This window comes from Phyllostomus hastatus, unplaced genomic scaffold, assembly GCF_019186645.2.
Source record: "Phyllostomus hastatus isolate PE091 unplaced genomic scaffold, TTU_PhHast_1.1 phas_contig_254, whole genome shotgun sequence".
Lineage (NCBI taxonomy): Eukaryota > Metazoa > Chordata > Mammalia > Chiroptera > Phyllostomidae > Phyllostomus > Phyllostomus hastatus.
In genome coordinates this window covers 15,425,697-15,569,875 of record NW_025333810.1, presented here as the reverse complement: position 1 = coordinate 15,569,875, position 144,179 = coordinate 15,425,697, and positions in this window count along the sequence as shown.

The window sequence follows — 144,179 nt, the reverse complement described above, 5'->3', positions numbered from 1 at the left end:
AACTTCATATACATAAGTTAGAGACTTCCAGTTATTTTTGGCAAAATCCTATTACAAAATTTGTATTTTTAGGTTAGGTTCAGAGTAGCATTGATAATTTAGAGATTGCTACTATGGAGAAGCAAACATTTGTATAGTAATATCAATTATATTGTGCACAATAATACCAATCAGGAGGTAAGAAATTATTGTCAGAGAATATAATTTTGAGCTGGCTGTGTAAGTAAAGAGGATATTTTGCTGACTTTTTAGAGTCCATTGATTTAAGGTTAAAATGTAAAATAAAGAATTTTTCAGATCTAAAATTTTGATGTTCAAGCTTCACTTTCATCTTTGATCTCACAAGAACTTTGCTATACATCAAATAAATGCTTGGAAATTTTTTTAAGAACCTCTAGCAAATTTTAAATGTAAAACATTCTAAAAAGATGACTTTGCTGAGAAGGGAAGGCAGGGTCAGAGTTAACTCATTTTAGAACATGCACTGACAGGCTGAGTTGCTCGCTAATCTGGAAGCCTTGCATAGAATAGAAAAGCTTGTCAGCGTTACATGGCCCGGTTAAAAGTTTAATGCATTGGGTTTTTATAAAATGTATGTAATTACTTTCTAATAAGGACTTTGAAGAAAATTTGGCACTCAGAGTTCATATAAACATGTAATTAATTTTGGTGGGGTGTCTTTGACATAAGTGAAAAAGGATGAAAATACCTATAGTTGTATCACTCTTTAAAAGAATGGCTCTTTGGTTACATTATCAGATTCAAAATAAATGTGAAAAAGGTCCCCAGATGTTTATATTCTAACTGTTGGTTATGAGCTCAAGCTGTAAGATGAATGACAATTAACTTGTCTAAACAAAGCTACCAAACAAGAAGTTAAAGGAGAATGGTTTTAGGAAGCCTCTCAAAAACAGCATTTAGCCAGTGGCTTGAGGTTTCATTACAAAAGCCAGAAATATAGGCCAGGCAGGAAAGCTGAGATTCTGTGACTTGGGTTTATGGAAAGTAAGCTTATTGTCATTAAAGTTTCCTGGAAATTGAAATAGCATATGGTTCCCAAAGTTTTAAAAAAATATATCGGCCAATTGACTCTTGATGAGAAATGTTTGCAGTCTGGCTCTAGCACGGGCATTTTAAATACGACTTTCAGGGAAATGACACCATGTTCTAGCCACAGCCCCAAAGTTTGCTGAGTTTAATTTCCCCCTGAGATCACGGGAAATAATGAATGGAAGTATTCATGAAATCAAAATTTGTACTGAGTAATTTTTTCTTTCTTTTTAAGGTGAAAGTACAATAACTCACTAAGTTTGTGATCACAAGGTAACTTAGGTAATTTTGCCACAATGACTTATTAGAAACATGATTATTATCTTTTCTTCCTTACTAACTTATTTCCTAATTAGAAAATTAAGTTCATTCTCATCTGTTTTGAAATGAGAAAATGCAGAAAGGGACAGAGAAAATACAAACCATTTGTAATCTTCTTTAAAGATGTAAGCATTTTGATATATTTTAAAAAATCATTTGCTCAGTGTATTTAAAGGAAGACATTTATTCATTGTATTTGAAGGAATGAAGATTTACATTCCAGCACTATTCATTTCACTGTCTGGTGAATGGCTGGGTAATAGGAAACATGAAAAAAGAATCACCCCTACTTTACATGTAATCTATGATCTGCCTTGCCTCCAGCTCAGATGCTTGTTCCTTAGAGATTTAACTTCTGTCTCACTTTCCTTTTCTCCAGTCCCACTCCTCTCACTGCACTTGGTTGTTAAATAAATACCCCTCTGTTTTATTCATTGAAACCTCCTTGCTTCCACAGGCCTTGTCCTGCACTCTCCACTAGCCGTTCTGCCCCACGGTCACCCTCTAGACCTGGTCAGTTTCAAGCAGCACACCTCTGACCACCACCTTCTACCCATTTCTCCAATTCAGATAATCCTGTAATCCTATCACAACCTTCAGGGCAATGATCTTACTACTCTGACAGTTTCTTTATCCCCAGGTTCTCCTTTTCTTCTTAAATTTCTTGTCCTTACCTCTCATATCTTTGATTTTTGTCACTTCTTTACCTGAATCCTCAACTCCTTTGTCCTTTGTTGCTTCATCATATTCTCATAGTAAAACCACGATTCTAGTTAAATCAAACTCCTTGATGACTCATAGAACTGCAGTAAAAAAAATATATATATATATAATTGGGCTGACGGATCTTACTTTCAGTTCATGGTCACTCACCTCACATTGGCCTTGAATGTGATCAAGACAGCCTTAATGTCTGTCTGTTGGCATGACTAAACTTTTGGCAAATTTCTTCCTCACTGTAGGTCCCTAACCTCTCTTGTATAAAGAGCATTTACTTTAGAAAAATTCCCATTGTAAATTTTTTCTGCACACCTATGAGATATAAATCTTCTCCCAGTCCCTTGCCAGTTTTACAACCCAGGAATGTCTTTGAGATGTAATTATCAAAAATGATAGAGTTAATGAAAGGCTGAGCTTTACATGACACATCAAGCAGAGTTTATAATTATCATTGATAGGATTATAGTAGTTAATAAATATGTTTACCACACAATTAAAAACTCTAATCAAACTATGACAAAACCAGGGGTAAATTATAATGAGGTTTCAATACAAGAAAAGGGAAATCCTTTCATCAAGCACTTGCTTATGATTCTTCTATTGACATCTTTTATCACAGTCTATAGGATATAGAACCTGAGAATTTTGATATTGTAGAAACTGGTAGTTATTCAAGTCATTGCCTTAACTTTGCAAACCAGCAGAATGAAGCATAGAATGCAGTGAATTATTCAAGGTTGAATCATTAATTACTGTGAGAGAAAATCTCAAATTATAATATGAAATTCATATAATCCATTTTTTGAACATATCATAAAATCCCATTGTAACATATTAGTGTTAGCTATGTGTCTACAGAGTTAGTTTACAGTTATTTTATTCTATGTTGTTTCTTCAAGAAATTTTATTCTATTTCTCTTATATAATAGTTCATTTATGTCTTGATAAAGGCTTTGGCAAGCATGTCAAATCACCTCAGTTCAAAAAAGTCTGATTACTTATATGCTAAGTAAAAATAAAATTTATGACAGCTGTCTATAATTTCATAGAAAATGTACTATACATACAAAACACTTCAACAACATAAGTACCCCTGGAGTGGTTTGGTGTGGGAGATGTCAATGCCAAGTTAGATACTGCACATCCCTTGATAATCAGCATATATTAAAAAAACTGTTATCCATGAGCCAGAATGTACTTCATATTTAAAATATCACATTTGTTTTGTTCAATTCATTATATTTAAGAAAATGTGTTATTTCATAGATCAAAAAAAAAAAAAGAGATAGGGTCCCTGTCATCCAGGCTCTGTAGAGTAGGGGCCTAACTTTGCTGAGTACCAGTTAGCCAACACAGATGGCCTGATCACACTGACCAGCTCCCCTACCCCTGCCACAAACAAACAAACAAACAAACAAACAATCCTGTTCCTCTGTCCTTACACTTGGCTACTTACTTCATAGAGGGAATTGAAGCAATCAGAAGTTCGCTTCCACCACCTGGCACCTGCAGCAGTTGGTGTTTGCTTAGCCTTTTCTCCTGGTTCAATGAATGAACTTTTTGTGTCAACTCCAGCTTCACTGTGTCACATTCTCTTTAACTCAAGGACATGGTTCCAGCAATTCCCCCTCCTCTCCTTTCATCACCATTTCCCTCTTTCCACAACCACTTGCCCAACAGCAAGCAACAATGCTCTATGTCTCCTTATAAAAATAGAGCAGACAAAAAAATTGTTTTATTGCTCTCTTCTCACTTCAGCCACAACTCAGTTCATCTCTTTATTGTGAGAGAAAAAAGAATTGTCTGTAATTTTTTTTAAAAGAGCATTCTCTAATTCCTAGTCTCCCTTCCTCTCCCAACCCCACCTACATAATCATTCTCATTTGAACTTGACCTTTGTGTTGTAAACCCAGTGGCCAATTCCCAGACTTCATCTGACCTAACAATCTGTAGCACTGTGTTCATTTCTTTCTTCTGAAAAGAGTTTTTTTATTTGGCCTGGAAGATACCACACTCCCTTGTTTTTCTTCTTACTTCTCTGGCCATGACTTTTCTATCTCCTTTATCTATTCTTCCTCAGCTCTCTTACTGTTGAGTGTCCCAGCACAGTCCTTTTTCCTTCTTCTTTCTTCTTCACACATTCACTGCTTGAGAGATCTCATGCAGTCTTAAGGCTTTTAATATCCACCTACCAGCTAATTAATCCAGCATGTACTATCTACCACCCTTCACAACTCTAGACTCATATATCCAACTGATTTCCCAAATATCTCCTGCTGGTTGTCTACTGGGCATTTCAAAGTTGACATTTAAAAAATCAGGATCATAATTTCTCCTACTCTGGCACCACTTACAAAACGCTATTTCTCTGTTACTGGCAGCTCCCTTTTCCATTTGCTTTGACTAAACATTTGGAGACATTCTTTGCTCTTCTCAGTCTGTCATATTCCAAATTCTGTCAGTATAGTGTGACAAGATTTTACTCTATCTTCAAAACAGATGTCAAATCTCACTGGGTCTCCCAGCTTCTACTGCTAATGCATTGTCCTGATCCACTGCTACCCACTCTCATCTGTTTTACTGCAACGACCTCCACTGGTTTTATTACTTTCTCTTTTGCCTCCCTTTGACCTATTTCTAACAGAGCCACAAGAGTAATATTGTTCAAGAGTAGGTTAGATTATATTATGTAAAATATGTCAGTGAAATCCAACAATGGCTTTCCACGTCATGAGACTAAAAACTAGTATCTCTACAAATCACTTGTGCACACTGCACAACATCATCTCCTCTTTGCGCCACATTGCTCTTCAACCCTGCCCTTTCTGTGGTCCACTCCTCACCACCTACACCAGCTTCCTTCCTTTTGCTCAGTCATTTCAAGCAGAATGACCTTTCTCCTTGTCTTTCACTCTGTCTGAAACTCTTTTTCTGGACATTCACTTGAATTTCTCCTTCACTTCCATCAGCTCGTTTCTCAGACATCACCATCTGAGTGAGCCAAACCTAGCCACCTCATCACAAATTGCACATGTGCTGAACTACATACTCCTCCTCTTTATTTTTTCTTCAGAGCACTTATCACCTAAATTATGTTTATTGTTTATCTTATTTATTACCTTTTTACCCACTAAGATGAGCTTTTTGAGAATGGGATTTGTTTCATTTTGGTTCCTGTTGTAATACTAGTGCCTAGAACAGGGACTGTCTTAATGAAAACTGACTACATATTTGTTGAATGATGGCTAGGAAGATACCACCAGAATTGTAGCAGAATATAATCTCACCTAGTTCTTAATCTAAATTTCACTCTTGCTGTGGCCAATGTGGCTTAGTTGGCTGCAGCATCATCCCATAAACCAAAAGGTCAAGAGTTCGATTCCCAGTCAGGGCTCATGCCTAGGTTGCAGGTTTGGTCCTTCATTGGGGTATATACAGGAGGCAACCGATTAATGTTTCTCTTACACTGATGTTTCCCTCTCTCTCTGTCTTCTCTCCCTTATTCTCTTTCTGGAATTAAAAAAATTCTCTAGAGGAGTTTCTGATAAAGTATAATAAGGAAGGAAATAAATGGGAAATCCAAAGCACTCCATGAAGGAAGAGTTAAAACTGAATCATTCTTGGAATTCAAATGGGGAGTCTGCCAAAGATGATATTTGACCCAGAGCTAGGCAAGCATAACAGCACTAAAAACTATCATGTGTGAATCAAGTTATGCACAATGATTTATGGTAATACATTCCATTGTCTTCATTCCCAGAATAATGTAGCCAAGGAAATGGCTTTTCATGTGGGTGGGTGAAAACTCAAATCTCTAATGGAAAATAATTATTTTAATATTTTTCCGATTTCATTGCTTACAATACGTGGCATATGTCTGAGTGACTTACAGAGTGCTTTGCACAGAATGATTTATCATGGGGTAGAGCTTAGCATATAATCAAGGTCTTGGGAAAGCATGGACCACTTTAAGGGAAAACAGGGGGAAGTCATATTCTGCACATAGTTTAAATCAATACAAAAAGTCTGCTTGCTGGATAAATTAGTGGCAAGCACAACCTTGGAACAAGAGCAACACAAAAGATGAAGACATGTTAGAAAAGATGTGTGTGTATTTGTACTCTATATCTACCTATTTATATATTTAGACATGTTAGGAAAGATATACTTACACAAACTTTAAAACATTTTCATATAATAAAAAGTTAATTTTCAGGCCAGAAATTCTAACAAAATGTTAGCTTGAGGAGGGAGTTTCTGTATTTTAATTACACATAGAAAATATATTGTGATGATTAACATATTGGAGACATCTATAAAATCTGCACTATGTACAGGGCACTGTCTGGTGATTTACAGTTGAAGTAAGATGTAGACAAATTGAAAGGAGAAACAATCGAACCATGGAGTAAAGAGTGGCATTATATCAATATAACTGCTATAATTGTCTGAAAGAGGAAAGCCATTTTAGCTAAGGCTTCAGAAAATCATGCAAGGGTTTTAAAGACCTGCTTAGAACAAAACAAACAGTATATATTAGAGTGTTTGCTTGTGAGAAAAAATTGAACACGCAGCAGTGACACAGAAAAAAACATTCACTTCCAATTTTGCCTCTATTTTTAAGGATAGTTGTTTTATTTTGAAGATATTTTGTTTATTTATTTTTAGAGGGGAAAGGAGAGAGGAGAGAAATATCAGTGTGTGAGAGATATGTTGATCCATTGCCTCTCACCCAGCTGGGGTCCTGGCCTGCAACCCAGGCATGTGCCCTGACTGGGAATTGAACCCTCAGCCTTTTGGTTCACAGGCCAGCACTCAATTCATACCAGCCAGGGCAGGATAATTGTTTTAAAGAATAACATGTAAGACAACTATAGTTAAAGTGATCAGAAAGCTAGATAAATGAAAGAAGGTTTTATTCTAGTTTTAGGGCAGTGGCAGAAGACTTTCTGGGTAAAGTTATCCTAACTATAATGAATTTGTGAGAAACTTTTGCCTAATTTCAAAGGTTTTACTCTGAGCAGACCTAGAGAGAAAGCTCCCATAAAGCGAATAATGCTATTTGGGGTTCTCCTCCTTTTGTTACTCCCTAAGGCTTCTTCTAATCTTAGGTTAATAACATTTCGTATATGTCTAAGGCATCTTGCTACCCAGAGCCATCCTATCAACATTTCTAATTTTGCTTCTTTGTAAGAAACTATGATTTTCCATCATAGTATTTAACCCACCAAATCATTCTGGCAATTGTTATAAAACTCTATTTATTGTCCTCATTTAGTTTAAGTGGATGTTGTTTTTTTACCTGAGAGTTGGTCTCCCTTCCGTGTGGACCTGCAGCCCAGGAGCAGTGGGAAGCAGCGCCCCCCAGCGCTGCTGGAGGGCGGTGACTGTGCACAGGTATTAGAGCGTCCCTCAGGCTGGTGACCATCTTTTCCAGACTGTCTAAACTCAAGGATTCTTTGATTTTTGCAGTGAAAAAATTCGGAAGTGGGACCTAGAGCATGTGAAAGATGCTTTCTGCTGCTAAGGTATGTGAGTGCTGGAGCTGGTATTAATTTGAGTTGCAAGGAAACTGAGATATGAAATAGTTTGGCTCCCCAAACTAAAAAGCCATTAATAGCTTTAACATTTGTAGTGGTTGAATATTTGTCTTATCTTTCTTCCTCATCCAAAGTTTATAATATTGAACTAAAAAAATGAGATTACCATTTATGCTCCAAACTTAAGTTTTCTACTCAGACATAAAAAGAATAATAATAAAGTCCTATTATAGCTTAATTTAAATTATCTTTGTCATTTCAACATGATTTCAGATTTTGTAATTTGGCACTCAGAATAAACCACGTGAATGGCTCATGTTACCCCGAGCTTTGCACAGGGACAGTTTATTTTGTAAAGCTTTAAAAAAAAAATCCTTACCTGAGTACATACTTATTGATTTTAGACAGCAGGGAAGAGAGGGAGTGTGAGAGGGAGAGAAACATCGCTGTGAAAGACATCCATCAGTGTGCCCCCACCCCACCAGGGGTGAAACCCACAACCTAGGCATGTGCCCAGACTGGGAGTCGAACCTGCAACCTTCTGGTTTATGAGACAACACTCCAACCAACAGCCACACTAGCCAGAACCATTTTTATAAAACTTTAGATCACTCAGCTAAAGTTTTAACCTTAGATAATTTTTTATACACCCTTTAAGTTCACTGTATTATTTTCTTGTTCTCAAGAAAATTTCAAACTGAAAAATTGCTCTTTTACTTAGATATCTATAGTTATTATTAAGAAAGGTAGCACATTTTGGTATGTCATTTGGTTCAGTTGTTTAAAAAATATCTGGTAGTGTAATCACTGTCCCAGGATAGCTCACAAAATTAAAGTCAGGGTTGTTTCTGTTTTTTGTTTTTTAATTTAGTGAGTGCTATTAGTCACTGTCACTTGGTTACAGTTTCCATGTGCTGTCTATGTGTGCTGTTCTAAGGTACACATTTCAAAAGCTAATAAAGATTATAAACCTGAATCAGAAAACGTTGATTAATGAATTAAAGAATGGAAGGTTGTAAATCCAAATTTAGTTAGCAGATGCTGTTGAAGTGACTATTGTTTATGGATGTGCCTTGTCACCTAAACTGGGGTGGGCGGGGGGAGTTAAATATCCTTTGCTGATGATTTCTCTTCTTTTAGGAAGTAATACAATTCTTGGCAATTGTTCAGACAGTATTTAATTCTTGGCTTAAAAATGATAATATTATGTTTGTGATCATCAACTGGACCCAAACAAAAAATGATAATTTATTAATCTTATTAAGAAAAAGTGATTCATAAAGAGTAATTAGCCAGTAAAATTGTAATTACACCTTTTCTGAGGGTCTTAGGGGAAAAAACCTAAGAAAAGATAAGGTCCTGCTCATTGCAGAATAGCTCGGGAGGGGAGGGATCAGTCAGAGTAGGTTCTGGTAAAAAGGACCAGAGTGGAAGTGGGCACCATGAAGGTCCAAGCCCTGAACCCAGACAGAAGCTGCACCATTGACTTCATCACTCCCCTGCAGGATGTCAGTCCACGTCCCAGCTACATACTCCTCTGGCTCTCCCCCAATGCCAAAGTTGAAACTTTCCAAGCTGAGTAGAGCATCAATCTAATCTACATGCTCACAACAGTGTGGTGATTGTAGGGGTGGGGTGTAGAGGAGAACTAAATGGTAATGGAAAAAATACAATAAAAATGTAAAAAACATATACATATAGTTTAGTTCTTGAGTATCTTCTGAAGGACATAGTGCTGTTAATCCAGCCAGGTAATATTAGTCACTAATTTCCATGAATGGGTCTGGTTGAAATTATGGCATTAAAGGGGTTTTCTTACATTTTAATAGAGATTAACCATGTGGAACCAATTTTTGACATTCCTTTTCCCTTTCCTTTCCTTTCCTTTCCTTTCCTTTCCTTTCCTTTCCTTTCCTTTCCTTTCCTTTCCTTTCCTTTCCTTTCCTTTCCTTTCCTTTCCTTTCCTTTCCTTTCCTTTCCTTTCCTTTCCTTTCCTTTCCTTTCCTTTCCTTTCCTTTCCTTTCCTTTCCTTTCCTTTCCTTTCCTTTCCTTTCCTTTCCTTTCCTTTCCTTTCCTTTCCTTTCCTTTCCTTTCCTTTCCTTTCCTTTCCTTTCCTTTCCTTTCCTTTCCTTTCCTTTCCTTTCCTTTCCTTTCCTTTTCTTTATACTGAAACCAGAGTCAGGGGAATGACATTAATTAAAGCTGAATTAAGGAAGAAACATCTATTAGGGTCCAGATGAGAATTTCTTGATTCTCCTACAGGCAATGAAACAGAGTAAAACAGAGACTGTAGGTGAAAGAAAGGACTAAGCATTTGTTCCAGCCCTCCTGGAAAAAAAGTCTCTTGTATTTTTGTCCCTCCTTTCAAACTTTGTGTAAATTGAGACATATTTCAGTTTTGCATATTTTCACAAATCACCTACAGTAATAGCAACTTTCTTTATTTCCCTAAATGGACATCTTCACATATATCATGCTCTGGCAATAAAGACTCATAGCCAAACTAAAAATTCCAACTCCTGAAGGTGCAATATTTAAATTAAATTAACAAGGACAAGTTTTAAAAATAACTAGATTCCCAAACCATACTGAAAAGATAAGTAGCAGAAGAAGAATAGAATTTGACTACAAAACTAAAGTGATCCTTTTGGATAATTTGTTCTTTAGAAGCAATACCAAAGCATTCTTGAGAGGATCCTAATCAGAAACATATTTCCTCTTTTTATGTATAGCCATAATAGATGGCTTGAGATAGTTAAAATAAGACAACTTCATGAGAAAGACCATATAATCAATAGAGATTACTGGCAAAAGTGAAAATAGCAGGGGTATTAGGGGTTTAAACTATAATGACATTTTGCATTGAAATTGCTGAAATACTTGGCAGTTATTGATGGTCCTTCTACTGGGTAATCTGTCAAACCTTTCCCAACTTTTAACTACAGAGTATTCAGAAGGAACAATTTTATTTATGTCAAGGGCAAAGATGTTAAAAGTAATCCTAACAGTGAAAGAAGTTGTCATCCAAAAACAAAGTGAGAAGTGAAGTAATGGACAATAGACCCTGTATTGATAGGGGCTAAAATAATGATACTGAAAAGAACATCATGTGATACAGAGGCCCATCCATGGTAACTCTAATTTCAGTATTCCACTAACCATGCCCTGCTGAAGGGCTGGATATCATGGAGCCAAACAAGACATTCTCATTTTGTGCTGTCTGTATCCCTGACTCACAAAATCTATGAACATAATAGAATGGACATTATTTCATATACTGTGTTTTGGATTATTTGTTGAATAGCACTAACTAACTGGAATACGAGGCTCTCTTTTCCCTTAGTTTTCCAGAATTCTTATTCATTCTCTGACCTCAATGATTCTATCACAGGATCAAATGTTTCATTCACATTGTGAATTCATCAAATGGCCAACCATTGCTCACTAGTAACCCCTGGTAACGGTGGAGACCCACCTTTCATCTGCCTGTGGTCCCACCAGGAAGGCCCTGCTTCCAGAGGAAGCTCCCTCTACACATTTTAGCCCAGCCAGTTTCCCAACCATTGGGACTGCACGAATACTTATTGTTACTTATTTTTTAGGCATAATACTTAATTCTGTTTTACACATTCCCTCCCTCCAAAAATTAACTTATTAAATTAGGGAACTAGCATTTATTGAAAACTCGGTCAGGCACTGTTTCTGGCCTTATAAGAACTTGTATTCTAAAGGGTGATTCACAGGTATGAGACCAACATCACGGTCTGAAGCTGCTCTCTGCCTACTCCTTCTCCCTCTCTTTATCTCTTACAGGCATTACTTTTAATTAATCTCTTGCACTACTAACTCCATCTTGGCATCTGCTTCTTAGAAGACCCAAAATAACACAAACACCCTTCCCAACGTTGTATGTCTGAATAAGTCTTACTCATTATTACTGAAGGAGTAATGCAGTCTTGGTAGAGAAAAAAGAAAGTGAGGTAGTGTATGCTTTGTCCTTCATCCATTGTGGGAGACAGAGATGATGCTTGTGTAAGGGAGCTAATAGTTGAATTGGATTTTCTACTGTGACTAAGCTTATACATGAAGTAATTATGGCCAGATCTATAAACGCTTAAACTCTTGTCATGGGAAGTGAGTTAAGACCAAATCCTGGGTATATCTCACAGTGATGTTGCACTGATTATAGCCTTCCCGGATCTTCCCTATGAAGCATTTAAGTTGCTCATCACCCACTGAGATCACTAACACCTCAAATCAGTATCCCATTACTTTGACCTGTTTTTCAAGATCAGAAGCCTGAGTTCAAACCATTCCTCTGTTTTGCAATTAAAGCCTACTTCCTAGAGTTACTATTTCAATTGTTTATCTAGTGACTCTGCTAGACTACCATTTCCCTGAACACCAGAAAGGCACCTGGCCCTATTCTACATTATTACAATGACTGGCACATGGTATATGTCTGACATGTCTAAGTGGAGTGAAAAATGTTCCACTTTTTGACTTCTTAACATATAAAATCTCTCTGCTGGGTTGAATTTTCCTCCAGTAATGATTTTGCTGCCATAGACATCTAGGTGGGGATTTGTGTTGAGAATAAAAAAGAACCCTGGCCAGGTGGCTCAGATGGTTAGAACATCATCCTGTACACCAAAAGGTTGCAGGTTTGATTCCTGATCAGGGCATGTGCAAGAGGCAACTGATCAATGTTTCTCTCTCTTTGTCTTTCTCAAATCAGTAACCATGTTTCTGGGTGAAGGTTTTTTTAAAAAAGAAGAAGAAAAGAGGAAAAACAGAAACAAAAAGCTTATTGTAATGTGATATTTAAGGTATTGCATTGCTGAATGATTTCTGTGGTAACATAAGTATCATTGCCAAAAGATATTGAGGAAAAATAAGTATGAACAAAATGATATTTAGATTTAGAACATTATTCATTAGTCACACACTTCCCTAATTATTGAAAATTATCATAAGCAGCTCTGCTAATACAATATGAAAGGCATTCTTCCCCTCATTAATTAGAGAGACATCCATTTCTTGGCATTCTAAACCACTTATAATATTATCATTTAAAAAATAAAGTTGAGAAGAGGAAAACAACATTTAAGGCTTCAGTTTTGGGTTGCTTTTCTCAGAGGGCAAAATTCTTGAGCATATGGTTCCTTGATTATATAAATTATGGTTGGTCTCTCCAATGTTATATATCTATTAGTTGTACATTTTCCTTTTAAATAAGTGAATGTGAGATTTAGAAATAATATATAAAATGTTGGGTAAAAGGTTAAATGAGAATTTTTTTCTAGAGATGGCAAAAATGAAATCATGTCTCTTCTCTCTTTATAGGCATTTAAATATACTTAAGGTAGTCATCTGCTTATGGGATCATCGTATGAGAAATGCAGGGGCCTCCCATGGAAAACATTGAGGCCAGGTGTCTTGGGGATGAGCATCTTTGGGCAGGGTCCTGCTAGGGGCTGGATTAACCGTATAGCTCAATTTGTCTGTAGAATTCTCAAAACGGATACTTCAAAAAATATCTTACTCAATTTTGTATATTCTAGGGTAAAAAATAGTCTAGATTTTGCTCTTTTATCCCTAAACCCTTATAACAAATCCCTCCTGGTTTTTTATATCTAGAGTCTTTCCTTTTTCCTGCAGAGAACTGGGAATGATTTTTATGTTCACAGACCCTGGAAGCCATCCTCATATCATTTGTTTCAATATTGGCCAGGAATTTGGGGCAGTGATGAGAGCAGAGCTCCCTCCACCCACTGCCACCACTGTAGTAGCTACTAGACAATATACAGAGAACTCACTAGGCACTCAACCATCTTAAGACTAGATCACCTCCTTCTAGAACATCTCATGATTTTTCCAAACAAGGTGAGTGATGCTGGTAATTATCATCTGGGAACGAGAGCCTCACACTCACCAGAAAGAAATGGGTGCCAGCTCCTCCTGTCCATCATGGGTGCTGAGCCCCTACCGTGGGACAGCTCGGTGGCCCAGGGGAAGGAAGGTACCCCTGGGACACCAGAAGCTCTAGATTCTGCAGGTGGAGTGGAGTTCATTAGCAGACACCTGTATGTGAGTGCTTTCCAGGGATCAGTAACTTTTATAGCTCCTTGCTCTCTATAATACTTTTCATATTTTTACTTATTGAAACTTAGTAAACATACTTATTTTTTATTCTTTTTGATAATTGCAGTATTTAAGTCTTTATGGGTCTGATACAATCTTCTTCATAAAGCCTGAGTGTTTTTATGATTCTTTAAAAAATGTGTGATCAGATCTTTTCCTCCTCCTCCCCCTCCCCCTCCCCCCCGCCTTCTTCTTCTTCTTCTTCTTCTTTTGAATTTATCAATGGGAATTCTCTGATTCTTGAATTGAAAGCAGATCCTTGTAGGGCTAATTTTTATTTACTCCTGCTGAGCATTTGAAAATACTCCTTTCTAACCAGGGCCACTTCGTACTAAATTCTCACTGAGATTTCTTAGGTCTCTCATGTAATGTAGAATTAGGTTACAAACTTACATGACAGCCAACTTAATATTGTAAATTTTAGGGGGATTCCTTCCACCTTTAGTCAGTGAGAGTTTTCAAGGCAGATCTTTTTGTTTGGTTTGTCATATCATTCAGGGTATGTACTTGCATTTCTGGGACTCCCTTATTCTAATGCCCAATCTTTTGTATTGGGAGTCTCCTACCAGATTTTACTGTTTGTGTAGGTTCTGGACTTTCCGTCTCACACCTAGGCCCTGAAAGGCTGTGACAAACCAAGTGATGGGTATTAAGTCAGGCAACTACTGTCAAGGAGAAAGCCAAATTTTGGGCTCCACTTATGTTCTGGGGTTGGTAAACTTTTTCTGTGAATAACTATATAGTACATTTTAGGATTTTTCAGGCCTCGTACTTACAGGCCACACAGTTTCTGCCACATATTCTTTGTTTATTTGTTTCTTAGTTTTTCTGTTAACCCTTTAAAAATGTAGAAACTATTCTTAGCTCTGGGGACAGGCAAACACAGGCCATGGTTTAACAGACTCCTTCTCAAGAGTCTAGATTCTCTCTTCATGTTTTTTATTATTCTCTTTCTTTCTTTCTTTCTTTGAGCTCTTTTGCAGTTTTACAGTTTGGTGATATATTTTAAAGTTTATAAAATCTGGGTTTTTTTTCCTGGTATTTTCATTTGGAGTGTCCAGTGCTACTGAAAACAGAAGTTTTGTGTTTATTTTATGCAATGTGTAAATCTTTATTGAGATCAATGCTCACATTGGTCATATTCTCACCACATTTCTCTTTGGTCTCAGACCTTTCAGGCAACAACTATTTTCCTCTTTCAGATACACCCTTTAGCTGTTCCATCAGTAAAGGGTCCATTTCTAGTCAAATTCTTGCAGCATGTATTCTTTTTCAAAGATTGTTTCGCTGTGCATTTAATTATGTGTTTTCTTGTATTTTCCTCCACCCTTTGAATATACCTATGGATTTAAGTTTACTCACCCTGCATGGGATTTATTATGCCTTCTGATTCTGGAGATTTATATTTCTTTTATTAATTAAAGGAAAATTTCAAATTTATCTTTTTTAATTATCTACGCTTCATTCTACTCTTCTGTCTTTGGAAAGTTCAGTTAGGCATTTACATAAGACTTCTCATGGTCCTCTGCATCTTTTGCTCTATCCTTCATTCTGTCTCTACTGCACTTCCCCCCCACCCCCATCCCCTCTCTCCCTCTCTGGCTTTTCGGTATTTTCTCTAACCTGTTTTCTAGTTCTCTCGTGCAATCTTTGGTTATTTAATTCATCCATTATATGTATTTTAAATCATTATAATCTTTGTTTCTGTAAATGCTATAGTTTTATTTTCTAATTTATTGTTTTGGGTGGTCTCTCATTAGCTGTTTATTTTGTTGATTTTCCCATTTATATTTCTAAAAATATTAAACATCCTGGATTTTATAGCTTTTGCTTGGTAATTATAATATCTAAAGCATTTAAAGTTGTATATATGCTGGTTAATTTACCCTATCTTATGGTGACTCTTTTTTTTTCTTTTTTTAATTTGATGATTGAAAGGATTTTGGGGAATAGAGGCCGTTTCATGTGGTAATTCTATGAGGCCTGAAATAAAAAGATTGCCTTTTTTCCCCCCTCTAGGTACATGGATGCTTTCTCTATACAGGATAGTTGATTTAAATTAATTTATTGATTTAGGATTTTTAAAGCATGTGGGTAGTAAGCCTTTAAATGCCATTCCTGTGTGTGTTCTAGCTTTTGGATAGAAATTCTCAGGGGAGAACAGTTTATTTCACTTTACTCATAACCAAAACAGGGATCAACATGTTCTGTTGTTATCTCCTTTGATAGAAGTTGGTTATTTTTCTAGCATACTATATTTACTGAGGGTAAGCCTCTTCAGAGGTACACACTTTAAAGGTTTGTTCAGAATCTCTAGTAGCTTTTCATAAATAAGGCTCTTTGTTCCCAAGGATCAGTAAATGCCTTTAGGTGCTGCTGTTTTCAATGATTCCTGTTTGCTTTGTTTGTGGTCTCGTGAGTTTTCCTGTATTCCTTTTTCTTAGACTATACCTTAATTAGATGTCTTTAATATTTTTACTAGCATTTTTGAGTGTTTGGGAGACTGAACATCTGCAGGATTTGTAGAATATTCCCAGAGAGAGAAATCTTGTGTTAGACATGTTATTTTATTTTTTTCCAGAGGGGACAAACTACCTAAGGATTTAAAGGATGTAGGATCAAATTCTTTATTATAATCTGTTAGTGTTGTCCTGATCTTAGGAATTGACTTACATTTAGAATCTCAGTTTCTTTTTCAACTAAGGTAGGATTCTATTAACACCATTCTCACAGTGCTGTGGGTTGGTGTATATGATGTAGTGAGAATTAACATACTTTTCAAAAACATGATGTTTCATATATACATTATGTGTTATTGTTGCAGAACAGCCAATGCTATTACAGAACAGTCAGTGAAGTTCTATTGCTCACCAACTAGAGGCAAAACTCTGGAGTCAGAAGTTTGATAGAAAAGGAAAGGGGTTGTTTATCTTAAAGCTATACAGTTTTGGAATGCTGGCAAGATTCTGCCTCAGAGCTCCACTCCCTTTAAAACACCCAAAAACAATAATCCTGCCACCCTCTGCCAGGGTAGACCAGTTCAAGGAAGTGCCTGGAATCTCTTTTCCCATTTTAAAGTACTGCCCTTTAGGAAATGCAGGTGGCTATAGCATGCTCAGCCAGGCTGCTTGGCAGGTTCCTGGTCATAGTTCACCTCCAAGCATCTCTTGTGAGTCTGTGTGCTTGATGGAGTCCCTGCAGCACAGCTAGTGTTCCTGCTGCTTTCTGTATGGGAGGGATTCCAGGAACAGTCCCAGACCGCGTGGCCTCCGGGGCCAACCAGTCTCAGAAACTTGGACCTGTTGTGGCTGACCAGTCCAGCCAGGGGAGGAGGAAAAACAAACAAACAAACAAACAAACAAACAAACAAACAAACACATGTTTCCCAGCACATTCCTTTTTAAACACTTGGCCCAGAAATCCATGCGCAATGGAGCGTCTGGCTTTTTCATCAATGTGAGCTAATGTCTGCCATTTTTGTTATCTCCCCAGTTCTTTGACCCTCTTCCAGCTGCAGTTTTGTGGAAGGGGGGTAGAGCCGCATACAGGCATACAGTGTCTTGGTTTGAGGCAGGGCATTGGCCCCTTCTGAGGCTTGTTGACTTCCACCATACATGTGGGTTTTGACCTTTTCAGTCCTGCACAGCCTCACTATGAGCTCCCTCCAGTGGGGTCTGGAGCTGCTTGGTTGCCAGGGCAGCCATACTGGTTTGTAACATTTGCCTTGAGCAGCCTCCCCCTGCCACACCTGCTTCAATCTGCCACCTGGATGTTTCTCCCTGTCCCCTGCCTTCTCCTGGCAGGAAGGGGGCAGCCTCTCATGCTAGATTGGTTTCCTCCCTGCTCACCAGTGATTTTGTCAGAGCCCCCCTGTTACATTATGATTATAATTATTGTCATAATTGCCATTTTGGTATGCCTCAATGTCTCAATTAGGTTCTCTAAACCAAAAAATAGATCATTGCAGATACATAACTATAAATTTATAATGTTTCAGATACAGAAAAAGTGTTTCTCCATGGGCCTTATGAAAAACAGCACTATTTTCTTATGTATTTTGTTTGCTTGTTTGTTTTGGAGAACAAAACTAAACAAGACAAAACACAATTACAATGAAGACTTATTTGTGTTTATCACTTAGCAAATTATAAACAAAATCAAATAAAACCAAGAAAAAATTATTTAATTACTAAGTCAAAGTAAACCATAAATGTAGACTTTCTCAATATAAAATATTATTTGTTGAGTTCTGTCCAAGATAGAGATGTAGGTAGATACACTTTGCTTCCTTGAACAACCAAAAGAAGGATAGCAACCAAAAAACAAATGCCAACATTTTGTTTCAAAACAAAAACCAACCAGGACCTCCAGAAAATCGGACTGTACAGAAGTCCAACAACCAAGGAGTTAAAAAAGAAATATTCATCCAGACTAGTAGGAGGGGTGGAGACGGGCAGCGGAGGCAGAGGGGACCCACAGTCAGGTGGCAGATGGTGGACCAGGTGGTTCAACATTTGCATGTGGACAAACAAGGAGGAACAACTGGGGAGCAAGACAGACTGCATAACCCAGACTTCCAGTGCAGGGCTAAAGCCTCAAAACCTGTAAAAACCTGTAAAAACCTGTGGGGGTTCTGGCAGCAGGAGAAACTGCCAGTCTCACAGGAGAGTACATTGGAGAGGCTCACAGGGTCCTATATGTACACAAGCCCATCCATCTGGGAATCAGCACCAAGGCAGCACCTCAAAGAGTGCAATTAGTTTGTGGGAAGTGGAGGGAGTTACTGAAAATGGGGCAATAGTTGAGCAAGTGGCATTATTCCCCCCACAGACAGTGCCACAACACAGCAAAGTGGGTTACGCACCCTCCTGCAAATACCAAAGCCCCCACTCCTTACAACATAACAGGTGCACCCAAAGAAATATGCCCAAATGAAAGAACAGATCAAAACTCCAGAACTAAGAACTCCAGAAAAAGAACTAAGCGACAACAACATTGCCAACCTCTCAGATGCGGAGTAAAAACACTGATAATCAGGATGTTCACAGAAATGATTGAGTATGGCTGCAAAATAAAGGAGAAGTGAAAGCTATACCAAGTGAAATAAAGGAACATACACAGGGAACAGACAGTGAAGGGAAGGAAACCAGGACTCAGATCAATGATTTGGAACAAAAGGAAGAAATAAACATTCAACTGGAACAGAATGAAGAAACAAGAATTCAAAAAAATGAGGAGAGGTTTAGGAACCTCTGTGACAACTTTAAACATTCCAACATCCAAATCATAAAGGTGCCAGAAGAATAGGAAGAGCAAGAAATTAATAATTTATTTGAACAAATAATGAAAGAGAACTTCCTCAATCTGGCAAAGGAAATAGAATTCCAAAAAGTCTAGGAAGCTCAGAGAATCCCAAAGAAATTGGAACCAAGGAGGAACACACCAAGACACATCATAATTAAATTACCCAAGATTAAAGATAAGGAGAGAATCTTAAAAGCAGCAAGGGAAAAGGAGATAGTTACCTACAGAGGAGTTCCCATCAGACTGTCAGCTGATTTCTCAAAAGAAATCTTGCAGGCAAGAAGGGGACCGGAAGAAGTATTCCAAGTCATGAAAGGGAAGAACCTACATCCAAGATTACTCTATCCAGCAAAGCTTTCATTTAAAATGGGAAGGTGATAAAGTGCTTCCCAGATAAGGTAAAACTAAAGGAGTTCATTATCACCAAGCCCTTACACATGAAATATAAAAGGGACTTGTCTAAGAAAAAGAAGATCAAAACTATAATGAGTAAAATGATAACAAACTCACAACTATCAACAAATGAACCTAAACAAACAAACAAACAAAGCAAACAACTAGAACAGGAACAGGATCATAAAAATGGGGGTCACAGGGAGTGGAAGGGCAGAGAATGGGGAAAAAGGTACATGGAATAAGAAGCATAAATAGTAGGTACAAAATATACAGGGGGAGGTTAAGAATAGTATAGGAAATGGAGAAGCCAAAGAACTTATATATAGGACCCATGGACATGAACTAAGTAGGGGGAATGCTGGAGGGAATGGGGGTACCAGGTGGAGGGATATAAAGGGGAGAAAAAAATGGGAAAACTGTAATAGCATAACCAATAAAATATTCTTAAGAAATGTTATTTGTCAAGCAAGTTAGAATTAAACTCCCATAAAGTGTTTAATAAACAACATATTCAAATATTAGCTGCATATTACAGTATATAATTCCATTTATTTACAAAACTTGTAAAACTTTTAATAAAATTAAAAAATATTTTTATTCAATTACAGTTGTCCCAATTTTTTCCCCATTGCTTTCTCCTGCTCTGCACACTGCCCCCCCACACACATATAATCCTCACCCCCGCCAACCACTGTCCTTGTCCATGGGTCCTTTATACATGTTCCTTGACTTGACCCTTCCCCTTCTTTTCCCATGTTCCCCCTGCCCTCTGGTCACTCTCAGTTCTTTATTTCCATGTAGTCTATCTTTTCCTTATTTCCTGCAATGGGTTTACATGTAATTTTAAATTGCAATTAGGTATATACTATTTACAATGATGAATTGTGTTTCTGTGCTACATTATTTATACATTGCCTAAAAAATATATTACTTCACCTTCTGGCAAGGGAAATACAAGAAAACAGCCTTACTTAACCATAAATTGTTTAAAGTTTATTTGGTCACAAATATATATCATTTTATGATAACACAATTACATTTATAGCTTCTGTGGGAAATATTATTTTAATACATGTCTATTTTTTGGTTAATTGTTTGGTAAAGCACCAAAGCATTTACTATCAATGTCAGAAGGAATACCATCAATTTAGTTCAGTGAGAATTTTCGCTGATTAGAAAGTTTAGAGAATTTATAATGGAGAAAATGATAGGGGGCTTCACAGTTAGAAAATTTTACTTTAAGGTAAAGAGTTATGAGCCTAGCAAGTAACGTATATGTTAAAGCTTTTGTTTCAGAAACTACAGATAGATAAGGCCCATCCTGGCTCCTGGGAAAACAGCCGACCCCCTGGGGCACTGCTAAAGACCACCGCCTGGGGACAAGTGGAGGCATCAAGGCCTTTGTGTTTCAGGGAACAGCTAACTGCCCAGGACAGGAATGCTGCAATTTCTTTTACCTAATCCTCCCTGAACTTCAAAACCCCTCACTGTATCTTGTTTATTCCCTGCTATAAAAACCTTGGCCTGGAAAGAAAAGGGAAGATGGTCTATTAGGGTAAGAACCCGCAATTTTCTCAGATCACCAGCCATCTGAATAAGGCACCCAGAAAGATTCAGTCTCTGTCTCTGCTTATTGGGTTTGGTAGTGACAGGCAGCCCGAACACCGGTGTCTTTTCTGGTTTCAGAAATAGGACTTGCTTCCAAAGAGCAAATTTAAAATGACAAATCATTCTGAATCAGAATTCAACTTGAAATACACTGGAAAATTTTTTATTTACCAAGTTTTAGAAAGATATTTTAAAATTTCTTCCATTTCTTAAGCACTAATAAAACAGCTAACAGTTCTCTTTCAGGTATACTTCTAAGCACATAATAATGTTTGTATACTCAAACATCCCATTAGCCCTATGTGTTTCCTGCAGCTGAGGAAACAAAGAATGTAGTGTGAATAATGTTAGAATGTACTGGGACACAGAGGAATTAAGCCACCGCCTACGCTGGAACAAAGAAAGTTTCATCACTGGCGAGATACGTGAAATTCCCCATTAGCAGAAGCAACTGAGGCATAGCCGTTGGCATCCTGCTGGAAACTGGTTGAATCCTCACCACCCCTCCCCTCTCCATTGCATTTTTCGCAGAAACAAGTCCCATAAATCTCCCTGACTTTCTGTCACTGAATCAGCCACCCTGAATCAGAGGACATTGCCTTTCAAACACCTGTACCCAGGACGCCAGGGGCTGATTAGCAGGGTGACCCACTCTCCCTCCCTCAGAGCCTGCTACATGCCCTTAAAACCCTGCTTCCCTTTTCCTTGCCACTGGAGTCTGCTTGGAATCAGCAGCCCCATGGCAGTGTCCCACCTGGAATAAAAGCCCGTAATGGGGCCTTTTTGGATCCTGGTCCTTCTTTAGCAACCTTGGCTACCTAACAAATAACTGGCACCAGGTCATTTAGCTAATAGCAGGTGAAGTCAGATCTGAACATGGCTTGTCTCTGTAGTCTCCATATTGCCCACAAACAAGTCTTTTAAAAACTAATGTAAAAGTTTTTGTTCATATTGATGAAGTACTCTTTGAAAGGGGACTTAAAAGTTGGAAAATTTTAGTTTAAATAGTTATGAGCCTAGCAAGTAACGTGTATGTTAAAGCTTTTGCTTCAGAAACCAAAGATAGATAAGGCCCATCCTGGCTCCTGGGAAAACAGCCGACCCCCTGGGGACAAGTGGAGGCATCCAGGCCTTTGTGTTCCAAGGAGAGACAGAGACCACCCACCCCTGGGAACAGCTACCTGCCAAGGACAGGAATGTTGCAGTTTCTTCTACCTGACTCTCCCTGAACTTCAAAACCTTGAACTTCAAGGTGCTTGAACTTCAGCACCTTGTTTATTCCCTGCTATAAAAACCTTGGCCTGGAAAGAAAAGGGAAGATGGTCTGTTAGGGTCTGAACCCACCATCTTCTCAGATCGCTGGCCATCTGAATAAAGCACCTAGAAAGATTCAATCCCTGTCTTTGTTTACTGGGTTTGGTAGTGACAGGCAGCCCAAACACCAGTGTCTTTTCTGATTTCATCTTCACTTTTCTTGGATGATTAATTTTTTAAAATATTTACGTTTGTAAAGAAAGTTTGGTAGCACAAATGAAATTCTATTGATGTAGCTCCAGTAAACATAATAAGCTCAAATGAAGAATTTAACACAACCTAGAGGAACACATTTTTGTACATGGGAACAACTGGGGTGCATGTTCTTACCGAGAGCTAGTTTCTGAATTTTCCAGCTTTCTCAGTGTCACAGTTCTGATTGTGATGTTTCCCCAAAGGCATTGACCGAGACAGGCTTAGTATTCCCCTCAATGTCACTCCATTTCAGACAGGCTTCATTTTGACTATAGGCCTCTGACCTCCTTCTCTAGGAGCCTTTGCTGAGAAAACTTTCAGTTGTAAATTCTTCCTCTGCCTCTTTGAGATGTAAATATTCTCCCAGGCCACTGACAGAGTTACAAACCAGGGGTGTCCTTCTGGAATACCTGGGAGCCCTCCCTTTAAAATGGAGTCATCCAGAGAGATGGAGTCTAGCCAGAGAACTCATATGCATAACCCCTACACACAGACAACAGTGTGGTGATGGCCAGAGAGAAGGGGGGCTGGGGCCTATGTGGAGGTGGGCAAAGGGGAGGAAATGAGGGCATTTGTAATAGTGTCAACAATAAAAACAAAGTTAAAAAGAGTTTCTGTTTTCCTGTCTCTGTGGGAGGGTAGTCCCCTGACTTTGATAGGTGCCAGTTACCAAACACAGATGCCTTAATCATTTCCAACTGCCTCCCCACTGTCCTGTTCCCTTGTACTTTTCAACTAGCTCATAACTCTCCCTAGTGTTTAAAAACACAAGTACTTTGTTTCAGTGGAGTTGAGTTCAATCTCTCTCTCCTATGGCAAATCTGTCCATTTCTATTGCATTTGTTTTGTTTAAAATAATCCTTGCTGTTTTAAACAGACTCCCAGTGAGATTTTCCTTTACAACATCAAGATACTCCAACGTACCTATCTTTGGAGGTACAGAGGTATGGAGGTAAATGCTACACAGGCTCTGGAGGTGGACTGTTTACAAGAAATATTTACATAAATTGTTGACTGTCTATATTGTTTACTTTTTCCATTTTAGTTATCTCACCTAGTTCTGTTTGGTAATTTTCTTTTAATGTGATTCAGCCTATGGAGACTGAGAGATAAACTGCAGTATTAGTGGAACACAGCAAATTAAGATATTTTCCCAACCCAAAGAAACAATCTTTAAGTTTAAATAATTTTTTTAAGTATTTATATAAGCATTAATTCAACTAATATTGATTGTGTAAGCACTAGGCACCTTTATAAGTGGTAGGCTTATAAGGGAGAACAAGTAAGAAATACCCTGTTCTCAGGGGCTTGCATTCCATTCAGATGTTATGAGCAGCACAAGCAAAAGGTGGCCTCCACAACGCTGTCTAAAGATGACCAAATCCCTACCTGAAAAGGACATACGTTGTATCTTTGAACATCTGAGATGTGTTGATAAGAAGTATGTATAACCAGGACAGGGTTTTCCATTGTATTCTTTCTGTATAATCTCTTTATGTTCTACTCCTATCTTCCACAAAAGGCCATTAACTATTGACAGACACTTTGTCAATTAAGAAGTTCAGTTCTGGCTTTACATGAGTAGACCTACACAAATCTCCAGTGCTGCTAAGTGGAGCAGAACGCTGAGCTCTTGATGAAAGAGATGGTCTCACATTCCAGTACACACATGCATGCACATGACTTTGGGCAGACAAAGGAAGGAAAAGAACCCTGTAAGAGACAAGCTAAATTAAGGACTCATCAGGAGTTTGCAAAAAAGTAAAATATCTTACAATCTATGTTATTTTCCCGATAACTTCCTAATTAGCATCTAAAACATCCCTAGAATTTTTTTCTTGAATGGTGACTATCTTTGCATCAGCATTGTATTTCTTTGACTTGTAGATCAACTAGTTCCTCCAAATGCTACTGTATTTTTGCATTGTGATTTTGTCAAATCAATAACAGTACTTATTTTCATTTCCATTCTAAAGGTAACACATGCTCATTACTGACTGTATTACAAACTGAAAAATAATTTGCATGTTTTAGAAAGTGTGCCACACAGTTTCTAAGTAACATTCCAGTGAACTCATTTGTGTAAATTGATAGTGTACTTTAAAATTTTAAATTAGAATAGGCATCACTATATTGGTTTATGAGTATTAAATAATGAGAAAGGACAAGTCTGAAGCTACTTGTCGGGAAGAAATCTATTTCTGCAAGGAATACTATTCAAAACAACTTTGTTCTGCTGTAAACTTTAAATTAAATCTTGTTACCAACAAGAAAGTTATAGACTATTGATTTTCTTAGCCTTAATTCACCCAAGCCATTATCTTAGTCTCTATAGCATTTAGCTGCTTTAATTTACTTAGGAAAGCTAAGGATAATCAACTCCCATTACTCTTTCACTAGGCAAATCAACAGAGTAATTTGCTGTAATCAGATACTATTGTATTGCAAAGAAACACATCTAGTAGAAACCTGGATGGTCCCCTCAGAAGAGATGAAACCTTCAATACAGTCACCACTTTAGTTTCATAAAGAGTGATTGAAAAATAGATGAAACCATTGTTTTGCATACTATGATACTATTGGACATCTATTTTTTGTTTACTTATGTTTGTGTTTCTGTGTTTATGGCAGGAGCAATAGTTAGAGTTGAAATATATTGAGTTGTTCATTATGTCTAAATATTGAATGTGATTGGCATCAGATTCAACTTCTATTACAAGGGAAACAAAACCTTCACCCAACTAAATAAATTGAATCCTCCTGTTGAGATTTCAACATTTGTTCTTTTTTGAACTTGTCTGGACTCAAATGAGCCAATGACCTTCTTTATTTGTCCCATTTGTTCACATTACCCAGTAATCTTATCTAAGCTGGAAGTTTTAACTTTAACCTCCAAGGAGACACCTGCTAGTCTATCCAACCTTGAGCCTCCTCATTCTCAGCCTTGTGATATTGTAATAGTTAATAATGAAAACAATAAAAATACCTTTTACATATAAACTATATTTATACATGAACTATACATAAGCTTAGAAAATACCTCCATACTTATTAACTTGTTTTACTTTTGAAATACTTTGCGGTTTGTAGGGAAGGTGATATTTTTCCTGATATGTCATTGACTTAGATTACTTGATATTGCCTTCAGGGGTCTCAAACTCATTTTTACCAGGGGCCACATCAGCCTCACGGTTGCCTTCAAAGGGCCAAAATAATTTTAGGACTGTATAAAATGTAACTACTCCTTAACTGTTAATGAGTTGAAATTACATTTGGCCCTTTGAAGGCAACTGTGAGGCTGATGTGGCCCCCAGTGAAAATGAGTTCGACACCCCTGCCTTAAGCCTAACATTGGCAAATCAATCTCACTTGCCTCCTTGTTTACAACTGTGAGAGGAATCCAGACTAGACACCTCTGTTGCCTCTCTGATTCTTCTCTTCCTCTTATCTGCTCTGTTGGAATATTGTTGTTTGATATGGCTCTACACCCCTCCTCGTTTGGGGTTTTCATCATTGCACAGTTAACTTATTCTAGCAATCACTGTATGGCTTCCTTGACTCTAGAATCATCTCTCCTTATACTGCATATTAAAACCAAGTCATATTCCCAGTCTGACAATTTCAGCAGCCAGGCTAAAAAAATTGTGGTTTCTTCACTGTTCTTTGCATAAATTCAAACTCTTCCTGGGCATCTAAGGAGCTTTCTATTCTGGCTCCATGTTGCATTTCTTACTTGACTATCATTTGCTATATCCAGACATGGCCTCCTGATTTCAGTCAGATGTGATTCTTGGGTCTTATACACTGTTTTCATTCTGACACCTGGATTTTGCTGTGGCCCCTGACTCACTAGACAAGATGGCCCTTTTCTCTTTCCCTGTCTGTCTTTATCTGCACCTTAAAGCCAAAGTCTAATCCTACTTTCTCAGACCTTTCTGGCTTACATTTGACTAATCTTTGAGACCGTAATTTTTGTTGTAGGTTTTAGATCTTTATTTTTCTTTATTGTAGCTTATGACATTCACTTAGAGGTCATATTGTAAATATTATTCTTTCTTCCATAATGCTAACTATCTGAATTGTATGTCTTGGAAAGCTAGATAGCATGTTTTGTCAAGTAGCAGGGAAATATCTTTTCCCTTTCATTTTATCCCTTTTGCCTGAATTTCTATGACTGGTTTGGCTTTAATCTGCTACTGGAAAATTGAAAAAGGCATCAAATAGTGAGTTTTGCATTTGGTTTGGCTTTCACTAGAATTCTGGTTGTATGATGTGTCTCTGTCTCTGACAAACAGTAATTTACCCCAAGCCCTAAATACAAGCAGCATGGCAGCTTGGGGCTGTGAGTCACTGTGGTTTGGATGGCATACTGCTGCTTGTAAGAGTACGTCATTGTCAAAAGAAGAATGTGATGAATGTTACTTGTTGCAACGGAAAGTTAAAGCAAATAGTTCCCACATGATTTCTACCTCTCTCCCATGGTTCCAGTTGATAATCACATTAGAGTGCACCTACCATACGTAATAGTGTGTGATTACTGATTATAATATACCAACGCACTTGAAAAGATGAAGCAAATTTCACTTGTGATACTTGAAACTTTCTATTGTACTGAAAAGTCCTGTAGATAATTAATGCAGTTAATTAACTGTGGATGTAATTGGCTACTCTGGAGAACAATTATCTACTTCACTGTCATATAAGAGTAGAAAAGACAAAATACATACAAATTAGAGAGCTGTCACTGTAATTATTTGAGGTTACAGATAATTATTTGAGAAAACTCTTGCGTACATTGGACATTTAAGATGACCCTGTATCCACACAAGCAAATTAGAAATAGCTATTTAGATACTTAAAAAAATACTTCTTTTGATTTACTCAACCAGATTTGTTTAAAACTTTGAGGCAACTTTAACATTAGTCAAGTGTAAAGATGTTAGGCAACCCTAAATGATATTAAAAACAAATTATTTTAAAAATTATAGTGTTCATTAGGATTACTTCCAGGGAAGAAAAATTTAGAGTTTTTTACTTTCTACTTTATTCTATAGAGTTAATTTTTTCAGATACAGATATTTGTGGCTTGAAAAAAATTACTTAGCTTTGGAAACATGTTGGTACATATACAAAGAGTCTGACACTATTAAAAGTTCAAAAGCTCTACTTTTCATTGGTTATAGAAATAAGTCATTAGTGAAGAAATGCCTGATGGGCATTAATACTGGCAGATGGTAATATACTGAAATTAATACTTACCATTTCCATCCTTAGAAAGTTGCTTTCTTTTAGAATTAATCTCCAGACTGTGACTTACTTGCAATTTACTGGAAAAGACACAGTATGGTACAGTTCATTAAGAAAATGAAAGAACAATACATCTGTTTTGGGCATATGATATACCCTTTAGATAGTCTTTAAACAAAAGGATTATGTATGCTGTTATAAAAGGGTATTAAAACAGCCAATTAGTATATTCCACAGACACTTGTTTTATAATTGTGTCCTTTGGGCAAATCAGTCAAAGTTCTATTGATACGGATAGCCTGGTTAGACCACTGGGAGCAAAAGGAGGGCAGAGAATAGGAGGGACCACTGGAGGAGATTGGGAACTGCTGGAGGCAGTGGGCAGGGCTGAGGTGTCTGGTAACCAAGCTGGCCCTTGTGAATGCTCCCCCCCACAACTTCGGAATATCCTGCTGTTGGTGACAGATCCCCGACCCCCTGGACTCCCAACCCCTCGGCAAGACTGTGGCAGAAGGAAATATTGCAGTAAGCACATGGAAGGCTAGGAAAAAAATTGAATAGGGGAAAAAACCATCCTACCCCCTTCTGGTACCTGATTGGGGTGGGACCAGAGGAAGGCAGGCACGTGGGCTATTAAGGTCAGAAGGGTGGCAAGGGAAGGAAGGGACATGCTCTTTTACCCACCTCCTGAACATACTGGCTGGTGCATTAGTGGGATCTTCTTACCCTGGAAACAGCAAGGTCGATGGTGATGCTGGCCCCACACGCTGGTTCCAGGAGGGAGCCTGAGGCCTGACAGTGGCCTCAAGAAAAGCTGAGCTGCCTGGATGACCACTCAGCAGCTTCCGGTGATTCCCAGAAGATGGTACTTTAAATGGGAGAAGGGACTCTTGACACTGCCTTTGGTTTTCTTCTGGCTGAGGACAGCTGGGTTTTCCTCTGGGTTTCCTGGATGGGGCAGGCTTTGAAACAAGAGTCTGACATTCTCCCAGCTCGTGCAGCATTTGAATAAAAGCCTCCTTCCTTCTTCACCCACTTCAGCCTCTAGAATTCGTTTATTGGTGACAGTGGGCAGCCAAACCTAACTTTGGTTTGGTAACACTATATCATGCCCTTTAATACATTCCTCTGAGTGTGCTTCAATGAATGAGTATGCTGAACAATAGTTTTTCTAGTGAAAAACTAACAAAAGTAGGAATAACAATGGGCTGAACATGCTTTTGCTTGTCGGTGTAAGGCATGTTCTGCACAGTGACAAGGTTTGTGCAGTTTTACTTATTTCTGCTTCCTAATGAACCACATAACCTTGCATAAAATATTGCTATCATAAAAAGGGAGAATCTATAAAAAAGGGCATTAGACGTTTGAAGTGCCTGTTAAATTTACCCATTTTTATTGAGTTATTCATTTAAAGGACCTTCTTCAGAATTTACCTTGGTTTGGGTGGGAATTTTGTTAGAAATTAATAAATCAGGGTGTTTCCTTAAGAAGCTTAATAAAGTGATGAATCAAATGAAAACATCAACATTTTAGTTTCTAGTAAAAAGGTACACATGGTATTATTATAAGTGGGTATAAAGGAAAAACAGACCACTTTTCTCAAGAGAGGAAAGACTTTTAGGGAGGTGACGCCAGTATATGTGTTCCTTAATTCAACAACTACTTATAGCTTGCTTAGTATTTTTCAGAAAGACACAAAACCAGTCTTGAAGCAGCTTACAAAGCTTTGAAAGATGGGTAGTTATCACCAGTGGTAGTTACAAAAGTGCATTCCAGGTGGAAGCACAGTCTTTGCATATGTTTGGATATTTTACTCGATGTGACTTTCACGCCCACCTACCATTTGTGGTTTAAACTGCTAGTGCTCCTCCTACCCCACTCCCCGGGAACTACACTCAGTCTTGGTTTTGTTTGTTTTTCCTATAGAGGAAGACACTGGTTGCTGAGTGGAGGACAAAAAAGACTTAAAGAAATCAATACATGGTCTGACTGTTGATCTGAGGTTTTCCCCAAGTAGTGAGGAGTTCAGATAGATTTTGAACTCAATGACACATAGCAGGATAATCAGTAGGTGATGGACTTTGGAACAGAGGCAACTTTTGTATGGAACTCTTGATTGTGGGCAGGCCATTCCATGGAAAAGATGAGTTGAGCAGAGAAACCACATTAAGAAATCAAAAATGATGGAGCAGACTTAGGGAGGCAGAAAAGGGGGACTGTGCATTAATATAACAATTTAATACAGACTTTCTGATTCAGGGTTTCACTCTCCATAGTTGATGTTGTAGATAAAGCACATATCAGAATGTATGAGCTGTTGATACCCTTATCACAAGTATCTCCTTCCATTTTTGGCTATAGATGTATTTTGGTGTCCAATAGTAGCATGGGGTGTTGGGGAATCTCTGGGTAGTTTTGCAAGGCCAGAATGTAGAGTGTAGTAAGAGATGACTCTGGAAAAAAAGGCAGGTGCATTAACATGAATGGCTTTACATGACTGATTAGGAATTTAGGCCTCATAGTAAAAACAATGGAAAAAACCACAGATCTGCAAGCAAGGGAGTGGCACAGTCAGACTGCATTATATAAAGGTCACTTGGGTGCTTTGAAGAGGTCAAAAATAGAGGTGGGGGTGGCCTCTCAGGAGACTAAGAGAATGACATCAATAAGGGCTATTAGGAGTCTGTAGTAAGGCAGTAGCTACAGGAATAGACAGAAGATATTTGACTTAAGACATTACAATGTTGTAGAATTCACATGACTTGGATGCTGATTTTGAGAAGAGAAGAGCTGAGAGATTAAAGACAAATGAATGCCAGAACTTCATCGATAAGGGAAATCCTGGAAGTACTGCTGCACTTAAGGGTAAAAGAATTAGTAGAGTTGTAGAGATATTAAAATTGGGGTGTTCCTTCAAGAAAGCATTCAGTTAACCAGAAGTGCAATAAAAGTAACTAATGTCTAAAAATGACTTACAATTTCAATGAAAAGCAGATTTGAACACAGGGTGTCAGGCAGGAAAGTACAAGTAAATGATAGGCACTTATTAAATTGCACCTACACTTATTAATTTTGTCCTTTAAAAATTAATAGCTGTCATTTGGAAACTCTATGCCAGGAACTGGGTAACCAATTCATGAATATTACTTAATTTTTTCCTAATAACCATCCTCTAAAGCAGCTATTAATAAACTCGTTTTATAGATTGGGTAGCTTTGACACACAGTGGTTAAACAAATTGCCCAGTGCAATGGTTAATAAACTAAATACCCAAGCCACCTGACACCACTCTTGCCTGACACTCAGTCTGTGCAATGAGCAGCTGTGCGGGACTTCGCCTTTCCAATGCCCACTGCCAGGTGAACTGGAGAAAGCTCAACTGTTTACAGGATTCACTCACTTGAGTACTACAGTTCTCTCACCCCGCAGAGTTTTCTTCTGACTCTGTGGGCTGGGTAAGCATGGGCAGTTAAAATAAGAAGGTGCCATGGCACAGATGCAAACCCAGGAACAGAGGATTAAACGGCATTTCTCTCCTTTTTAGCCTCATAGCTGCAATAACTGAACCTCAGTATCAGCCCCAGCAGCACGTGGGACGAGAAGCCCTGGTGGTGGCTGGCGCTGCCTACGATGTTGCATAGGGCAGAATGGGAGGGAGACTCTGTGTGAGATGCTATTTAATTCCATTTGACTATTACTTGTTTTGACAGATGAGATCATAGGCCACAGACCTGAGACCTGATTTTTGATTTCCATGACAAGCAATACCAATTTTTCTTTGCTGCAAAGAGGACAAAGCTGCTTTTTATTAAATAATATACAAACCATACCTTAAATAGTTAATATTAAAAACATCCTGGGAAATCTTTGCAAATGCCATCTTTTAGTTTGTTTTTGAAATGTAAAGGTTAGAAACTATTTCAGAAAGCATGGTCACATGTTTTAAATAACTTCTCCTTCCATTAAAGCAGCTGTAAATGTATATACATAATTCATTGTTTTGCATTAATGAATAATGCCAAGAGAAGAAAATAACATATAAGAGAAGCAGTCTAACATTGCAAAGGAAGCAAGAAGCCTGGACACATTTCAACACACAATAAATTTTTTTTAGAGAGAATATTGCATGATGTTTAGACAGTTTCTTTGGGGGTAGAATGGGAGTCCCTGGTCTTAAACTGAGCAATACTGTAGTTATTTAAGTGGCCATATGTGGATGCCTTAACTATTTTTTATCTTCTCTGTGTGTGTGTATGTGTGTACGTGCGTGTATATATAAATTTCAGAATAAGCTTGCTGATTTCCACTGGTATTTTTTTTGTATTTTATCTGGATAACATTGGATCTATACATCAATTTGAAAAGTATTTCAAATCATGGCCATGGTATTTCCCTCCCTTAATTAAAATATTCTTTAATTTCTCTCAGTAGACTTTTATATTTTGCTGGTACAGGAGTTTTGCTCATCTTTTGTCATATCTATTCTTTAGTGTTTTATGTTTTTTGATGCTATTACAAGTGGTTTGATTTTAAGGTTTTATATTTTAAGATTTTGCTGGCATAGAGAAATGTAATTAATATTTATATTCATTTTATATCTAGAAAGTATAAAGAAGGTCCTAATTCTAGTAATATAGATAGATAGATAGATAGATAGATAGATAGATAGATAGATAGATTTTTAGATTTTGTACATGTTTTCTTCAAAGAATGATAGGGCTATATATTTCCCAGTAAGCCTAGCTTTGGGTGAATACCACAAATTTTTTTGCTATATTTTCAATCTCATTCAGTTAAAAATATTTTGTGATTTTCATTTTTTATTTCTTCTTTCACTAATGGATTATTTAGAAGTAGACTACTTACTATTTAGATAATATATAGTTAGTTCGATTACTTATTACTATTGACTTACAGTTGAATTACACTGTGGTAAGAGAACATGCTCTATCTAATTTCATGCATATGAAAGTTTTGAAACTTGCTTTATGGCTCATAATTATCGACCTATGATACTCTGTCAATTCCCTCATCCATTATTTCTCCATTAGCTTCTCTAAGCACTTTAAACTAGCTCCTCACTCAATTCGAATCTAATACACCACATTTTGTAAGTATGTGTGTGCTCAGGGGCTGTGTGTGTTTATTTCAGTACTACTTCCTGCACCTGTCATAAGACTCTGGGTATACAGGGCACTGAAACCATACATGATGAATTGATAAATTTAAATATTAGTAATGGAGAGTATGTGGCATGCATACAGATAAGTGAAGTTAGAACTTCAAAGAATACACAGTTAGGATGTGGGAATGTAGTGCAGAAGTCTGAGAAGGAATGACTTGAAAAATAAAATAAATTAGGATAGTGTCATGGCATGCATGCTAAAGGAGAAGGAAATGCCACAAGACAAAAATCAATAACTGTCAAAAGTTATACAGAAGGGCCCTGGCTAGGTGGTTTAGTTGTTTGGTGTGTGGTCCTGTACACCAAAAAGGTGTAGGTTCAATCCTTTGTTGGGTATGTGCGGAAGGCAACCAGTGTGTCTCTCTTACATCGATGTCTCTCTAGCTCTCTTCCTCTGTCTCCCTTCCTTTCTCTCTAAAATCAACGAACATATCCTTGGGTGAGGATTTAAAAAGAGTTGTACAGGGGTCCCAAAGTATGTCTGTTTGATTTAGGAAGGATATTCATAACAAAAGTAAAATATTAACATGGATGCTAGACTTCAGATGTAAAATGGTTGCAGTGTAGTTTATTGAGATAATTTCTAAACTATTTTATATTATCATCAATATAATCTTTTCTTTTTACTCCATACACTGTATGTAGGTATGGATTAAATTTCATGGCTAGGAAAAAACTGTTTTAACTTGTTTTTTGACAAAGGTAAGAACTAAAAGCCTAAAGTTGTGCCCAAAACAGAACCCCTATGCCCTATGCTCACTCTATTATTTTTTCCCCTTACACCATCTGTTGTAAATAAGTTGCCTTCTCTCAGAAGGAAGCACAATATCAGACCATATCAGGCAAACAACCAAGGGCAAGATTAGCCTTGCAAAACACAGTTTGTAGTTTGCTAGAGGGTGTCTTTTACTCTGTTGGCTGGTGTGGGATTTGAATGTTCTTACATCATTGCTGCTCTTTAAAGTCTCCTTAAAGGCATATATGAATTTAAGGAGGGATGAACATGCAGAATTCATAACATACAGATAGGATTTGGTTTATCTCAATACCAATTGCTAGCAGTATAAAGTTGACAATTCATTAAATAACATGCAGATTGGATGAGGAGGTAAAAGAATGTAGGTTGTGATCTAGCCTCAAGTGAAAAAGCAAAATGGGAAATACCAATGTGGCCACACAGAAGTTCCAAATTCTGGGCTAGATGGAAGAGGATTTAAGGAAGAAAAATTATGTTTAGTGAACATCTGTTCTTTTTAGATACTTTAAAACCTTTAGGCAATTTAATCCTCACAATAAATCTGGGAATAGGTGTTTATTTTATTATTTTTACTTTTCAAAAGGAGACCCAAAGGCAAAAAGCTTATAGTATCATTCCTAAATACTCAAGTGACCTCAATGACAGCCCTGGGTCTGAGCGACAGTGTGTCGGTCTGCAGAGACTGTGTCTTACCCACGGTGCTGCGGGGCAGGTGGGGACACTAAGGTTCAGACACATTTTTGCTGCCCAGACACGTAGGGCAGCAAGAAGGTGAACCTGATCTGTGCTCCAGTTTCTCCCATTCCGTAGTCTGTGCAGCTCCCCCTCTGTCTCCCTCAAGGAAGCATGTGAGTGCCCTCCCGTTCCTGGGGGGTGCATAATTCAAATTAATATACTGAAAGCTTCAAGAGATATTGTAAGGAAACCTGTTTACTTTCATTCAATTCAGCTCTACCATTAGGTCCTAAATTTATTTGACCATGTCATGCCTATTTTACTTGGAAAATCTATTAACTTTGTGCCAGTTTCATATCTTAGGGAACATATTGAGAAATAGTGCCTCATGCCAGATGGTGTCACAATTGACCAAAGGGTGTTTAATGAAGCAGCGAAGACAAATTTCACCGAGCCTTCCTATAAGAGCTTGCTGCTGGTGATTTATGATGCCCCTCTTTCACTGGTAGGGTAGCTGGAGAAAGAATATTTTTGAGACTTTTTCTACTTTGCTTTATTGAAGTCATTGAATTCCATCTGAGAATGAAAACATAATAAATAGCTATGGTTTTATAATTTTTAAAGAAAAATTTAAAAACCAGAGGAGGGAGACTCTGAAACGTTTTTTTGGTATCTGAAATGTACAAGTATGTGGCCTGGATTGGAGTTATCAGGCAACAGAGTTAAGATTAGCATTCAAATCTTGCTCCTGGTTTGGATGTAGAGTGGAATTATGTAGCATTGTGCCCAGTTTTCAAAGCAACTCTGACTTTGCTAAAAATTTCATCCTGGCGACGAAAAGGACTTAACTTTCAAAACAGACGAAGAGGAATCGGACTGTTGGGGTAAAGTGTTGCTATTCCGAGTTCCTGCAAACACTTGGTCCCTTAAATTACCTAAAACGATTTACATGCAAGCAGATAATGTGATGATGTGTTTAGTGAGCTGTGGCTAACACCTACTTATACCCAATTGAGCTTTGAACGTGATCTGTGTAAAGAAGGACTTTGTGGCTTTGTGAAAATGGGAGAGGCAACATGTTCTTACATAATTTTGCACCTAAGATTGTTTGTCATTTTTCTTGAGACATTTTTCCTGTTGTTGTGTATCTCCAAAACACTATTATCCACCTCCACCTCGTCCATCTGGAGAGAATGAGAAAGGGGGACAGGAGGGGGATAGGGAGAGAGAGAAGCAGGGACTGAGATAGAGAAGTGTACATCACTGTAGGAATCAAATTAGGTTTAAGGAAGGGCAAACATTAAGAATATGTTACATGGATTGGTGGAATCAATACATGTTAAAGGTTTTTAGTAACCCATCTAAACGACATAGTAAAGTTGCATATATAATCATTAAATTCCAATTGAGTACTGAGAATATGGCCATGCATCCAGCCATGATTAAGATTTGCCTAAAAATATTTAGCCTAAATTCTACTAAGAATATTTTACTTTTCCTATTTTTTTCTTCTTGTGCATCTGTTTCCATTTTCCATTACATAAATGTTAACATTCATCATATGGATCATTTTTGAGGGGGTAAAATTTTCACTTACAATTTGTAAGGAATAAAGGAAATCTTTATACATAGACTTCTATAGGAAATATTCTCAAGGAGAAAATATATTGCAGCAGTCCAAGAAAAAAGAAATGCAGGTTAATTTCCATTTATGGTTAACAGGGTTTTTAAATGGTGATCAAAATAAAGATTTGCTTTCCAAGGCTTAGAGAAGGGAAAGAAAAGCTCAGAATTACAAAAGTGTTTTTCTAGAGAGCATTATTCGAGGGTAGTGTTGTGGACATGGGATAGCAAGAACTTGTAAGCATGGTTGACACAGGACTTGGCAAATGAAGATTTGGAGAAGTTTGGGTTTGAGATTTGAAGCTGAGCGTTTCAAAGGAGGTAGAGAAGGGGAAGACTGGGCTTGTACACGTATCGCCCCCAACCCATTTGATAAACATCAGTGTGGCCCGTGACTGATGTACGCAGTTGACTATGGGTGGGAAATGAACATGTGTATTCAAGTTCTCATACTTTCTTCTTGCATTGGTATTAGAGATGACATTTCTTCTAGTGAGAATTTCATGCCATTTTAAAACAAATAAAAAATGGCAAGTGGTAAATCATTGCTGCCTGTTTCCAGAGATGAAAGAAGCATTTAGGTAAGTCAAATAGATCAGCTCACTTTTCATGTGGGTCTTCAGTATGAAACAAAGTCTCTGGGTTTAAATCTGATCTTTTAAACTTAACTTTTCAGGGCATTGTCACCCTTATTTATGCACAGATGAGTTTTAGCATTATTCTTTGGTAGTAAAGCAACATGTCCATAAATTTGAGCATGATTTAGCATCTAGATGGCTCATTAGACTGTAGAAATGGAAGCAAAATGTTTCATGCATATTGCAGTATAAAAAGTAACAATATAATTGAATATAAACTTGGGAAACTATAGACAGATTCATTTAATTTTTGTAAGTATGGAGGGAAATTTTTTTTTCAATAAATAGATCAATATAATCATATTTGAAAACAAATTAGTCATAAACCATTGGAATTATCTATCTTGTTCTTTTGGTTTTTCCATACATCTTATTTATCCTCTTAGCTTAAATTTCATGTTCACACAAATGACTCTTTGTCCAATATATCTAGTTTTTCACCCTCTTGAAAATGCTGCATATACTTGCTTTGACCACAAATGCAATAAGACCACATCAGTAGGCTTTGCTCATCTGCAGCACTGCAGCTCCTGATGCTCTGCCAGGTCACTCACGTTCTTTTATAAACACCCTGTAAAGCCCTGCCAGGAGAAATGCAGCCATATTTTTTATTAGGGAGAGAACAAGTACAAAAAGATAGATAACCTTCCCCAAATCTGTAACTAGTAATCATCAGAGCGGGGTTTCAGATTTAGCCCTGGTAGATGCAACATCATATTTCCAGTACACTGTTTCTTGTCAGTAGCACTCTTAAAATTGTCTGTAGGAATTAGTCACTTTGTTTAATTTATGGCAAATTAACATTTAATCACACTGCATTTAATTGTAAAAAATAAGAAAGTATTCCATGAGAGATAAATTTTATGTATTCTATTCTGTCTTTGAATTTTAACTTTATTTTCCATCTAATAATAACCAAAGATTAAGGGATACTCATAACAGCAATCCATCAGGGAAATCATGTAAAAGCTGTTGTCTCTGCCGTAACGTTATCATAGGCCAGCCCTGTTCACTACCTCCCTTTAGTAGTCCAGATACTGGACTGAGTTCCAATCTCAGCTCCTTCAAACACTTTGGGTTTAGATGTCAATAGAGTGAAATGGCATTGAAGAGAGAGGCACCCAGGAGAGGATCTAGATTCATTTTTTAAAGAGCACTCAGGTTGCTGCATAAGAGAGGGACTGTAGGGACCCCAAAGTGGTGACATCAGTTAAGTGGCTGTTGAATTGAGTAGGTATTACTGCCCTCAGCCAAGGTGGTAGTTAGAGGTGGTGATAGAGAGAGATGGATACAGGTAGATGGACTCAAGACATATTTCTGGTAGACTGGATGTGAGGCATGGGTCAAGAATGACTCCCAGGTTTCTGAATTGACTGACTGATTGATAATTGTGTCATCGAAGCATATTTGGGGTCCTAGTAGAAGAGATGCAGTTTAGTTAGTAGCATTAATGACTTAATTTGGGACTTTTCAATATGAAAGACTGTGGAGTAGGTATCCACCCAGTGAGGCAGTAAAAAGCAATTCAGATACATGTTTGTACAAGATATATACATGTGAGGGTAATCAGGTTATATACAGCATTAAAAGCCAAGGGAAATAAGCTTACCTGTGGAAGAAGTGTAGGTCTAAACCCTGAGGATCTCCAAACTTTAGTGATTGCACAAAAGGAGTCTAGAAGTATGTTTCTAGTGATGCAGGAGAAAAAAATAGGAGACTCTAGTTTCACAGAACTGTATATTTCTAGAAAGAAAAAGTAGTTAAATATGTCAAACCTTGTGTAAGTTCTAGTAAAGAGAAAGTAGACCTGGGAATTGACAACATAGAATGTGTTGACTACACATAACAGAATATCGACTCTTAGTGACTTAAATAGTGAAGAAATTTATTCTCCCATGTAATCAGAAGGGCAGACAGAGCTGCTCTAACTCTGTTGAAGATGAAGGTGTAATGAAATACAGACACTCCTTGACTTATGATGGCATTACATCCCAATAAACTTGTAAGTTGAATAAATGTACTTAATGCATTATAGGTTGGCTTAGCTTAGCCTACCTTAAATGCACTCAGAACACTTACATTAGTATACAGTTGAGCAATTATCTTGCATATTATCTCAAGAGTAATCGATTGCCTTCCTTTTTTTCTCTCACCAGAAGCAGGAGATACAGATGGGTGTTGCATGTTTTGTAGATATGATGAGATGCAAAAACACAAAACACAACATCCAAAATATGCTGGCAATACAGTAAACTACAGCCTATCAGTTGTTTACCCTGGTGACCGGGTGGCTGACTGGGAGCTGCAGCTGGCTGCCTCTTCCCAGCATCACAAGGGAGTATCCTACCTCATAGCTCTACTGGGAAAATATCAAAATTCAAAGTACAGTTTCTACTGAAAGCTTATTGCTTTCGCACCATTGTGAAATCAAAAAATTGTAAGCAGAACTGTTGTATGTTGGGGACCATCTGTAATTATCATTCCTCTGCATAACAGTTACCATGTTGGCTTTTTCTTAAGCCAGATTCCAGGCTCCAGCACGTGCAGGTGTCACACCTAGGCACCACAGTGCCGAAGGAAAAGCCAGTCTCTGTTTCTGCAAGAACTCCTTTCCCAGCATCCCTCAGCAGTCATAACATTCAGGTTGCACTGATCAGAACCACATCACATTTTGCTAGATTTGCCTAGGTAAGTTGTCAAGGCTAACATAATCACTAAAACTGGTTTGTAAAATTTAGGACCTACTTCCTGGGGCTGGAGATTGTTGTAGACTTCCCAGAAATATCTGGGTCATAGTTCTGTAAGGAAGGAGTGAGAGAGAAGAGATATGGGGAGCAACCACCCATGTCTCCTACATAGGATTGTGGATAGTAAACCAACAACTTAACATGTCCTAGAACTTCCATCACGTTGGATTATTTTCAGAAGGAAATATCATAAATTTCAAACATTCAGCATGTCTTTGGGTGATAAAGTGAAGTGGATAAAGTTCATCTTCCACACCCACATGCATCCCTTCTCTTACCTCCAGCTCTCCTGTCACCAGGAGTTTTGGCTTTGCAACCTTATGTAACTGCCATTCTGTTTTATCTTCTGGATCTGAATTTACCAAGCCATCATTCCCATTCTCTATGTAGGGGAATACTGAAGTACTTTAAGGTGTCAGTTATTGATTTAGCTTAATATAATACCATTCTCAGGTAGTATTTGAAATTTAAGAGCTGTGTTTAATATTAACAGGACAGACATTGGTGGTGGTAGAGGAGGAGGAAGAGAATTATGCTAGAAGTTATTTTAGGCCCTAAAACAAATTGGTGAAGATATTTTGAGTAGAGGGCTTCTCCTTATCCACAAATAAATTTACACAAGCCCTTATTTTGCTTTAAACTAAAGCTTTTATATATAACAAAGTTTTTTTATTCTTAGTCCACAACTAGTAAATACTTCGAAATTATAAAATCAGCTAGTTCTGGTAAGGGTTAAGTGATGTGTCAGGGTTTCTCACAGAATATTAAAATACCTAGTTAGTGCTCTTCCCTTGGTAGTTGTTCTGTTAGTATGACTACATAATACATACACACATAACTACAGGACTGTTCCTTGTGTTTGCATTCATTTGTAGTTATGTTGAGTTCTTTGTCTAGTGGGCATATTTCTGCTCAATTAAGTGGGAAACTAAGCCCAGCATTCTTTGCTAGCACTCACCTCAGAAGGTAATCTAGTTCTCATGCACATGACAGGCTGACAAGTGTGCAGTCTAACTCTACTGTTGCTCCTTGTCACAGACATTGATGGTAAATTGCATTTTTAGCTTTGATCTGTTGAAGAAAGTTTCTACATTCTAGCAGAAAGAGGAATGTCTTTTTATCACCCTCTCTGAGGGCATTGAATTTATACAGTTGGAGTTAATGAACCTGTGCTGGTAGCAGAGGTTCTTGTTACAGATGCTGCACACAGTACAGGCTAATCTATGCGCGTCCAGATCACTCACCTTCTTATCTCCGAAGTTACCTGGCACAAATAGCTGCTATGTATTAATTAGACTTTAATCCCATATATTTCCAAAAGTGGAAAAAATCATTCTGCTTATGAGAACTTCCCTAAAATGTTGAGTTCTTTTTTTTCTCACAAAAGTGTAAAACTTATAAAAACAATGGGAAATAAAAAATTTAGTGTAGACTATGGCAGCTCAGCATACTCAGAATTATGTTCTGCTGGTCCTTGTATTTTTTAATCTCTCTAAAAACTCTCTTTTTAAGAGGGATACAGACAGAGTGATCACTACTAATAACTTTAAATCTGTCTTTCTTTTTTTAAAGGTTTTATTTATTTACTTCTTAGAGGGGAAGGGAGGGAGGCCGACAGGGAGAGAAAGACCAACATGTGAGAGATACATCAGTTGGTTGCCTCTCTCATGCCCGAAACTGGGGACCTGGCCCACAACTCAGGCATGTGCCCTGGCTGGGACTGAACCAGTGACCTTTTGGTTTGCAGGCCAGTGCTCAATCTACTGAGTCACACCAGCCAGGGCTGTCTACTTATTTCATATACTATTTAAATCACAAAGAAAATTTTGCTCTATGAATTCTGCATGGAGTTAGTCAGGTAATGTATTTATCACCTTCATTCATCTTCAAATACAAGTGATTCACATCTGATTTATCATTTTAGAATTTTTATTAATGTAATTTTATAATACTACCCTATTGTGGGTAGGTTTAAAAAATAAATGTAAACAACATCTGTATTCACAAATGTCTAGTGAAAGGATGTATTAACATTTTAGAATTTTAAAATGTAACAACTAATTAAGCACAAATATAATTTCATACTTAAAAGTAGCAATAAAGTGAATAATGAGTAGTTTATTTAATAATAATGAAATAGTGCTAAATATAAGCAGTATTATATAATCAGTCATTAATTTCCAAGTGCCTACTTTAAAGAATTAAGAAAATTCCATTAATGTAACTAATTAGGAACTAAAGGTTATTTTAAATACTACATGTCAACATGCCTGTCTCACTCAAATTTCCATGTCTATTGACTCGGCCTTTTGTGCATGGCAGATAAACCCAAGCAATCACTGTGCAATAAGCAGGTTTATATTTTCAGATATTCTGTGGGCATCATCTGCTTTTGACAGGCAGCTGTCCTCCCCCGGAATCACCCACACATGGTGAGGAATGCAGCAGCAGCATTGAGTCCTTCTTATTACAAATGGGAATACGCAGCTCCAAGTAAAGCACTAATTATCCGAAGAAAAAGAGTAAAAGGTCATCTGGCCATTTGCCTATCATTAGATTTCCTCCCACAGTGGCTACTGTGTACCTAATGTCAGTCTTCCAAAATGATTTATTCGGATATATTTTCCTGCGTTATACATTACCTGGGAAATAGGGTTCCATACTTTCTTTGTGGAAGCCTACACTTCCTGTATGCTTTCTGTGTAATTTACCAGTGGAAACTTCTAAAATTATTTTGGTGTATGACAAATGTTACGATAGTAACAGACTGGGTAATTGATTTAGGACCATCAATACCAAAATACCTGCTTTTGTACCAGAGGATGCAGTGACCATAGGATATTTTAAAAATGAGTTAGTGTAAGTCAGTTAGTTAGCTGGTTAGCAGCAGAGGGCAGTGCTCTAATGTGTTAAATACATAATTCCTCTATGTTTGAACTTGTATGGCTTGAGTTAGAAGTATGATTTTTTTTATCCCTTAGCTAGATGAATGTGGACTAGCAAATGGACACTCAGAACATTTAGACAGCTTCTGTGTATCTTCTAAGATTACTGTTTGGATATAAGCATCCAATGGATTCTCATGAAGCCATTCCTCATGCTTCTGGCATTGTTTTCCTCTTACCTATGCAAGACTTTTTCTTCCTCTTTACAGTTTAAAAAAAATACAGTTGCTTTATTCTAATTTTGGTATTGAATTTAATCTTTTTGAGAATTGAAGCTATGTATTACTAATGTTGTATCTTCAACAATAACTAGCTGAATGTCTCCTAGCTAACAATGACTATATAAATACCTTAGGTATCACTTTAAGAGTGTATTCACATCCATTCACCAATTTATTAGAAGGCAATCACCACACACATACATATCTGTATATCTGAGATATGAATATTGATCTGTGACATTCTTATATTAAACCAGTAATATAATTAGGCAGCATGAGCTTGTGGCTGTGCATATATGTATATAACACAAAAATCTGTATGGAAGGACAAAGGTTTTTATTAGCAGGGTTCCTGATTTGGGGTTCTGGAGGCATTCCTTCCTGTTCTGAACCTTTACAAAGAGCATCCCTCGCTCCCAAAAAGACTGCAGACCAATACCACACCCAGAAGTCCCCCATTATTGCTTATGTCCTTTTCGAGTTTAAGCTGGCTATGCAAACAGATCTCCATCCTCTCTGCCTCTCTGGATTATGCATCTCTGGGTTTTTATAGTCATTGTCATCTTGCAGAAGTACACGAACACTCTCTCTGTCTCTCTGTCTCTCTCTCTGTCTCTCTGTCTCTCTGTGTCTCTCTTTCTCTCTCTAGGTCTGGGATGTACTGCCAGATCACCCTACCAGGGGTGTCCAACTTTTCCTCATCTCTGGGTCACACTGGAAGGAAAGTTGTCTTGGGACACACATTAAATATACAAACACTAACAAAAACTGATGAGTGAAAAAAAGGTGTTAAGCAAATTGACAGTTTTGTATTGGGCCACATTCATAGCCATCCTAGGCTGAAGGTTGGACACTCCTATAGGACAGTCATGCAGGGGAAGCTCCATCCTGGAGGGACCTCCAAATATAGTTCTCCCTGTGTGAGAGTGGAAGCAGTTCAGGACCCAAGCGCTGTGCTGCACCTGGCTGTACCATCTCAGTGCTTGGAAACGGGTGAAGCCTGCTCCCTAGGGTGGGAACCTGCCTATGGGGAGCTGGCTTCCGACTGTGTGGGGCTTAAGCCCCAGCAGTCCCTGTGTCTGCCACTCCCACTGGCAGATCAGCAGCCTGGTTCCCACTGGAGGAACATGTGGGAGGCAGGCAGTCCTGTCCCTGGGTCATGCTGTAGTCCACACTGGCAGTGGGCAGGCAGCAACCTTTGCCACCTCCCATGTGGGGGAGAGGCATGGAGTCTGTTGCTGGACCATGCTTCCTGAGTCTGCCAACCTTACTGGATTCTCCTCCGCTCCTGGTCAGGCAGTCCCCCCAGCACTTGGGGAGTGGCATCAGCTCTGCTCCAGTCAAGTGCCATTGGCTCTGGAACCTGAGCCCCTAGCTGCAGACCAGCCAGAGGACAGCTAAATCACACTGTTTCTGCTCACTCTGCTTTTTAAAGTTCCCCTCGCCCCCCACCCTACAATCCCTTGCTCAGCAGAAGTAGATGGGAGGGTAAGTCCTTCCCATCCAATCACCTCCCTAGCTCCTATCATCGGCACTTGCTTTTCTGCTGAGTCGAGGGTATGTCATCTGGTTGCTGGGGTGATGCACACCCATGCAGCCTGCTTTGTTTTCCACCCCTCCCCATTTCTGGGGTGAGCCCCTTCCTGTTACATTAGGAAAATTTAAAACTGAATTTCTTCTCCATCTTCAGGCATACAAGACCAGAGACAAGCTTGGAGATACATTTTACCAGAGTGATTAAAATGTTTGATGTGACTTAGGTAATTGTACTTTTCTTGCTTAATAAGAGTAATAATAAGAGTAAATGCCTCCCCCCCATTTTTTTTCTGTGTGTTTAACGTTTTGGAGAAGGGAAAATGTGATGCTTTTAGTAAAAGGACTCTAAAATTTTTTTTAGGTGAAATACACGGAAAGCTAATGGTCTTGGTGGAAAGTGCCCTGGACAGACAGCCAGGCTGGAGCCCAGTGCTGGAGTCTGGCTTATTACGTCAGTTGTATCAGTTAGTCTTTACGTGCCATTCTTTCCTTGTCTGAAAAATGATTAAAAAGAATGTTTGATTTGATGCTGAGCTGTGTAATGATTGAAGGGAGCAAGACAGGTGAGAGTGAGATTTTAGTTCTGTTTTTAAATAAAGTAGTCAGATCTTGTCTTGTTTCCTGGGGCAAATTAAAAAGAACAAGAGCCCTCACTGCTGTGGCTCAGTTGGTTAAGTATCATTATGCAAAGCACAAGTTTGCGAGTTTGATTCTCTTGGTTCCCAGTTGGGGCACATGCCTGTGTTGTGGCTGGTCCCCTGTTTGCGTGTGCGCAAGAGTTAACTTCATCAATGTTTCTCTTGCACTTCAATGTTTCACTCCCTCTCTTTCTCTATCCTTTCCCCTCCCATTCCCCCCTAAAAAATAAAATACTTAAAACAATTAAAAAGCACAAATTACTGGGTATAACTGTACCTAAGGCTGTCTACTGCATTAAGCAACAAAATATAGTATGTGGTTCATTTTTCTAAAAGCTGACCACTCTGGCAAAAGATCCATGGGTTACTTGGTGGCTCAGAACAGAAACCCCCGAATTCTCCCTGATAATCTTCAGACTGTCAATCTTTTAAGAGCTAGAGCTCATTGACTACCATGGTGTTTACAAGAGACACACTTCAATATACAGATTTACTTAAAAGTAAAAATGTTACCAAACTCAAGGGGTTTGCCACTGCGGGTGCTCTCTTCAAGAATGAGACATGTTGTTGCAAGGTAATTTTATTTACTTGCAGCCAGGAGACAGTTGTATCCAAAGCTGTGTCTCCCCAGTGGGAGGCTTAGCCCTGTTTATATGCACTATTTGGTCAATTTCACATTGATGTCTTCTCTGCAGGAGGCTAGTTTATCTAGTTGAGTTCTTGTCAAGCTCATCTGTTTAGAGCTGGTCTACAAATACTATGATACATTTTAAGATTTAGCAAGAATAACATTTAATAATAACATTTAGAAATGCCTAGACTTTGAACCCTTGTTCTATCTAACAAAAAGGTGGAACAAATATTACAAGCACAAACTAATGACATTCAGGACAAAGAATATTGTCCATAGTAAGGAGGGTTATTTCATAATGACCAATGAGTCAGTTCATCAGGAAGATATGTCATAAATGTGTATTCACTTAAGAACTGAACTTCAAAATATGAGGCAAAAATGGACAAACCTGGAACAAAAAATACACTCATAATTATAGTGATGATATCAACAATCTTCTCTCTGTAATTGAAAAGTAATTGGAAAAGCTATAAGAATATAAGACTAACAATAGTATTAACTGGCTTGACCTGACTGACAGTTATAGAACCGACCAGCCGGTAACTACAGAAAACGTGCTTTTCAAGTGCATGTGATCCAGCCACCAGCACAGCAGCCTCATGGTAGTTCGGAAGGTTCCCAATTCTACCCTCAGATTCAGTGGTTTATTAAGAAGATTCACAGAACTCAAAAAATTATATTAATAATCACAGTTAATTACTGAAGTAATACAATGATGTAATATCCAGTTTGTTAAGTAAGCCAGCATTAATGGACCCAGAGCCCTTCAAACAAGTGTAGATCACAGTTCACTAACAAAGCTGCCCACTTCCAGAGGCTGTTTTCAAACTTTACCTTTTGCAAGCAGCAAGTGAGCAGTTTCTCAGTCTTACCTAGCCCTGTGGCTAATTTAGTAGGTTGTCTGACATTATTAAAGAGGAAACTGATTACTGAAGAGCAATGGATAAGGACAAAACAATTTAAAAGTGGTTTGCCTAAGAAATGTTTTAGGCTATGTCATGCATCTGTGGGCTATTTCCAGGCTACCCTACTTGTGCAACCATCTGACTGTTAGCATGAACATCGTTACTAATCCTGTAGATGCTTCTTACAAATTGAAAACACTTTTCTCGGAGATCCTTCCACCTTTTCTGGATGTTCTTGCCTGACAGGCTGAAGGAAAGAGCTGAGTAATAATGAGAAAGAATAAGGACCTGGGAAAAACAAGTGATTTGAAGGAACAACCATTTTCTTTAGATTAACTGACCTCTACTGATATACTTTAAGTTTAGAAAACCTGAGTTGTTTCTTATTCCCTGGAGGTAAAAATTGTCCAGGCTTCAATTTAAATATTATAAGGCCTTAAGATGTATCTTCCTTCACCAGAGAACATGACATAAGCAATTTCTAGTCATATACATGCCTTACTGCTCAATTTGGCAGTTTCAAAAAGACTGGCTTCCCACTGAAAATTTGTAGAACTGAACTAAAAATGCATTAAAATATAAGCTATACAATGAAAAGATTTTGATATTTTAACAGAAAGTTTAATGTTTTTTTAAGAGAGGGAAAATAGACATAGTGTTCTGTTGACCTCAAGTGGTACAATGGGACCTTAATAATTTTTTTCCAGTAGACACCTATTCCTCTACAATATCCAACTTTGATTTGTTTTAAATATTGGTAACAAAATAACTAAAATAGTTGAGAATTGGAAAATAATTTTTTACAATTAAAATTATTTAAAAGTTACTTAAACTATGTTCCCTCAGATTTTAATTTATAGGGCTTTACAAATTCCTGGAATTCTCTATGTCTCTCGATAATTTTTTATTTCTTATTTTTTGAATAATATTCCAATTGAAGTTACATGCTGATACAAGCAAATTCTCCTGTCAAATATTATGTGCAGCCCATTGCTGTGAAGAGTTCATACCACTGATCCAACCCTGACCAGCCCTATATCTGGTGCTTTGTATATGCATGTTGGTGATATATAGTTTAAAACAAAAATACTTCTTTCCATAACTTTCTCTTCTTACCTGCCCTCTTATTGCTCATGCCTTCTTTTTCTCTTAGTTTAGTTTAACTCTTTTCAAAAGATGGGCTTCCATTTTTAAGAACACATTGTCTTGCCATTTTCTATACTAAGCATCTTCCCCAGAGTGGCCTTAACTTCATTAACTGACAGGATTGATTTTCTCATTGCCATTTCTGTTTTAATTTTGCGTGAATGAACATTCAGACCATGTCATGAGCATGTACTATTTTCCATTTGTTAGTTGGAACTGCACTCATAGGAACTGTCTTTGTGACAAGCACATGTGACAACCACAGCACTTCCCACAAACAAGATGTCAGTTCAGAGAAGTTCATGTTAAAATCTGAGAAATATTTATTCTATGCATGTGTCAAAAGATGAATTTCACAAATGTAAATGGAGTGAAATGTTTGTGAATGCCACTTTTATTCATACTTTTAAGGATGTGTGGATTTTCTTTATTTCTGTTAAAATTATACATTTTTCTAAACATTCATAATTTCTTAATTTCTACTTTGTTTTAAAGACCTTTGTAAATTAAATTGCTCTGGTTACAGCATTTAGCATTAGAATATTATATTGCTTTGTTCTTAAAGTATGCTTTATAAACTTCAGTTCCATCTTATTTTTATGATCCACCAAAATCCTAAACAAACTCTGCATTCATCTCCTTGCCATTCTGCTATAACTGATCATTTTTTATATTCATTTCAGCTTAAAATTTCAGTTTTGAATGAGAGGGACTGTCTTAGACAAAACAATATATAGAATAACTCATTTTCCTGCTTGTTGTAAAATACAGATTGTGTAAGTGATTATTTTCCAAACACGTGTGATTTCTAAATATATAGATATAAGTGTTACTCTGAAATTACATGCACACTTCAGTAAAATCACTAGGTTTTTCATTCCACAGCTTATTTTTTCACTACAGTTGCTAACTAATCATGTTTTGTTGCATTCCACTCAAACTCATCCTGTGGTGACTAAATATTTACTAAAGTTTTAGTTTATACACTAGTTCTAACTTAAAATAATTTCTTCACTTAAGTAAAGCATGAGGAGTATGGCATTTCTTAACTCACTCTCCTCTTAAAACCAACGAAAACCATCAACAAAGGGCAGAAGAGATTTAAAAACAAAAGCAAAATCTCCTCTATGAAAACATAACCTTAAAGGAGATTTATGAAGAAACGGACAATTGCAATGATCTCTAGCCAACACTAAGTGAGGCCATTTGACAACAATCCACACCATGTAGAATTTTAGTTGTAAAAGAGTAAGGAACTATCCAGACTGAAAGAAAGAAAAAGCAACTTGGACAGAAAAAAAGAAAAACAAACAGCCCTGTGATGAACAGCTATGTGAGGACAGACACAGATGAAGCCAGCTGCAAAGTTCACGGGAAACATTCTTTTTCCCAGAGACAAGTTCTGCCTGGGAGAATGTGGAAACAACCTGCTTTGAATAACAACTGCTTTGTTTTCAGTGATGGTCCCAGACCCACACTTCCATACCCACCTGCTGCTGAGGATAGCCAGTTGCTAAACTACATACAACATATGATAGTACTCAATCTCTAGTTTATCCCCACTTCAGTCTCAACTCAGAAATGGCAACCAACCCCAAAACGGACCTCTACTTCTCTTAGACTTTCCCCCAAACCATTCAGAATGTACCCAAGCCATACAAAAGGGAGTCCCCTTTTCCCGCTTGCGAAGCATCTTTCACTGGTTCCTCTGGACTATTACCTTTTGCTGCATTGAGCCAGAGAGGGAAAAAAAAGATACTGACTAATTAATATACAATATGAATCCTGGGAAGAAAGCTGATTTGGTAATTCTTTCTTGTTAAATGAAAGGGATATTAACAAAGTCTGGGGTGGAGGAAGAATGTGTCTCCAGCAAAGAAAAAGGTCAGTAGTTTTAGGACCCACAAGTCCTTCCTGAGGTGACAAGAAAAAGGAAAGAAAAAATGACTACAATAAAATCACTCAAATATCTTAGTGAGCTGACTGTAATGCTGGCATCACCTGGGATTCTGGGCTGGTTTGGTCTCTGTTATTGTAATGGGCAACCACTGTGTTGAGCTCCTGTGCTTTGTTCGTTTCCCATATAAGGTAGCTAGCCATAACTTCTACATTTATTTACTTTTTTCATTATATTTTATTTTTTTTAAATTTTATTTTAATCATTGTTCAAGAACAGTTTTCTCCCTTTTACTCCCAATCCAGCCCACCCACCCAACCCTCCCCACTTCCCTCCCATTACCACCCTCCCCCTAGTTTTTGTCCATGTGTCCTTTAAATTTGTTCCTGTAAACCCTTCCCATTGTCCCCTGAAATTCCCTCTTCTCTCCCCTCTGGTCACTGTCAGTCTGTCCCCTATTTCAGTGTCTTTGGTTATATTTTGCTTGTTTCTTTGTTTCGTTGTTTAGGTTCCTGTTAAAGGTGAGATCATATGGTATTTGTCTTTCACCGCCTGGCTTGTTTCACTTAGCATAATGCTTTCTAGTTCCATTCATGCTGTTGAGAAGGATAGGGGCTCCTTCTTTCTTTCTGCTGCATAGAATTCCATTGTGTAAATGTACCATAGTTTTTTGATTCATTCATTTACTGATGGTCATCTAGGTTGCTTCCAGCATCTAGCTATTGTAAATTGTGCTGCTATGAACATTGGGATGCATAGGTTCTTTTGGATTGGTGTTTTAGTGTTCTTAGGATGAAGTCCCAGCAGTGGAATTGCTGGATCAAAAGGCAGATCCATTTTTAGTTTTCTGAGGAAGTTCCATACTGCTTTCCATAGTGGTTGTACCAGTCTGCAATCCCACCAACAGTGCACTAGGGACCCCTTTTCTCCACAACCTCTCCAACACTTGTTGTTTGTTGCTTTGCTTATGATGGCCATTCTGACTGGTGTGAAGTGGTGTCTCATTGTGGTTTTAATTTGCATCTCTCTGATAGCTAGCAATATTGAACATCGTTTCATGTCTCTTTGGATTTTCTGTATGTCCTCCTTGGAGAAGTTCCTGTTCAAGTCCTTTGCCCATTTTTTAATTGGATTCCTTGTCTTCTTAAAGTGTAGTTGTGTAAGTTCTTTATATATTTTGGAGATTAAACCCTTGTCTGAGGTATCATTGGCAAATATGTTTTCCCATACAGTTGGTTCTCTTTTAATTTTGATACTGTTTTCTTTAGCTGTGCAGAAGCTTTTAATTTTGATGAGGTCCCATTTGTTTATTCTTTCCTTATGTCCCTTGCTCTAGGGGACATGTCAGTAAAAAAGTTTCTGCGTGAAATATCTGAGATTTTCCTACCTACGTTCTCCTCTAGGACTTTAATGGTGTCACATTTTATATTTAAGTCTTTTATCCACCTTGAATTTATTTTTGTATAAGGTGTAAGTTGGTGCTTGAGTTTCATTTTTTTGCACGTGGCTGACCAGTTCTCCCAACACCATTTGTTGAAGAGGCTATTTTTTACTCCATTTTATGTTGCTGCCTCCTTTGTCAAATATTAATTGACCATAGACACTTGGGTTTATTTCTGGGCTCTCTGTTCTGTTCCATTGGTCCATATGCCTGTTTTTATGCCAGTACCAGGCTGTTTTGATTACAGTGGCCTTGTAGTATAGTTTAGTGTCAGGTATTGTAATCCCTCCTACTTTACTCTTCTTTCTCAAAATTGCAGCAGCTATTCGGGGTCGTTTATGATTCCATATAAATTTTTGAAGTGTTTGTTCTATGTCTGTGAAATAAGCCATTGGTACTTTAATAGGAATTGCATTGAATGTGTAAATTGCTTTGGGTAGTATGGACATTTTGATGATATTAATTCTTCCAATCCATGAACATGGTATATGTTTCCATTTGTTTGTGTCTTTCTTGATTTCTTTCCTCAGTGTTATGTAGTTTTCTAAATACAGGTCTTTTACCTCTTTGGTTAGGTTTATTCCTAGATATTTTACTTTTTGCTATTTCAAATGGGATTTTTTCCTTGATTTCTGCTTCTGCTGTTTCATTGTTGGTGTACAGAAATGCCTTTGATTTCTGGATATTGACTTTGTATCCCGCTGTTTTGCCAAATTCATTTATTAGGTCAAGCAGTTTTTTTGTGGAGTCTATAGGATTTTCTATGTACACTGTCATGTCATCTGCAAACAGTGACAGTTTTGTTTCCTCCTTTCTGATTTGGATGCCTTTTATTTCTTTTTTTTTTTTGTCTGATCGCTGTGGCTAAAACTTCCAGTACTATATTGAATAGAAGTGGTGAAAGTGGACAGCCTTGTCTTGTTCCTGATCTTAGTGGAAAAGATTTTAAATTTTTCCCATTGAGTATGATGTTGGCTGTAGGTCTCTTATCTATGGCTTTTATTATGTTGAGGAATGCTCCCTCTATTCCCACTTTGCTGAGTGTTTTTATCATGAATGGGTGCTGTACCTTATCAAATGCTTTTTCTGCATCTATTGATATGATCATGTGGTTTTTGTCTTTGCTTTTGTTTATGTGATATATTACATTTACTGATTTGCTAATATTGTACCATCCTTGCATCCCTGGAATGAATCCCACTTGGTCATGGTGTATGATCTTTTTAATGTATTGTTGGATGTGGTTTGCCAGTATTTTGTTGAGGATTTTAGTGTCAATGTTCATCAGTGATATCGGCCTGAAGTTTTCTTTCTTTGTTATGTCTTTATCTGGTTTTGGAATTAGGATGATGTTGACCTCATAAAAAGAGTTTGGGAGTCTCCTATCTTTTTGGATTTTTTTGGAATAGTCTGTGAAGGATAGGGGTTAACTCTTCCTTAAATGCTTTGTAGAATTCTCCTGTGAAACCATCTGGTCCAGGGCTTTTGTGTGCTGGGAGTTTTTTGATTACTGCTTCAATTTCTTTTGTTGTTATTGGTCTGTTCAGGCTTTCTGCTTCTTTTTCATGGAGTTTTGGAAGATCATATTTTTCTAGAAATTTGTCCATTTCACCTAGGTTTTCAAATTTCTTGGCATACAGTTCTTCATAGTAATTTCCTACAATCCTTTGTATTTCTGTGGTACCTGTTGTAATCTCTCCTCTTTCATTTCTGATTGTGTTTATTTGGGCCTTCTCTCTTTTTTTCTTGATGAGTCTGCTTAAAGGCTTGTCGATTTTGTTTATCTTTTCAAAGAACCAGCTCTTGGATTCATTGATCCTTAGAATTGTGCTTTTAGTCTCTATGTCATTTAATTCTGCTCTGATCTTGGTTATTTCCTTCCTTCTGGTTGCTCTGGGCTGCCTTTGTTGTTGTTCCTCGAGTTCTTGTAGACGTAGGGTTAGGTTGTTTGTTTGGAATGTTTCTAACTTTCTTAGGTGGGCCTGTATCACTATGAACTTCCCTCTCAGGACTGCCTTGGCTGTGTCCCATAAGTTTTGGGTTGTTGTGAGTTTGTTTTCATTTGTTTCCAGAAACCTTTTGATTTCTTCCCTAATATCATTCTTGACCCATTCATTGTTTAATAGCATGCTATTTAATCTCCATGATTTTGAGTGTTTTGGGTTTTTTTCCTTGGGGTTGATTTCTAGCTTCAGTCCCTTGTGATCTGAGAAAATGGTTGTTGATATGATTTCAATTTTCTTGAAATTCTTGAGGCGTATTTTGTGTCCTATCATGTGGTCAGTCTTTGAAAATGTTCCATGTACATTTGAAAAGAATGTGTATTTAGTTTCTTTTGGATGGAGGGCTCTGTATATATCAGTAAAGTCCATTTCATCAATGCCACAATATCTTTGTTGATATTTTGTTTGGAAGATCTGTCCATTTTTGATAGTGGGGTGTTAAAATCCCCCACTATAATTGTGTTGCTGTCCATATCTTTCTTGAAGTCCTCTAAGATTTTCTTTATGTATTTGGGTGCTCCTATGTTGGGTGCATATATATTTACAATATTTATGCCTTCTTGGTGGATTCTTCCCTTGAGTATTATGAAGTGACCCTCTGGGTGTCTCTTTATGGACCTTTTTTGGAAGTCTATTTTGTCTGATATGAGTATTGCTACCCCAGCTTTTCTTTCTTGTCCATTTGCTTGGAAGATTTGTTTCCAGCCCTTCACTTTCAGCCTGTGTAGGTCTTTTATCCTGAGGTGGGTCTCTTGTAGGCAGCATATATGTGGGTCATTTTTTCTTATCCAATCAGCTATTCTATGTCTTTTGATGGGAGCATTTAATCCATTTATGTTTAAGGTTATTATTGATAGGTACTTATTCATTGTCTTTTATGTACATGTGTTCCTCTCTCTCTCTCTCTTTTCCTTCCTTTCCTTAAAGCAGTCCCTTTAGAATCTCTTGCAGAGTTGGTTTGGTGGAGGTGTATTCTTTTAGACTTCTTTTGTCTGGGAAGCTTCTTATTTGGCCTTCTATCTTGATTGAGAGCCTTGCTGGGTAAAGTAGCCGTGGTTGCAGACCTCTGGTTCTCATTACTTGGAGTATTTCTTGCCATTCTCTTCTGGCTTGGAGCATTTCCATTGAGAAGTCAGCTGTTAGCCTTATTGGGGCTCCCTTGTATGTTACTTCCTGTTTCTCCCTTGCTGCCTTTAAGATTCTCTCCTTGTCTTGAAATTTGCCATTTTAATTATGATGTGTCTTGAGGTGGGCCTCTTTGGGTTCCTCTTGATTGGGACTCTCTGTGTTTCCTGGATTTGTGTGACTTTTTCTCTCATCAAATTAGGGAAGTTTTCCTTCATTACTTTTTCAAATAGGTTTTTGGTCCCTTGCTCTTCTTCTTTTCCTTCTGGTATCCCTATTATATGGATATTATTACGTTTCATATTGTGTTGCATTTCTCTTAATCCCTTTTCATTCTTTCTGAGCCTCTTTTCCTTTTCTTGCTCTTTCTGGGTGTTGTTTTCTACTTTGTCCTCTAGCTCACTAATCCGATCTTCTGCTTCATCGATCCTGCTTTTCATTCCTTCTGTGCTTCTCAGTTCAGAAATGGCATTCTTCATTTCCTCTTCACCCTTGTTGAGAGTTTCTATTTCCTTTTTCATGATTATATAGTTTTCATTGAGATTGTTGTGTCTTCCCTCTAGTTTCTGATAGCTCATTGTGAGTTCATTTGACTTCCTGATAATCATTGTTTTGAACTCACTATCTGATAGTTGAGTTGCCTCTATTTCATTTAGCATTTTTTTCTGGGGCTCCCTCCTTTCCCTTCAATTGGGGATTGTTTCTTTGTTTTCTCATTGTTCACGGGGATTCTTCTTGTTAGCTTCTGTTTCTTAAATTGATCTGTTCTGGTTCCCTCTAATTATGGTGTGAACTCTTGTGGTAGAATGCCTGTGAGATTCAGTGGTGCAGTGTCCTTCATGTGTCCTCGTGTTCACAACTTCCCCCTACTCTTTTTTGTGATCATTTGGAGGAGTAAGGCAAAATGGTTTAAGACAGCAAGACAGTATACTATGATATTTACATTAGCAGCCAGTAGAAAAGAGATGGGTTATCCTTTGGCTCCTTATAGTGTTAACCGTGATCCTCCACCCCACTATCCACGTTTTAGAAAGGATGGAAAGAAGGTAAGACTCTAATTGGGGATGAAAGGATTGCTAGTTGGATCTAGAAAGCTGTGAGGCTGTGGGAGGTCAGATTCTGAGGTAGAATTGGAATAAAGATTAGTAAATAGGAGTAGTGTGTAAAAGAATAGACAACCCCCACAATAGTATAGTTCAGGAAATTGCAAAGTGGGCTGAGATCAGGTCGGGGTGTTGAGTAATATTTACAATTGTATGAACTAGGTCTTATTTACAGTAATATTAAAGCAACAGTCTTGTGGCAGAATCAATGAGATCTAGATAACAAGAATAAGGAGTATAGAACCTTGAGAGGTGTATTAATGGAACACAGATGAAGGATAGTAAATTATCAACACACTGTGACTGAGATACCAGGGGGAACCTATCAAATGACAGTATAACCAGCCAAGTAAAGAAGATTATACAGAAAGAAAAAGAATACCAAAATACTGTTAAAATAAAAAATGTCGGAAAAGTGAGAAAAAGATAATACAAATTTGCAGTAACTTGCAAGATCAAAAATGAAAAAAGGGAAAAAAAGCAGAAGATGGAGTGCAGAAGAGAGATAAATTTGGAGTGGAAGGAATAATACTAGGATGAATGGAAGAGAAACCTAAGGGATTGAGAGATATAAAAAGAATAAGAATTGAAAAATAAAAAGTCACTTAAAACACAAGATAAAATCAATCAACCAACAACAGCCAAACAAAACAAAACAAAACAAAACAAAACAAAAACCCTCTTGTTGGTTTCTAACTGGCCAGACCAGTTTTTCTGATCTTGCTGGCTTCAGCAGGCAGAGGGGCATTTGAAATGCTTATCACTCTTCCCAGTCAAATCTCAGTAAGTCTCTCAGGTACTACCCCAGGGCCAATCTGATTTTCCCCTACAGGACCCTGGGCACTCCCAAGCACGCTCTCTGGGGGTCACTGCCTTGGTCTCCTGGGCTTCGTGGCCCTGCAGGGCTCCTGTGACTTTTTGGTTTCAGAATGCCAGCTCCCCGGATTGCAAGGAGACATGCCCTTCCCCCTAATTCCACCTCGGTGAGCTCTATGATCTCAGGAAGCACCCGCGACTTTTGGGATTCATGGTGCCATCTCTGGGGATCATAAAAGGGCGCACCCATCTACCAAATTTTTGAGTTTCAGGCTCTAGGAATGCACAAAGTGCTGCGTCCCTTTCAGGTTCACAGCGCGAGAGTCAGGATTCCCTGATGGGGTGCACGCTTCCACAGTTCAGTACTGCAGGCTCCAGAAACCTGAGAACGCCTGCCCTTTCCTGGATTGGGGCTTCAAGGTCTGGGTTTTTCACTGATCCACACTCCCACTGGGCTAGGGGTGCGGGTGCAGGTCCAGGCCACCCCTGGTCGTGCCGGCTGTAGGCATTCACTTCTCCCAGGGCTATGGGTGGGTGCTCACAGCCCCTGGGTGCTTTTCCCCCTAGTCCAACTGCCCTCTCTGTGCCTTCAAGCCACAAGGTCTCTCCTGGTGTTACTCAACCCCCGTAGTCCAGGGAGGGAGCAGTGACTCTGCTCTCCTGGGTGCCCTGAGGCAGCCCCGGGAGCACCGGACCTGGGGACTGCAACCCCCCTGGTCCCCGCACTGATCCCTGGGTCCCTGTTGTCCTGAAGCAGTCTCCTTACCGTCTGGTTTTTCAATGATCGCTGTAATTTTTGATGTCCTGTTTTCAAAAATGTTTCAGTAACCTAGGCCACTTGCTCTGTTCCTCCACCAATCCACAAGTTTCCCTCCTCTTCACAGAAGCCAAGAATCACAGTGCCTGGAGTAAAGCCGACATCTTTTCACTTATCCACTTTCTCATTTAGCTTCTATAACCTTGCTTCACCATGTAGGTAGGAAGCCTGGGGCTATTTAAACCCTGGGAGTTCAGAGTTCGGGGCTCAGAATTTGGGATTTTCTCCTCTGAGCCCACGTGAGTAATAAAGGATCGTGTTCCACCATCTTTCCGGCGTGTGATTTATTTTCCACAACATTATGTATTGAATTGTGTCCCCCAAAAGATATGTTGATGTCATAATGTTACAGGGTGCAGTCAAGAGGGGGGCCCCAAATAGGGATTTGGAATGGGGTCCAGAACTCAAGGTATCCAGGAAATATTAGGATGTCCTCACCCCTTTCCCCACAGGTGTGAGCTGGGGGAAGGGACAAATGGAGCAGGGCCATTGAGAGCTGTTTTGCATAGCAACAGCTTTGCAGCTAACCTCTGGTGTGGGCGTTTAACATATCTATAACCTTTAACTGGTTACATAGATATGTTAAATAGCTGTGGCCAAGCTCTGAGCCAGGTAGATGGAAGTAACTTCCCCCCAAGATGTAAGTGGGAGGCAGGTCCCCCAAGTTACAGCACCTGCATGGGAGCTTGGAGAAGATTGGCTCCATGACATGGGGCCACACCTGCCCAGATTCATGATGGCAGCCCAGTAAAGTTGGAAGGATATGAGAGTGCTGGCAAGTGTAGCTGATTGTGGGTGGCATCAGAAATGGGGCTGCAGAGGAAGATTGGTACGGGGATTGAAACCCAGACCCGGCAGCCATTGAGGAGAGGACCACGCGGCTGGAGCCAGTGGAGAGAGAACTACGTGGCTTTGGCAGAGTGGGGACTCCCACGGTCTTTATGCAGAGAGGACCACGTGGCTGTGGCAGTGAAAGAGAAATCACGTGGCTTTGCCAGAGTGGGGACCCTTGCAACTTTAGTGGGGGGAACCACCACCCAGCTTTAGCAGAGATCACGGCGACACAGCTGATGGTGCTGGGAACCAAGGGAGGTCTACCAGCCGAGATGGATTACTGGGAAGAACTGGGGGCTGCTTGAACCATAGACTTCTATTTCTTTTCCTGAGATACGGTACCCCAGATTGGGCAAAGGGGGGAAGGAAGGATTGTGTGTGTTTGTGGGTGTTTTAAGGGACTTCGGGATTTTGATGAAGACATTAGGTCACTACTTTAAGTTTGTACAGCATTAAATAAACATTTCCTTTCCTTTTCATGAATCTCTGGCATTGAGAGATGTCTTTCCTATAAGGTGGCGGACATAGCGAACCTGGGGGGTTCCTTTTGGTAATAGTATGTCACCCCAGCCACCCCTTTGTTCTGTAACAGTAATGCTGGTACCTGGAAAAGCAACCTTATTTGTAAATATACAGCATTTGCAGGTGTAGTCAAGTTAACATGGGGTTAATTCAGTATGACTGGTATCTATAAGTAGGGGGGAAGGGGATGCAGAAACACGCAGGGACAATGCCGAGTGATAACAGAAGGAGGGGCTGCAGTGAGACAGCTGCAAGCAAGGGAACGACAGGAGCCCTGCTGCCACAAGAAGATAAGGAGAGGCAAGGGAGGGTCTGTCGAGAATTTCAGAAGAACCACGGCACTGTTGACAACGTGATTTCCTGCTGCTCACCCCCAGGACTGCAAGAGAGTTAATTTTTGTTGATTTAAGCCACCCAGTCAGTGGTACTTTCCTAGGACAGCCCTGAGGAACTAATAAAGACTTTAAAAAATGGGTTGCTGCTGTCAGAAATAACTAAACATTGGAAGTGGCTTTGAATAAGGTAATAGGTAGAGGCCGGGAGAATTTTGAGGCAGTTGCTAGTACAAACCTAGATCTCCCTGAAGAGACTTTTGGGAGACATATATCTGATAAGAGGTTTATTATCCAAAATATATAAAGAACTTACACAGCTCAATAGCAAAACAAACAATTTAAAAATGAGCAAAGGATGGGAATAGACATTTTTCCAAAGAAGACATACAGAGGGCCAATAATTACATGAAAAGGTGCTCACCATCACAATTCACCAGGAAATGTAAATCAAAACCACAGTGAGACATCACCTCATACTTGTTAGGATGGCTATGATCAAAGAGACAAGAAATAACAAGTTTTGTCAAGAATGTGAAACTCTCAGACACTGCTGATAAGAATGTGAATTGGTGCAACTACTATGGGAAACATTGTGGAAGTTCCTCAACAAATTAAAAACAGAACTGCCATATGGTCCAACAATTCTACTTCTGAGTATTTACCCTCCAAAAACCAAAACAATAATTTGAAAAGATATATGCACCCTCATGTTTATTGCAGTATTATTATAATAGCCATGATATGCCAACAGCCCAAGCTTCCTGTGATGGCTGAATGTGTAAAGAAAATGTGAGATACACACATGAGGGACTATCATTTAGCCATGAAAAAGAGGAAATCCTGACTTTGAAACAACATGGGTGGACCTCGAGGGTGTTTTGCTAAGAAAAATAAATCAGAGAAAAAGACAAATATATGATCTCACTTATATATGGGATCTTAAAAAAAAACACCACTAATAAAACAGCAAAATCATAAATACAGAGAATGGTTTGGTGGTTACCAGAGGTGCGGAATGGGGGTTCAGCAAAATGAGTGAAGGGAGTCAAAAGATACAAATTTCAAGTTATAAAATAAGCCATGGGGATATAATATACAGCACAGTGACTATAGTTACTAATTCTATATTGCATTGTATTATTACTGTATTACACATTTGAAAGTTGTTATAAGAGTAGATGTTAGAATTATCACAAGAAAATATCTAACTGTGGTAATGAATGTTAACTAGACTTATGGAGATCATATCTTAACATATACAAATATGGAATTATGGTGTACACCTGCAACTAATGTAATGTTTTATGTCAATTGTATTTCAACAATAAAACCCTAGAAATTAAAGGAAAATTGCTCAACACAAAAAGTCCATGTAGATAAGCCCATAGTTAATATCATGCCCAGCAAATGAAAGCTATGATCAGAAACAAGGCAAAGATGCCCATCCCTGCAATTTCTAGTCAACACAGGGCCAGTTCCAATAGCAGTCTAAACCTTTTACCCACAAGGCAGCTTCTCCTTAAGCTCCTATCAGCACTGACAGGCGGGCTTCTAACACAATGGTTCTCAAGGTGTGGATTCATAATCAGCATGTTTCACCTGAGAACTTGTTAGAGACGCATATTCTTGTGCTCCACCCCAGGTGTCCTGAATCGGGAACACGAGGTGTGGGTGTCATCAATTGTGTGTAACGAGCCCTTCAGTTGAACTGGGTTCACGTGGAAGTTGAAGAACAGGCAGACATCACAGCAAAGCACAAATGGAGGATGCTGGTGGGAGGGACTAAGCAGTAGCAGCATGCAAGATTACTGTTTCCACTAGTATTTCCTTTTATAGATGAAGGAAAGGGAAAATAAGTGGGAAAAGGAGCTGTGAGGAACTGGATCCAATAATTCAGTTCATCACGCTTGCAGTAGAATGTCAGATTCATGAGGGCAAAAACCAAGGATCTCCTGTTTACTGTCCACAGAGCTTGGGACAATGGCCCCAAGTAAGCTCTCAAAATAACTGGTTACATAACTAAATGAAGGCAAATGTAATTGTAAATAATATGGATTAGTCACATATTTTAAATACAACCTTTTTTTGTTTGTTTTGTTTTGTTTTTTTGTGAGAACATCCCGGGTCTCTTGCTGCTCAGCAGAGGGAAGATCAGAATGAGTACTTTCAGGGGAAGCAGATCTGAGAAGAGGAACCGAGAAGGAGCTGATCCAGGCCCTCCATTTTCTTCTCTGACTTTCTTCAACCATCATCACTTCCTCCCCCGTTAAGGAATTAGTGAAGGTATGGAAGACACTAAGATTTCTACTTTAATGTGATTTCTAGAACAATAGTGTTCAAAACTCTCCAATAGATGTTTCTTTATCGTTTAATTTAAATATTTTAAGAGATATTTGAAGTTTGTGTCAAAATTTTAGAGATTGCCAAACGAAAGCCAGTGAAGCACAGAACTAGTAATGAGTAAATGTTTTATTGTGCACACACTGAAACGACAGTTTGTGAGCCAGGAGCACTCAGACCAAACATGGTATGAGACTCAGGGGTATGTTGTTGTAAAGCAGCGTATACAGTGAGAAGGCAGTGGCTGTTTACTCTTCACTGTGATCGGTTATAACATTGAATTTTCTTAAATATGGGAAGCTGGTTAGTAGTTACTCATATTAACCTTAGGAAACAGTTTTAATTTTGCTTATGATTTCTAGAGGCATCGACAAGAAATGACGATGTCTAGTCTTGTGATATAAGCATATGAAGATTTGTTTGTATAGCTGAACTGTTTTTTTCTGCTCAGGAAATTTTCATGGCAAGCATTTGTTTGCTTTTTATTTCAATAATTGGCATTCAATAACAGTATTTTTATAAAATGTATAATCAAAGTGTTATCATTTCAGTTTTATGTACCTGTGAAATAATCCCCACAATTAGGTTTATGAAATATCACACTCCAGAAGTTGTATTGTGGTCTTTTGTAATCCCTCCTGATCCATCTCTGTACTTCACAATCCCCGGGCAGGGATTGATGTGTTTTCTGTCAGCCTATTGTGAATGAGAATTTCTAGAATTTTATGTTAATGGAATCACGAAGTATGTACTTTTTTGGTTGGTTTTACCACTTTCTCCCGTAATAATTTTGAGATTCATCCACATTGTTTTGTGCACAGTAATCAATACCTTTTTATTGGGAAGTAGTATTTTGTTGTATGGGTGTATCAGAGTCTGTTTATTTACTTCTAATGGGAATTTGGATTATTTTAGCAATTCTCACCAATACTTGGTACGATCAAGCTTATTAGTCATTCTAACAGGTGCATGCTGTTACCTCATCATCATTTAATTTTTAATTTGCATCTCTTAATTACTTATGTTGTTTAGCATCTTTTTATTTGGGTGTTTTGTGAATTGGTATCTACTTTGGAAATGATGGGTTTAAATATTTTGCCCATTTTTGCTTGTGTTATTGTTGTGTTTCGATAGTTTTTATATATTCTAGATAGAAGCCCTTTATCAAATATATGTCTTGCAAATGTTTTTTATAGTCTGTACCTTGTTTTACATTCTTGTAGCAGTGTTATTTGAAGAATAGAAGTTACTCATTTTGAAGTTCAATTTATACATTGGGCTGAATTTTGATCCTTTTGAGTGTTGTTTTTAAATTTTTTAGGTGAGGCTAGGGCAGTAATTTATTTAGAACTAATTTTATTCCAGTTCTGAGGCAAACCTCTTGAGTCCTTTAGTTATGCCTCCTGAATTATAAAGTTTTCCACACCGACTAGACTGTGTGTGTTCCCTTAATAGCTTCAGGCAGTTCTTTCCTGAGTCTTCAGCAATTTCCTTGAGAGTGTGCACTGATCCTCTGTCGGTTTATAGAGTATCCTTGCTTAGCAGCTCTCTCGTTGTGGGTCCTCACTTCAATGAATTCTAGGTGCCTTGACCTCTCCACATGCCCTGATCCAGCTGCTCAACTGAGCACTCCATTTTCTCTACACTGTGGTTTAACCTTCCCTGTTCCGTGACCATAGTATGTTCCCCAGGCAATAAATTGGGACAATCAAAGGGATTATTTCTTTTGTTTACCATTTCTCTGGGGTCAATGATGTCTTATATCTTGAAAACCCTTGTGTAGTACATATATTTTATTTCTTTGTGTTTTTTGGGCACACAGTAAATATGATCACCCTCATTCTTTGCTTCCCAAATCAGAAGGCCATTGAATTTCTAATATTAAAAGTAAGAGGAATTGTAGAGGCACATAAATATTATATATGATCCTATGATATTATGTGCTATACTGTTTAATTGACCTACAGCTACTTAAATAAAGATGTATAGAGATAGTACATCTTTTATGGAAAATACATAAACTAAATAGTTGCTGTGATATTTACTTTGAATTATTAGAAATCTTGGCCTTAGTCACAAAACATAAAGGTCTCTAATAAAATATATGTAATAGGAAAGAATACATTCAAATTAGAATGTTTTAAAATACATCTTGTCTTTCCAGGAAAGTATTTATGAATGAGAGGTCTGTTGGAAGAAAGGTTTCATATGGGTTATAAGTGTTGGGGAAGCCTAGAGAAAACAAATCATACTTATCCTAAACTGCATGGAAAATTTAGTGGTTCTTTTAATAACAATTTTCCCTGTGGTGTATGAACATGAATGTCCTTGCTTAGAAAGGAACTTAGCCAATAGAAAAGGGAAGAATTGAGCTTTCTGTAATTATCTTTATTGCTGAACTCTGTTGCCGTAGGGAGATTTTATTGTTAAAATGAAAATTCCATGTGTGTATGTTTTGACTGATACATATCTATAGTTGTAAAGTTAAAAAAATTGGTGATATAAATCAATGCTGCAAATACTTTTTTAAAGCATGAATTTCATCTTTTAACAGTTTCTTTAAGATAATTTATTTTATGACAGATATGACAGCCTTTACAAATATTTAAGTAGATGACCATGATGCCTTTTGTTTACTTGTTCAGTATTCTATCTTCCCTTTTATAAATTTGCTCATAGAATGTAGTTGGTAAACAAGAAAGCTTAAACCTTAATAGTTAGAAAGTGAAAGGATTTTATTATCCAGGTCATGTACATTTTTCAAGTGTAAGAATCTTGTGGAATAGACATTTCATGCTACATTTCACAGCTTTTAGCTGTGCTTTGTTTACAGATGTGGTTTGTATCATTTTAAAAGGCCAACTTTTTTTTTTTTTGCTTTTCACTTTGGATTAGAATTTGTATCTCGTAGGAGGTAGGAGTGAGAGGTTTTGTTTCAAGTTTTTGCATCATCTTCGTTGTCAAAGAGGAGAAAGCTGTGAGGACAAACCAGGATGTTGATATTGAGACATTTATAATTTCTACATACACCCTTTTGTCATTACAACATAATTAGAAGACTTTTTACCAGAAGGCCTTTTTTTATCATTTCTCTTTTCACATGAGCTTTGATACCAGATGAAAAATAGAATTGGAAAGCTGTAAGAAAGTGATACATATTTTTATTCATGTAATAGAGGGAAAACTGAGATGAGTGGGCAATTTTACATATTCAGGTCTTTTTATGTACAATGAATATATATAAACAAGTGCAGCTTTTTATTTTCATGACCATTTTTTTACCTTATACAGGTATAATTGACTTATAAACTGCACATATTTAAAATATTCAATTTGCTAAGCTTAACATGATTGTAACCCATAGCTTAACAAAATAATGAACACACCTGTTACTGAAAAGTGTTCTAATGATTCTTAATAATCCCACTGAGTTCACTCAAGACAATCACTGATGAGTTTTTTGTTTTTTGTAATTTATAAAAATGTGTCACTACAGTATGTACTGTCTTTCGTCTGCCTTTTTACTCAGTAATATTACTTTTAGAGCCATCCGTGTTGCTACATGTGTCATTAATTCATTCTATTTATTACTCAGTAGTAATCCCTTTTATGAATATACTGTAATTAATTTATGATTCACTTGATGATGGACATTTGGGCTGCAGCTTTGACAATTGCAGGTAAGAGTGTTATTAACATTTACATACAAGCCATTGTAGGAAAACAAGGTTTCATTCATTCTTAGCTAGGAGTGGAATGTCAGGTATATGTTTAACTTTTTATACAAAGTGCCAACTGTTTCCCAAAGTGACTCTGTCATCTTACATGCCCAGTAATAGTGTTTGAGAGTTTCCTTTGCTCCACATCTTTAGCTTTGTTGGTTGTCCTCTTCATTGTATCCATTTAAAAAGGTTTGTAGTGGTGTGTCATTGTGGTTTCATTTGCATGTCACTATTTCTCTAATGACTAATGAGGCTGAACACTTTTTCCTGTGGCTGTTTGTGATTAGCATGCCTTTTTTTGTAAAGTAGGTGTTCCTATATTTTGCTTTAAAAAGTTGGTTTGTTTGTGTTCTTACTGCATTTGAAAGCATATTCTAGACACCTGTACTTTGTCACATACATGTCTGGACTTGGTTTTCATTTTTTTTAATAGCGTGTTTCAGAGAATGGACATTCTGATGATGAAGTACTATTATTTTTAAACAAATATGGTTCTGCTGTCAAACCTAAGAAATCTTGATCTAATTCAAAGTCTCAAGGACTTTGCACTATAAGTTTTTCAAGAAATTTTATAATTTTTTTCCATTTTTATATTAGGGTCTATGATTTTGAGTTAATTATTTTCTACTATGGGAGATAATGTCAGGGTCCTTTTTATTTTTTTCATATGGTTAGCAAATGGTTCTAGTAAATTTTTTTGGAAAAAAATTCTTTTCCATTAAATTACTTTTGCACTTCTTTTGGTGCAAACCAGTTGTGCACCTCTTTTGGTGCAAACCAGTTGTCTGTAGACATGTCAGTATATTTTTGGACTCTATTTTCCATTTCATTCTCTGTTTTGATGCTAATACCACACTGTATTGTTTTAAAATAATTGTTTTAAAATATTGTTTTAAAATATTTAATTTACATAAAATTTAGAATCAGCTTATAAATATCTATTAAAATGTCTGCTTGGATTTTAACTGGGATATCATTGACTCCAAAGAACAATTTTGGAAGTAACATCTTAATATTATTAAGTCATCTGGTCCAGGATATATGATATATCTCTTAATTTCTTTAGTTCTCCTTAAATTTCTCTATGTTTTATAGCTTGGAATGTACAGGTTTGCCTCATCTTTATTTTATGAATTTTATCTTAACCCCTTAACCAAGAGGTTAGCATGCTCATTAACACAAAATGCCTTATTTATAAAAATGAACTAATTAAAAATTTTAAAGTAAACTTTCACAATGTGTACATAAACATGACTAACAAATCAGACTTTCTTGATTTACCTCTATATCTAATTTAAACTCTTACCTTTTAACATGTGAGATATCTTGTTTTGGCCCTGACATACTTTGGGAAAATTGTTTAAAATCCTTTTCAGACATCTTCCAACAGGCCTTTTGATTTCTTCTATAAAGGAGCCATAGTTAGTTGCTCACTTCCAACCTCTTAAGGGAAAGAACATTTTTTAAAAAGATTTGTTTATTTATTTTTAGAGAGAGGGGAAGGGAGGGAGAAAGACAGAGAGAGAAACATCAATGCACAAGAGATACATCAAATGGTTGCCTCTCTCACACCCCCAACTTGGGACCTGGCCCACAACCCAGGCATGTGCCCTGACTGGGAATTGAACCAGCAACCTTTCAGTTCTCAGGTTGGTATTCAATCCACTGACCCACACCAGCCAGGACCTTTGTTTGGTTTTTAACCTTTCCTAATCCCTTATTTTTCTTGAGTTCTTTCCCCTATAACTTGGAATAAAGACTTTTTTTAAAAAAGTACTGTATAAGATGTTAGCTTTCATCCAAACCATTTAATAATTTTGATTTACATTTTTCAAATTTACATTCAAAAAATTATCAAACACTACATTTCTTGTATAATTTATGGCCCATGCTTTGAAATCTGTTTTGCTATTGTAATGGAATTTGCTTCACTTTATATATTTAACTTTACAGAATCCATTAAAGTAAAACACAGATTTCAAAATACATTTCTAAAGTGATTTCTTCCATAAAAAAATGTGGTAGAGCAAGAAACACAGTCTGCTATGAAGATTTGTGGTAAAGTTTTCTCACACCATGTGTAGGTTTTAGTTCTTAGTTTTCTGTCTTGAAGAAGATTTATAATTTTAACATTGACTTAGAACTAGTGCCAATCATGTATGTTTGCCAGTGACATAGCTTATGTCAACCTGCTTCATGTCTGATGTGCAATTATGCACGAGCTTGCTCAATTTTTCACTCCCAAGTATCCAGATTTTAATACACAAACCTCATTGCGATGTTTTGTAGTATATTGTGACCTAGAACTTCTTTATTGGCTATTGGCAGAAGCCATATGGATTTTCCATATGGAACAGAATATTAAAAGTGGTATTATATACAACTTTTTTTTAATAAATATAAAATTAAGGGAAGATATAGAAAATATACCCATGAAACAAATAATAGGCAACATATACAAATAAGTACTTTTTAAATAAAGCCTATTTGCAGTTTTGTGTAATGGAAAAATCATAGGGTTTGGTAAAAAAAAAGTGAGTTTGATTTCTGTTTCTCCTACTAACTGATAGTCATCTTTGAAAAGTTATGTGGCCACTTCAAATATCAGATACTACATCTGTCATTTGGGTATATTAGTACCTACATCATAGGAGTGATTTGAAATTAGCTATAAGAAATATGCAGTATTGAGAACTCATGTAATGGCAGTGTTTACCACCTACACCCCCCGCCCTCTGTTCTAGCTCATTCAGCAGGAGTCTAAGCGCTGGTAGAGACAGAAATACAGATATGTTCCATTCTCTAGCCACTGATTACTTGACAGCAATACTGACAATGTAAATATATATTAACAGGAAGAAATTTGCAACAGTTAAATACTGAAATAAAGAATATAGATCCCTTAGAGGTTTTTAGGAAGCTTGGGCCAGGAAAACAGAAGCCATGAGGCTTCCAATGTATTTAGAAAAGATTCAAGCAAATATAATGTTATATTATAAAAAAATGGAACCCTTAGACACTGTGGGTGGAAATGTACATTGGTTCAACCACTATGAAAAACAATAAAGAGGTTCCTCAAAACATTAAAAATAGATCATTCATAAAATCCATCAATTCCACTTTGGGGTATATGCTCAAAGGAAATGAAAATAGGATTTTGAAGAGATATAGGTACCCCCATGTTTATGAAAGCATTATTAACAATAGCCAAGATATCTAAATAATTTAAATGCCTACCAATGAATGAATGGATAAAAAAGATGTGGTATAAATATACAATCAAATATTATTCAGCTGTGAGAAAGAAGGATATTCTGCCATTGTGATAACATTATGCTAAGTGAGATAAGTCATACAGAGAAGGATAAATACTGTATGAAATCACTTATATGTGGAACCTAAAGACAAACTCATATAAAACACAGTGGTGGTGGCTAGTGAATGGAAGGTAGAGGGGATAGGACTGATATTATTTAAGTGTACAAGCTTGCAATGAGTAATAAGTAAGCCATAGAGATCTGATGTACAGTATAATAAATATAGACAACAATAGTATACTATAATAATGTAATGTTATAGAAGTATTAAATATCACTACAATTTCAATCATATACACATATAAACATGTTAAATGAAAATGTTGTATACCTTAAATTTAGGCAGTTTGTCAAATATACCCAATACTAATAAAACTAAAGGGAAATAATAAGAATTAATTAAACCCACTTATGAATCACTAATTGCTCTACACTTTAAAATTGATATTCAAATTTAAAATCTGAAGAATAATGAGGAATAAACCTGGACAGAATAGGTGGGGAATGTTTATAGACCTACTTAACCCTCACAATCAGCCTATTAAGATATGAAGAATTTGCAAAAGAAATCTCTATTCTTCATCTGTAGGACTAGGAAAATATCAAAGCCTAATTTTAGTATCTTTTAAATTCCAGAACGATCTCTTTGTTAGTAATGTGAAGGAAAGATACAAAATAGGTGGGAAAGGAGGAGGAACATCACATAAATATTGTACCATTCCAAGTGCTAAGAGAGTAGTTTCCTCTGCTTGCAGAGCGAAAAAGCCACTGGAGAGAAACAGTTTCTGATTGAAAGGCTATTGCTTTCCTTGATAGAAGGCCTTCAGAAAACCAGGGGATGATTGTTCTTTTTGTAAATGCCCAGATACTGTAACAAATAGAAAATATATTTGCCCAAACAGAAGTGCTAGAAAGCATAAGCATTTTCTGAGAACATTTGCTAGAGAATTATGGCATGATGTAATTCTGAATGAAGTATGTGGTAGTATAGTTCAAATTGCCTCCTTGTTCCAGATATTAGTCAAATAACCTTCTCCTACTTTAGTAAGCTATTGAAGCCAAAACAAGACATTTGACTGTAATTGTTATTAGTTGATGTCAGTGTTATGTAAAGGTATTCTTTGAGAAATTGGCACATTCTGTTATATTTCAATTTTTAGGCACATCATTAATAGAGTTTCTCTAAACTTACCTATGTTTTTGCTTGTAACTTAGCCATATATTTATACTGTGGTTCCTTTTACCTTAAAAAATTACCTCAACGATGAGTTGTTTATAGAAAAATTTCATACATTAAGTAGCCTAAGTCCATTCCATTGTATGAGCAATGTTAGATAATTACTTCTATTTAACAGAAAAATGTGAGTAATAGTGTCCTCTGGAGGTTCATTCTATATGGCTGTATAGAGACTTACTTGAATGATTGTATAGTACACTGTCTGGTAAATGCTGTAGGGTATTAGTGAAGTAAGTGTGAGTGTGTTGACTTACTCTTCATCTTGTTCCATTCCATTGCTTGCAGATAGACTCGTAATTTGCTTTGAGCTATATTACAAAATGAATGGTATTCACACTATAATTTTATTTTGTGACACAACAGTGAATCTTGATCAGATAATAGTGAAAGATGGTTTAAAATGTTTATTTTAGTTAACATGAAAAAATAAGCTAGAGGCCTACAAAGGATAATTCTGAGTTATATCAGAATTATCAGAATCTGAGTTATATATCAAAATATTTTAATTTATACATTGCTATACAAGCTATTTTATTAAATACATATTATTTATCTTAGACTTTTAAGCAGATCTTAGAAAAATGACTATGTCCATGTATTAACTGTTCTAATATTTTTACCCAATTAAAGCCAATCAGGCTTACACATATTGCAAATTACTAGCTTAAGAAGGACTGATGAACATTTTCGAAAATCACCATTTGGAAACCACTACACTAATAATAGTATCAGGTAATAACCACCAATGGGTACTAAAACTAGTGGGTAAAAGTTTAATTAGAGGTAGGATATTTACATGTCTCAAAGTATTTCCCCATGATACTTATTAAATACAAAGGTAAAAATAAGATTAACTTTACAGTTAAATAAACCTGGAATATACTACCTAAACCAAGTGATCACCAGTAAGGAAAGTAACAGGTTTTTATCATGAAAAGGTGTTATATTTTGTCAAATGCCTTTTCTGCATCTCATGTGAGATGATCATGTGATTTTTATTTCTTCATTCTATTAATGTGATGTATTATACAAATTGATTTGCACATATTAAATGAGCCTTGTAACCCAGGGATAAATACCACTCAGTCATGGTGTATAATCCCTTTTATGTGTTCTTGAATTCAGTTTGCTAATATTTTTTTGAGAATTTTTACATTTATATTCATCAGTAATACTGATCTACAGTTTTCTTCTGTTGTAGTGTTTTGTCTGGCTTTGGTATCAGGGTTAATACCGGGCTCATAGAATGAGTTTGGAAATGTTTGTCCCCATGACATTTTTTTGAAGAGTTTAGAAACATTGTCATCTATTCTTCTTTGAATGTTTGGTACATTTTGCCAGTGAAGCTGTCTAATTTGGGGCGTTTCTATGTTGGGAGGTTTTTCATTACTAAGTCAATCTCCTGTTATTGGTCTGTTCAGATTTTCTGTTTCTGTTGTCTTGGTAGGTAGTGTGTTTCTAGAAATTTATCCATTTCTTCCGGATTACCTAATATGTTGTCATATAATTGTTCATAATACTCTCTTAAGATCCTGTGTATTTCTGTAGTATCAGTTGTAATATCTCTTCTTTCATTGTTAGTTTTATTTGAGTCTTCTCTCTTGTTTTCTTTGTCTAGCTAAAAGTTTCAGTTTTGTTCATTTTTCTCAAAAAAACACCAGCTGTTAGTTTTGTTGATCTGGAGAAACTGGTCTCTCCAACTGTATCCTGAACAACAGGAGAAGTGTGGTGGTCCCTCTGTACTTTGCTTTCCACCTCCTCTGCTGGCACCTCTGACGACGGTGAAGGCTCAACAGCCTGTCGTCTCAACCCAGGGAGGAGGACTGGTTCAGTGACTTCCTTCATTTCCCCTGCCTCATACTCATGTCTCCTCTGCTCTTGTGGTTTGCCACATTCCCCCAACGAACAGGCCGGATCTCCACACATTCTCTCTCCCCTGAGTATCCCCCCAGTTTTGTACCCTTGTGGCTCCCTTTTTCTAAATGGCTCCACAGCCCCCACTGAGGTCCTGTCTGTCCACTTTTGGATGCATAAGTAGATACAAACTCTTGGGTGTCCTGGGGTGCTGAGCAGAGACACTTAGGTTTGGCTGTGGATGTCCAACCAGCTGTAAATTAAAAGGGAGAGAAAAAAAGAGATGCTGGCACGATGCTGATGCCACTGCCCTGTTCATTCTTTGATGCTGGTTCTTTGTATCTTTTATTCTTCGTCAGTTGAAATTTAATTAATTTTATTGATGTTTTTTAAAGAACTAGATTTTGGTTTTACTAATTTTTTTTCTTTTCCAATTTCACTGAGCTTACTTTTGCCATTATTATTTATTTCTGCTTATTTGGGCTTTACTTCTTTTATTTTACTTCCATTTCTTGCTTCTGGTAGAAGTTTGGACTACTGATTCAATACCTTTATTTTTTAATGTAGATACTTAATGATGGAAATATTCCTCTAAGCACTGCTTTCACTGAATCTTCTAAAATTTGACATGTTTTCATTTTCTTCAAAACATTTTATATCTTCTATGATCCCTTCTTTCACTCATGACTTATTTATAGTGTATTTAATTTCTAAAATATTCCAGAATTTTCCACAGATTGTTCTGCCATTGATTTCTAGTCAGTCTCATTGTTGTCAGATTACATATTCTTCTATCTTCATAAATTTAAAAGAGTTATTTCAATGCCCAGAATATTGTCTATGTTGGTGAATCTTCCTGTGCACTTGAAGGAAAGTATATTTTGCTCTTGATGGTTGCAGTGTTCTTTAGATGTCAACTAATAAAGTTGTTTGATAGTGTTGTTCCATCAATTCTTCAGTATCCTTAGTCAGCCTTTTCTGCCAATTGCCAAGAAAGCCATATGGAAGACTGTAAGGATGACAGTGGATTTGCCTGTTTATCTTTTATTTTTTATGCTTCAGCCTTACGTTTTAGAGACTCATTTATTAGGTACACATGCATTAGGATCATTTTGTCTTTTCAGTGAATCAGCCATTTGTCATTATGTAATCTCCTATTTTATCTCTGGTGATATTATTTGTTCTACAATTCACTTTGATATTAACATTACCCTGCCTGCACTGTGTGTGAATATATTTTGCATGATGTCTCTTTGATCATTTTACTTCTGACCTGTCTATACTGTTCAACTCTTAGCATCTTTATTAGTGTTTTTAAACACTTCTTCAAATGCATTAGAAAAGAGCTATGATATCCACTCCCTGAAGTAACTCTCTTCTCAAAGTATCTGCATGTACAACTCTTATAAATGTCTTTATTATGTGTTGTTAAACTCTTCTCTAAGTATATTACAGAATAGCAAGCACATTTACTTAAAAAACACTGTTCCCTTTTAGCAGCTATTTACCTCTCATACACAGTATTATTGCAAGTGATTATAAACACTGCTCTAAATACATTATGGAAGAGCTTTCACATTTGAAATACTGTTAGTTTTTGAAATGAGATTCTTGTAAATAGCATAATTGAGTTTGCCTGTTTAGTCCAATCTGAAAATCTCTGTCTTTTCAATGGAAGAATTTAGCCTATTTATTCCTAATATATTTTTTAATATGGTTGAGTTTAAATTTACCACATTGCTTTTTATTTTGTATCACTTTTCATCTAAACTTTATTTATTTCTTCTTTTCATGTCTCCTTTTAGATTAACTGAGTTTTTAATGATTCAATCTTGTCTGTGCTATTGATTGACTATCTGAACCTCTTGATTTTAAATTTTAAGGATTGCTTTAAAGCTTATACTATACATCTTTAGTTATCAGAGTTTACCATCAAATAATATTATACTGCTTTAGTATAAGAACTTTAGTGTAAGAACTTTAAAATAGTATTCTTTAATTTTCTCTTCTCATTTTTGAAGCTATAAATATATCACACTTTGCCCTATTGTATGCCATAAACACCACAATGTAGTGCTATTATCTGTGTTTCAAACATTCAATTTTATTTTAAAATTGATAAGAAAATATCTCTTTTGTGTGCCCATATTTTACCATTTCTTAGTGTAAATACACATTTCCACATGGTTCCATGCTGTTTTTACATGGAAAATTACTTTTATATTTATTGCAACATAGGTCTACTGACATAGAATAAGCTTTCTTTCTTATAAAATTTTTATTTTTGTCTTTGTCTTTTTGATTTTCATACTTTTGTGGTCAGGTTAAAATAAACTTTTTAATAACAGCTTTAGATTTACAGAAAGAATAAGAAGTATAGTGCATTTTCATATACCCTGCATCCTTATTTCTTTTGTTATTAATATCTTATATTAGTATGATTTGCTACGGTTAATGAACCAATATTATTATTAGTAACACAAGTCCATACTTAATTCAAATTTTCTCAGTTTTTACCTACTGTCCATTTTTGTTATTGTTTTTCCAGGATCCCATCCAGGACCATGTTACATTTAGTTGTCATGGTGGGAGAATTTCTCAGACTCTATTTACTTTTAATATTCTTGTTTTTAATATTCAGTTTTAAGGGGTACTGGCTAGGTACTTTGGAGGATGTCCCTTTATTGGAATTTGGCTATTCTTCTTATGATTAGACACATGGTGCATTTTTTGGGGAAAACCAGAGACATAAAATGCCACACTGATCATGTATTAATGATACATACTACCACATGACACATGAATGTTGATAATTGGCTATAAGCATTGGACTGATATAATCCTTGTCAAGTTTTCCACCACAAAATTACTCCCCTTTCTGTACTATATTCTTTTGAAGAAAGTACTACATGCAACCCACAATTAAAGAGTGATGAGTTGTATTTGTATGAATGTACACTCATTGATATTTACTTTATACTTTGGATTATAACTTAATACTATTTTTTCTCCAAATGTTCCAGCTTGTGCCATTGGGAGCTCTTTTGATTGGCTCTTGTTTCTCTTTGACACACGCCCACTGGTGTGTGTGTATGTTGAATGCTTCCTTACTTTCTGGCACTACAAAATTTTCACAGCTCATCTGTTGTATTTTCTGCCCAACTCCTATAATTAGACATTTTTCCAAAGAGTCTTGGTCTCTTTTATTGGGGAATGGTATTAGAAAACAAGAACTGGGAACCTGGCAAGCACATTGCTATCAAGTGCCATAGCTATTAAGCTGTCTTATCTGACAGCAAGTAAATGGGTATGTTTACTAATCCATATATAAACATGTCTATAAATATATCTCTATGTAATCATCTGCAATTACATGAAAACTAACATGAGTTCATACTAACATTTCCAACTTTCATCCATTGCCTTATGGATCACTTAACTTCCTTCTTTAGCTTATTTGTAAATTCCCACTCCAACAACGAGAAATCAGGCTCCATCATCTACCACCCAATACTTGTGTTCATTTCCAATATCCATATACAGCAGTTTCAGAATTGTTAACCTCTCCCACCATGTGAGAGAACTTTATCAATGAACATACATTGCTTGTGTGAAGTTTTTTTAAAATGAAATTTATGGATTCCTTTCATATCCAAGTTACATATATAACATCTGCTCCCACTGCCCCTTTGGTGAATTTGTTTTATGCATTCTCATAGTTTCTATTTCTTTCTGGGGTCCCATCAATTCTACATACTTTTTTTTTTGTAATTTGTTTACATCAATGTGTATTCTTTGTGCTGTAAAATTCTGTGGGTCTTGATAAATCCTGCCATGTACCCACTGTTACAGTATCACACAGAGCAGTTCCAGCAGCCTAAAAGTGGCCCTGTGCTTCAAGTACTCAGCCCTGCCTCACTTCTTCCAAACCCCCGGGAAACACTGATCTTTTTACTTTCTCTAATTTTATCTTTTCTGGAATGTCCTACAATTTGAATCTTACAGTGTGTAGCCTTTTCAAAATGGCTCCTTTCATTTAGGAATATGTATTTAAAGTTAATCTATATCCTTTCATGGTTTGACAACTCATTTTTTGTTTACTAAATAATAGTCCATCACATGGATGCAACATAGTTTGTTTACCCATTCACCTACTGAAGGACATTCTGCTTGCTTTCCTTTTTTGACAATTATGAACAAAGCTGCTGCAAATGATTGCATGAAGGTTCTGGTATGGACATAACTTTTCAAAACAGCTGGGTAAATACCTAAAGCACTATTGTTGGATCATATGATATAATTGTATTTAACTTGATAAGAGTCCATCAGACTCTTTCAAAATTGTACCATTTTGCATCTCCATGAATAATGAATAAGAATTCCTCTTGCTCAGCAAACTCACTGGCATTTAGTGTTGTCCATCTTTTTGGATTGAACCATTCTAATAAATGTGATACCTTATTGTTTTATTTTGCAATTCCCAAATCCTAAATGATGTTGAGCATATTTCCATATGCTTTTGCACCATCTCTATATCTCCTTTTGTGTGGTGTCTGTTCAGAAGTTTTGCCCATTTTTAAATTAAGTTTGTTTTTTTAATTGTTGAGTTTTAAGACCTCATTGTATACTTCAGATATAATTCCTTCAGATATGTGTTTTACAAATAAGTATTTGATTTCATTCTGTGGCTTGTCTTTTCTCAATGTTTTTGACTTGCTCTTAGATTTCCAGTGACCTGGTGTCTCTCTGTACTTCTATCTCTGCTGTAGATGCAGACTGCTCTTGATTGGTACTGAGCGCAGGGCTCATGACAGGGTCAGAGATTCTCAGTTTTTCCATAAAACCTCAGTCTTTGTCATGGCCGTACTCTTAAACCTTAGTGGTTATATTTTTCAACATTTCTGCCTCTCCCATATTTGTGGTTTCAATGTATTAGTTAGAGGTCTTGAGTAGAGCATGTCTCTCATCTTTTTTCCCAGAGCAGTCTTTTGCCTTGTATCAGCTGGGGATCATGAGAACTAGTGGATTTCCTGTCACTCCCTCAGAGTGAGACTGCTTTTACTCATGCCCAACCACAGGGACAACTTTGCTTGTCTCAGGGCTAGAGGAGGGTGTTTTGCCATTCCTCCAGTGGCTGATGACTTTGCATTTATGTGAGAGAAGGGATCAGGTTTCAAGTCTTGTCTGTTAGCAGTATCCCATCACCTCCTGCACATCAGTGACACCTCACGTTTTCTGCCTTTTAAGAAAAATAATCTTCTCATGTCCTGGCTGGCGTTGCTCAGTGGATTCAGCGCGGGCTGCGAACCAAAGCATCGCAGGTTTGATTCCCAGTCAGGGCACATGCCTGGGTTGCAGGCCACAGCCCCCAGCAACTGCACATTGGCGTTTCTCTCTCTCTGTCTTTCTCCCTCCCTTCCCTCTCTCAAAATAAATAAATAAATTCTTTAAAAAAACCACTTTCTGTTAAAAAAATAGTCTTCTCTATTAGCACCAACTGAGGCCCTTGCAAAATAGCTAATGATAGTAGAAATGAACCTCCTCTTTTTCACTAAGTATCTCAGAGAATCTAAATTGTCACATAGTAATTCACACATAACCTCTAAAACTTATTAAAACCTCATTTGTTTTCTTTTTAACATGTTTTTATGTTATCAACCTCTTGTTCCTGTGCTTGTCCATGGGCAAAATAGTTCATATGTCTCATCTTTCCCCAGAGGATATTGTTATCACTTGGAATTCAATATACCTTGCATCTGATGGCCTCAGTTTGGAATGCAAAGTAGTTGTAATTTTTAGATTATCTGACTTTTCTTGTTAGCATGAGAGTAATGTTCTTTTATAATTTTTTCTTTGTTTTAAAAAATATTTGATTCCGATTTTATTGAGATAAAATTGACATATAGTTCTATGTAAGTTTCAGGTACACAGCATAATGATTTTGTTTACATATACTGTGAAATGGCAAAATGTTTACTTTTAAATATGTAAGCTACTTCACCATAAACCTTCCATCAATTGGGAAAATTAAAAGAGCTCTTAAAATAAGTTTGATAAAGTTCTAAATGATAGCTAGAAAACTGATCCTTAAGAAAGTTCTGAAAGTGTAGGTCCCAGTCCAGATCACACAGAAAGTTGTCTGAGACGTAGAAGCAAACGTGATAAATATTAAGATCACAGCAGTGCTCTTCTCGGCACTCCACTCAGTATCTGTCTCTAGTTTTCACAGTGCCCGATCTATTTCATAAGAATCCATTCATTGTTTAGCTCTCTTTTTCTAGAATTGATCCTAAAGTTAGAATCACAAGTGGCAATCTTACCTTTACCAGGGAGATATCTTATCTGTTAACAGTTGTGTGGTTTTGCTGCCTACATTGGTTGCCATATGGTTGAATGCTCCATGGGCTTTTCAAGCATATTGTGAACAAATGCTCCATTCATGTTGCATTTATGTGTTTGTCTTTGCCTTTTCATTCCCCTTTTTCTTCTCTTCTCCATTCTTTCTCCTTTCCTCTTATTTCTCCTCTGTCTCATCTCCTTCCTCTACCTATTCCTTTTTCTTGTGTTCTAATTTCTCCATTTTCTCTACCTCCTTATTCTTTATTTTATCTCCTTCTCCTTTCGGCTTTCCTCCTTTCCTCCCCTTCTTCTCCCTTTTTTTTTTAAGATGGCTCTCCTTCATTTTCTTGACCTTTTCTTTTCCTCTACTTTGGTCTCTTACCTGAAAAATACTGGAGTTGGAAAATGGTCTTTAAGTTACCTACTACTATAATTTTGAAAACTTTGTTTTTGTTTTAGTTAAGATATAAGAGATACAATGTCATATTACTTTCAGGTATAAAACAAAGCTAAAATAAGTCTACTCACCATTTGTGATCATATGTAGTCAAAAAATTTTGTGGATGTTTTTTGTGATGATGACTTTCTAGATTTACTTTCTTAGCAACTTTTAAATATATAATGCTGTATTATTGACTATAGTCACCATGCTATACATCACATTCCCATGACTTTATTTATAACTGGATATTTATACTTTTTGATACTTTTTGTTAGGTTGAAATTATCACATCTATTTCTCATGATGATTTAACGAAGTAATATATGGAAGTGGGTGTCTGGAGGCAATTAATCAAAATACAAAATACCTTTTTCTTACAAGACATCTCTATATATCTTTAGAGAAATGTCTATTAAAACCCTTTGTCCATTTTTAATTTATGAGGACTAACTGTGGGTTGTTATTTTACTCTTATTTGTGTCCTTTGAAGTACCAATAGTTTTAATTTTCAAGTCCTATTTATCTATTATTTTCTTTTGATGTTGTGCTTTTGGTGTTATATCTAAGAAACAATTGTCTAACCCAGGGTCATGAAGATTTCCCTCTATTTTTTCTCCTAGGAATTTTATAGGTTTAGTTCCTATATTTAAGCCTATGATGCACTTGGAGTCCATTTTTGTGTATTGTGTAAGAGTTCAAATCCATTCTTTTGCATGTAGTTATCCATTTTCCCAGACATATTTGTTGAAAAGATTCATACTCCTTTTTAATGTGGCTCTATAATTCCTCCCATCAAGTGTAGAGTCTACTTCCCTATTCCTTAAATCTTGGTTTGCCTTGTGACATTATGATGCAGCCACTGGCCTGCAGTGACCTCAGAATGCTGTGGATGGCTTGTCGAAACATGAGAAAAATATACACAGGGACAACCGAGTCCTGTGGACAAATAGGGATGAAATGGCCACTCTCTAGTGGAGAGCACCCCGAGTCCCCACCTGAGCAGGCTTTTATTAAGAATACAGACACAGTTTGTGGATTGCAGTCTGACAGGGAAGATCAAAAGGAATAGGTAGTTTTCAAAGGGACTGACAGAACTCCCACTGGGATTCTGGGCTGAGAGTTTGTGTTTTATCACTTAAAAAGACTACAGGACCTAAAAAGGCTAGTTTTGTTTCCTGCCTGTGCCTTCATATTCTAATTCAATAGCATCCTCCAGCAAGCAGATCTCACAGGATCTTGCATATTCTATGTCCCAGGCCTGATTACCCTGGGGGTCCACTGACTCTGGTCTGGGCTGCACTGCCCTTGTTATTTCCACAGGCCTGAATCAGGCAGAGGAGACAAAGGCAGCTACGAGACTTGGATTTCTCACAGCTAAGAACAAGGACTCAGGCTTTCACAAAGCTGAGGGGGCAGGGGTGGTGCAGCCACCACCCCTTCCACAGCCCCGAATCTCTTCCCTGAGGCCTCCATGTGATCATGCCTGTCTTAGGCGAATCCCTCCATGGGAAATCATACCTGTCATTGGCTAACTGATCAAGCATTGGAGGCCAGGCACAGAACAGGGCAGTGTTCATGCCAGGGAAATAAGTTTTGTTTCCTTAGTGGCTCCTGGTTCGGAGGTCTCTCACTCAGCCTAAGTCGAGGGGGGTTACAGCTACCTGAGACCAGGCAGGGCAGACTCCAACAACATTATTTTTGTTAGAGAGTGGTCTACTAAGTTCCTTACTCAGGTATTTCAGAAGTTGATTCTGACCCTCCAATTTTACAATAACTTTTTCAAAGGGAATAAAATAACACAATGAAAATGGACTTGGGGAAATGTTGGTAATTTAGGATTATTATACATTCATGTGCAAATATATATGTATTTAAAGTGATTTTAGAGAAGTAAAGTTGAGACCTTCTAAAGAGAATGCAATTATATATATTTTTCTCCTGGAATTAAACAAAAATGTACATTTAAAAAAAATGCTCATATACAGATGATCTCACTTATATGTGGAATCCAATGAATAAAATAACTGGCAAACAAAATAGAAACAGAGGCACAGATACGTGGAACAGACTGACAGCTGTCAGAGGGGACGAGGGGAATAGATGAGAGAAGGTGAAGGGATCACCCAAAAATGATATATGGCTGACACTGAGACACAGAGGACAGTGTGTTGATGGCCGGAGGGAAGAGGGGCTGGGTAGAGGTGGACGAAGTGGGGGCAAGTGGGGACATCTATAATAGTGTTAGCAATAAAAATAACATTGAAATGCTGTTATAAAAATGCTTCTTAGTTTTTCTAAATTTTTCTTGTTTTGTTATTTTGAGAAAATAGCATGAATTAATGTGAGTACTAGCACGTCTCTGTTTCTTTTGCAATTCTATGAATAGAGACTGTGAGGTGGCATCCAAAACATTCACAGAGATGTGAGCCATTCTTGCCAAGAAGACCATTGTATAACAGCTGACAGTTACTGAAAGCTCCGTTTCCAGCTCTGCCAGCTGAGACACATGGTGACGGGTTAAAGTATGAAAGCTGCATAAGCAAGCAGCCAAAAGAACTCCTGGTGTACAAAGTTCTGACGATGGATATAATATGATTCTGCAGAGCGAAAACCACTAGTATATCTATCTCAAAATGTGACAGATTAGTATAATCACAAACTTAGGGCAAATGTATATAATTATATGATAGAAGGAATTAAAGTACTGGCTTATATAGCTTTTCATGTGTAACTGCACTTATGTTACTAAAGTGGCTTATTTACTTTTTTTTCCTACTAGTGTTTGTGTCGAATATGTTGTTTGTGACTTTTGGTGAGTCCTCTGAACATTCCCTTATAAGAGTCATTTAACTTTTTCTTATAGCAAAAAGACTTTATATCTTTTGAAAGGTTATATAATAATTAAGTTGTCATATTGGAAAAGAAATCATGGTTAAGTATCATCAGTTACAAAAAGTACATTAAGTATACATTATGGTGTAATGCTCAGCCTGGTGCACAGCCAATCCTGGAATTCTCATTAGTGTTTGAGACATACATTTGGGTTCTTTTATCATTAAGGGACATATTTACCCTTGAATTTCTAGTGACGTTTTCATCTGAAGTTAGTTTTGTATCTAAAGCCAGGGAACCATCCTCAAAATAGGGACTTGAGATGTGAGTCTCACAATGAGTTTGCCAAGTCAAGGGTAAGAGAATATTCTTCTAGAAGAATGGCCTCAGTTTAGACATTAGCCACAAGTTCAGGGATTCCTGATGCCACTCCTCTATTTCTCACCAGCTGGTTACAGATTTGGGGGTTCCCACAGCCACTTTCAGGATTGATAGTTCACTAGAATGACTCACAGAACTCAAGTAAGCACTACAATTATGATTACAGTTTTATAATAACAAAAGCTTACAAATCACAGTCTGCCAAATAGAGAGAGGCACAGAGCATTGTCTGGCAGGGTTCCAAATGCGAAGCTTCTGTCATCTTCAGAGATGTGTTAGTCTCCCAACATCAAATGTGACAATAAAGATTGTGGCCAACCAGAAATCGTCTGAGCTCAATATCCACTTTGTATCGGAGTTTCATTACAGCAGCATGATTGAATCAGTCATGTGTTTGCACTCCGTTTAGGAACTCCAACCGGGGGGACCATTAGCCGTGTGTTTGCACTCCATCCATGGCGGTTGGGCTGAAAACACATGGCTCAAGGTCCCAACTCTCTAATGACATGGTTGGTCTTTCTGGTACTACCAGCCCCCATTCTGAGTCATCTTGTTTACATAACTATCCAGTGACTTACCATAAGTCACTTCATTAGCATAAACTATCAGTTTGGTTCAAGGGGACCATCTTGAATACTCAAACACAAATATCCCTATTATCAAGAAAATTCCAAGGGTTTAGAAATTACCTCCTAGAAACTAGAGACAAAGGTCAGCAACATTCTTTATTATACAACCCTAAACCAGGTTATTGCTATAACTGTCTAAATTCACCACTTTTTGAGGGAGACACATAAAAAGTAATTAGCAATATCTGTTACTATTCCTATCTTATAGTCTGGGAAAAGATTGGGTTGGCCAAAAAGTTCATTGGGCTTTTCCCATAAGATGGTTCTGCAGCACTTAGTTGCCTTTAATTTAATTTGAAACAATTTTGTTAGATTGTATTGTGACAATTGTCACATCTGCATGCATTAAAATGATCAAAATTGGTGAAATTTTGTGTAGTTTTTTTAATATTGAAGATGGAAGAAAATATGCAATGTTTTTGGCATATTATGCTTAATATTCCAAGAAAGGTATAAATGCAACTGAAATGCAAAGAAAAAAAAATGGAAAGATTTGTGCAGTGTATGGAGAAGGTGCTCTGACTGATCAAACATGTCAAAAGTGGTTTGTGAAGTTTCATGCTGGAGATTTCTCACTGGACAATGGTCCATGGTGGTGTGGACCAGTTGAAGTCAACAGAGATAAAATCGAGACATTAATTGAGAACAGTCAATGTTATGCCAGGCAGGAGAGAGCCAACATACTCAAAATATGCAAATCAATAAAGTTATTGGTGAAATGAAAAATTTGTCTTTTATTTTATGGAAAAATCCATATGGACTTTTTTGCCATCCCAATCAATAAGTCCATAGATGCCAAGTTGAAATGTTTGTCTTTTCCCCTTCTTTTATTCTATTCTGGTACCTAACAACATTTCTTTATATAGTTGTGAGATGGCAGGGAAAGTAAGCTGAAGTTGTAAAAGGAAGACATGTTTGTATTTCATTGTGTATTTATTAAAATATGTATTTATTTTACATATTAAAATATCTGGCAATAATTTATATTAATATTTTATAAATATACATATATATATCCGATTTTCTAAGTCACTTATTTGAATTTCACTCCAAAAGCTTGTAAGCTTTAACTTAAACATATCAGAAATCATGGGTATGATGGACTAAGTATTCTTTTTTCTGTTATATACTACAATAAACAGAGCAATGTTAACATTACAAATTTAATACTACCTAAAATTATGTCACATATCACTAGTGGTGGTGTACAAACTTTGAAGACACTTGGAATGAATTGAATTGAAAAGATACAGCTTTTTAATTGAAGTATATATATTTTAAACATATTAGTTTGAGGTATGCACTATGTTGTGATAACTATATACAATGCAAAATGATCACCACAATAAGACTACTTAACATTCATCACTTTACATAGTTACAAAATTTTTTTCTTGTGATGGGAACTTGGAAGATCTGCTTACTCTCTTAGCAACTTTCAAACATGCAGTCCAGTGTTACTGACTGTGGTCAGCATGCTGTACGTTACATTCTCATGACTTGTTTTGTAACTAGAAGTTTGCACAAAATGAAAATCAATTTTAAAAAAGGAGAAAAAACCCAAAATGTTGACATGTTTAAAATAAATTGATACTGCACAAAATATATTATTTAATAAAATTAATAGTATAGAGCATTAAGCTACTTAAAGTTTTAAGTCATTTAGCAATGAGAAAAATATGAACGAGGAGGAAAGATAGGACAGGCAGTGCTAACTCTATCCATATGTTTCTCTTCTCCTTTTTGGGCATACAGATTCTGTTTTCAAATTTGTGTTTCAATTACATACAGCTGTCTGAATTCAGACCTTGATCACACACTAGAAACAAGTGGCAAAGCTAAGGTTTGAACCCAGGTATTCTGGCTTTTGTTACCTTGTCCCTAATCAACTAATCCCAGTGCTAGCCTTTACCAAATATGGGGTAAGGCACTGAAAGGTGATCCTGTGCCAGGGTCCAAGGAGATAAAAGAGGGAAGATAGGAGATGAATTTGGAATTGTGTAGTCATTTAGGGCATGAAAGTTGGGATTTTATTATAAGAGCAATAAGAAGCTATAGGTAAGTATTTTATAAACTAGTGATCAATCATTTATGATTTTAAAATATTCTGCTATGTGACAAATGTATTATATGAATATGAGAGAGCTAATGTAATAACCCATGTAAGAGATGATGATTGCTTAGACAAAAGTGATATGGTAAAAGTGAAGAAAAATCACTTAATTCATTTATATGTTGAAGCTGGAGCCAATAAGGCTTTTTGTTGGATTGGACAGAAGCTGGGTGAGAAAACACAGAAACCAGGATAATAACTAAGATTTTAGCTTTAAGCAGAAGGGATAGATAATGGTGTTAATACTGAAATGGTGAAATTTGGGGAAGAATAGGTTAGCATTAAAATCAGTAGTTCTTTTTGTAGCTGATATCTGTAAGGGACCTACTATAAATGTAATATCAGTTAGAAAAGTATGTGCCTGGAATATGTCAAAGGGATTGAGCCTTGAAGTACACATTCAGGTGTAGTTAGCACTGAGAGGGCAGTTTAAGTCATTGGGCTAAAATTACCTGCAAAGAATGTTTCAACATAGCAAAGTTAAGCTGAGATAGTTTGAGTAGAAATGGTGCAGTTTGTAAAACAGATTAGTAAAGAGAGTTTAGAGGGAAAGGAGAAAAGGTAGGAAAGTTTAAATGAATGTAAGTCTTTCCAGGAAGAAGGAACAGTCAGGTTTAAAAAAATGCTCCTGATTTGTCAATTAAGATGAAGGAGCATTATGCTAAATGCAATAAACCAGTCAGAGAAGGTCAAACACCATGCAATTTCATTCATATGTGGAATCTAATGAACAAACTGAACTAACAAGCCAAATAGAGACAGACTGATAGATAGAGAGCAGGGTGACAGCTCTTTGAGGGTAAAGGTGAGGAGGTGGAGGGCCTGAGCAAAAAAGATAAAGGACTCATGGAGGTGGACAACAGTGTGGGGGAGATGGGGATGGAAGTAGAAGAGGATATAAGGGGGATAAATGGGAATGGCAAGATACAATAAAATAAACTGTTGAAATGAAAAACATGTAGTAAGAAAAAAGATGAAGGCATACATAATAAACATTGGATCTGGAATCAAAGAAGTCATGTTAATAATATATTTTACATAGATTTCCACCAAATTTTTAGATAAAATCGGCATATGATTATTAAGCTTGTATTTAAATTTAGTGTATTAGTTGAAATGTTTTGACATAAGCAACATCCATAGAGCCACTCCCATGATGAAGATAATTAACATATCAATCACCCCAACATTTTGTTCCTCTCTGTAGCCTTGTCTCCCCATTCCTCCTTAAACCCACCTTTTGTCCCCAGTCAACCACATGTCTGCGTTTTGTCACTATGTATTGGTTAGGTTTTCTAGAATTGTATGTAAATGGAATCCTAAGTGTGAATTACTTTTTCTTATTTTAGTTGATGTCATTTCATACTCATCTATGCTATTTTGTGCATCAATATTTCATCACTTATAATCAACTTATAATTGCTTAGTAATAATTCATCATGAGAATATTCTACAATAGTTTATGTACTCACTTTTCAAAGGAGAGTTAAATTTCCAGTTTTGGCTACTAAACTGAAAGTAAATAACATTTTGTCCTCAAACTTTATTCTTTCTCAAAGCTATTTTTTTAACCTTTTCATATGTTTAGATCTAGTTAATTAATTTCTGAAAAAATGCCTAAGATTTTCATTGGATTTATGTTGAATCTATAGATATTTTGGGGAGAATTGACATTAAGATTTAGTGTCTTCTAGTCCATAAATGTAGTATGTTTCCCCAATTCTTTATATTTTTCTTTTTTGTTGTATTTATTGGGGTGACATCGATTAATAAAATTATCTGGTTTCAGGTGTACAGTTCTAGAACAGTCATCCATAGATTGTGTTGTGTGTTCACCACCCCATGTCAGGCTTCCTTCTGTCACCATTCCTCCCCTTTACTCTCTTCTGTCTCCTCCCACCCTCCTTTCCCTCTGGTATCACCATTCTGTTGTCTGTGTCTGTGAGTTTGTTTTATTTTTGGCCTAATCCCTTCACTTTTTTCACTCAGCTCCACCACCCGTTACCCTTCTGACAACCGTCAGACTGTTCTTTCTGTCAGCAATCATTTATAGTTTTCAATATACAGTTTCCTCCCCTCTGTTGCTAAATTTGTCCTAGATACCTCAAATTTCTGAAGCTATTAAAATTGTATCTTATTATATTTTACTTCCTAATTGCTTGTGGCCAGTATCTAGAAATACAGTTGTCTGTGTATTGATCTTGTAACCTGAAACATTGCTGAAATCACTTAGTAATTCTAATACCAGTTTTGTAATTATGCAAGATTTTCTATATATATGATTTCTGAGAATAATAGCAATTTATGTCTTCCTTTACAATCTGGATGCATTTATTTCTTTGCTCTGGCTAGTACTTCCAGTGCGATGTTTAATCAAAGTGATGAGGGCTGACATCTTGTCTCTTCTTTTGAGGAGTAAACATTTAGACTTGACTGTTAACTGTGATTCTAACTGTAGGTTTTTTATAGACGCTTTTCCTCCATTTGAGGAAATTCTTTTCTGTTCTTATCTTGGCTGTGAACTTTCATTAAGAATGGGTGTTGGGTTTTGTCAAGTGCTTTTCTGCACCTCATATGGTTTTCTTTTTTATTTTATTAATGATATATTGATTAGTTTTTAGTTAAATAAGCTTTTTATTTCTGAAAAATTCATTTAATCATAAAGTATGATTATTTTTATATTTTGAATATTTGATTTGTTAAACCTTTGTTTATGATTTTTGCATATGTATTCATGAGGGATACATATTAGAAGTTTTATATTATTATCTGCTTTTAATATCATAGAAATGCTGGCCTCATAGAATGAACTAGGAAATATTACCTTCTCTTCAATTATCTGTAAAAGCTTGTTTAGTAGTGGTATTATTTCTTCCTAAATATTTGGCAAAATTCACCAGTAAAGTTGTCTATTTGGCCATGATTTATTTGGGTAAGTGGAGATGAGTGGAAGAATATTCTAAGAATGTAGGTTATCTACAAACTCTTGAGTAAGCTCTGTTAACTGGTGTCACCCAAGAAATTATCCATTTTATCTAAATTGTCAAGTTTATTGGCATACATTTGTTCATAATATTTTTATCTTTTTAGTATCTGTAGTATCTTCAGTGATGTTACCTCTCTCATTCCTGATCTGAGTAACTTGTCACTTTTAATTTTTCCTGATCAATCTGATTAGAGGTTTACCAATGTTATGGGTTGTCCAAAAAAAAAATCAGCTTTTAGGTTTGTTGATTTTCCTATATTGTTTTATTATTTTTTTCATCCCATCAATCTCTCCCTTTTGTTTACTTTGGGTTTGATTTGTTTTCTTTTTTATGTTTTTTTTTCTTTCATGATGGAAATAAATGAATTTGAGACCTCTTTCTGTTGTACACATTTAGAACTGTGATTGCCCTTCTAACCACTGCTTTAATTACCCTTTGATTTCTGATCACTACATTGCAGTTTTCTTTTTGAAGTGGGTTATCTAGTAGAAGTATTATATTTTGATTGTATATCCTTTACAGATTTCTAAATATCTTTCTGTAATTTCTTAACTCCATGGTTAGAAATTGTATGTCAGATGACTTCAGTCCTTTTAATTATATTGACATGTTTTTCTCATTTATTTGGTCTCCTGTTGGGCACATAAAAATATATTCTGCTGTTGAGCATTATATAAGTGCTAGTTGCATCTAGTGTATTGATGTTGCTGTTCAAATCTTCTATATCTTTACTGATTTTGTGTTTAATTGTTCAGTTATTGAAAGAGAGGACACTGAAATCTTTGACTATAATTTCACTTTTATCTATTTCTACTTGCAGTTCTATCAGTTTATGTTTACATTGACAGAAGTAGGTGTGCAGAGACAGACCGTTGTCTGTGCCAAAGACATGAGGTGGAGTGAGATGCAGATTAATTAAGCGTGAGGCAGAATGGGTGGGGTGGCAGAGGGGTAAAGTCTACTGGCAAGAGCTTTAAGGAAACCTGGATACTTGGGAAAATAAGATGAGAATTGTTCCAAAATCATGCCATCTATCTGATGTCCAAGCCTTAAGTTATGCATGGGGAATCATACAAAAATGCCATCAGTAGGAAGGACTGAAGGAAGAGAGGTGAGCTCAGGTACATGCTGCCACACAATAACTGCAGTGCTCATGTGCATCTTCTAATGAAGAAAAATAATGTAATTTTATGTGTATATGAGTGTGCATACATTTATATTCAATATATTCACATATATTAGTGTTTGCATGGGTGTAATTTTTCTGAAAGTTTGCCAATATGATTTCTAAGGTCTTATTTTTCAGAGAAAGAAAATAAGATCCAAGCTAATTGACATAAAACTTTAGATGTTCTTACCACAGTAATAAGTTACTTATGCATTAGAGCACTGCCAAAATCATGTAAAGGTCTAACAATCATTAGTCATAATTAAATTTTTGTACTGCTTAAAAGAGAGATATCTCAGGGATGGTTTTTATATTAGTACTATCTTTATTACATTGGTGTTGAGAAAACTCAAGGCTTATTAAATGCATAGGGAAACTTTGATTTTTTCTATGTTTTGGAATTTAAGAAAATGCTTGCAGCTCCATAGTTCTTTTGGAGGTGGGGGGAGGGGAAAGAGTGGACAAATAATTCTCTGGTTACATTTTCAGATCTTATACATAAGGCATTTTGCATTTTCATTTCCACATCATCTAAGTACCTATACCTAGTAGATATTTCTAGCGGGTCTGCTGGTCTGAGAAATGTTCTGTTCATTTTCTAATATATTGACTCTAGAAAGATAAGGAAATATTTTGGTGTAAGTTGAAAGAATCTGTTGTACTTTCCACACAAAAATGTGCAATCCCCAGAATACTTATTCTCAGTGTTCCTTTTTATTCCATTCTGATTTACATTGTCTTACATCTCAAGGTAAAGTTCCACTCTCACTCAACCTCTTTCTCCCCTGGTCATGCTGGATTTCTAAAATGCACTGCTCTACAGATACACAGAAAGAGAGGTAATGCTGGAGGGGTGGGAAGAGACAGAGGCATTGTTACTACCTCAGAAGACATACCTCATGAAGAGAAGTGGGGACTACTTTTTTTTTTAAATAACCTGAGATAACTTCAAAATCCCTAAGAGGTGTAAATTTTCTAATATTTCCTGTCTATGAGACCACACTTCTGTATTTTAATGGTCAGGGCCTTAGCTTTTTTAGTTAGACTTAATGTAATAAATATTGCTTCCAGTGCAGTTATTTTGCATCTTCTATAAGCATTTCAATGACAGGTATGAGAAGGTAAATAAGATGAATGTAGCTGGCGGCAAAAAAATAACACAGTTCCCAGTTTTGACATTTCTATTTTTATTTTGTTTATTTTGGAAGGATTCCTCAAGTGCATTTTAGAATAAGGATTTATAATTATCAAACTAAAAATTAGAATACAGTTTAATTTCTTACAAACATATATGAAGATTCAATGAAGAATCTAGAATTTATTAAGCTCTCTTTCTGGGCCTCTTCCCACTTAGTATTGAAAGTGCTATTATATATTCTTGTGACCATGTTGTGGGCACATGTCTGACACATGTAGACTATAATAGTCAAACTAGAAATAACTCCTGAGAATGTTTTATGTTCACAACCCACTAAGGATATGAGAGTGTTCCTGCTTGTGTACAACATGACCACAATGAGATAGTTGACACTGGTGTTTTAATATAAGCTCCACTGGTATGAAGTTAATTTTGAAACAAAGGATTTATAAGAATAACTATAGTAAAGGCTTACTGTGTATTTTCTGGTTAGTTAAAACATTAAAATGACTGCAGCGTATCCAACACATCCACAATCTTGTTAATCAGCCCTTCCTCCTCATGCAGCCCTGGTCTTCCCAGGTGGTTTCATTCTGTGGAGGGCAATGCTGTGAGGCATTTGCTAGCAGCAGGGCTTTTTACATGTCTCTTCATATACAAAAATGGAAAATTCTACTGCGTGTGTCTTTCTGTTCTAAGTCCTCCAGCTATTCTTGCTTCATTTCCCTTTTCTCTTTTTCTCATCCCTGGTTTTTTTTGACACTTGAGCCCTGTCGTAAGTTGCAGAGCAAAAGAGACTCCTCCCTGCAGAAGAAATTTTTTGTTTTTGTGATGTACATTGGGGCTCGGTTTCCTGATGCTACTTAATTAGGCTTTTAATAAAATCCAATTCATCTTAAAGAATTTTCTTCACCTATTTTCCAAGGCTCATTTCTGCTCAACTCCCCTGTAAAACGGGACTCCATGGGGCCTCACTGTGATTCTGTAGGCTTAGGGTGATAGCCTACTTGGATACATTCATATGTTTAGAATGATTATTTTTACTCTTCCTCAAAACTGTTCATTGAAACAATATAATGGGAGTAAATTTGTCTTTTGTCAGTGAGACAATAGTTTGCTGTATTTGTCTTAAAGCAAAAACAACAGAACTGCCCCTGTCTCCCAGGTTGTGGAACCATTCAAGGACTCACAGTTCTTGTTTTGAAGGCGTAAGTTCTCTGAAGGAAGAATTCAATAATATTAGGGGAAGCCTTTATTTAAATAAGTTCTGAGCTTTTTTCCTATATGTTTTGATCTTCAAACTGAACCAGTCCAAGGATATTCTCTAGGCACCATAGCTGGGAACTGAGAATAATAAACAAAAACAGAAATTATAAAAACAAGCAGAGTGTCTTGTGCTTTGTGGTTTGGTTTAATCCCTGTATAACTGAAGTCCTTTGGTTATAGGGCTTCAGAATACTGCCAGAAGTATTCCTCAGATGATAAGCTCTAACCATGAAATTATCCAGTACAATAAATGTGTCTCATTAAATTGTAGCAAATGCTAAGAAGCATGCTTTTCAAAATGCTAGGTATTCCTGTGGTGATAATCCATTATTCTAGCATGCTGATCAAAGTCCCCCTAAATATTGTTGTTTGCAAGCCAAATCCTCATTTTTCCCCGAGTTTGTACTGAGGGTAGAGCTTAAAATGGGCCATGGTAACTCAACACGATTCTAAGCTTATGTTGGTCAGAGTCTCAAACTGTTCATTTACTGGGAATGGAAAATGAGAAGCCAAACAGATGGGCAAGTGAGTGTCTGTTTATGTGCATCCCCAAATACATTAACAGATACACTCTGGTATAGACCAAGGATTTTTCAACACTGGGAAGCTCTTGAAAGCCTGAGGCTATGTCTGTGCTGTCAAGGCACAGCTTGGTATGAGCAAATATGGGCCTATTGCAAGCTTTTCATCCAGACAGAATGGATTACTTACAAGAAACACAGACACATTATTTTCTGGTACCTATTAAAAAAAAAGCCTTTTTTTTCTGACTTACCCCTTTGTTTGCACACTATACTAGCTTCAGGGCAGGTTTAGACAAAACTGGAAAGCTATTTAGATGGGAAAGAACTACCTGCATAGTATTATTTTGCAGGATAAAAGTTTCCCTTTATCTCCTATTGTAAGAAATAGACATAAACCCCTTCTGTTACTATCAATTACATGTCTAAAATTTACATATTTTGATTAAGATACTTTTAAACCTTTAGTAACTATTGGCTGTCATTTGGTGCACGCTTCTTAAGATTTCTGAGCCTTAGTTTACTCATTTTCCAAAAGGGATTATGTATGGATATGATAGAATTGCTTTAAGGGCTACAGGAAACAATTCATATGAAGTGCTCAATAAGATTGATAAAAGTTATTTTTTGTTGTTGTTGTAATTATTATTACTATCGTCATTATCAGGCCTTTACAAATCCTAAGGACTTTGAGAGAGTGCAGTCCTCCTTGGAGGCGGAGGGAGGAGGAAAATCAACCAATGGAAGGAGCAGCTGTACTTGCTAATGGCTCCTGCAGTTGTTAGCAGCCCGAGCCAATACAGAACAATGACCTGAAGAATGTGCTTTTCTGTCACCCAGGCCTGGGGCTTCTGCCTGTATAGCAATGGCTCTAGGTAGAGCAAGTGCATGGAGACGTTGATCCATTAGGACCCAGCCCCTGTGCACTGGCGGTGTTCATGTCAGGGAGGCACAGGTCTGCACTGTATGTGAAAATTCTCCACGTTGAAACTTCAGCAAATTTTAGAAAACTATCGCCTCTGGTCAGAGCAGTGTGATTTCACCCATCTCTCAGTCAGAGCGCCTCACTCTACTGCACATCACTCTATCCTGAGTTAATATCATCAGTCACATGTGACTTATTTCATCAGTGTGTTGTTATCCCCAGGAAGGTGTCCACAACAAGGACAGCCAGAAATTGTGCCTATGTATTTCATTCTTTCCTGGATCTTCGTTGCACTAGGATAAACTCATTTCACTCTGTGCTCACAAATGTGTAAACCTGCTGGAGCTTCTCTTCCCAGGGCAATCTAACAGAACAGAAGCCGAGTGGAGCATTCAGGCAGACTAAGGGGAAAAAACGAGTTATACAAGCTGAAGAATGGGGCGCTTAGTTAACTCATCTCCTGAATACTAAATACTGGAAATAATAGCTTTGTGTTTTTAGATCCAGAAAGTCTATGACTTGCTCTTATTATAACTTTTATATATTTTTTTTCTCTAGTGCTCTGCTTTACTGACTGCTGACTCTGGTGTTTCTTGGTTTTGTCTTGTTTTAGATGTCCCTGTCTCTGGCTTTCACATCCCCCTAGATGGGTCACCAGGCATATCAAGTCTGGTGTTCAGCCGGGTGGTGGGAGGTTCCTAAAGTCCACAGTCCCACAAGTGGTAGGTAGTCAAGTCCTCCCTTCTATGGCTCGCTTTGTAGGAACATACGAACCTTTATGTTCCTACACAAAGGGACTTTGGGTAGTTCTCTAAGTTTCCAGTTTCCTCTGAACAGAGAAACATGACGCTTGGGAACTAGTAAAGGGAAGTTGAGGAGTTAAACAGATTCACATCATTTCAAGAAACACAGGTGAGAAGAAAATGCAATAGGGTTGTGAAATAGGAACAAAACATGAAGTAACTCTTTTATACCCTCTGGGAAACCAGTTCTGTGGAGGTGAAATTTCACGCTCTCCCACAGGATGTCACCCACAACACAGGCGATTCAGTAGATGGGCCTGGCTCACCCCTCTCTTGGCATTTGTTGTTGGATGTGCAGTTGTTACACTGCCCAGTTCACCCTGCTCAAGTTGACTCATAGCTTAACTAGTACAGTTTTTTAAGTGTTAAGGTGGGATAGAAAACTCAGAAGTCCATGCATTTTTAGAGAGGGTCTCCACAAATTTTTCTGGTTGATGATTTTCTAAAGCTACTCAAAGGTATGGGATGAGGAGAAACTTCTTTTTTTTTTTTAACATACAGAGTAGCTTTTTTTTCCCCTTAACAAAACAGCTCAGGAGGCCTGTACTACAGTGATATTTCTTACCCACAAATAATGAGATGCAGTGGTTTCTACTAAAACATCATTTTCAATGAAAAGTAGTATGTTAAAAATGAGGCCCTGGCTGGCATAGCTCAGTGGATTGAGCATGGGCTGCGAACCAAAGTGTCACAGGTTCGATTCCCAGTCAGGGTACATGCCTGGGTTGCAGGCCATGGCCCCCAGCAACCACACATTGATGTTTGTCTCTCTCTCTCTCTCTCTCTCTCTCTCTCTTTCTCCCTCCCTTTCCTTTCTAAAGATAAATAAATAAAATCTTTAAAAAAAGACAACAAATATTTTTCTTTGGTAAAAGAAAATATTTTAAGTTAATAATTACACAATTGTATAAATCACTTTTCTCTAGAATTTTGAAGCTTAGTGAAAGCAATTACATGCTGTGTCATCTAGAATTTCTATTTGCTGCCAGAGGTATTGTGATGTCAGAAGTTTATTGATGAAGAGGGATTGGAAAGTCAACATGATTAGTAATCTTGGAAAGACTGACTCCAATAAGAACAGGTTACCAGCATTCTAGGACAGAAGCACAAAATATCAGCTCAGCTAATCTGGTACTGATATAGTTGAATTAGACAAGTTGTGCTTCCTACATTCCTCTTCTTGGCTTAAATATCCACTGTTCCCATGGGAACTGTAACATGTATGGGATACTGATAAAGAGTTGGGTTCACTGGTAATAATTTGAGTTTCATTGACTTTTAAATCTGTGCTATAGTTTCACAATGTACTCCATTCACTTGTGGAATTTTCTTTGTATAAAGTATTTTAATTATGAACTTGATTTCCTTAATGATTATCATGCTATACAGTTTCTAATTCTTCTTTTGTGGGTACTAGTATTTTGTGGGTACCAGTATTTTGTGGTTTTCTGGGATTTTTTCATGTCATCTATATTTTAAAAGGCATTGCCTAAATATGATGACAATATCTTCATATGATCTTTCAGTACATGTAGCAGCTGTAGCCTTCTGCCATTTTTAATTTATTTTTTTGTACTTTTTTTCTTTGGTTCAATCTCATTGGTGCTTATAATTTTCTTAGTTTTACAAAGAATCAATTTTAGGTCTTGCTGATATTTTTTATTCTATATTTTCATTGATTTTTGGTCTTCTTTTTCTAATATGTGTATTTTCCTCTTAAGTATAACTTGAAATTCATCCTATACATTCTCATGTGCAGTAATTTTCATGGAGCTCAACTTATTTTTACTAACCATATTTTCCATTGTGATATTCCCTATACACCATGCATTTTTAGTAACTTTTTCTTATATTTAAGTACATGGAAATTCATAGAAAGTTTCCCTGTCTTATTTATCTTTCTATTTATGAATAGAGTAAGATTTGTAAAGCTCATATTGAGAAATTTTAATTATGAAGTCCACAATTTCTATGTGTGTACTATTCCCAATGATGGTAAATACCTTGGAAAGTACTCTCCTTCACTGGACACAACTGTACTTGCTTACATATTTTGTAGGATTTCCTGGAGGAGAAGGAAAAATGTTCCATGTTTATTTCAGACGAATCAACATTATGCCTTGGAATAAAAGAAACATAGTAGATATAAGTTAATGTTTTAAGCAATACACATACGTTACTTGAAGTAGAAACATTTTTCATTTTATCTGACAAAAAGATTGTTTTCATTCAGATTACTTTTTTACTTTTGTGTAAGTTTCCTTTCCACTATCACCTATTAGCCATTTTCCTGTTTGTTCATTCATTTCTACCCTGTATTTATTAGATTTATATGACTTTTATTGGAATATGTAGGTTCTGTTGTTTAAAAAATCACTAATAAACATCCTTTCAAAGCCTTGCATCTATTAGTGTCCTAAAAACTCCTCTTTTTAATATTAATTTTCAGAGAGTAGATTAAAATGTACTCCTAAAGATAGAACATCCACTTATTTGCATATGTGGGATAAAACAGCTTTAATGTGCAGTTGATGATACACAGCCCTGCACACGGAAGTCCACACTCAGCGGGGGTAGTATCATAGTGCTGGACCAACCACATAATTTACCAACTTGACTCTCGCTGGTATCAGGAGAAGACCTATATTCTTCTACCTTCTGGTATCTGACAAGCACTTCTTCATGTTTCTTGTCTTCTGTTTGTATCATCAAACAATAAAAGAATTCTAATCAGAACCAAAAAAAGTAGAAAACAACTGAAGAACCCATAATTCATTTCTAATGTTTTATTTATTTGCACTCTCTTTATGATATGCTAAAATGCTCCTCCTGCTATGAAAAATAAATACCAGAGACTATAAACATGTTGTACAAACAGACTGTGCATTTACAACGGTAGTAATGTCTTACAGTCAAGCAGGCTCATTACTGGAAATATTGGATGAGAAGTAGCAATAAAACACCACCACAGGGTTGGTGATATCATTCTGACTGGTTTTATTAGAGAAAGCTTCTTGAATCTTATGTCAAAGTTGTTACTATCTGGTTTATAGTAACAATGAAAATGAAAAGTGAATTTTCATCATATTCTGAGTATAATAAATACCTCAACTTTTTTATATTAATGGTCAAGGAAAATACATTTTAATGTAGATTACCATGTAGATTAACTTGTCTTCACAGCACATAAAGTTAATAGGTACATACGAGTTGTCTTTCTATGCAAAATCATCTAAATATTTGTGTTATGGGTTTTACTCTTTCCCCCAAAAGCTGTATGTGCAAAGCATTTTCAGTGCATAGAATGCATGTAAAAAGGTATTTCTGATACTTTTTGGTCACTTAGATAAGCTCAAGAAAACAAAACAGGGTAGAAGTTTTATCTGGGGGCATAGTCATACTGCTTCTTGACTTGGTCTTAGATTTCTAATAAGCTCTACAGCTCCCCTGTCTTGCATGCATATGCTTTTATGATCCCTCCTATTTGGTGTGAAGTCTTCACTGTCTACATGTTGAAGAACCCCAAACACATTTTCATTTTCTTTGCACCATTTTCTTTTGCACTTTTCATAATAACAGTGTTATGACTTAAAATTTTGCCTCTCTAGACTTTGCATTCCCTTTTCCAATATGGTTTCAATAAAAGAGTTGAGAGGAGCATTCCATTGTTCATTAATGTATCCTGGAATTAGTAAATTCAGTCAGTTCAATATTTACTGAGCACTTACTATTTGGCAATTACATGTATGCAATTGGGTTGGAACTATTTTCAAAAAATTATAAATAAATGATAACTTTCTCACTTATTCTGCTGACCCTGAAATTTTGAAAGCCTGATTTTCAATTGGCAATGAAGTTCTTTCCTGGAGCTGTGGAGAAAACTTTTTTGAGAAGGGTATCCATGCTATTTCTTTGCACTTCTTATCAATTCTAAATGCAACCTCCTTTTAACAAATCATTTTGAATGACTCCGCTGGAAACAGAGCAGCAGATCCCTGTCATCCTCATGTAGCCCAATGTTGGTGTCGATGATGAAACCACCAGACAACATCTGAAACAAATAACAACAAACTCATCAAGCTGGATTTATGGCAAACACAAGAGTCATTGTATGGGTATGTTGGGGTCAGCACAGTCACTCCTGGAGAGCAGACTGCTGATTTTACATAGGGATTTTCAGGACTGTAGCAATAAAAGACTGGCCAGTTTTCATTGACATTAATGAGTTGATATCATTTTTAGACCCATGGGGAGGTTCATTGGTTGGTATTGTAAAGTGAAAATGTGGGATCCTTTATTTAAAAAGCAGGTGAGGGAGAAAAAAACTTTTCCTTTTCTTCCACAGTCTGTCTCTTAACGTGTTGTGGTATTTTAATTTTTCTGTACAATGTCACACTCTTTTGGGAACAGTAAATGACCTCCACAAAAGACTTAGGTTTGGCACCAGGACCATCTTCACATCAGTGCCTAGGGCCCCTGTTACAAAGGCAGAGGTAGCAATGGTCACTGAGTGGATTGAGAGGGCAGCTGAGAACCCTGCCAGGAATGGGTAATAGGATAATGCACAGGCCAAGAATCCAATCTGCTAACTTGCTTCATCGACTCATTGAACTTCGATTATAAAACACAAATTCAGAGAAAAAAAATTTAAGAATTATAAGACGACCATAGAGCATTAAATCATAAGCACTGAAACTCTCCTCAGAGCAAAGTCCTGTGTTCCTATACTGGACACATGCTCACAAAGCTGGCCGTGCATTGGGTTAAGTTCCTTCTTGATTAGCGAGAATGAGAAGATAGGGGCTATTATTTCGAGGAGCTTGCCATGTGTATTAACTGAGATAAGGTAAGCTGTTAAAGTTCAGTTCTTACAGTGTTTGTTCCCAAGTCTATAGAGAGCTGTCATTTACTGTTTAATCAGGTTGAAACTGGTTCTGATGGCTCCTTTTTACCATGGCTTTTAAACAATTAGCCACTTTCTGGAAGTGTGGGAACTTTATATTTTCAGCGCTAAAGATGCAGGAGAGCCTTTCGGGACTGGTGGAGATGTGACAACTTCACCATTCTTGCTGAATTCCTTGATGATAAAGTCTCACTTGAGTGGGTCTCATTTTTCAGTCTGAATGTTGATTAACATGAAACGTTGAATCACCTATCAGGACAGTGAACACAAAGAAGCACTTAAGTCTCTGGACAACATAATCAAACAACCGTGAAATAATAATTAAAAATAAAAATATTATAAGAATATTGAAGGCTTTCCAGAAACATAATCTGATACTTCCCCAATCTAGCTGATATGCAAGCTGCAAGCATGGAGTCAGTTTGGATTTTCTTTTTGTTTAGATACAGACTGTTCTAGCACACGCATGATGTTCATCCAGCTGTGTCATGAAGTGTTAGAATGGCACAGGTATCCCCTGGTAGACTGAAGGGAATTCAATGCTATTCTATTATTTTGTAACAACTTTGGCTAAGAAATGTAAACTTATTTGTTACGCCTTGAGGAAATGGGATTTATTCTTAACCAATGAAGAATAATTTTTAAAGTTATTCCAGGGAGTTTTCTAACTACTGTTAGTGGAGTTATTAAGCTCAGGATAATATGTGCCATGAGATATCATTTAATTCACCAGACTATTTGTAAACAGTATTCAAGGACATACTGTTCTGGGTGTTGTTGACACAGTTACTGCTAAATCCCAAATCTCTTTCCTGTATTTATTTGTCTCTACCACATACCGTTACTGCTAAGGTTGGTGTAACAAATCTTTATGACACTCTTTAAATTGGCTATGCTAGCAATGGTGTTTAGGTTGAAATCTTGATTTCATAACAGTAGAATTTTCCAGCTCTATGTAACACCAAAATACATGTCTTGAAAAAAAGCAAAGTAGAACTTCTTCTAAGTACTAGCTGTGAGACAATAGAATCATAATGAAGTATGGTATCAAATCAACAAACAGATTCAGAAATCTATTTCGCTTCATGTAGTTTAAGTAGACTGGTAGGAAAATATTCTTTTGTGTCTTGGCTCTTAAAAAGACTTAGACTTAACAGTTCTGCTCTTGTGAATACAATAATCTTCTCTCCCATCCCCCTCATAAGTCACCATATCATTTGGGGATCCAACCTAAAAATTAATGTCAACCAAAACATTGGTAAATTCGAGTATTTGCCTATGAAAGGACTATTTACAGAGGTACTTGAGTAAGGTAACTACAAAGCACAGTGCAGTAACCTTGGGCTAGCTTTTACCATCCCTCAGTCTGAAGACATGAGGGTTGGATCCCATTACTAAACTGAAGAGAAAAGCCTCATTCATTCATTTTTATATTCACAGGTTTGTGCAACCATCACTACAGCATCATTTTGGAACATGTTCCTTGTCCCAAGTGGAAACCTCTGTACACATTAGTGGTCATTCCACATTCCTAAGCCACCCTACTTACCCCTTTCGGAACTTACATCAGCCCCAGGCAATCATTACTCACTTTCTGTTTTTAAAGACTCACCTATTACAGTTGTCCCCCCTTATTCATGGAATACTTTTTAAGACCCCTCGTGGATGTCTGAAACCACAGGTAGTACCAGGACCTATATATACTATGTTTTCTCCTGCACATACGTATGGTAAACTTTAATTTGTAAATTAGGCACAGTTAGAGATGGACAAAAGTAACTAATACAAATAATTATAACATATACTATAATAAAACTTAGGGGAATGTGGTCTCTCTTGCAAAATATTTTTATTGTACTACACTTATGCTGCTTTTGATGCTGTAAAATGATACCACTTATCATTTATGTGATCAAGCTTATGTGATCAAGAGGAATGAGGTGAATGACTGGCACTGGGTCGTGTGGTTAGGTTACTATGAGGGCTACCTGAACACTGAGTATGTGATACTGTGACAATCAGTCGGATAACCCTGACAGCTATGAAATGACTAATGGGCAGGTAGTGTATACAGGGTGCATGTGCTGTATGAAGTAATGATTCTGTATCTGTTGAAAGGATTATTCCTTTCCCACTGAATTGTCTATGCACACTGGTTGAAAATCATTGATAAATATGAGGGATTATTTCTGGAGTGCTTTTTCATTTTTGCTCAATCCCTCCACCCCCTAACCTCCCACCAAGCCTTAGCTGTCAGCCTGCTCTGCCTGTGAGTCTGTCTCTAGTTTGCCTGTTGGTTCAGTGTATTCATTAGATTTCACATATGAGTAAAATAACATGGTATTTGTCTTTCTCTAACTGGTTTATTTCACTTAGCATAATGCTCTTCAGGTCCATCCATGTTGTCACGAAGGGCAAATTTTTCTTATTTTTTTATGACTAAGTAGTATTCTATTGTGTAAATGTCCCTTAGTTATTTTATCCACTCATCTACTGATGGACACTTGGGCTGCTTCCATATCTTGGTGATTGTAAATAACGCTGCAATGAACATAGAGGTGCTTATGTTCTTTCGAATTAATGTTTTGAGTTCCTTTGGATACATTCCTGAAAGTGAGATGGCTGGGTCAAAAGCTGAAACCATTTTTAATTTCTTAGGAGTATCTCCAAACTGCTTTCCACAGTGGCTGCACCAATCTACATTCCCACCAACAGTGCATGAGGGTTCCCTTTTCTCCACACCCTAGCCAGCACTTGTTTGTTGATTTATTGATGATAGCCATTCTGACAGGTGTGAGAAGATATCTCATTGTGCTTTTACTTTTGCATTTCTCTGATGATTAGTGATGTTGCACATCTTTTCATATATCTATTAACCATCTTTATATCCCCTTTGGAGAAGTGTCTATTGAGGTCCTTTGCCCATTTTTTAAATTGGATTGTTTGTTTTTTTTTCTGGTACTGAGTTTTGTAAGATCTTTATTGGCATAAAAACAGACACACAGATCAATGGAACAGAATAGAGAGACCAAAAATAAAGCCACACCTTTACAGTCAATTAATATCTGACAGAGGAAGCAAGCACATACAATGAGCTAGAGAGTTTATCCAATAAATGGTGTTGGGAAAATTGGAGATATGTGCAGAAAAATTAAACTAGACCACTTTCTTGTACAACACACAAGAATAAATTCAAAATGGATTAAAGACTTAAATATTAGACCTGAAACCATGAAAACTGTAGAAGAAACCATAGGCAGTAAAATCTCAGACATTGCTCCTAGCAATATTTTATTAGATGTATCTCCCTAGGCAAGGGGAAAAAAGAAAACATAAACAAATGGGACTATAGCAAACTAAAAAGTTTTTGCACAGCAAAGGAGAGTATCAACAAAATGAAAAGACAATCCCTGGAATGGGAGAGCATGTTCGCCAGCACATCCTATAAGCAGTAAGCTTTGAAATTGGGAAGTTCGAGTCTTGCAACTGTCTCTTCTTTTCCAGGATTGTGTTGGCTCTTCATTTCCATATCACTTTGAGGCTACGTGTGTCTTTAGAGCTGAAATAAGTTTCCTGGAGGCTGCCTTTAGTTGAGTCTTGCTCTTTAATCCATCTAGCCACTCTGTGCCTTTTGTTTGGTGAATTAAATCTACTTGTATTGAGGGTAATTAATAATACGTAAGGGCTACAGCCATCTTACCATTTGCCTTCTTGTTGTTTTGCATCCTAGGTTTCTTTTTTCTTCTGCTTTCACCTACCTTTGTAAAGTGGTGGTTTCCTTGATTGTTCATGACTCTAGATTTTTGCTTTGTGATTATCTTGTGGCTTCCATAAACATTTCACAATTGAAATGGTCCTTTTTAATGTTGATAGCAGTTTATCTTCATTTGCCTATAAAAGTTCCACCCTTTCACTGCTTCCTTTTATGTTTTTGATTTCACAATTCAGCATTTTTATGCACTGAATCCACTGAGCAATTACAGTAGCTATACTTATTTTTAATGCTCTTTTTGTGTTTAAAACACTTCTAATATAGAGTTACAGTTTTCTAACTTAGACTTTTTTCCACCTTTGCTAGAGTAGAATGTATTTCATTTGCTTTTATGTCAGTAATTAGTGTCTTTTCATTTCAGTTTGAAGAAATTTCAGCATTTCTTGCAAGGCAGGTCTAGTGGTGAACTACCTTAGTTTTTGTTGGTCTGGGAAAGTCTTTATTTCTTCTTCATATCTCAAAGTTAACTTGGCCAGATAAAGTATTCTTGGTCGGCAATTTTATCTTTAAGCAGTTAGAACATGTCACTCCACTCTCCTGGCCTATACAGTTTCTGCTGAGAAGTCCACTGACACCCTTATGGGGTGCTTGTGTAGATTACTTTCTTTTTTGTAGGTTACTTTCTTTTGCTTCTGGGCTGCTTTTAAGATTCTTTCTTTATCGTTGATTTTTTTTGACAGTTTCAGTACAATGTGTCTTGGAGAAGGTCTTCTTGCATTGAAATAACAGGGTGTTCTACTCATTTTGTGAACTTATATGTCCAATTCCTTCCCCAGGTTTGGGAAGCTATTAGCTATCATTTCTCTAAATATATTTTCTGCTTCTTTCTCCTTCTGGTAAACTGATTATTTTTATACTTGTTTTTCTCATTATACCTGATAGTTCTTGTACGTTTTGTTGAACCCCCCTGCCAGCTCTAATTCTTTTAAAAACAATTTTATTGTATTTTTTCCATTACTATTTAATCCCCTTGTACCCCCACCCCCTGCAACCACCCCTCCATTGTCCATGTCCATGAGTCCTTTTCCCCTTTTTTGCTTTAAATCTTAGTCCTCTCTCCTCTTCTAATTGCATCATTTGTAACTTCCTATCCTTGACATCACTAATTCTTTCTTTCATCTGATCTGCTCTATTTCTTAGGCACTTTAATGCATTCTTTATCTGATTCATTGAATCCTTCAGCTCCAGAATTTTTGTCTGGTCCTCTTTAAAATTTTTAGTTTCTTTGGTAAAGAACTCCTTCTATTCATTAATGTTATCCGTGAGTTTGCTGCATGGCCTTTCTGAGTTTTCTTGTTGCTAATTGAATCTTTCTAACGAGCTATTTTGAATTATTAGCTAGGTTGCAATACTCTGTGCCTATGGTTTAGGTTGCTGGAAAATTGTTATTTTATTTTTTTATATTATATTCCTCTGGTGTTCACAGTATTTGGTGAAATGTGCCTCTGCTGTCACATTTGAAATAGAGCACACACACTTTTCTCAGTTGTTTATTTTGTTACAGTATATCCAATTAGTAATTAAAAGCATTTTTTTTTTGCTTTCCAGAAGGTGGTGCTATAGTTCAAGTTTTTGGTTTTCTCTAGCTATGCTTGCTCTGGCGCCTCACTTCTAGAGCATGTATAAAGAGTTGGCATAGAAAAAGTTGGTTGCAGGGTGCTGAGAGGTATGGGCTTGGCATCTGAAGTTCTGTAGGTAACCATTGCCTGGTAGGAGGATCCTCAAGTGGGGGTACACCCAGAATTATGTGGGCTGATGTCCTGTTAGAAGCAGGTGGTAGAAAAAACTTCACTTCTAGGCTCTTTCATTCTTACCTTCCTCTTTCTCTTTCCTTTCCCTAACCCCAGCCACGAAGATCCTTCCTGAGAAGTTGTGCTGCTGAAGTGAAACGGGGCCCTCCAACGTGATCCATGTGGCTGTGGGTCAGTCATTCATTGCTTTTGCTGTCCACCTCCTCTGTGAGGCAGGTCGCCACTGGCAAAAGCACAGCTCGCTGTAGTGTTGCCCCGGGGCCCGTTTCCTTCTGCCTCCAGACTTGTTTCCATCAGACTCTGATTATGTTCCTCCTTCTCCCATCAGGCTGGTGGGACCTCAACAAGTTATCTCTCTCACTTGTATGTCCACCCTATTTTGCACTGTCTAGTTTTGCTTTTTCTCAATGGAAAGTAGGGGTGGCAGAGGCATACCAACTCTCTTGGATCTGCAGCCCACTTTGAGGTCCTGTCCACCTACTTTCTGAAGCACAGGAAGGTAGCAATCTTCTGGTGTTCTGGTGCAATGGGCAGAGGCACTTTTGCTTGATTATGAATGACTAATCAATTGTAAAAAAAAATAGGGAGGGGGAGAAAAAGAAATATTCCACACGACCATGACAGTGTGTCCCCAATTCTACATTTTGGTTATTTTCTTATTGGTTTTCCTGGAAATTAGTTAGCATCTAAATTTAAAATAATTTAATTCAGATTAATCTAACTTAATGCTAGTAGAATATAGAACTTTTCTCCAATATATCCCTACTATCTTAAACCTCTTTTGTAAAATTATTGTCATATAAATTACAACTTCATATGTTATAACCATGTAACACAGTTTCATAAGTATTGATTAATGTGGTTGTCTTTTAAAATTTATAGGAGAAGGTGTTTCAAACCAAAATGTTATAGTGTCTTTCACAATGTAGTTACCTTTATTGGTGTTTCTTACTTCATGTGGACTGGAGTTACCATCCATAATCCTTTTATTTCAGCCTGAAGAATTCCCTTCAGTATTATCATGAGGCATATTTGGTACTGATACTTTATTTGAGAATGTCTTAGTTTCTATTTGTATTTAAAGAAAAATTTATCTGGATAACAGTTCTTGGTTGACAGCCTTTTACTTTCAACTCTCGGAAGATGTCATCCTATTTTGTTCTGACTTCTATAATTTTTCATAAGAAGTCAGATTAACAGCCAACTTTATTGAGGATCTTTCATACATGTGGGGGGACCAAAAAAAAACTGGAATTATCTTCTGGAGGGCAGGCCCCTTTTACTACAGGCTTCCCCCACCCACTAGGTGAGTGTTCTAGGAACCCATCTGTATCAGTGTGCCAGCTGGTGTTTTTGTGAGAGGCTGCATTTGGCCTCAGTGAAATTTTTTGGAAGACTTTTAATGTGTTTGCCCATTTCATGATGGGTGATTTACGAGCACACCTTCCCACACTGTGCTGAGTGAGTGTTCAGCACTTTTTGACCAAAAATGGCATGAACGTGTGCCCCATCCTCCTTATTCACCTGATCTCACCCCAAGTGACTTTTTTGGGTTTCCCTGGAGGAAACAAGTCCTCAAATGGAAATGTTTTGCTGATATGGAGGAAGTGAAACAAAAAAATGGCAGAAGCACTGAAAGGTATCAAAATTGATGAGGTCAAAAACTGTGGGAAAAAAAAACATCTCGATGGGTGTATTGCATCAAATGGAGAGTACTTTGAAGGTGACAGGTTTAAACATGTAAGAATAAATACATAATGTTTTATAATAAATTCCATTTATTTTTGGGTCTCCCATCACAACATTTTACTTGCTGCTTTCAAGATTTTCTCTTTGTCTATGTGTAGATCTTTTTCTATTTGTTCTGCCTAGAGTAAAGTAAGCTCTTGAATGTGCATATTTTTTTTCATGAAATTGGGGAGTTTTATGCCATTATTTCTTTAAATATAGTTTCTGCCCCTTTATCTTTATTCTTTTAGACTTCTATTTGTGCATTTCTTGGTCTTCCTAGTAGTGTTCCACTAGTCTGTAAAGCTCTTCAGCTTTACTAATTCTTTTGCCAGCTCAAATCTATTTGAATCTCTGTAGTGAATTTTAAATTTCAATTATTCTATTCTTCATATCCATAATTTCTTTATAATTGAAATTTAATTATTGATACTCTCTATTCAATAAGACATTGTTGCTATAATTTCTTTTAATTCTTTGCAAATGTTCCTGTAGTTTTAAAAATATCTAATAGCACATTATAAATCTTTATATGCTAAATCCAAAATCTAGTCTTCTTCATTCATATTTGTATAGTCTTTTTTCTTCCTGTCTTTCTGGTGTATTATCTTATCTTTGAATGTATCATAATTTTTAGTGAAAACTGGACATCTTATATAATATGATATAACAATTTAGTGGTAGATCTATTTACTCCCCACTTCCAAGTCTGTGTTATTATTGGGCTTCATTTGGTGCCTTTTTAAAAAAGTAAATTGTTGATGCTTATTTAGTTTACTACCTAGACTAGTTCTGTAGGTTATGTATTTTCTACAGTGTGTGACCCTAGAGTTAGTTCTCTGTTGGACTTCAGCCTACCTTCCTAATTTTCATACTTTATTTAGTGTAACTTGTACTAAATTGATTATTAGTTGATTTCCTGTATTTTGTTGTCTATGTGTATTTCACTCATCCAAAATGTGACCTACATGAGAAAGCATGCCCTCAAATTTGAGGCTGTTTCTAAGCAAACCTTAGCTTTCCCTTTGTGCTTCACAGGGCTCGAGGGGCAGTGTTCTTTCCTGGGTCTCTACGGGCGGGCACACTCACTAGGCTGCGCGTGGGCACGTTCGTTTAAACTCCAAGGAATATGTGGCAACTTTTCAAAGTTCCCTATGGTCACCTAATTCTCCATGATCTAAAGTCCACATGAAGGCTCATGTTTACCCAACTGTAACCACAACTTTATGTAGCTGAATTACAGCGTATACTTCACTATTATTTAGGCAATGCTCCAGTGGTTGACCCTCCCTTTTCTTTTTTCTTTTAAAGATTTTAATTATTTATTTTGAGAGAGAGAGAGAGAGAGAGAGAGAGAGAGAGAAACATCAATGTGCGGTTGCTGGGGGTTATGGCCTGCAACCCAGGAATGTACCCTGGCTGGGAATCGAACCGGAATCGAACCTGGGACACTTTGGTTCCCAGCCCGTGCTCAATCCACTGAGCTACGCCAGCCAGGGCTGACCCTCCCTTTTCTGAAGTGACTTCTGAGTCAGAAACAAATGGCTACTGTTACTAAGAATGTATGTTTTCCAAGAAACTTCAAGTTCAGACAAAATGTTGGCTGTGCTCTGAGGATGCTGCTTTAGGTATGGATTCAGGAATGTTCAGGTATTTCTGGTTTTGTTTGTCAGTCCTGCTGCTGGCTTTTGGTTACTGTGCCACTGAGCTGTAGTTCAAAATAAAACATCACATACCAGTTGTCTTACTAAGATTCAGTAGTTTCTCATAGGTAAATTATATTCCTTTCTTTATGGAGCTTTGAGACATTGCCAGCATGTTGACGTGGTTAAATTTAAGTGTTTTGCCCACATTCTAATTGTTTCAGAGGGACAGCAATTTCACTGTGATTCCCCACTCTACCATTCCAGGAGCCAATCTCCCTGAATAGTCTTATTTTAGGAGTAACAGTGACCTTCAGTCAAGGGACACTGGTTTTCAGGGCAATAAAGCAACCCTGTAAGGAAGGATTCACAGGAATAAATAGCCTGCCCTTGCTGTCCTTATTTTACCTGATAACCACCCAGAGTTCTCATTTGGTCAAACCAGCTGAAACTCAGGACACAGGGGTGCCACCCATCCATGAAGGCCTGCCTCGTGCGAGCGAGAAATGGGAAACTATACAGAAGTTATAATAGAAAAAAAAAATCCCAGCAATGTAAAAGGTATTATCTTCATTGCCGTATGTTTTTGAACAATCAATTAGGTTAGAGAACTTAAAAATCAGAACTAGTTTCTGATAAATTAATTTTTGTGTGTTATATTACAAACCAAAATATTAAGGGGAATATCAAAACAATAATTATTTGGGCAAGATATAAAAATTTCATATAACAGAAGAAGAAGAAATAAAGTTAAAATTTGTCTCCCTGGAGTCTTCAGATACAGGAAACCTTTGAAAAATGTTTGATATCATGTATTCACGCCAACACATTGTAGTCTGTGGTACTCCCTCACGAACGTGTTTTCGATTCCACACTTAAATTTGAACACTGAATAATAAAAAATTCATGAGCTACCTGACAAACTTGAGTAAAGATTTAGAGAGAAATAATGAAATAACCTTGAAAGTTGATTTATGTGGCAAAATGAAAAGTGTTCAATATGTACAGTCTGTTGAAGGATACAATGAGGAACAAGGTAACTGCTTTCAGACACTAATCGGAGGCATAAACAAGAAGGGAAAGCTTAAAACACCACGTCATATACTGAAAAATGAAGGAAACATATTTAAAAGATCTTCGAAAGCATACTAACATCGGGAACATTTTTCCACTGCTACGTTCAATAAGGCTCTATTGAAAAACATGGCGACTAAGTCCATCCTTCAGAAGCATGAAAAGATCATCTATGCTCATGGCTGCAAAGGGTTAATATGGCCAAATGTCCATTCTGCCCAAAGTGATGTACGTGTTTAATGCAATCCCTGTGATAATTCCCATGACATTTTTCACAGAAATAGAATAAAAAATTCTAAAATCTGTATGGGAACCACAAAAAGCCAAAACAAGTTTCAATTTAAAACAAAAGACCAAATTTAAAGACATTACACACCCTGATATCAAACCATGTTACACAAAGACTATAGTAATTAAAATGGTTTGGTATGGGCATAAAAATAGACATATAGAACTATGAAACAGAATAGAAATCCCAGAAAGAAACGCACCCATATATGATCAATTAATTTAAGACAAAGCAGTGAAGACTATATAATGGGGAAAGGACAGTTGCTTCAACAAATAGTGTTGGGAAAACTGCAGAGCCACAGGTAAGCTAATGAAGCTGGAGCATAGTAGTATACTCTACACAAAAATGAGCTCAAAATATTTAAAAATTATTAGCATCTCTTTTTCATCTGTGTATAATAGCCTCATTGCACGTCTTTCACTTCATTAAATTTACTCCTTCATATTTTGTTTTTTATGTGCAATTTAAAATGGGATATTTTCTTAATTTTTTTTTCTGATAGCTTATGAGTGTACTCAAACACAGGAGGTTTTGTACACTGATATTATGTCCTGCAACTTTACTTAATGTATATAACATGCAGTTTTGTGAGACTTCAGGATTCTCTATATAGAATACCATGTCATCTGCAAATTTACTTCTTTCTTTTCCATTTGGATGCCTTTTATTTTTATTTTTTTCTTGCCTAATTGTTCTGGGTAGGATTTCCACTACTATGTTGAATAAAAGTGATGAGTGGGAATTTTTTTTGTACTTTAAAAAATAATTTTAAACCATAATTTATAATCAGGATTATTCTGCACCAGTTTCAGATGTACAGCAAAGTCACCAGAAAACCATGCAGTCTACGCAGTGGTCCCCCTGCCACCCCAAGCACCCACCTAGCCCAGTACCCCATTATCTTAACATTATTGATTATATTCTTGCTTGCTGCTATCCACATCTCTGTGGCTATTCTGCAGCTATCAATTTGTGCTACTGAATTCCTCCCCTTTTTTCACCCAGCCCCCCGAAATCCCACCCCTCTGACAGCTGTCAGTCTGTTCACGGTCTCTATGGGTTTGTTTCTATTTTATTTGTTTATTCATTACAGACCACACATAAGTGAAATCATATGGTATTTGTCTTTCTCTGACTGGCTTCTGGTTGTGATCTTGATCTTAGAAGAAAAGCTTGCAGATTTTTACCACTGATTATCATGATTATCAATTCTGTTGAGGGTTTTTACTATCAATGAATGTTGGATTTTGGCAAATATTTTGTGTGCATCTAATGTGGTGCATCACATTTCTGGATTTGTGGATATTGAACCACCTTTGTATCCCTGAAGTCAATCCCATTGATCATGGTATATGATCCTCTTAATGTGATGTTAAATTAGGTTTGCTAAAACCTAATTTATTCTGTTGGGTATTTTTGCATGTGTTCATCAAGAATATTGGCCTATAATTTACTTTTCTTGTGGCATATTTTTCTGGTTTTGGTATTAGGGTAATGCTGTCCTTATAAGTTGGAAGGATTCTTTCCTTTTCTAAATTTTTAAAGAGATTGAGAATAATTGGCTTTAAGTCTTATTTAAATGTTTGGTAAAATTCATAGGTGAAGACATCTGGTTCTAGACTTTTATTTGTTATGAGTGTTTTGATTATTGATTCAGCTTCCCTAAGTAGTCAGTTAAGATTTTCTATTTCTTCATGACTCATTCAGTCTTTTTAAAAATTTAAACAAATATCTTGGGGTGACATTAATAAAACTGTATAGGTTTCAGGTGTATAATTCAGTTTAGATAGGTTATAAGTTTCTGGAAATTTAGTCCTTCTAGGTTGTCCAATTTGTTGGCAAATAATTATTCACAGTAGTCTGTTATGATCTTTTGTATTTCTGATATCTCTTTCTGATCTTTTTGTATTGATATCTCTTTCATCTGATTTTGAGTCCTATTTTTATCTTATATTCTACATGTATCTATTAAGTTCATCTATTATTATGTCAACTTATCATTTAAAGCCTATTTCTTTATTGATTTATTTTTGTCTGGACAATTGATTCATTGATGTAGGTATGGGACTAAAGTCCCTGACTATTATTGTTATATTGTTTTTTCTCCCTTTGGGTCTGTTAATATTTGCTTTATATATGTAGGTGCTCCTATGTTGAGTTCATAATTATTTACAAATTTTATATACTCCTATTGGATTGCCCTTTCATTTATATGTATTGTTCTTTTTTTGTCTCTGATAAGTACCATTTTAAAAATCTATTTTGTCTAAGTTGGAGCAACCCCAGCTCTCTTCCTGGTTTCTATGTGCATGAAATGTCTTTCTGTCCCGCCACTTTAATTCCACATGTGTCCTTACATCAGTCTCTGTGAGCAGCACGTAAATGAGTCTTCTTTTGTTTGTATTATCCATTCAGCTACTCTATGTCTTTTGATTGGAGCATTTAGTCCATTTACACTTAAAGTAATTATTGGCAAGAATGTTGTTATTGCAATTTGTTCATTGTTTTCTGGCTGTTTTGTAGTTCTGTGTTCTTCGTGTTTTGATTACTTCATTTTATCTTTGCCTCTACTATAGGATTTTACTTTGTGGTTACTGTGAGACTTAACTATAATAACATTTTTAACAACTGAACTTTGAGGACATTTTAAAGTTCTACATTTTTACTAACCCCCCAAAATTTTGTTTTTGAGCTCACATTTTATATCATTTTATCCTGTGTAGTTCTTAACTAAAATTAATGAAATAAGACTTTATTGTCAGCTACTTAGAACCTAAGGATATGGGAAATGTTTATAGCATTAGTTTTTAATACACTGACAGTATTTTAAGGATAAATTTTTAAAAATCAAAGTGAGAGGGATATTTTATTCCTTTTCCCTCACATACTCTTTATTATTAAAATTCTTGTTGGGAATGACAGCACCAAGATGGTGAATGAGGGTGGGTGACTTGGCCCCCGTACTGCAGAGACCAAGGTGGGCTGCACTGGGAGGGTGGGAGAAGTGGCTACATGCTGACCACTCTGCCCCTCCTTCAGGCCAGTGCAGCACCACACACAGAGGTCTTCTCCCCTTTTCTGCTTTTCCAGTGAGACATGAGAGCCCCAGGAGGACATCCAAACATTCCCCAGCATTGTGGGTCACTACATGGGAGCCTCTACTCTGGTCTTATCCCAGGGTCATTTCAGGGGACTCTGAGGGCTCCACCACTAGGAACGACACTGCACAGAGGAGCAGGGAGGAGTGTGCAACAACTGGCACATGTACCTCGAGAGACCAGGTTCAAACCTGAGTGCCCACATGTTAATCCAAACCAGTATCTTTGCTGTTCTACAGAACCAAGTCAGTGGGGTGCTCTGACCAAGGAACATGTGAACTAGATCTGCCTATTAAGATTCTCAAAGGACAGGCTGACAGTGACCAGAGGGGAGAGAAGAGGGAATTTCAGGGGAGAATGGGAAGGGTTTACAGGAACAAATTTAAAGGACACATGGACAAAAACTAGGGGGAGGGTGGGAATGGGAGGGAAGTGGGGAGGGTTGGGTGGGTGGGCTGGATTGGGAGTAAAAGGGAGAAAACTGTACTTGAACAATGATTAAAAGAAAAAAAAGAAAAAAATAAATACAATAAAGAACAACAACAACAAAAGATTCTCAAAGGAGTAGTTTTATGGCCTCATGCATGGACTGCCCAGGCAAAGAACTGAGTCGTAGCCCCAGTTGCTGAGGAGAGTGTCTCCCAGGCCCATTTGACCAGAGGGTCTGGGTAGAGCACATGAGAGGTGAGTGGACAGAGCTCACCTACCCCAGGGCAAAGCCAGTGCCAAGCAGGCGTGCAGAGTTCACCTTGCTACACCCAGACAGGGACATAAATTCATAGCTGAAGTAGAGGATAACTCCCATCCCCTTCTGACTGGAAAACCTGTTTGAGAAAAATTGGTGGAGGCCTGGAGTGGCTTCTTGCTGTCCTACCTGCTATAGCAGTGTGTCCTAGCCCCACCTGACGAGAAAGGGTGACAAGAACACCTGGAAGCTGTGCAAACCAGCGATGGGCAAGTGGGACTGATAGTCTGCAGAGGAAAGTCAGTGGTTCTGTTCAGCCAGGGAAGTTGAGGCATGGGTCAGTTTAAGTTAGACAACAAAGAGCTTTTACCCTCTTCAGTGCTACTTCTGCTGCTGTGCCCCAGCAGAGAAAGTGATTTGTAGCCCCATTTGTTGCTGAATACATCTTTCAGCTTGCCTAAGCAGGAACCTCACCACAGAACACAGGATGCTGTGTAGCTCATCTAACAGCCCTGCTTACAGTGGTGCGTTAGTAGAGAGCATGGCCCATGGTTTCTCTGTTGCAGAGCAAATCCAGTGGCCTCACCTGGCTGGATAAAATTCACAAATATATGGAAATTATTAATAAATAACACTCTCCTGAATAACCAATGGATAAAATAAGAAAGGGAATAAAGTATTGAGACAAAGATAATGAAAACACAATATACCTGAACTTGTGGAAGGCAGCAAAAACCATTCTAAGAGATGCTGATATCTTACACACCTACATTAAGAAGCAAGACAGATTAAAAAATACTGTAATTCCATACTTTAAGATACAAGAAAAATAAAAATAAACAGAGTTCAAAGTTAGCAAAAGGAAAGAAATACTAAAGATTACAGCCAAATAAATAAAACAGAACACTAAAACAATGAAAATATTAATCAAACTAAGAATTGGCTCTTTAAAAAGATGAAGAAAATTGACAACCCTTAGCTAGACTAACCAAGGGGTAAATAAGGTGACTCAAATCAATAAAATTGTAAATGAAAAAGGAGATATTATAACAAACACCACAAATACCAATGATCGTAAGAGGCCACAGTGAACAACCCCATGCCAAAACATTGGATAGCCTGGGAGAAATGGAAAAGTTCTTAGAAACATACAAGCTACCAAGACTGAATCAGATCAGACCAATTACTATTTAAGAGATTGAATTAGTAATCTAATACCTGTCAATGAGGAAAAAGTCCAGGCATACATGGCCTAAATGGTGAATTCTTAAACTCTTACAAAAATTCAAAGAGGGGGGAAGAATTCCTAAATTAATACAGTGTCGGAATTATCCTGATGCCAAAGGCAGATAGTACACAACTAGGAAAGAAACTTATCAGCCAATATCCTTGAAGAATATAGATGCAAGAGTTTCAACAAAATACCAGCAAAGTGAATTCGGCAGCACATTAAAAGGATCATTTACCATAAACAAGTGGGATTTAGTCTTGGGATGCAAGGATGGTTCGTCATATGCAAATCAGTGTGATACATCACATTTATAGGAAGACTGTATCTCAACATAATAAAAGCTGTATATGACGAGCTGTCAACTAACATCATATTAAATGGTCAAAGGTTGAAAGCTTTCTCTCTAAGGTCAAGAACAAGACAAAGATGACTGCTCTCCTACCACTTTATTCAGCTTATTACTAGAAGTCCCATGGATAACAATTAGACAAGAAATAGAAGTAAAATACATCAGAATTGGAAAAGAAGAAAAATGATCTCTAGTTGCAGATGTGATTTTATGTATAAAATTGTACTTTCAACCTAAAAATGTTTAGAAGTAATCAACATATTCAGTAAACTTTAAGGCCACAAAATTTGAGTAGCATTTCTTTTTTTTTAAATTTATTTATTTATTTTTAAGATTTTATTTATTTATTTTTAGAGAGGGAAGAGAGCGAGAAAGAGAGAGAGAGAGAGACATCAATGTGCAGTTGCTGGGGGGCTGTGGCCTACAACCCAGGCATGTGCCCTGACTGGGAATCGAACCTGTGATGCTTTGGTTCGCAGCCCGAGCTCAACCCACTGAGCTATGACAGCCAGGGCTTATGAGTAGCATTTCTATATACTAACAACTATTTGAAAAAGAAATTAAAAATGGATCCTATTATAATAGAATAAAAAAACATTAAAATATTTAGGAATGAAACAAACCAACAAGGTGAGCTATCTTTATGCTGAAAACTATAAGATTCTGAGGAAAGTAATAAAAAAACAGACAAGAATAGAAAGGTATCTCATGTTCATTGATAGGAGGAATTAATATTGTTAAAATGTCAATACTACCAAAAGCCAAGATTTAATGCAATCCCTATCAATACTTTGATGACATTTTTTATAGAGTAGAAAAACCAATTTTTAAATTTATATGGAACAACAAGAAGCCCAATAAGCCAAAGCAATTGTAATAAAGAACAAAGTAGGAAGCATAACACTTCCTCATTTCAAGTAATTAGATATATCTCTAGTAATTAAAATAATATAGTATTGACATAAAAAATAGAGAAATAGACAAATGAAACAGAATTGAGAGCCCAGAAATAAACAGAAGAAAACAGGGGAAAAAAGCTCTTTGGCATGGGTCTTGGCAATAATTTTTTATCTATAACACAAACAAGCATATAAACATAAACAAGTAGGACTACATCAAACTAAAAAGCTTCCACAGAGCAAAATAAACAAAGCAAAATAACAACCTACAATATGGGAAAATGATTGCAAACCAAAAATATCTGATGAGAAGTTAATATTCAAAGTATATACCATTCATACAACTCAATGCCAAGAGAAAGAAACAACAATCCAATTCACAAATGGGCAAAGGACCTGAATAGACCATTTTACAAAGAAAATACATAAATGGCCAGCAAGTACATCACTAATCATTAGAAAAATGCAAATAACAACCACAAAGATAGGTCACATGTTAGCACACTCATCATCAGAAAGAAGAGAGATAAACACTGGTGAGGGTGTGGAGATAGCAATCACTTGCACACTGTTGTTGGTATTATAAATTGGCACTATCACTGTGAAAAATAGTATGGAGCTTCCACTATGAGAATACATGCAAAGGAACATAGCCTGTAACTGGAAAAAAGTATTGTGCCCCCCATGCTTGCAGCAGCATTTTTTTTTTGCAATAGCCAAGACACGGAAGCAACCTATGTGTGCATTGATGTGATGGATGGGTAAAGAAGCAATAGAAGATTATTCAGTCATAAAAAATGAAGAAGTCCTACCATGTGAGGCAACATGCATGGGCCTCTAAGGCATTAAGCTTAATGAAGTAAGTCATACAGAGAAAGGCAAATACTGTATGATCTCACCTATACGTGGAATAGGAAACAAAAACCAAACCCATAGAAAATGAGTTCAGACTTGTGATTACCAGAGGTGGGGCTGGTGGCAGGGACACTGAAGGAAGGTGGTCAAAAGGTACAGACTCCCAGTAATATGATGAGTAAGTACTAAGGGATGTAATGTACAGCAATATAATACTGCTATGTGATACATAGGAAAGCTGTTATAATAGAGGATCATAAGACTTCTCATCACAAGGAGAAAACATTTTTCTTTTTATTGTATGTATATTAGATGGTAGATGTTAACTAAACCTATTGTAACAATTTCACATTATATGTAAATTGAACCATCATTCTATATGCATTAAACTTATATAGTGATGCAATGAATCTCAAAACTGAAGCAATAACACAAAAATAGTCCATTAATTTTTTTTAAAGTAGAAACATAGGCAACATATACACCACAGAGAAAGACAAACAACATTCAATGTTTGGGGCTAAAGTAACCATGAAGGAATTCAAATACTCTGTGCCAGTGATGGGTAGAGATGATACAAATGAACCAGTATAAAGGTGGAAGTCCTTAAGTCAAAAGTTAGAAATGGAAAACTTTCTGCTAATTAAACTGGACCACAGTGAGAGGAGGATCAAAAAACAAACCATATGAGTAGCAGGTGAGTCTCCCCTAGCACACCCACATCAATAAAAAAACAGTGGACATGAGAGGTTCAGTTGAACTTCAATGTCCCTTTATTCTGCTGGCAACAGTGATTTTTTTTTCCTTAAAAAATTGCTCCTCACTGAAATAACTGAATGCTGAATACATAATGAGAAACAGGTAAAAAGCAGTAAGAATAAGACCAGATGGAGGCAGAACATACAACGATTCTGTAGTTTAAAGTTAAAGGAGCTTAAACATTTAGAATTATTAATCAGCTTTATTATGAAAGTCTTTTATGTCAATGTAATTGAACAAAAGAATTAATGCACAACAATAATAAGGACAGCTTTTACATGCTTTTCTTTTGTTTAATTTTTATCACATTCTTGATACATTGCCGAAATTTTTTTTATGTTAATGTGAAGTACTCTGCATGTTGGATTTCTTTCTCCTTTGAATGTGTGAAAAGAACTACTTAGCTTTTTTTAAGGAGATAATTACAGCACTTTATTTGTTTTAATCTTAAACTTCTAATAAATAGGCATTCCTAATCATATTTAAGGCCCATATTTAAATATTTCATATGTCTTCACAGCCCCAACACTGAAAAACTAAAGGCTAGAGACTACTGCTTCTGCTACTCACAACTGCCAAGTCGATTTCATCCTAACAGATTTTGTACTCTGCTCTGTCTTCCTTCTGAAATGCTCATCCATGTCTTTACATGGATTGCTCTTCCTAAACATTCAGTTCTTTGTTCAGTATCACCTCTGAAAAGCAATCCTCAACCAACCAGCTTCCATACCATATCAATCTTTAGCACAGCCTTTTGCTTTTTCCTAAATGTAAAGATCAAAAAACACATTATTTCCATGATTGTTCACTGTCTTCTCCTAAATTATAAGCTTCCTGAGAAGTCATCTGATTTGTAGACTCTTTATCCACATTGCGTAGGCCAGCAGCTAATCTGAGTGTGTGCACAATAAATGTGTCCTGGTGAAAGAATTTGTGCCTGAATGCATGCGTGTGTGAATGGAAAATACTTCGCAATGTTGAAGGATTATACAAGATAACGTTAAACTGAAGCCTTATTCAGCTTCATTTTGATCTTGGCTCGAGTTCGAGAATGACAAAATTATTAGACACTTTGTGAACAAAAGAAAGAGTAGAGATTCTCAGCACTCTCAGATTTGTGAAGAAAGCACCTCATGTTATGACACATCCTATGACAAATATGGGAAAACAATCGAGGGAGAACACTCAATGTACATTCATAGATGAGCCTGCTCCTCAGTGACAGCCAGACTGTTTGAGTCTCTGCTGTGGGATGAGGGTGCGTGCTCTGGACTCTGAGTGCCTCTTTGTGTCCTAGTTCTTGTGTGTGTCATTTAGCCTTTCTGATTAAATGCTGGGATTTATTTTCCTCATTTGTAACTTTATAGGGTTTATAAAATGCTTCATGGAGTGTGTGGCAGATGGGTGCTTATGAAATGTTATTGTTATTACTGCTAATAAAGGTTTCTGCTTTTATTTAAGTATTAAGTTGTAATATATGGAATTATCTGTATCTGCCTTTCAATGCCATAATCTTTTAACCTGATATAACATTTCCATATTCATAAATGTAAATTTGATTATTTTTATAATGTATGACATTGCATTTTATGAACACCCAAAAGTTTTTCTAATCATCCTATTGTTTAATATTGTTTAATTCTCCCTTCTATAGGATACTAGACTTATAAAACCTTATATATGAAATAACATTGAATATTTGAACTATAGCAAGTAGAATGACTGACCACCTTACTATTATGATCAAAATGTAGGACTAGGACTTAATTGGTGTCAAAGATATAGAAAACAGGGAAGGGATTGCTATTGATTTTTCAAGGCTATAACCATATATCTGATACCCTGTAGAAGAAAGGGCTTCAGATCTCACAAGAAATGTTCTACCAGGGGGATTTAGTATCAGAGTCTAAAATTTGGAATAATGTGATAGATAAAATATAGGTATAGTCTCCAAACCTATCACGATTTAGCCACTCTGGTGCTATGGTGGCAACATAGGGAAATTTGAGATCAAGGCCATTTCCACTGAGTATATGCCAGAGGAGGAAGGACATGCTTCCTGTGATTTGCCAGGGTTAACTTCCTGGGGGACCAGAGGACATGGACTCCAGGCCTAGCGCACATGTAGTAATCTTAGTAGTTACTGTGTTCCTGAAGACTTTCAGGGTATTCACTGTAAAGTCCCTGACTAGGTAGCTCTGGCACCTGCAAGCCCTGTGGGAGTCCAGTTTCTCCTGTGTATCAGAAAATCTCTGGTGTTATACCACCCAAACTACACCTGTAACATCTCAAGACTATGAGTCAGTGTGACAAACCTACAGCAGGTATTCTTTCAGTACACAGTCCAATGTTTGCTAGGCATTAATATATAAAAATGAAAAGTTTTTTTTCCATACTTAAAGATAAATGTCATGCATCCCTAAAGTCTCAGGCGTGTACATAGCAGTAAGGGACTATTGAGTAGTAATTTATTATGCTTAATGCTAATAATAGTGAGCACATATAGTACTTGTCTGTATTAAGCACCATTCTAAGAACTATTCATATATTGGTCAACTTAACCCTAAAAAAACCTCAGTAAAGTAGGAACTTTTATCATCCCAAGTTTTTCAAATGAGAACCTGAAACACAGAAGTTAAATGATTTGGTTGAGGTTGCACAGGTGTTGGAACTAGGGTTTTAACCCTAAGCTATTAAATGTTCTTAAATTTGGCATTGACTAAAATATAATAAGTACATAAATAAAAATAAACTACTTTCAAAGTTTTAAACCTTGGAATATAAAAATATATGGTCTTTCAGATTTTTAAAATATATCTGTACGAGCCCTGGCCATGATAAAAGCATTTAAGAACTGCTGACTCCAGAAGAGCAATTTCAACAGGCTGTGAGTGGGGAAAAGAGGGAAAGACGAAGTCTGCTGTCATTTCTACAGCTGACTGGTGGCATGGTGCCAGGACCAGGTGATGATTCCTGTCTCAGAGGATGAAGGGGAATTTTATGTAATAAAGAAAAGAAGAAAAGAATTAATTAACACTCTAGGAGGCAGGAGCTCAGCGTGTTGATATTCTGTGGTTACTGTCATATCCCTGATTTGTACTCACCACAGTGGCGGCGCCTGGGCACAAGTTACATGTGCTTCAAAAGTATTGTACCCCACAGTTTTATGCAGTGGCCATAATAATCAATCAGCAATTTCAAGGTAGTTAAAATGAAGATAATGATAAAAAATGTGTTGGTTTTATCTTTCAGAGTGGGCAAGTTAGGCCATACAATATTGTAGAAAGTGTTTCAATCATGAAAAAAGTGATGTTTATAAATAATAAACATCTGAAAATAGGTAGTGGCTGGGAAACTTAGTATTCAGATTTAATTATGAAAGTTGCCATAGTTATTATTTTAATTACAAAGTACCCTGGGACAGTACCCAATTATTTTCTAATGCATTTCCCCAGTTAAAAATGGCACTATAATATTTAAATATTTAACACTACATATACTTCAGAAGTTGAATTAATAATGATTATCACCAATAATGAGTCTTGGGACCTGGCATCCTTTTGAAATGAGTACTCTTTGTATTTGTGACATTTATTTAATTTTATGACATCACTAGATAGGCTAGTAAATAATTTTAAAATAGAAAATATCACATGGTAAGTAATTATTGAAAGAGTTCATTAAATTCTTCCCATATTCACATTTGATAGGAAATGTGATAGCTAAATATTAAGGAAAATCAACCTTACACTTCACTGCTAACACAGAAAAATCTAAACAGTTTAGTATTCAATTCTGCAAACCTTAAACTTCAAAGTAATATTTGCCATATTATATTTTCTAATTAAAATATATGGAGAAAAGTTTATTGTTCTACTTAATGGTTTATTTTTCCTGTGTTTTAATTCAATATAAGTAAGGTCTATAAGTAAAATCAACTATCACCATGTTATATTATCAATGGCTTACATATTTATTTTATTCTTTATATTGTGAAATCCTTGAGTGCATGAATTTTGTTTTATTCATCATTTTATTTCTAGTAACTATAGCTGTATCTGATATAAAATAAGTACCAAACAAATTAATTTGCTTTTAATCCATTTTATACAAATCTTATGACTTTTATAAAGCATAGAAAATAAATGGATAATGTAGAATTCTGGCCTATCATGTAATCCTATAATGAAGTCCTGACAATAACAGCATGTCAAAACAAAAGTTATGGTGTTTCCTGTAGAGTGTTTTTCTGTAATTTTCTTTTCGACATCATGCATCTAAAACTGATCTGAGCACTCAGAAGTAGTTGTGTTTTAATACTCTCTCACTATAGGAAGAAAGCAATTTTGTTTCACATACTTAACATAGTATTGTATATTAGGGAAATGGCATCTGTGTACAATAAAACAATTTAGATTAATTAATGGAGGAAATTTCTAATTGCTTCCTCTTATTCTGTTCATCGGACTGATGTAACTTTAGCGAGATGAAACTCATCAGCAGAGTCAAGCAGCTTCTGTACACTTACAACGTCTCTCCAACATCCACACTGCCTTTGTTCCAGCGGGTTTGACCTCAGACCCTGCAGAGTACTAACCTACATTTAACCTCTAATTACCTTCCTGTGGTAGTTAGGCCTGGTTCACATGTGCCTCTGCATACATGAGTATTGCTGTCAGCTAAGAACAGATAAATTCATTACACATATGGGCAGACCTGAGGAGAGGATCATATGGTCTCTTGTGAGCAGAAGGTCTGTACACATTTCTCACTAGTGAATATTGTTGGCATGTCTGTACCAGAAGATGAGTCTCCTCAGTTACTTAAAGGAAAGGGACCAGGACATGAAAGAGAAAAGTAGGTGCAGAAACTCACACAAAGAAACATGAGTCAGCAAAATTTAATTAGATCATAGATTATGTTAGGTATAAAGTTTAGCTTTCCTGAAAGAAGCTCTGAGTAGATGACACAGATTCATGAATAGGGACATGGAGCGGCTGCAGAGTGATATGAGACAACTGACTCAGCCAGAAGAGGAGACTAGGGAAGAGAATGATTTTACTTTCCATTAAGTCTAGTCTGTCTGTAAAGGACCTGGTAGGAAATATAATGATGTATAATTTATGGACCTGCCAATACAAGGTCTTGCAATCCCGCTGAGGAGATCAAACATAGAGGCAAAAATAAATAAATATAGCGCAGAATGTTTAAAGACAAGTCATGGAAGGAATTTACAAAGAATAAAGTACTTTAACAAGAACTAGAGGAATGACTGACAGTTTTATAAAAAGGACTTGAAATAGTCTAAAAGAAAAATGCTGATATTGAAGATTTGAAACTTGAATGAGTATACCACATTCTGGTCTTTTACAAGACCAGAACTCCAAGATAGTAACTTTAATGTGTATTTGGGATGTCAGGTTAGTTATATGTAATTTAATAAATATCTCACAAGTCCTAGGGTCTTTTCTCATATTATTCTTCCTGCCTTGATGTATCATTTTTCATAGGTTGGGAAACTATATATACACATGAAAATAATGACATTGCACCTTATTTTCTACCATACACAAAAAGCAACTGAACATGGATTAAAGATTAAATGTAAGGTCCCCAAATTGTCAAACTTCTATTAGAAAATACAGGTGAAAAACTTCTTGACATTGATCTGGGCAACAGTTTTTTCAGATGTGACACCAAAAGCACAGGCAACAGGGATACAGTTAGCCACATGGGATTGCATCAGAGAAGAGCTTCTGCACAGCGAAGGACACAGTTCACCAAGTGAAAAAGCTGCTATTGAAGGGCGAGAAAATATTTGCAAACCACATCTCTGATAAAGAGATTAATCTCCAAAATATACAAGGAACTCCTACAACTTAATAGCAAAAGCCAAATAACCCTATTAAAAATGGACAAAGACTTACACAGACATTAAAAAAAAAGACATACAAATAGCCAACAGGTATGAGAAGATGGTCAGCATCACAAATTGACATGGAAATGCAAGACCACAATGAGATACCACCACACAACTTTAAGAACTGCTATTTTCAGAAAGACAGAAGGTAAATATTGGTGAGCATGTGACATGAAGGGAACCCTTGTATACTTTTGAAGAGAATGCAAATTAGTATACTCATTATAGAAAATGGTATGAAAGTTTTTCAGAAAATTGAAAATAGAACTACCTTGTGATCTAGCAGTCCCACTTCTGGGTATTTATCTAAAGGGTATGAAATCAGTATCTTGGAGTGATCTGCACTTATTTGTTCACTGAAGCATTATTTATAATAGCCAAGTATGAAAACAACCTAAGTCTCTATCAATGGATGAATAAAGAAAATGTGATATTATACACAGACAAAATGGGATATTATTGTCTTAAAAAGGAAATCCTGCCATTTGCAACAAAATGGATTAACCTGAAGGACATTGCACTTCATAATCCAGGCACAGAGAAACAAATACTGCATGGCCCCATATGAACACACACACACACACACACACACAGGAAATCTAAGAGAGTCAAATTCATAGAGCCAGAGAGTATAACAGTAGTTCCTAGAGTCTGAGAAGAAGAAGAAATGGAATGATGTTGATTAAAGGCTCCAACATTTCACTTATACGACATGATTAAGTTCAAGAGATTTACTGTACTGCACTGTGACTATAGTTAACACTGTATTGTACACCTGAAATTTTCTTAGAGATTAGCTTTCAAGTGTTGACAAAAGGGAGAAAGGAAAGCAAGGAGGGAATGGAAGAAGGAAGGGAAGAAGGGATGAGAGAAAGAAGAAAAGATGAGTGGATGGAAGGAAGGAGAGAAAAAAGAAGAGGAAAAATAGGGAAAGGGAAGACAAGGAAGAAAAAGGAAAAAAATAACTAAAAATAAGAACTATGCCATATATGCATACAGTGAAATATTCAACCATTAAAAGAAAATCCTGCCATATGCAACAACGCAAATGAATCCTGAGAACATTAGGCTCAGTGAAATAAGGCAGTCACAGAAGGTCAATACTGTATGATTCACTTACATGAGGTATCTATAATAGTAATATTCAGAGAAGCAGAAAATAGAGTGGTGTTTGCCAGGACTTGGGGGACAGAAATGAGGAGTTGCTGCTAAATGGGTATAAAATTTCAGTTATGCAAGACAAATGAGTTTTAGTAATCTTCTGTTCAATAGTGTGATTATAGTTCAAAATATTGTATAATTTAAAATGTGCAAAAAAAGGGAGATGTGTTATTGATTCTTACCAGAATGAAAAAGAATTTTAAAAAGTCATTGCTATTAAAGGGCATAATAGCCATTGTTTCAGAAAGCTCATTGCTATTACTGCACCTGAAATTCACCAGGATTCACTGGTGATGGGGTCCTTTGCTGAAGTAGTATAAAAAATGCTCAGATTCAGAGATAAAACAATAAAAACATATAAAAGATTTTGCAATGTAGACATTATATTAAATTCTGTTCGTAAGTAGAAGCAAAGAATATACTGTTTTTGTCGCTTGAGAGGGATACAAAAAATCATATGAATGTAATGAAAAAATGTGTAAGAACTGAAATCTATACAAAGATGCAAGATACTAACAGAGATTTTTAGGCTGCTCACTTAAAATGGTATCTATTAAGAAAGAAGAAAAAGATGGACAGATTGGAAATTAAAATGAGTTTCATAGATATGCACTATTATTCTGAATAATGAGTTTCCATTTTATACATTTTCTCACTGCTCAAAAGAAATAAACAATTGGAGGTAATTAATGTGTATAATTATACATAATTTATTCAACAAAAAATAATAATAGATTAAACATCTAGATGAGAGTGATGCATAATGGAGATGTCACATATGAAAAACTGAATACATAAATCAATATGCTATAGTCATAGATTAATGAGCTCAAATCATCTGGCAGTAATCTTTCCATCCATAAGTTATGAAAGTTGAGGTTAATAGCTCAAACTCGAGGCATAAAAGAAATCTGAGACAATGATAAATCAAATTGAAACACAATATGTAAATTTTATCTTCAATTAATTTGGAAACAGTTACATGCCAAACCACAAGAAACTTAGAATAACTCATGAATACTAGGAAACTTGGATCAAATGAAGTGATAACAGCCACCACAGATACAGGCCACTAGGGAATGCACAGGGCATGGAGTAGGCTGAGTGTATGGAACAGCTTACCCCAAATTCCCATGCTTAGAGAATGGGTTCTACTACCACGTAGCCCAAGAGAACCTTTCAGCAGCACGTTCTATATGCAGAAGGAAATTATGATGAGGCTAAGAAAGAACCATACTGATCTAAACTAAAGCAGGTGGTAAACAGTTTCATAGCTGCCAATCATAGAAAATTGAACAAATGCAAATAAATGCTAAACCAACGTACACTTAAAGAAGTTATATAAAGGGCTTTACCAGGGAAATTCAGAGATATCACCCTCACATCCCAGTAGAGGAGGTGGCACAAGAAAGGAAATGAAGAAGTGTCCCCAGGAGAAAGTGCCCAGAATGTGAGATGAGAGTGTAATAAAAAAGCACGTAGGCACACCTTTGTTCATAATGTGTAAATAAGATAAAGTCCATCAATGTTAACACAGGAACTACAAATTAAATAGTTTAAAAACAGTTCAAAAGTGGTAGTTTATAAGTAGGAGCACTAAGCAAGCAAGGAAGGGGGTGATTGATGTGAATTGGTTTTGTTAGTGAAAAGTTTCAGTTAGGAGATACTATTAATGCTGTGTTTTGTACAATGTTTAGGAATTGTGTGGTCAAAAGGTGAATAAAACCTTTTCAGAGAAGTGAAAGGATAGGAATAAACCTACAGTAATAGTAAAGAATATGGCACGCTTCAAAATATTGAGGTGGGGCATGTAATAGAAAGCTCAGAAACCGGGCATGGATATGGGGCTTCATGTTTAAAGTAATTGAAGCAGGTTAACTTACTGTGAAAATAATATACACTGCTTCATCCTGTGTTTCTTTATCTATCTGCTTATAATTCCTTGATACGAAAATATTTTTTCAGTGGCAGAGAGTAGTAACTTCATGATCCATGTCTATTCCTGAGTTTGGTCAAAATTTAGACAAATAACATATGATCTCACCTTTAACAGGAACCTAACAACAAAATGAATAAGCAAGCAAAATATAACCAAAGACACTGAAGTTAAGAACAGACTGACAGTGACCAGAGGGGAGAGGGTGGGGATAATGTGGGGAAAGGGTGAAGGGTTTACAGGAACAATTATAAAGGACACATGGACAATAACAAGGTGGGGAGGAAACAGGGGAAGGAGGTGGGGAGGGCAGGAGTAGGGGATGGGGAGGGAGGGAAGGCAGAAACCTATATTTGAACAATAATAAAAAACAGTTAAAAATAAAAACAAAAATTAAAATATGTGTACATAAAAGAAATTTGGACTCACTCAGAAGGATACATGAATGTTCTAGAGATAGGAGAGGTGTCATGACTTGGCAGCCAAAAAGGGAAGGGGATTTCCCTGCAAGCAGATTCATCTACACACCCAAGAAGCACTACCTGAGCACTCCAAGGCACTTTCTGGAGAAATAAAGTGCCTTGTGAATTAAAGTGCCAGAGAATTAAATATCCCAGAAATATTTATTAGAGATCATCAAGATGACTGCACATTAAAATCTGTGCTCATTTGGGATTTAGCTAGGAATAAAAGAAACGCCAATATTAGGGCATCTATCAATAAAATTCATTCATTCAGCAGTCATTTACTGAGCAACTATTTCATGGAAAGCCTAATTCAGGTGCTGGGTGAAAGAAACAAAGTCTTTGCCCTCATGTGACTTATAATCAAATAAGACTGGTAGATAATAAACCATAAACTGAATAGTGTGCCAGATGTGATCACTGGTATGAAGAGAATAGCATAAGACACATAGATGTGAATGTAAAATGATGGCAGTGATTAGGAATGTCTTTGATAAAAAAGCAGAAGTTGAGTGGAAAAATAGAGATGTGAGTAAGAATGCCACAAAATATCTGGGGAAACACTATTAAGCAGAGAGAATAAAAGCCCACACCCCAAAGGGCATATATATGCCTTTCACTCATGCATGAAACAAAGATAAGTCATTAAAAAGTAAAATCAAAGCATAGAATGGCAGCATGAGCACCAAGGCACCTAAGTATATGAGATAAAACAAATAAAATAAAAGGAATAAACAAATAGTTACAGAGCACCAATCATACGTGAGGTACTGCGATGAACAAAACAAGCGAGATACTATTCTTGCAACCCTCATAGTGCAGAAAGCTCATGACACAGTGTAAGAGAAATGTTACAGAGCACAGGGGAAGGACACCCAAATGGCTTGAGGAATCAAAGAAGGTTTTATGGATGAAGTGACATGTATATTGGGTATGACTGATGGCTAGAGATTAGGAAAACAAGGAATGCTCTGAAGAGTTCCAAGAAAGAGTTCCAAAAAAATGAAGAGCATTCACTAAGGACAGGAGGAAAACGAAAGAACAGATCAGTTCTCACAAAGGAATTCAGCATGCCTTAAATGCTGAATGTGGGGTTTCAGAGAGACCCCTAAGGAGACTGGCCGAGATACTAAACAGACCTCTAAAACTTCGTTGCAAGGTCAATGAGCAGTGAGGGAAGGGGATAATGTGACCAGGTTTTCGTATTAAGTAGTTGCCTCCTGCTGCAGTATGCAGACTGGCGTGGCATACTGCAAGATTAGGAGCAAAAAGTTTTATGGGTGTGTTATAATGTAAGAGAAAAAAATTGGAATTGGTTACACTAGAGGTTTAGGGTTGGAGAGGAATATAAATATTCAGAAGGTATTTTAAAAATAGACTACAAATTGCTCAGCAACTGAGATCATGTGAAGAGAAGGAGAAGGAACTGAGAATGATTCCCGTTCTCTGGCTTGGGAGACCGTGCTTTATAGAACAAATCACTGGGAATGGGGTAAAACCTGGCTTATGTCAAGAGGATAAATCCAGCAAATGACACGAATATAAGGTGACTGTGATACATTAAAATAGAAGTATAAAAAGGTATTTGGGGATGAGCAGAATTATATACATCTCTCTTTGCTCCAAGTAGTCCTGGTTCATTCTTGCTGCCTAAAGTATAGCACCCTTTTCCCTCTCTAAACTCTCCACATAAATGATGAATTAAATGATAGAAGAAACTAAAGCTGTAGAATTCTATCTGTGATACAGATTTAGATTTTGCAGTTAAAAACACACCGATGCTAGAGCTCTGTGCATGGATGAGACTAACCATTACTAATCAGCACAACAGAAGGAAGATGAAATAGAAAAGAAATTTGAAGGACATCAACATTTTGAGGACAGGCAAGAATTCTTACAGAAAAAACTGAGTCAGTGCTACTGTGGAAAGGAGGAAACCAGAAGCTCATGTCTGAGCATTTAGGCTGTGAAATTTCAGTTAAAGAGAACACTGAATTCCAGAAGCTAAATACCATAATGGTGATATTCCACTGTTTGAAAACACCACTGATTATTTATCAAGCCCACTGTTGATAGTTTTTCTGGTTACGTCAAATGTCTCACTGCTGAAAACATGCTACTGTCGGTGGCACAAGTGTCACCTTGCACAAGTGTCTGGTGCTCAGAAGCAACATTTCTACAGGGTGTATACCAAGGAGTAGAACCCTCAGGTATTAAAATATATTTTTTAAACTACACTGTTGTGTAAATGTTTTCCAAAGGAGTTTAATACAGTTCTATTCATTCAAGCAGCCTCTGAAAAACCCTTCACTTTCTTGTCCTCACAACCACATGGCTCTGTTGGTTTTACACAAATAAAAAAATTGCCAATCTGCTGGGCTTATAAGGGCATCTCATTTAATTTTACCATCCATTTCCCTAGTTACTAATGAAACTGAGTATCCTTTCATGTGCTTCTTTACCATTTGGTTATGTTTCTTCAACACTACATGATTACTGTTATCTTTCTCTTAGGATATGTATTTAATCTGAATACAAATCTTTTACTCCTAATATGTTTATTTTTCATTCTCTTTATTGTATTCTCTGATGAACATAACACATTTTGCAGTTATCACAAAATTCATAGAACTTTCTATACATTACTTCTTATATTGGGATATGATTTCTATAAAACAAAATGTATAGGAGAAATGTGTACAGTAGCCTGAGTTTTAGTGATTATTGATAACCATGTAACTCATAACACTTAAGTTTTAAAATATATCCCTCACCCCAGAAAGTTCTCTCATGCCTTTCTTTTCCCAATTCCTAATTGATTTTTTTTTAAAAAATGGATCTTGTGATTACAGATTTTCAGGTTAATGCAATCCAATGTATTCATTTTTATTTAATTATTAGTGCTTTCTACACCCTGTCTAAGGAATCTTTGCCTACCTCCACATTTTCTTTCACCTTTGACCTATCACAGATCAGCTTACATGAATCCATGGAGATGGAGTTGAGGTTCATGATTTTCCACATGGGCGTACATTTGTTTTGGCACCTTTTGTTGAAAACACTTTCTTTTCCACATTGAATTTCTTTGGTGCCTCGGTTGAAAATAAGTTTTCCATTTAAGTTTGGGTCCATTTTTCCTATTTTTTTATATTATGGCAATATCACACTGTCTTAAATAGGAGCCTGTCATGAGTCATGAAAGCTGGCTTTGTGAGTCTTTTAAAATATTTTGGGGGGCTATTTTATTTACTGTGATTGAATCATTATTCAAACTGTAGATCAATGTGGATAAAATTGACAGCTTAAAACTTTTTTATTATTGTTCAGTTACAGTTGTCATACATTTTTCCCTGTTGCTCTATTTTGATTAGTACTCTTAAAACTTTAATGAATACTTAAAAATAAATTTAAAAAATCACTCTCTTTCCTTTTCCAACAATAGAAGAAATTACAAAAACTTTATGCTCATCCCTTCCATTCTTATTTGTTAGATTTTTTGATAATTATAGTGTCATTTCTTTAATCAACTGAATTAGACATTTTTGACAACATTTGTTTATATTTACCTATACATTTAGCAGCTTTTCTAGTCATTATTTTGATGTATATAAGATGAGAATCTGAAGTATTACATTTAAATTAGTTATACAGTTTCAGGCCTTACATTTAAGTCTTTAATACATTTAGGGTTGATTTTTGTACAGATGACTTCTTATCAGACACCAGACACATGAAAAAACAATGAAGTGACAGCTTTCCAGGGCTAAAACATGTTCCAGCTTACAGTTCTACAGCAAAAACACCAAACGGAGAATTAGAGACTGTTGCAGACATCATCACAACCATGGCGGACAGAATTCATTGCGACCCAGCTTAAACTTCAAAAATAAAGGGAAGTTATTTGGTTAGAAAGAATAAGATACTGACAGAAGCTTAGATCAGGGGGGAAAAAAACCCCACTGGAAATGGAATACACGTAGATAAAATTAAAGTCACTTTTTCTCCTTTTAAAGTAGCGTGTAATAAAACTAACTGAAGAATAAGGTAAAAGGTATCAAGGGAAAGCAGAAAATATACTTAGACAAGCGAAAATGAAAGCTTAACACATCAAAATTTGTGGAATGCAGTTAAAAACGTGCTTAGAAAAGGAAAGTTATAGCTCTAAGTTCCTCTGCTTAGAAGTCTTGAGTCAATGACTGTAGGCGCTCCCTTAAGAAACCAGAAAAAGAACACATACAACTGAATCAAGCAGAATATATGGGGAGAGGGGAAAAAATCAGACCAGAAACCAATGTAATATAAACAACAAAAATATATGTAAACTATCGACACAACAATAACGGGTTCCCTGACCAATTACAGAGATGAGAAGTGATGTCACTGCAGATATTTCAAATATCATAGGATAATTAAGAAATACTATAGAAAACTTTATATTTGTATATTTGTAATAAAAATGCTTCAATTTCTTGAAACATGCAAGAAGAAATAGTTATGTAATATAGGAATATCTAATATTCCCATATGTACTAAACAATTTGAATTTGTAGGTACCAACTTTCAAAAAAGAAAACTCTAAAAGGTACGGATGACTTTTACAGGTAATAATTTCAAAGAAGATAAAGGACTTCAAAACTTAGTTCAAGAAAGAGAGTAAGTCCCAACTCTCCTGGTTCACTCTTTCTAAAAATCTTTTTGCTGTCATGTAAATACAGTATATATTATATCCTCTAATTTTGAATAAGTCTCTGGCTACAATTCAGTTCATAGTTTCCTTTCCAGTAGTTAGTCAAAAGATAAAGGTAAAATAATAAAATTACTGACTTTCTGAAATATGATGAAAACAGATTTTGAGAAATATTAAAAAGGAAGATGTCTGCTTGTGTATCATCAAGTCAAAGGCAGTGCTCTTCAATAAACAATACCTGTTCAATGAATATTGTCATAGCACTTTAATTCATTTTCAAAATTATAACAGGTTCTTGCTTTGAATAAAAGAGACACCCAGATTTAGACAGAGATGTAAAATTAGTATAATTTCAAAAGCAAAGACAGGTCAAGAACCTCTAAATGAACATGAAAGCACAATAAATGCACAACTGATATTTTAATGCTCACAGAATAAGTGGAGCTAAAGTATAAGAGATTATTTCCATGTTTTGTGTTTTTCCTTCTCTTATCTCAGCAACTTAGCATATGAATGGGTATTGGTGCCTCATCATAGGAAATGTATTGTGCTTTCAGTCCAGGAAATAGCACTGTTAAATCTCTAAGTACAATATTGGTTATTATGAAATCAAATTATAGGATTAGTGGTCTATCATAAAGTAATATTTTACCAAACGAGAATGTTACATATAACAGTATTTTAATAGAATTTTCTTTGTAAATAAACACAATGTTGTTATTGAAAACAGTGATATTTATAAGTAAAAATTTGTTTACTAACACTCTACCTTCTATACTGAATATGTTTAGATTATTTTTCTCTGAAATGCTTAAATTCTGATAAAGCAAATACCTACAAAACATACTATGTGTTCCTTTTCTCAACCTCAAGAAGAAATCATCAAGAAAAAGGATTCTGCTCTTACTACTTTAATAAAAGTAATTTTAGTAAAATTAAAGTAAATCATCAAAATATTGAAGTCAAATATATACAATTTGAAATAGTACAGAATGCATAATCTCTTACACACATGTGTTTTACATCACATTATTCATTTTGATCTCAAAATAAAGGCAATTTCTTAGAAATAAAAAACGAAAATAGAGAGTTATAAGTGCACCTTTAGATCGAATGGTTAGGGGATAGGAGCAGCATAAATGAAGTGAGGGAAGCTAATATTAAATATAGAGAAGAGAAATTGCAATAAACTAAAAGTAAAAGACTGCTGCTCTATCCTGAGATTAGCAAAACATTCAGTATGATGAAGCAAATTTTGTTTTTTATTAGATTGTAATGGTGAGACATTTCCCCTCTGGCTGCCCATTCCACTGTGACAATGTGAAGCTAAAGGATTAGAGAGAGAGAGAGCGCAAACCACGTAGGAAACATTCAGTTACATTCAGAGGCTTTGTTTTCTTTCAGGGTAACAGGAAACACTGTAAGGGTTTACAAAGCAGAGAGTAAAGAAGACTAAGTTTGCTGTTTTAAATAAGCTGCTGGACTATAAAATGTGTAAGGCAACTTGGAAGAGAGGTGAGATGGACAAAGGTATGCAACTTAGAGAATGGTATGTAGTGTAGACAGAGGCAGGCTGGGCTAGGACAGTGTTGTGGTTTGAAAATTAGAAACATAGGATTCGATACTATGTGGCAGGAACCAGGGAGTGCACAGCTATTTTCAGTGCCTGTAACCACGTTCATTATTGTGGAATATTGTTAAGTACCAAATGCTATACTAAGAAATTATCTCTTTTTCTTTAATCTAAATTAGTCCATGAAGCATGCATTGTTATCATGCCCTTTTTGACAAAGAAACTGAGATTAAAGAGATTTAACTGCATTCTCAACATCACACAGCTACTAAATAAAAGAGGCGGGGGTTGAATTCAGGAAGAGACAATGCTCTCAATCATTGCATTCCAGTGCTTTCCAATGCAGGAAAAAATAGGTAATCTTAATTTTTTAATTATTTTGTATTGTTCAAGTACAGTTGTCTCTTTTTCTCCCCACCACTCCCCCACACCCCAGCCATTAAAAGCCTAAATTTTCTCAATGAGTCTTTAACCTTCATTGTCTAAACTATGTAATTGTATTACACCCCCATTCACTTAACCTTTGTAGCTACATTTAATTATAAAACTTGAAATCTTTAGTTATCCTAAATAATGGTTTTTCAGAAATATTTAGACATTTTAAGGTCACTGGACTATAGTTTTTTTTTTCATTAAAAATGTATTGATTTTTTTACATTGCACATACATTTGAAAAACTTTATTAAGGTTAAGTACTGCCCTGCTTCACATTTTACTTCTGGGAAACAATTAGCCCCAACTCCCAGCATTCCTAGTGTTCCCTGTCCTGAGCTGCCCTGCCAGATCTGACCTGCCTGTGGGCAGATGTCAGGCTCTTGTGCTTGCCTGACGACATTCCTATTGTGAGGACAAAGTGGCTGAGATGGGGCCAAATCAGCAGGGGAGAGGATAGGGCCTTCACTGAGTGGAGAAAAAGAATGTTTCTTTCCATCTCAAGATTTGCAATCTCTGCCCCGGCGGGGGTGGGGGGGTCGCCGGTCGCCGGTCGCCGGTTGCCAGTCGCCTGTCTCAGCCCCCTGGTCCTAATTCCGACTGGCAGGGCAGTTTTGTCCCTCCACTCCGGAACTGACCAGATAACCAGACCTGGACAAAGACCAGACCTTTGTCCCAGGGAATGTGAGCACCCCATCTCCTCTCCGCTGTCGAGGGCCTATGAGACATTTATACCGGGAAGAGAAATGAAGATGGGAAGAGCAGAAAACTGTGAAAGAATTTATGTGGGTCATGCAAGTAGGACCTAAGTTACCTAAAGAAACAGACTTAATTTCCAGACTAGACTAAAATAGAACATCACTTCCTTGTACATGTGTGCTTGCTATGCATTAAAAAGTTTAGGCTAATTATAGAGAAACAGAATAAGTAAATCTTCCTTTAAAAAACAGATAGAATAGACACTACATTTTAGGACTGAAGAGTAAAATGCATCGGCTATGCATATCCCAGAGCTGCAAAAGGAACGTAGTTCATTTAACACTGCATACAGAGAAATAAATTGGAATTACTCCTCAAGAGTCCAAGGTGCCAGCTCAGCACTCACTGTGGTCCAGGGTTAACCAGCATCACAAACTGAGAGACAATTTAGCAACTCTCACTTCAAGAACTATTTTTTAAAAGTAAAGAAAAACAAAGTTGGAGGGATCACAATACCTGATATAAAAAAAAATACTTCAAGGCTGCTATAGATCAATGGAACAGACACATAGATCAGTGGAACAAATAGCCCAGAAATAAACACATATGTCTATGCTCAATTAATGTTGGGAACCGCCCTGACTGGTATCAGAAGCTGAAACCCCCGCCTAGGCTAAGGCTAAGGGAATGCCCTTGGAACTGTAAGCCAGCAAGGAGACAAAAGCTTATCTTCCTGGCAGGAATGCTGCTTCTGCTGCTTTATTCATGACTGAACCCCCAAAAAGCTTGGTCGGTTAGCCAAAGACGGGTAAGATTCCCCACGGGGGAATGACCTAAGACAGGCACGATCACTTTGGGAGGCCCCCCAAAAGAAGGACTTGGGGGGCTGCAGCAAAAGGGGGGTGATGGACCCTCGCTCCTCGGCTTTGACATAGCCTGAGTTCTCAGCGTCTGGGAAAAAACCTCCTTGTCTCCCAGTTGCCTTAGTTCCCTTGCTCCACCTAAGCCTGAAACAATGACAGGGTGTTGCAGCTCTGTGCTGAAAAGTGCAGATTCCCCGGGGTGATCAGGCCTAAGAAAGAACATGTAAATTACTGTGAAACCTGCTTTGTTTAGAATGCTCTCAGTTGAATGAGAAGGGTCTTAGGAGGAAGTTAGTTTGTTCCTCAGTCTTACAGCTCTTTGACCCCGACTCAATAGACCGGCAGAGTTCTTTGTTTTCTATAGTCCCTTACTTCCCCCGAATGAGTACTGTACTTTACCTGAATTATTATGCAAAATGAGCCTAATAAAAGCAGGTATGGACGGTAAATCAGCGCGCTCCCCACTAGGGGGGGTGGCCATTTCGTCCCTACTTCCCTACAGAAACTAGTCTGTCTCTGTGCACGTTGTTTTTTCTCGCGTGTTTATCGTCGAGCCATCCGCAGCGTTCCATGGTCACTGCTGGCTGGTGACCCACGCGCAACAAATTAATATTTGACAAAGAGGGCATGAGCTTACAATGGAGGAAAAATAGTCTCTTCAGCAAGTGGTGTTGGGAGAACAGGACTGGATCATGCAAAAAAATGAAACTAGACCACCAACTTATACCATACACCAGAATAAACTCAAAATGGATAAAAGACTTAAATATAAGTTGTGATACCATAAAAGTCCTAGTAGAAACCATAGGCAGTAAAATTTCAGATATCCCACATAGCAATATCTTTGCTGATATATCTCCTAGAGCAAAGGAAATAAAGGAAAAAAACAAATGGGACCACATAAAATTAAAAAGCTTCTGCATGGCTAAAGAAACCATCATCAAAATGAAAAGAGAACCAACTATATGAGAAAACATATTTGCCAATGACACACTGGACAAGGGTTTAATTTCCAAAATATATAAAGAATTCATATGACTCAACACCAGGAAGACAGACAACCCAATTAAAAAATGGGCAAAGGACCTGAATAGACACTTCTGCAAGGAAGACATACAGATGGCCCATAGACATATGAAAAGATGATCAATGTCACTAGCCATCAGAGAGATGTAGATTAAAACCACAATGAGATATCACCTCACATCTGCCAGAATGGCCATTATTAATAAATCAACAAACAAGTGCTGGTGAGGATGTGGAGAAAAGGGAACCCTAGTGTACTGTTGGTGGGAATGAAAACTGGTGTAGCCACTGTGGAAAAAAGTGGAATTTCTTAAAAAAAAATTAAAAACAGAACTGTCTTTTGATCCAGCAATTGCATTGCTGGGAATATACCCTAAAGATCCTGAAACACCAATTCAAAAGAACTTATGCACCCCTGTGTTCATAGCAGCACTATTTACAGTAGCCAAGTGCTGGAAACAGCCTAAGTTGCCATCAGTAAATGAGTGAATTAAAAAGCTGTGTTACATTTACATAATGGAATACTACACAGCAGAAAGAAAGAAGAAATTCCTACCTTCTGCAACAGCATGGATGGAACAGGAGACTATTATGCTATGTGAAATAAGCCAGGTGGTGAAAGAAAACTACCATATGATCTCACTTATAAGAGGAACCTAATGAACAAAATAAACTAATGAGCAAAATAGAACCAGAGACGTGGAAACATGAAACAGACTGACAGGGGCCAGAGGGAAGGGGCAGAGGGTATAATGGTGGAAGGGAGGAGAAGGACTCAAAGAACATGTCTGAGTGACCCACAGACATGGAGAATGATGTGGGGACTGACTGTGGGAGCAGAGGGTGGCCTGGGCACAGGAGCACAAAGAGGGAAAATTGAACCAATTGTAATAGAATAACAAAAATAAAATAAAAATTAAAAAAATAATAACAAAATATATGTATGGGAATATTGAAGATAAAGGAGTAAATAAAACATTTCTAGAATTAAGTACACAGTGGTATTCAGTGCATTAATACTATTTTTAAAAAACCTATTGTAAGTATTAATAAAATATCTTGATAATCAACTTTCATTATATAGGAATGTCAATAACAGTTCCTGCCACCTGTGCCTAAGAGGTAGGTGATTCAAACAACAATATCCATCCTTTACTATGGTTTTTAAACATTTTGGTATAAAATATTATTTGGAAGACTACTATATAAAACAACTAAAAGTTGAGCAGCCAAAGTTAAAGTGAGTTGCAAAATCAAAACCTCAGTTAGGAAAAGGAAGTTTGGGTCCAAATTTGACACTCATTGTTCTATATAAGCTCTTTCATAATTCTCAAAAGAGATTTCAACACATAGCTGAAGAAAATGGCCAGATGGAACTGTTAGCACAGTTATTCTCATAAGGAACAACTCCTAATTAGTGTGAAGCATTTTTGGGATTCCTTCCCTGATGTCATACTCTTATTCTGGAAATTACTTTTGTTTTTCTGTTTGCATTATAGATTTAAAGATGGTCAAGTATAACCAGGTGAATTTTTAAAAATGGCATGTTTTGTAATCCCAATGGAAAAGACTAGAGAAAAAAAAGGTGGTGTGAAATTTTCCATTTTATTAATTTTACATTGAGATAAGGCTGTTGTTTTTTTTTAAAGAAGACAATAGAGAAGGGATACTTGTAATTCATTTAACTGTGGAATTACCTTGATGAAAAAAAAAAAGGTTGATGAGCAATTCGAATATTGAAAAATAGGTGTGGGTTAAAAGCATTCTCCAAAATGTATTCTTTTCCAAAATTATTCTCTCTGAGAAATACTGAAAATAATGGAAAACCTTCCATAAGTGGGTGGAATACTTTACATTGGAGAAATAGTTCTATTTGTGAATCAAAACATCCTATCAACATTTCTCATCCCATCTATTCTTAATCATCTAAAAACATGGCCCGAGAGTTTTTAAAATGGCAAGCACTTTCAGCAACTTCACTATAAGCACTGCTAAGCAGAATATATCAAAGCAAAAAACCACATATTGGAAACTTTCATATTGCTGTTATTGAAAAGTTAATTCAAGATTGTTAAAAATTTATGAAGACGTCATAATTAACATTTAAGGCTCTGGTTAAAGATGGCAACATGCCCTCCTTCCGTGGACACGCCAAATCTACAGTGATATATGGAACAATTTCCACTAAAAAAACCCCCTAAAAACTGTCCAAATGACTCCTACATATCAGGCAAATTAGGGGAAAAAAACATTAAAGTGTGTAGGAGAGACTGAGACACAATCTTGGCATAAACTCCACTCCCAGCATGGAGACCCGCAAATGAAGGTGAACTCAAAACTGGACTTCCCTGAAGAGTGAAGGGTTTGTATTTTATGTCTAGCTCCCTTTTAAGACCTTCACCTGAGAGATGAACCCCCAAACATCTAGCTTTGAAAAGAAATGGGCTCTCATCAAGGAGACAAAGTTATAGCAAACTGAGAAATGTCTTAAAGGGCTCACATGTTCAAATTCACCCACCCCAGGGCCCAGTGAAGAAGTAACTGATTGAAAGGTACCTGTACTTCATGTGAAAGAGGTATATTTGCTGATATTAAAGGATCAGTTGGAGGAAAAGACATGTAGGGGCATGCTGGGGTACTTTCAGGGAACGGAGGTTAGTAGGCACGATCTCAGTGAACTCCTCTGCCTCACTTGAGGGAGTCAATTTCTCCCAGAAGAAAGTTTTTTTCACAAGTCTGGTGCCCTGTTTTTATATCAGGATTTTGCCATCCAGGCATGCCCACTGATCATGTAGCTCTCCTGGCCAGAGAAGCTTGTGTTCCTGGGTCCCAAGGCACAATAACAATTACAGACATAGTTCTGGATGGCTGCCTGTTTAGAGCATTGCATGGACAGCCTAGTCTTTCTGTGAGAGAGGCCTATTTCCTCGTCCAGGATCTTTGGCCTGCGGGCCAGGCTTCTGGAGGGCTACAAAAATCTCCTAGGGAACAGTGGCCATTAGGCACAATCTTTGCACTCTTCATCTACCATGCTCCAGCTACTGATTTCCCTGGAAGAAGCTTATGCCTTTATCTGGAGCCCAATTTTTTGTGGCTGCTTCCAAGGTATATCACTTGATTGCCTGGCTCTGGTGGCCAGTGTGGCTTATGCTTGTGGCCACACAGGACTGTCTGCTTTGCATACTTTAAAAGCTGTACTTGAGGATTTGGCTTCAAACCAGCCTCAATATAGATGCAGAATGATGTCTTCTCCTTTGAAACATTGAGATGTTTTGGTATATCCTTATCTACTCAGAGCCACTCAATGTAAAATGGGCTGCTTGGGCAATTACAGAGTCTGAATGACTACCAAGAGCTGAGTGAGATTTGAATGGTAAGTTCACCTCCTACATGAGGCCCCTTTTTCAAAACTGGTAGAGGTGGCTATTTTATCTAATGCATTGACACTAACAGAGAGAATCAAGAAAAATGAAGAAACATAGAAGTTTGTTCCAAATGAACAAACAAACAAAGAAAAATCTCAAAAAAATTGTTAATGAAATAAAGATAAATGATTTACCAGATTATGAGTTCAAAATAATGGTCATAGAAATGTTCACCAAACTCAGAGAAGAATGAATGATTGAGAGAGAACACAGGGAGAACTTCAACAAAGAAAAAACATAAGAAAGTACCAAATAGAAATCACTGAGCTAAAGAATATAATAACTACACTGAAAAAAATACACTAGAGGGGTTCAACCACCAACTACGTGATGATAAAGAAAGGATCAGTGAACTTGAAAAAAAAGCAGTGGAACTCATGCAGTTAGAGTTGCAAAAAGAAAAAAGACTGAAAAAAGTGAAGACAGACAGATTAAGGAACATATAGGACAACATCAAGTAAACCAACATTTGCCTTATAGGGGTCCAAGATGGAGGGGGGGAGAGAGAGAGAGAGAGAGAGAGAGAGAGAGAGATATCCAGGAGCCCAGAATGTTCCAAGTTACATAAACCTAAAAAAACCCACACCCAGTCACATTATAATTAAAATGTTAAAAGTTAAAGAGAGGGAGAGAACTTTAGAAGAGCAAGGAAAAACTTGACACATAACAAATATCCCCCATAAGATTATCAGCATATCTATCAGCAGAAACTTTGTAGGCCAAAAAAGTCACATTATTTTCAGAGTGCTGAAAGAAAAACAAAACAAAACAAAACAAAAAAACTTCCAGCCAAATATACTCTACCTGGCAACATTGTCATTCAGAATTGAAAGAGATAGTTTTCCAGATTAGCAAAAGCTAAAGGACTCCATTACCATTTGACGGGCCTTCCAAGAAATGTTAGAGGACTTCTTTATGCTCAGATGCAAGGGCACTAAGGAAGTGCCCTTGCACTTGTCATGACTCCTCAGTGTCATGAGGAAGTTAAACATATGAAAGTATAAATCTCACAAGTAAGGTAAATATATAGTGAGTGTAGTAGATTAACCACTTATAAAGCTAGTATGAAGGTTAAAAGTCAAAACTAGTAAAAATTATAATTACAATAATATGTTAAGGGATATATAAGATAAAATATGTAAAATCTGACATCAAAAGCATAAAACATGGGGGGAGTAATGCTGAGCTTTACTGTGGGATCAAACTTAAGTTATCAACTTAAAATAGACTTATTTAAAAAGAGATCAACCCCAGATGGATTAAAGATATAAATGTAATAGGAAGACATGATAAAATAGACTGTTATAAATGTAAGTTATTATAAGTGTCATGATAATCACAAAGCAGAAACCTACAGTATACACAAAAATGTTAAAGAAATGTAAATATACCACTTAAAGTCATCTAACAACAAAGGAAAAGAGCAAGAAAGAACAGAGGAACTCTAAAACAGCCAGAAAGCAATTAAACTGGTAATAAGTACATACCTATCATAATTACTTTAAGTATAAGTGGTTAAATTGTCCAATTAAAAGCCCAAGTGGATTAAAAACTAAAACAGAAAAAAAGAAACAACTAGACCCATGTACATGCTTCCTACAAGAGACTCACTCAATGCAAAGACACACACAGCCCTCGAGTGAAGGGGAGCAAATGCATATTCCATGCAAATGGAAACCAAAAGAAAGTAGGGGTAGGTGTACTTAGATCAGACAAAATGGACTTTTAAACAAGACTGCAAACAGATATAAAGAAGGACATTATATAACAATACAGTAGTCAACCCAACAAGAGTATATAACATTTGTAAATATTTAGGAACCCAACCTAGGAATATCCAAATATGTAAAGCAAATGAGACCTAAAGAAAGAAATAGACAGAAATACAATCATACTAGGGACTTTAATATCCCACTTTTTATCAGTGAATAGATCACCCAGACTGATAATCAATAAAAGTTTGGCTTGAAATAACAGGTTACACCAGATGAATTTGTGTGTGTGTGTGTGTGTGTGTGTGTGTGTGTGTGTACAATTCCATGCAAAAGCAACAGAATACACATTCTTTTTAAGTCCACATAGAGCATTTTCCTGGAGAGATTAGATGTTAGTCCATTAATCAAATCTTAATACCTTTACAAAGACTAAAATCATATGAAGCATCTTTATGACCACAATGGAATGAAAATGGAAACCAATTACAAAACTGGAAAATGCATGAACATTTGGAGATTAAATAACACGCTGCTAAACAACCAACGGGTGAAAGAAGAAATAAAAATGAAAAAAATTCATTGAGACAAATAAAAAGTATAACCTACCAAAACTAATGCAATGCAGCAAAAACAGTTCTAAGAAGGAAGTTCATAGTAGTAAATGTCTACAATAAGAAACAAGAATTAACTAATATAAACAACCCAATTTATACTTCAATTAACTAGAAAAAGAATGAAAAGGCTAAAGTTAGAGGAAGGAAATAAGGAGTATAAATAAATGAAATAGACTAAAAAAATACAATCAATAAAATTAAGAGCTTGTTTTTTGAAAAGATAAAATTGATTAACCTTTAGCTAGATTCACCAATAAAAAAGAGGACTCTAATAATATAGAAATGCAAGTGCAAACGTGGTAACTGATATCACTGGAATCAAAGGATCATAAATAACAGATACTATGAACAATTACACACCAACAGTGGACTACATAGAAAAATAGGTAAATTCAGCCCTGGCTGGGGTAGCTCAGTGGATTGAGCGCGGGCTGGGAACCAAAGTGTCCCAGGTTCGATTCCCAGGCAGGGTACATTCCTGGGTTGCAGGCCATAACCCCCAGCAACTGCACATTGATGTTTCTCTCTCTCTCTCTCTCTCTCTCTCTCTCTCTCCCCCCCTTCCCTCTCTAAAAATAAATAAATAAAATCTTAAAAAAAAAGAAAAAGAAAAATAGGTAAATTCACCCTGGCTGGCATAGCTCAGTGGATTGAGCGCAGGCTGCAAACCAAAGTGTCACAGGTTCAATTCCCAGTCAGGGCACATGCCTGGGTTGCAGGCCATGACCCCCAGCAACTGCACACCGATGTTTCCCTCTCTCTCTTTCTCTCTTCCTTCCCTCTCTGAAAATAAATAAATAAAATCTTAAAGAAAAAGAAAAATAGGTAAACTCCTAGAATGTTACAATACACTAAGACTCAACTATGAAGAAATATACAAGTGTAAAATTGAATAGACTGAGTTCATTTACAATAGACAAGATATGAAAACAACCTAAGAATCATTTGATGGATAAGTGGATGAAGAAAATGTGATATATCACATACACACACATAAAATGAGATATTATTCAGCTTTAAAAAACAGTGAAATATTTCCATTTGCAACAATGTGAATGGACCTTGAGGATATTTATTAACTGAAAAAGGTCAAACTAGAAAGACAAATACAGTGTCATCTCACTTACAGGTGATATCTAAAAACTAAAACTAAAACTAAAGCAAAAGACCACCCCAAACAAAATCATAAATAAAGTGTATAGGGGTGAACATTTCACAATATATACAAATATTGAGTCATCATGATCTGTACCTGAAACTAATATATTGTGTCAGTTTTACCTCAATAAAATATTTAATTAACATGCATATTCTCAACATAACCTTGGGTCCTTGGCTGAACTGAATACATATTTTACAGGAATGTCTTTCTGAAGTCTTTATAATTTTAAGAATACCTTACTGAGATATTGATGATTTCTATTTTAACAGTATCTTTAAAACTCATCAAATTTCTGTTATATTTTGTTTATCATCTTAATCTTCAAGCAAGTTTTAAGTGTTCCCTCAATATTATATAGCTCCCTAGTTACTTGTAGAATTTTGTATAATCTAAGAATGAATGAAATTATATTCATAAAAAGGTACTGTTATTAGGAAGCAAAATATCTGATATTACCACCATAGAAAACATGTATTTAAATTAATGCTTGACAGAATTTCTGAAAATAAAGGAAATTGATCAACCATATGCACTAATCATGTTATGCTACTTTAGAGTATATAAAAATGGAATATGACCTCAATTACTCTGTTTGGTATAGCTTTATCATTGCACCTGGAAGGTGTGGGGGCTCTTGAAATATGGTCTATCAGACTTTCCATTCAAAACCATTTTCTCCGGGCAGAGACTTCACAGATACAAACAACATGTCTGTGTCCTCAATTTTAACTTTTACTGTAATTCCCAGCATATATTTAGCCATGTACTACAAGGAAGAAGGGGTAGAGGGACAAGATTACTACAAGTTCACATTGATTATAAAGTAGATTCCAATTACAGAAACAAAAAGGGATGTATCTCAGAATTCATAAAATACGGCTTTTTGTCTTAGATACACCTAATTCTAAAGCGTAGCACATTATAACGGGTACCCAAGTAAGCAGTTTAACATGTGTGGTCTTAATTTCTAATTACCAGTATGAAGAAATGAGATCTTCTCATTTTTTACCTAAGTAGGAGAAAGAACACAACTGTCACTGCCCTGGCGTCATGGGGCGGAGCCAAGAGAAGGCAGGCCCGACTGCACGTGTCACGAACTCTCTCTGCGTTTATTTTCTAATGGGAGTAGGTGGGTAACTCTTTTACTGATAAATATTTTATTGCTTACTGATTCTTTAAATAGTGTACAAGGCTGATTAGCCTGCATTGAAGATCATACTTGGTCTTTTCACTGTAATGGGAAAACAGGTAGGCCCTTTTCTGTACATGGTCAAGGGGACTAATGGCAAAACTGATTTTTCTCCTCCAACTTGAATAATTCTAGGATTAATTATATAAAATAAGATAAATTATATAAATAACCTACCATCTAACTTGTTATTACATTTTTTAAGAAAAACTTACTGACGACCCTCCTTTTAGAGTCCCGTTTAGGAACAATAACCCAAACAGCAGACCCAGACCAAGAAGTACCCTGGTAAGTGACCCCCGTTTACCTCCTGTGCACTATATTCCATTCTTTGCCATCTTTTCAAAACTATAGTCATTGAGTGCATTGCACTAATTATTTTAATACTCTGATATTAATATTGTTCAATGCCTTTCAGCTCCATTATGATATTAGTGACAGGAATTCTAAGCACTGTGCCAAAACCTAGTGAAGAAGTCTGGAGGAACTGTGACCTTAGGGTATCTTCATGTCACAAGCCACAGGTGACCAGAACATTTGTATAGCATATTAGCCCTGTGCCTGTGTGAAAAATATGGAAAACAAATTGAGAGCTTTGAACACAAGGGTGACTAAGTCACACTGCAATGTTACTGAAAAAAAATTGTGACACAAAGCCATAACATGCAATTAAAATAACATAATGTCCACAGATTTCAAAAGGCATTGAGAATTTAAGGAATGGGATTCAGAGTTGTAGACATGAAATCAAAGGGCCTTTATGTTGTTTACATTGTGAAGGACAGGGGCTCCAAGTTGTACCATGTTAAATTAAATACAGGCAAGCTTAACCTGGCAGTGCTTAAGAAGTAACCTTTTTTCTTTTTCTTTACTTTAAAGCAAAATGCAGAAATTAAAATTTTAATGACAAGTTCTAGAAACCAGTACCATTTAATTAATGAAGAAAGAATGCAGAACACTCTATTGTTCTCAAGAGAAATCCAAATTTTATTATCCCCATGTTATCTCTCCCTTGGCTTCCTCACTCCATGAATTTCAGCCCAATGAGGTAGAAAATTGTGCCCATTGTCTTACATACACTTTTTAATAAGATGTATCAATGAGCCAGTTTCATCATCTTTAGTCATGCTTAGTAACAGAACCATATAATTTAATATATTTGGGTACTATTCCTGCTGTTAATGATGTGAAATATAACACTTTACCTAATAAAATAAAATAAGTTATGTATAAATCATTTAAAGCATTTTATTTATGAACATTTATTGCTACATATTCTGCCCAGATGACAGCCTAAAATGGCATAAGAACTGAAGCTTATAGACCCACTGAAAAAAACAAGAATATGCTTCAAGTCACCTTGGAGTCAGTCAATGCTCATGAGAAATTTTGTTGGTGGCATTTTACACAAACTAGAAATATCTTAAAGTAGCTTTTAGAAAGTTAATGATTATTCACCTTCTAATATTATTTCTTCTTTAATAATTCAATGAACTTGTATATAAACTTTACTGAAAACATGAAGTTTAAGAATAGTATATTTGATTTAGGTACAGTGGTGCTATTTTCTTAAAGCACACACGAGTGGGTTTTCTTTTGCCCCTTTACATGTATTCTCCACCTTATCCTCTGCGTTAGCCTTCACTGCCCGTGTGTCTTCCAGGTGGGTTTGGCCACTCGGAGGTCATTAGAAGGCCTTGGGGTGTCAGACTTAGGAGAGAACAAAGCTGAGCATTTATCCCCGGCTTCTTTCCTGCAGGCCCATGGTAGCCCCCTCTGACTAGCCAGGAGTTTGCTGGGTTTGCGTAATTTACTCCCTCCCTCAGCCTAGGGGTGCGAGGCATTTTCTGTTGCTGCCAAGCTGGGGCTTTATTACCA